This window comes from Epinephelus fuscoguttatus, linkage group LG11 (assembly GCF_011397635.1).
Source record: "Epinephelus fuscoguttatus linkage group LG11, E.fuscoguttatus.final_Chr_v1".
NCBI lineage: Eukaryota > Metazoa > Chordata > Actinopteri > Perciformes > Serranidae > Epinephelus > Epinephelus fuscoguttatus.
In genome coordinates, this window is record NC_064762.1 from 1,978,307 (window position 1) to 2,122,485 (window position 144,179).

The 144,179-nt window shown below is 42.9% G+C and overlaps 5 protein-coding genes across 8 annotated transcripts; 2 read left to right on the forward strand and 3 right to left on the reverse strand.

Annotated features, from left to right (window-relative positions):
• Positions 1-12,511: 12,511 nt before the first annotated feature.
• On the reverse strand, positions 12,512-16,281 carry rhov (ras homolog family member V). Its single transcript, XM_049590539.1, has 3 exons — positions 15,944-16,281; positions 15,591-15,649; positions 12,512-14,203 (listed from the first exon to the last, which is right to left on the reverse strand). Exons 1-3 carry the CDS (start codon positions 16,146-16,148, stop codon positions 13,757-13,759), a joined length of 711 nt encoding a protein of 236 aa, XP_049446496.1. The 5' UTR covers positions 16,149-16,281; the 3' UTR covers positions 12,512-13,756.
• Positions 16,282-18,316: 2,035 nt separating this feature from the next.
• vps18 (VPS18 core subunit of CORVET and HOPS complexes) lies at positions 18,317-26,590 on the forward strand. The gene is made up of 9 exons (XM_049590466.1): positions 18,317-18,758; positions 18,909-19,050; positions 19,241-19,332; positions 20,500-20,750; positions 22,076-22,429; positions 22,555-23,817; positions 23,970-24,179; positions 25,059-25,295; positions 25,403-26,590. Exons 1-9 carry the CDS (start codon positions 18,656-18,658, stop codon positions 25,697-25,699), a joined length of 2,949 nt encoding a protein of 982 aa, XP_049446423.1. The 5' UTR covers positions 18,317-18,655; the 3' UTR covers positions 25,700-26,590.
• A 1,764-nt stretch (positions 26,591-28,354) lies between these two features.
• Positions 28,355-84,944, forward strand: ino80 (INO80 complex ATPase subunit). 4 transcript variants are annotated; one of them, XM_049590463.1, is made up of 37 exons: positions 28,355-28,528; positions 30,787-30,852; positions 31,114-31,305; positions 31,690-31,847; positions 31,980-32,047; positions 32,144-32,290; positions 32,402-32,522; positions 32,630-32,835; positions 32,950-33,003; positions 33,081-33,284; positions 33,406-33,610; positions 33,876-33,943; positions 34,037-34,258; positions 34,913-34,993; positions 35,417-35,512; positions 36,343-36,402; positions 36,518-36,660; positions 38,241-38,325; positions 38,464-38,581; positions 38,777-38,862; positions 40,160-40,327; positions 40,702-40,835; positions 41,136-41,203; positions 41,405-41,498; positions 43,042-43,258; positions 48,918-49,058; positions 49,739-49,964; positions 65,678-65,805; positions 72,688-72,782; positions 74,784-74,856; positions 75,444-75,602; positions 75,742-75,844; positions 75,963-76,051; positions 76,977-77,135; positions 77,472-77,643; positions 80,564-80,779; positions 82,468-84,944. In XM_049590463.1, the coding sequence occupies exons 3-37, from the start codon at positions 31,154-31,156 to the stop codon at positions 82,671-82,673; spliced, it is 4,722 nt and encodes a 1,573-aa protein (XP_049446420.1). In that variant the 5' UTR covers positions 28,355-28,528; positions 30,787-30,852; positions 31,114-31,153; the 3' UTR covers positions 82,674-84,944. The 4 variants fall into 4 exon arrangements, with proteins under 4 accessions (XP_049446420.1, XP_049446416.1, XP_049446418.1 ...); XM_049590459.1 differs by having other exon boundaries at positions 28,357-28,528; positions 82,465-84,944; XM_049590461.1 differs by having other exon boundaries at positions 28,358-28,528; positions 76,980-77,135; positions 82,465-84,944.
• Positions 84,945-90,558: 5,614 nt separating this feature from the next.
• Positions 90,559-92,393, reverse strand: chac1 (ChaC, cation transport regulator homolog 1 (E. coli)). Its single transcript, XM_049590541.1, has 3 exons — positions 91,761-92,393; positions 91,574-91,609; positions 90,559-91,439 (listed from the first exon to the last, which is right to left on the reverse strand). The coding sequence occupies exons 1-3, from the start codon at positions 91,929-91,931 to the stop codon at positions 91,056-91,058; spliced, it is 591 nt and encodes a 196-aa protein (XP_049446498.1). The 5' UTR covers positions 91,932-92,393; the 3' UTR covers positions 90,559-91,055.
• Positions 92,394-103,790: 11,397 nt separating this feature from the next.
• On the reverse strand, positions 103,791-115,710 carry dll4 (delta-like 4 (Drosophila)). The gene is made up of 11 exons (XM_049590490.1): positions 115,270-115,710; positions 114,883-115,143; positions 114,442-114,499; positions 113,536-113,799; positions 110,189-110,249; positions 108,587-108,717; positions 108,211-108,380; positions 107,903-108,122; positions 106,738-107,473; positions 106,412-106,520; positions 103,791-105,017 (listed from the first exon to the last, which is right to left on the reverse strand). Exons 1-11 carry the CDS (start codon positions 115,321-115,323, stop codon positions 105,012-105,014), a joined length of 2,070 nt encoding a protein of 689 aa, XP_049446447.1. The 5' UTR covers positions 115,324-115,710; the 3' UTR covers positions 103,791-105,011.
• Between the last annotated feature and the right edge of the window lie 28,469 nt (positions 115,711-144,179).

Below are 144,179 nucleotides of genomic sequence, written 5' to 3' on the forward strand. Positions count from 1 at the left end.
GCAAAGTATATTTACTTAAGTTCAGCTTTGACATCCTTCACATTCACATTTAATGCCTTTACTCCTACTACTCGACTTTTCAAAAGGAAATATTGTACTTTTTACTCCACTGCATTCAACAGATATTTTTATTAATTACATTTCAAAATACATACAAAACACATCTAAAGTCATTTCAGTTTGTTTTATTTCTTAGAAATCTGAAATTGTGGAAGGAATAATTAACCTGTGTGCACTGCAAGTCCGGTAATATGAGCAGTTTTCCTAAATCCAACTTTTTTCCCACCTTATTCTTTTGCATTCGAATGTATAGACACTCATTCCCTTAACATTTTAAAGTTGATTTTAACAGGTTGAAATACTCTTACTTGGCTAAAGCTGACATGGCATCCCAGAGCATCAACAACTAATGCACCCAGGGTACCTTGCATGTCGTATCTTGACATGATGCTTCACTATGTCATTGGAGCGCTGGAACTTTTAGCAAGTCACACCCAGCTGCAGCAACAAGTGTTAGGCGTCAGTTTGTAGCTTCATGTCACCAGCTTCCATTGAAAATGACTTTGGCTTGTTGCTGTGTCGCTTGTAGCGTGAACACAGCATTAAGCAAATGCGAGCTAAGAATTAGCCGCTAACTATGTTAGTACTAGCCTCAACTTAGTGTTCCTTGTGCAACCTCAAATGCTGTGCGAAGTTGGAGGTTGTTGCATCTCCATCTATAATTTTCGTACTGCACATTTTGCTTACTGCGATTTATTTTTTGTTGACCACCAACATGGTCTCATTCCGAAGTTGTCAAATACTGGTGCTTGGGCAGTGACTTCCAGCATCAGGCATTCACATCAGCATGATATGGGGCTGGTTGCAGTTATTGTGTAATAGCGCCTGGCGACATCCGGGGGCAACGCAGAGGGACAAAAACAGAAGATAAGGTGTCAGAAGTCTAGCAGGGCGGGTGGGAGTGGTGGTGGATGGGTCAAGCAACCATGGACTTTCATCTGGGAGGCCAGTGTCGCCTCCCATATGATTCTAAAGCCAAACCCTGTACGTTTGTTGTGGAAGGAAAAAAAAAAAAAAAACTTCAATTTGCAGTGTTGTACCGACTTAGTGCTTTTATTTTGAAAGAGACTGTATGCAAACTGTACATTTCCTGTGAAAACAGAAGTCTATTTTGAAAACAGACAATGCATGTAACAGGCTGAAGTTGACACGGCGTCCCAGAACGTCAACAACCAACACACCCAGGGTACCTTGGACGTCATATGTGGACGTGGAAAGTCCATGACCAAATGTGGACATGTGACGAGGTCGCAGTGAGGATGTGTTTGTATGATATCCTACGAATTAGCGCCCCCATGAATGACCTTACATCCTTAAATTAATACATTAGTTCCTGTGGTTAGGAGAAGAAGCATGGTGAGGACGTGCCTTAAAATGACTCAAAGTTCACATGGTTTCAAACACTCCTGGAGGAAAGTCCTGTGTTTTGTGACCGTCCCAACCTGCCTCCTAACCGCTCTGGACCACTTCCTTCTTTACTCCTGTCAGCACGCTGGTCACGTGATCAGAGCCTTCAGCAATACATATTATACACAAATACTGGCTCATCATTACAAGATATATGTACAAATTTCTGTGCATTACTTTTCATAGTAAAATATACGAAGAGTGCATGAAAACAGCCTGACTCCTGTCTCCTCTACTGTAGACATGACAGTGGCATCGATCTTCTCGCCTAACTCTCAGCAAGAAAGTGATTTCTTAAAGTGTATTTCCCAAAACTATTCTTTTAAGTAAAGGATCTTAATACCTCTGCCACCTCTGCCTCTGCTAGCCAGTTATAACAATTATAAAGGTTTAAATGTGAAATCAAAATTCAGTGTAAAAGCTCCTACCTGCTCCTTCCTATCCCATCCCAGTCTGATTTCATGATCATGTATGTTCACTGTATTGAGCTGTCTGTTGATGTTCAAAACTACTGATTCTGAACTTATCTGATTTTCCGTTGCAGATAAATTTGGCCCCACACATCGATACCCTCTTTTCATGGTGACACAAGCAGGCTGAGTAATCCGATTTACTGTACTCTGAGTAACCGGACAGCAGCCAGTCACTCTCTGCTGAACAAGTCCAGGCACACCTTATCTGACATGAAGTTGACTGAAACACACAATATCTATTGTCATGAACCTGTAAAATGACATCATGTGTTGGAAAATATCACCAGTGCCAGCCTGTCTGCAGTTTGGGGGAAAATGTGAGTGTGTACTTTTAATCTGCTGTACTGCAGTACTCCTCTGATCGGTGAACGTGTGTATATTTGTATTTGCATATGTGCACATGTGTGTGTACACGCATGTAGGAGAGGGTACGTGGAACAATAAGGGCTGTATCAACTTGCATCATGTCCTCACTTGCTTCTCTGCCACCATGAGGAGATGTCACAACAGCCCCTGCCTCCCTCCTCCTCCTCCAACGCCACTGTGAGAACACCTCACCCCCTTGATTCCCAGACGTGGACACACCCAACGTACAGACTCACCAACCAATCATATCACACACATATGCAAATGACACTCAGCACTTGCTTCTTAAAAAAGGTTAACTGTCACTTTTCAAAAGTGTGAATCAAAACACTGACAGAGCTGATCTTGTTTATCGGTCCATCTCTTCTCAGGCTGACGCAGCTCCATGAACTGCATGAAAGCAAAGTCAGGGTTACTTTGTGGGGCGTCAGCCCTACTTCAGGAGTAACTGTACCTAAATATTGTGTGATATTACAATATATACCTCTCTGGGACAGTAGACATGCTCACCCAGCACACCTTCAGTGTAGCCTAAATATAATTCTATATTCCATATGATACTGGATTACCCCATGTGATGTTAAATTACCTATTTTTTTGGAGAAATCCCTGGTCCTGTTCTGGTTAGCTAAAACATTAATAGGCAATCTGAATACACCAAAGTCTCTCCCTATTAGGCACCTCCAGCAGTCTGCATTTACATATATTTGGATTTCTTTTCTTTTAATTTTGTTTATTGGTTTTTATTATTACACATCAGTTCACTGCAGATAACATCATTCAAATCCCATCTCAAAACCCACCTGTTCAAGCTGACTAATGCACTTTAACACTGACTGTGTGTGTTTGTGTGTGTGTGTGTGTGTGTGTGTGTGTGTGTGTGTGTGTGTGTGTGTGTGTGTGTGTGTGTGTGTTTGTGTGTGTGTGTGTGTGTGCCCATTTTGGGTCTCTTGTTCTCTATGTTATTTTATACTATGTACACTGACCTTGGGCGCCTTTTCAAATAAAATGTTTTATTATGATGATTTTATTGTCCAACAAACAAAAAAGCAAAAAAAAAAAAAAAAAAATGAGTGACAGAGGATTAAACTCAAACAAGAGCACTGACATCACAAAATGGAATTAGGAATTGATTTATTTAGCAAGAATTTGCATGTATATGTTTACAGTACCATTTACAGTCAAACATTTTGATGCACTGTAGGCTCAATTTTTGATCAATCAAAAATCTGAGAAACATAGTTTGTGTAGGACAGTCTGAAGATGCTCTGTAGCAAGTTTGGTGTCAACTGAGCAAAAACTGTGGGAGGAGATAGGTTTAAGAAGTTTTACAGTTTTTGAAAAAACAGAGTGATGAACTTGATAATTTTTAATAGGTTTAAATGTACAAAAGTTTCTTCAGTATTGGGGCTACAGCTTGGTGAAAGTGTGAAGTTGTAGCACGTATGGTTGATTTGTTATGAATTTTCAAAGTTTTGAACTTTAGACGCTTGCTGTAGCGCCACCATCAGGACTATTGGCCTGAGTTTACAGCTGAGGATATCTGCCATGAGACTGGACCTTTGTGCAAAGTTTGGTGAGTTTTCACCCATGGGAAGTATGATTTCCTCGGAAGAAGAAGAAGAAAGAATACCTAGGATTACAATAGTGTCCTGTCAGCTTAGCTGCCCGGACCCTAATTAGGCTCCCAGTAAAAACCTCCTGAACATCTGGATTTAAGGTTAACGTAGAAAAAAGATGAGTCCGTCTGAACAGCATCAGAGAAACACTTATTTGTAACATTGTTCAGTGTTTTTAATCAGTTGTAATCACCAGGGCTCTCATTTATAAAACAGTGTGTGGGATCCATACTACAAATGTAAGTACAGACAAAAGACACAAATGGTGTGCGGCAAAAATATTCTACAGTTTCTACAATCAGGATTCCACCTCACCATCTGTATGCCAATTTCCCGTCTCCAAAATGTTCTTAAGCGTGACAAATATACTCCTCCTGAAAAATACTCCTGAATAATCCTAACCTAAAGTTCCTAAAGTTTCAGCTGGTTGCAAAGTGCAGTCCTTATAGCTAGATGCAGCATTTGTATGTGGTCATTTATAAAGCTTTGATACACATGCTTCCACCCTGTATTTCATCCCTTTTAACTCTGACCTCACAAAATCTTGGTACTAACTCACAGAATGTGTTGTTGCTTCACACACTCTTAATTAGAAGACCTTAAACTTGGACACTCTGCCACCCCACACCACAACATGTTCATCCTGTATCTTTACTTCAAGTCATTATATATTGCTATCGCTGTTTTGTATGATTTTCATTACTGTTTTATTTAATATGCATAATGGTTTTTTGTTTACTTATTGATTGTTTTTAATGTCTTGGTTAATGCTCAGCATCACTGAAAATGAAGGTCTCCCTCAGTTGATTTCCTGAGTCTTACGTAAAGGTTTGAATGAATGAATTTAAAGATGCCATCAAATACTGCACGCCGATCCTTTAAAGCTTAGATTCATAGTCAAGAGAGGAACACTGCATTTATTCAGAAGTGTCAGCAGAGCCACAAAGTATGAACCTGAGCCTCTTCAGTTGTATGACATCTCTGAAACTGCAGCCTGGAGGTTTAGGGTTTTTCCAATTTAGAACAAGTGGCCTGTGTGCTAACAACATAAAAACTGTAATCTTGTAATAGCTCCTTTAAGAGGACTGCCTAATATACATTTATTTATACATACATTTGGACTTCAGAGTCTTTCTTTAATCCACAGCCAGTGTGTATCTCACACATGATAATGTTGCTTCGTTGTGTCCTGACCACAGACAGCAGTCGACTCTTTTGATTCAAATCAGAAGGAAGGTGTTAAGATCTGACACTGATCACTCCTGATATCTATACTGGAATGATAATTCGGTCGTTTACCGGTGATCTGCAGGAGAATGGGTCGGCATGTGTGTCCTGCAGAGAGAACAATGTGTTGATAAGATTGCGACACTTAGTGAGTAAACCATCACTCAGACTCTTTCGTCAGATTACGTCTGTTTTTCATCACAGAAGAAAGCTCGCACTTACAATAGACAGGACTCGGTGATTTCACAATAAACAAACAGCACTGATTTGTGTGGTCTTTATTACTCACTCTAACTTTGGACAAGAAGACAGTGTGATGTGCTATTGTGTGAAGTTCTGAGTCATGTGTGTTCTTTTTATGTATAACATTGTATTGTGTCTGTGCCCTGTGATGTTTGGGACACAGGGGACAAGTGCATTTGTCCTTTTTTGGGACAAAATTTAAGACATTTACACCATAAAAAAATGCAGAAAAGGCACAAATTGGTGCATGTAATGTTCCTCCTTTATGACCTGCCAATGGACTAACGCTACAGGTGCAAATAAGCTTAAAGCTATACGATCTGGAACAGTGTGTTGAATAGTGAATTTTATGATAATTTAATATTACACATGGTTTCTTTAAAATAAGATAAAATAAAACGAAATAAAATAAAATAAAATATCTTAAAGTAAAATAAAATAATAAAATAAAATAAATACATTAAATTAAATTAGATTAAATTAAACTTTTATTTTATTTTATGTATTACATACGAAAGTAATGTGTCTATAAGAATAAGACCCGAATGTACGCCTTTAATTTGAAACATCAGCCCCTGTTGCAGCAACTGTACGAGTCACGAGTCTTACTATTATATCTTCCTAGTATGTCATATTTTAACTCATGTGCATCAGTTAAAGCAGTTGTGCACACACTCATTCCTGCTAACCTTTGCACGTGAATAAGTTCTGTTTGTACTGTTACTATCATTATGGATGTATTCTTTTCACACCTATGTTAACATTAGTACTTCTATAAACACTGCAGGCTCGTGCAGCATAGTATAGCGTCTGTGCATGTGTGTTGTTTTTTTGGGCATGGATGGATTACTGAATGGGACTCCCAGTCACAGGTTCAGGGGCCCTTCGACCTTCATCTGCAAAATGTCACTTGAAGAGCCAAGTGCCGACCAGGAAAACGACTAGAAAGAGAAACAAAACAGCTGCCAAGAGACACAAAGAGACACTGACGATTGAAAAGGGAGCAAAAAGACAAAAAAGAGACAGAAAATGACTACAGTGGTAAATGGACCTGCACTTGTTTTGCACCTCTCTAGTCTACTGACTGCTCAAAGCGCTTTTACACTACAAGTCACATTCACATACTGGTGACTGAGGCTACTGTAAAAGGTGCCACATGCACAGATAGTTTGGTTTGTTTGGAGTGGTGTGAGCGCTAATTCAAACGCAGGTGCAGACCAAACAAGCGAACCCTGGTCTCGGTTCACTTGTAAGAGAACCCTGGTGTGGTTCGCTTACAGTGGAAAATGCAAACGGACTATCCAGCGAAGCAAAGAGAGGAGGTGACGTAGAGCGCAGTGCATTTTGGTGTTTTTGTGGTGACCAAGTCGGCTGAAGGGGATGGATTTCCGTTCCGAACCGGGTGGTCTTCTTCCTCATGCCTTTTTTCTTCCTGGTCAGTGGTCGTTTCGAGCAATACCGCCCCCAAACAAGCAGCTGTTGTAACTGCGTGACGTTGTCCAGGTGGTTTGGTCCACTTTAAAAAGTGCAGTGTGAAAGTGAACCGAACCAAATGAAGGTGTGAAATATTTCGGCATTCCCCGCCCAATCGAACCGATTTCCCTGGACTGTCCTGGTGTGAATGCGCCCTCACACACCGATGGAACAGCCATCAGGAGCAGTTTGGGGTTTAGTATCTTGCCCCAGATATTTCAACATGCGGACTGGAGGAGCCGGGAGATCAAGAAGCTGATCTTCCGATGGGTGGACACCCTACTCTACCTCCTGAGCCACAGCTGCCCCCTTACAAAGAGATTCAAAATGACTATGAAGAAACTCAAACTGACCACAAAGAGACACAAAACGACTACAAAGAGATGTGACACTACCGTAAAGAGATGCAATACAACTACAAAAAGACGACCATAGAACAACCACAGACACAAAACCACACAGAGATACGTAACCACTACAAAAAGATGCAAAACAGCAAAGAAAAAGAGGCGAAACAATTATTAGCTCTGTGTCTTGCTTCTATGTAGAAGAGGTAGTGAGGCCTTTTGCATGTCTATGCCCAAGGGTGCTTTGTCTAATAAGCCGCCCATGCACTTGAGATCAGTGTGAAATTGGTGAAAGCACCTGAAAACAGTATAAACCACACACCAGTGTTCTCCTTTCACACCACAGAGCACAACATTTCACGTCTGAGCAGTGCAGAGCTGCTGCTGTCCTGGACGTCTCCGGGTCGTCGGTGACATATTGAGCCCAGCGACAGGCCTGTTTGAAGTGCTAATCAGCTCGTCGTTCACACACTGTGAAATGCCCTCTTCAGTTGCTTCATCTGAAAAGCTGCATGCACTTCAGCTGTGCACGACTTTGATCATGTGCGGCCATTGACGGTCACTCTGAAGTCGTTAGGTCCCCTGATGACTGCAGATAAACACAAAGGCAAACGCTGACAACATGCTGCAGAGAGAAGTGTCTCTGATAAAGCCTCGTGTGGTTTATAACCTTGGAAATGACATTAAAGTGTCCTGCAAAAGGAGCTTGATTTGTTGTGAGTGTGTTTGCATATTAACGTCCCTGTGTGTTACTCAACTACATGAATGACGAACGCAGCAGATTCACGGAGGCGCTAAAGCTGTTGACTGTGGGACAGAAATAATCGTTGTTGCCTCCAGGCACAGTCGCTGTCAGGAACTGGGACAATTCTCACTGGCTTTGCTCGCCACCGAAACTGACAGTTTATGTTTTGACAGAAATAATGGGAGGTTTTTTCTTTCTTTCAATCAACAGACTCGTACAGTTAATGTGACTGACAGGTCGGCTTTTGTAATGCAGATAAGCAATATAAGTGAATAACATGAGCAACAGGGAAATATCAAAAAACTATTTTAGTGCCACAACATGTTGAGTTATTGATCAATAAATGGGAAAATGATCACAATTTTAATGCTTATTTTTTGTCATTCTTGCTCTCAGTCTTAATTTTGAACTCTAGTGCCCACTCATGATGTCACACACACCAGTCGCTGATTCCCAGAAACACACACTCAGTCAGTAAAAAGGGAAGCACACAACAATAACAACAACACAAATCTGAACAGAGTGTTTTTTTTCGTCTGTGTGAAAGCGACTCTGCGAGCCGTGCCAAGTCTTCCCCAGAGCATAACTGTTCAAACTGTCAATTTGGGTGACCGTGGAGCAGCAGCAGTGAGCCAATGGGCTTTGTCCTCGGCCAGGCAGACCTGTCGGTGCACCTGCTGATTCCCAGGCCTCCTTGCCAAACTTCCACTGCAGTGAAACCTCAGCGTGAGTGAAACTGGCCCCGAGCCAGAGGAAGAGCCTGTTGACTGCTCCTGACACAATCACTAAAAGCAGGGGATCCTGGGAGGAGGACCAGCCCTGTGTGGAGATGAGAAAACATAAGATGACTAACCATGAGAAGCGAAAGAAAGGAGGAGGAACAGCTCACTGAACTCATGGGAACCTAAAACCTGTCCGACGTGGCCTTTTCGATTGCTCAATGAGTGTCTGCGCAACCTGTACATGTGTGTGTCTGTGTTTGCATCACGTCGTCTGAGTGTATAACCACATGCATTTAAGACAGGACGTTTTGTAATACCTGATGTGTGTTTTGGATTTATGTGAAGGACCTTGCAGAGCATCTGTGTTTTTCCTTTGAGCGAAAGACAGAGTTTCAGTGGAGAAGAGTCGTAAATAACAGCCTCCCAAACGAGTCTCACAGCCTGCTTTGACCCGAAGCTGCTACCTGCCCATATATTAATAACCATAATGCTCCTGACCTTCAGCTGCCCTCACACAAAGCAGAACATCCCTTACATTTCACAGACAAGCACAATGTCTGTCTATACATTCTGTTAATGCAACTTTGGATGTTTTTTTGTCATTTTTTACCATCATTTCTCTCATCAAATAAACTGCTGAGATTTGCTGCAATAAAGAAACACAAGTAGTCATTGAATGATCAGACATGTTGCGAACAAGCGAGCAGTTTAGGGGAACCCACTTTCTTTTGCAGGTCAGATGAAGAAATGGGCACATCTGAGTTGTTGGCAGTAACCTTCCTTGCATGGAAAACTACGCTAAGTAGTGTCAGTCAAGGTTGAACCAGGAAGTCCTCTGTTAACTGTGATGGATGTCTTGATTTGTTATTTTTACTACCTGCCTGTCTTCTCCCTCAAATAAGTGTGCCTAACATGGAGTTTGTGTAAAACACTGATTTGTGTTTCAGCAGTTAACCTGGTGAGTACAATGTGATTATAAACGATAGAGAAAAAAATAACTACAAAACAAAGTCCCCAAAACATCCTCTTGAATAGTGTCTCCATTCCCTGCAGATGATGTTTCGTGCTACCCGCCTGGTTGGGTTTAAAGCATTAGTTTGGAGTTCATTGAGGGTTAGGCGTCCTGGAAATGATCGGCTGTGGTTAGGGTTAGGGTGGGGTGAGGTGAAGTATCGTAGAAGTCATGAGTGCAGATCTGATGACAAGTTTGGGGGGGACACAATCAGTTGTGCAGATCATGCCCACAGAGCGCTTGAGACTGCCAGCATATTTCAGGGTTTCATAGAGGCCATGGTAGAAGATGACTTGTTGGGGTTAAGGCTGAGGTTAGAGTCATGTTACCATACAGGGAAACCAAAGGACCAGCAGACTTTGACACAGCACCTCATTTTTCTCTGCATTACCTGTTTAGCTTTTTTAAAAAGATGATATGATCATGCTAGAAATTTGCGCTTATGTACGCATTTCGCAGATACAGAGAAAGATTAGCCCTCATCTGAAGGAATCTATCTGGTTAACTGATAATTGTAAGTCCAAATTCAGTCCTCTTTTAACTCTGTTTGGGTCTCCACCAAGTCCTGAAGGAAATATCTGGATATATATCTGGTACTTTAGCTGCTAAATTCTCTGCTATGTTGACTAGCTAGCTGCGAACTTTGTCAGTCATTTGATGCTGGACACGTAGCATACAGAGGCCTAGTCCACACGTAAGCAACGCTGCTATGTGTTAAAACATCTTCTTCCTATGCCTTTTGGCCTTTTCTTCCACTTTAGGTAACTGAAAACAGATCATTTGTAAAACTCTACCCAGGGTGAAGATTTTCAGTTACAGTGCTCAGTGTTCAGTGTTGATGTGCAAACAGGGAAACAGAGTGTTTGGCTTGTAACGCAAGCATGTGTGCTGTCATCTCCTGGTGGGGCACAAATGAGGCAACATTTTGTGCAATGGCTGACGTGGCCGAAAATTTCGTTCTGGCTCTAATTTTGCCAACAGGACTTTTTACACGTTTACACATAAATGTTAAGTTACTCTTTCACTATTGTGAGGAACAGAGGCGTCCAAAGGCAGCATAGGTTGGTTGCATTGGTTACTGTAGGAGCCAGAATGTTGTTTATTATTTGTTCTTTTGGTCACTTTTACTTGCGGCAGTAATTGGCACAGGTGTGGGTGTGGCTTCACATTATTTTACCTGTTCATTTACTGGTGTTGCAGCTTTTAGACAAAGTGTTTTTGGCTGTCTTTGGCTCTTTTTGTTTAATAATTCATCATAAAACACATCTCTGGACTTCAGCATGGACTTAACTGAAGGAGTCACAGTTAGGAGCCTGCTCAGCCTCTCAGCGGCTTTTTTCATTGACAGTAGTCGCTACCCTGAGCTTTAGGCAAGAAGAGTGAGATCGGTTAGGGTTAGGTAAATTAGGGCAGATCATTCTTTCCATATCTGGTTTGGCGTGCTCTGGACAGCACTTCAGTTGTGTTTTCACACCTCCATTTGGACTGAGGTTTTTTAATAACAGCGCTTGTGTGGATGGTATTTTATCTAAGAACAGAGGAGGGGGAAAACAGTTTTCAAAATTAATCATATACATGTGGACCAGGCCTGGAAACTGATAGAAGCCGTTAAATATTCCAGAAAGTCTAAAGCTGTGAGGACGCTGGTATGCAACCTCTGTGACCTCGCAGGATTGATGTTGGAGCATCTCTGACTGAAGTTGGCGCTATGATGAAGTGTCTGGAAGCTTTGTTAACCCTGGTTACTCTCCTCCTTATATACATATAAGAATATGTATATATGTGTTCATCTCTATGAGTGACCCCTTTCACATTATAAAGTCATCTGATCCACTGTCGAGATAAAAAAATATTTATTAGAGCAGCTTTAAATACACTTTGTGAATCAGGCTTTCCAAACCATCATGGCTGACACCAACTGGTCCCTGAGGGTCAAATCAAAGTTCGTCAGGGGTCCACGTGGGTCAGCGGTGTCAGATAACAAAACACCAGCTGACCTCTCCAATACGGGGTCATTAGGCAGAGATGAAGGATGTCCCACTTGAACCCGCTGATAATAGCCGTTTAAACAGAGCCCTGACACATAACTGCATGAAGGACGGCACACTGAGTAATGGCAAACAGATTGCTGATGTATTGGGGTGAGTGAGTGTGTGTGTGTGTGTGTGTGTGTTTGATCCTCTCGCTCATCTGTGACTCATCCACCCTGCTTTGAACAAATGCACTGCAGAGCTGTCAGGCCCAAAAGTGTTTTGTAACCGTACTCTGCTTTGTCTTCATGTCTCTCTGTCGTGTTCACTTCAGTTTGTGGAACAAAGACTTTCTCTGTTCATTTAAAAATAAGCATAATACCTGCAGTTTATTGTCATTTTACCTCTCAGACTGATGTCCATGTCGTCATGGTTCATAAACAACACGCCCAATCTGTTGTTGTGATAAACCAGCATGCTGCTACTGTTTATTTCCAATCAGCGAATCTGACTCAATCACACTCCCCCACGTCTTGAGAAAGGCAGAATGAAACCATCAGTCTCAGCATGGCGCCGCCAAACCTCATCAGCACTCATGTGGATTGCATTAGAATCAGTGGGGCTGACGCACAGCTGGAGGCCAGAGGTTGCTTATGCACTGAGAGATGGTTCAGGAAAAGTACCTGGAGTGGTGAGAGGGATTATTCAGACTCCCTGTGGAGAACAATGCTCCCTGCTTTTTACCACTTTTGGCAACTCCTCCCTGAATGTAAATCAGTTGCTATCAGGCTCGATAAGTGATCAGTTGTGAATTGCTCGGTTCTAAAAATACACGTAACACAGGAGCTGTAATTTGCACTTCATTTATTTGCATCGTATCACTCCCACGTGTAAAAAAGACACACAGGTTAGAGAAGGAGATGGTAACAGTGATACAATTGTGGAATACATCAATGCAATTAAAATCCATGTCTGATCTGATGTTTCACATTAACATGACCTGTTTTAACAAACAGAATAGCATTTACATTAAGCTGACTTCCACAAGAAGTATAGTAAAGCCCTGCCTCTGCTCACTCATATATTCACCAGATACTGCCACACTGGAGTCTTTAGCACATACATCACAGACACAAGGCTTTTTTAAAAAGTGTATTACCTCACACTTTCTAGCAGAGGCTGTTAGGCGTCCTCTGACTGTACACACTCTGCTGAGGAGATAAGGAGTGTATTGAGCATGTAAACAAAGAGGAGTGGATTAAAAAAGCCAGGCTGGTGGTGGGAGGATCTGCAGGGTGGAAGTCAAGACTCCTGCAGTGTTTGCTTTTACAGATGCAGATTGACGGGGGACAAAAAGCAGCCTTTCACCTCCGACCAGAGGATGTTCAAACTGAGCCAATCCCAGAATTAACAAAGGTTTCCAGATTTGTCACAAACAAACCGTCCCGCAGTGTTGCTCCTTGAGATTGTCAGCTGATTAACTCGCAGGCTTGAAAAGCCAAACCAGCCAGGGGAGCTTTCACACACAGGTAAGAATGTAGCAGCTCGCACTGCGACCTGAAGTCGCAGCTGCCACATATAAATAGAGCTGGTGTGGCCAGATAGTGAGAGCACAACAGAGAAGTGGCTGACGCCCATCTGCACAAACACAGCCCCGGACACTTTCTGTTTCTGTCCCTCGCTCACATTACAGGCTGCAGCTGCCAGCAAAGCACGCCATGCAAATTAAGGACATTTACATGAAGGCCTGTCGCTTCTCTCTGCGGCTGTGTGTTGATATGTTCCTGTGAAGTCTCAATTCACTGCCTTCTCTCAAGTGAGGCATGCACACTGAAGCTTTGATATCTAATATGTCAGATATGCTGCCCTGAGTGTGCAGGTGTGTGAAACCAGCCCCACAATCCTCTCTGCTGTCTCCACAGATGTTAGCTCCCAACGCTAACTGTGCTCACGCCTTGTTTTCCCTTGCACCATTCAGCATCCCCGAGTAAAACAAGCCAAAGGATGCTAAACTGCCACAGATCAGAGCTGCGACAACAAGCGTGATTAAATGATTTCAATAAATTAAAGTTTTTGTCCACAGTTTCTGAGTTCAGATGAAGCAGAAGAACTTCTTCCAGCTGCACCTGGAGAACGCTTTCGTGCGCCTGTCAGAGAACCTCCTCTTCTTGGTTTTGCGGGTTTTGTTCTTAATGGCGGCAAAGATGGCCGCGTCAAACGCCTCCTTCAAGTTCTTTTGCGTGAGCGAAGAGCACTCAATGTAGTCCGTGGCCCTGATCTTGTCCGCCATGCTCCGGGCCCGGGAGCTCGGAATGGGCTTGACGTTAGAGCGGTCCAGGTTGATGAGCACGTTCACGTCTAGCAAGAGGTCCGACTGAGTGCCGACGAGGACGATGGGCGAGGACGGGTTGTACGCCCGGATCTCCGGGACCCACTTCTTGGTGATGTTGTGGAAGGAGGTGGGGTTGACCATGCTGAAGCACAGGAGGAAGACGTCCGTGTGGGCGTAGGACAGAGCTCTGAATTCATCGAATTCCTCCTGGATGGAAGATGGAGACAGAGAACGTGTTAGTGTCAATCGAACTATGTGAGTGAAAGACAGTGACTCACTGGGGAAAGATTAACACTCATGGTGAAATCCTGTTACTGAGTCACGTACGGGCTGAAGCAACAACGTTTCTACCTTCATAGTGAGGGGATTTGATATTAGAGCTGAGCAGTATATCAATATTATACGTATTCCTTGACGTAAGACGAGACATCACCTTTGATTCTGGCTGTCATTATAAGGTAAGTGTTGTCTTTTCCTGGTTTGAAGGGCTGCATTACAGTGAAGTGATGTCATTTTCTAAACTTACCTGACTGTTCTAGCTGTTCCATCATTTGCCTTTACCCATTTTTTCACTATACTCACATCACTAATGATTATTTATCAAAAATCTCATGTGTTAACATTTTGTGAAGACACCAATAGCCAACCCTACAACATGGCTGCAGTATCTTTATCAAGATATTTGATTTACTCCATATTGCCCAGCAGCCCTATTTCACATACAACCCTGATTCCAGAAAAGTTGGAATGCTGTGTTACATGAAAATTAAAACAGAACAGAATGATTTGCAAACCCCTTTTCACCTATATTCAACTGAATACACTACAAAGACGAGATAACCAGTCCAAAAAGGTTGGGTCAGGGGCATGTTTGACACCACCTCTTCCTTTAACAACACTCAGTAAGTGTTCGGGATCTGAGGACATTTCTGAAAGTGAATTTTTTTTCTCAGAATTCGCAGGAAGCGCCCCTCCAAATCCCCAAACTTTAAGAGTGTCTGCGTGGAAGAATGGGCCAAAATCCTGTCTGACCACTGTGAGGGATTAGTCTCTTCAAACGGGAAGCAACAGGAAGCTTTTTCCCCGTTAAAGGGTTTTTTGGGGAGTTTTTCCTGATCAGCTGTGAGGGTCATAAGGACAGAGGGATGTCGTATGCTGTAAAGCCCTGTGAGGCAAACTGTGATTTGTGATATTGGGCTTTATAAATAAAATTGATTGATTGATTGATTAAAGCTGCCATTACTGAGAAATGCTTCTCCAAGTACTGAATAAGTTCCAGTTAGAGTGGTCAATACTCTTTTCCTGAGTTATTCCAGTTTATTACACAAAGTCTGGTCTAAATTTCATGTAGTAAAATGAATTCTTATTTTCCCCACTTTGCAAATGTTTGCATTCTGTTTTTATTCACATTTAACACAAACATGTTTGGAACTGGGGTTGTATTTGATATATATGTTGTCACTTGACACAATGAACTCAGTGTCACAAAACAGTTCAGACTTTAAGACCGTGAATTCAACACTTAAAAACACCCTGTAACTATAACAGGGAGGCATGTGTCTACATTTCTTGTAGGGAGATGAAATAATCTCACCTGTCCAGCAGTGTCCACCAGCTGCACTTTGACTGGAGATCCTTCTACTTGGACCTGACCTGTTGGAGATCAGTAACATGGATCAGTCAGTATCACTTCAGTTCACTTTACATATTAAACACTCATACATGGTGCATAACATGCATGCACACATGAAAATGTACATACATAGGCAGTGTGTTTAAAGTTAAGCCCTTCAGCATATGTGTCACACCTCCTGAGCCACAGCAAACACACCAGCATTTAAGTAAATATATGACTTAGACGTAATAAAACTAGCAGCTTCTTATGATTAAATACTCATCTTAATGATCATCTGAGAAACGTAAATAATAAACGTTGAGGTCACTCACCAGAGAAGACATCAAATCCAGTCTGCTGGTACTCTGTCGGGTATCCGTTGGAGGTGTAGCTGATGATCATACTGGTCTTCCCGACGGCTCCGTCCCCGACCAGCATACAGCTGATGACCCCGGGCTCCAGCTCATCCTCCCGGGTCAGCCCGCAAGCAGAGGGCACTCGGGACTCGTGATAGAAGTAATCCATGTGAGGTGGCATGTCGAGCCGCGCATTAACCTGGTGAAGGCAGATTCTCCTCCTCACTGATCTCTGTGATACTGAGAGTCAGCTCCGTGTGTGTGTGTGTGTGTGTGTGTCAGTGACACACCGCCTCACAGGCTGCAGATCCTGTTCTGACTGACTGAGGAGCATCATGTGCAGGTTTGTAGAGGAAGTTTGCGCTCAGACAGGTTGTGATTTGCATAGACACGCCCACCGAGAGAGAGAGAGAGAGAGAGAGAGAGAGAGAGAGAGAGAGACACACACACACACACACACACACACACTAACAATACATAAAAATAAAAGCCAGAGTTGATCTCCTTACACCTCACAGTCTGATTTTCATTTATCACAGTATTACATTTTTTGTTTGTTTCCACATACAAACACATGAACCATGTATAGGTAAACATATATAAGACATATGAGCCATGTATGTGTACATGTATGTCTATATATGTTCTGTACATATATATATATATGTTTAATTCAAATAGCTTTGTTGGCATGAACAAAGATGTGTTGATGCCAAAGCATTTCATTAAAAAAATTAAATAAACAAAAATAAAACAAAATAGATGAAATTAAATTAATATGAGTAACTAATAAATAAATATAAGTAAAAATAAAATAATTCATATTTTACATGTTACATACATGATATATAGGCTACATATTTAATACATAGGTGTTGCATACAGGTTCCATACTGTACTGCTGATTATACAATATAATATATTATGTAGTACACTGCTTTTTTAAAATATATTTCTCTATTTTGCTCAATGAATTAATTTCCTGTTTTGCTCCGTTGACTATTGTCCTTTGTGTAATCAATTGTAAATTTTCATCACTGCCTTTTAATTGTATTTGTGCTTTGGCAACACAAGTTAAGTGTCATGCTAATAAAGCCTGTTGAACTGAACTGAAATTGAACTGAGTGACTGTCAGTGCTGCAGAAATATTATAGTAAAAAAACTTTATAGTAAAAGTCCTGCATTCAAAATCTTAAGTAAGTAAAAAGTAAAAAAGTATTACCAACAAAACAGAAACATTAAGGACAAAAAGTTAAAGTACTCATCATGCAGAATGACCCATGTCAGAATATTATATATGGTGTTATGTTACTGAATTATAATTATTTGTTGATGAATTCATGTGAACATCGCTCTAATTTTGCAGATTGTAAAGGTGGGACTAGTGTTTTTGTTTTTTACTATGGTCCATATAGTATTGGATAGCTTGTGAATTTCACCAAAGTTTTCGATGTATCCATATAATACATCATAGTATATCTGTTGAATATTAATCATCTGAATCTGAATCTGCAAAGTATCTAACATCATAAAATAAATGTAGTGGAGTAAAAAAGGTCAGTTTAGGACTAGATCTCACAGTCGCTTGATGCACATACTTGAGACTGTGAGTGGGAGTAATAGTGCCATCTGGGGGTTTCTGAGTGGGAGCCAACGGGTTGTGGTTAGATGGATAGAAAAGTGGGAAAAAGCATTAAGAAGGCCAAATGTAGATGCTTCCAAAATGTAGTAGAGCAGACGGAGGCAATGAAGAAGCAAAAACAAGTGTCTCAAATTTATACTTCAGCACATTCCTTGAAAAAAGTAGTTTGTTATATTTCACCACTGCAAATCATATAGCCCACCATGTCTGCAAAAGAGTTAGATTTACAAATGAATATTGCCACACTGATCTAAATCTTTATTTGAAGACCATTTTATGTTTATTGATTATTTATTATCATTTTATGTGTATTTGTATTTGTATTTGTTTGATTATTAATTTTTCATTTAAATATTTTTATTATATATATTATATTTTTTATATTTTTTTTATTTTTATTTTTTTTATTTTTATTTTATTTTATTTTATTTTATTTATTTATTTATTTATTTATTTTTGCGACACAGGCACGTGCCAAGGATCTGTAATTCCATGGTTACGCAGCCGTGTTGTTTGTAAATTCATTGTAAAATTTTAAAACGATACATTAGGATAATAATAAGGAAAATAATCACAATCTATGATCAAATAAAATTACAGTGCGCTGAAACAAACAAGTGAAACAAACAAAAACAATCCATTCACTCTATGGTTCACTGTGAAGTTTGGACTCACTGCGCCCCCCAGCGTCAGAGAGAAGCACTACTCCAAATGTGATCACATGACTCCGTGTGTCACCTGATTATCCGTGTCCACCCTGTGTTGTGTAGTCGGAAGCCAAGCTATCGATTATGACAGCATGAATGATTGAAAATATATTTTATTCCTTTAGATGTGCACTGTCGCGTAAGATATTATCTTCCACATCTTAATTCAGACGCACGCGAAGAAGAGGTAATATGCTCGCGCGCCTGTAACGGTTGGAAGTTGTTAGCTAGCTAGCTAGTTAGCCATGTCGTTGTAATATTGTTTCTTCGCCAGTCATTCTATCTGTAGAGGATTCGTTAACGGGCAGTGGAATAAGGTGAAATACGGTACTTTTAAACATGGCTTCAATTCTTGACGAGTACGAGGACTCGCAGATCACCAGGCAGAGTGCGCAGCAGCACAGCCGCTTGTCAACTGCCAACATCGGGATAGCACACTCAGGTAGGTCGCCCTCTCTCTGGAGATGCTAGCTAGCTAGCTACATGTGAGGCTGCTATATAATGACTTTAAAGCACATATTTAAGTGTTGCAGTCATTTTGTTGACTTGGTGCTCTCACTGACATGACGCTGCACCTGTTCCCTCACTTCAGGTTTTGTGAATGTGAGACTGGAGGAAGAGAAGCCGATATTCAACAAGCAGAGGATTGACTTCACACCGCCTGAGAAGATTAACCATCTCGCAGTCTGCAACAATCAGCTATGCATGAGTCTGGGGAAGGACACGCTGCTGAGGCAAACAACACTGTCATAAACACCTTTAATCACTGTGTTAATAGTCACCAGTGTTTATGTAGTTCTGAGTGGATTAGTTAAATTAATGGCTCGTCTTTGTGATTAATACTCATCTGTTGTTGCTTATGGGAGCATCTGAAAGAGTTGATAATGCAGCTGATAATAATGCTTTATGTTCTTGTCTGTGCAGGATTGATTTGGCCAAACCAGATCAGCCTAATCAGATTGAATTAGGAAGGAAAGATGAAAGTAAAGTGCACAGACTGTTCTTGGACCCCACTGGTGAGTAAAACCTCAACACTTATTCAGATTCTCCTTTGACATTATATACACAGGCCATAATGAGACAACTCACCAACATACTGGGTGCGTTCCGCATTGGTTAGTTTTTATTTTCACTTCTAGTATGTACTGCAGCTGCTTTTAAAAAGTACGTACTGTTGCATACAGTGTGCACACAACCGGGACATACTACTGTCTCAGAACATCACACACTGAACTTTGACCCTCTTGCTTTTACATCCGTGACATTGGAGATAAAACAAACGCCACCTACTGAGTTCCCCAGAAACGAAGATCAGCCCAGAGTGCTCTGCTGTTGATACTTTGCGATGTGTGTAGTTTAACTTCAAAGTTACGACTGCACAGATTGTAGATTCTAACATAGTATATTTGCGACTCTGTCGTTGTTATTTTATAGTTATATCCTTTTGTTGTTTGTGATATTTACAATTATTTTGTTTACTTTAACAATTAATGTTCCTATTATTACTATTTGACTGGTCATCGGTTACTTGACTTCTGACAGCTGTCAGTCAGCCCTCAAACAGCTGTCCGTTGTTTGCAGCTCAGTCGATGTAATGTATTGTCCACTGTGCAGAGGACTGTGGGTCAGAAAAGGATGCTGCCTTGCATACTGCACAATCAGACCGGATGTACTGTAGTAGAACATCCTGGTATTTTTGACATACTACGTATTGGGACATAAGATAAGATAAGATATACATACTTATTCCTCTCCTGGCGTCCTGTATAGTCTGGTAGTGTGGGTATTGGAACGCACAGATTGTTTATTTTGATGACACTCCCTGTGAGCTGCCATGCCTTGAATTGTTATCTGCAGAGTTGCGTCCATTGTTAACACTGCTTTCTTTCTCCAGTGGACTGTATTTTGAGCTGCTGCAAGTCATTGTACATCCCACAAGCATGCTGTATATTGTTCACAGAACATTTATTGACCATTGTGTCGTAACTCATGAGGTACAATGACATGGATATTACCAGCCACAAAACTCATTATAGCTTAGCTTGGATTAATGTAAAACTCTAGTTCAAAACACTTCAAACACCCTACGCTACTACATCATTTACAAAACAACTGCGGCACCGTCATGGTAATGACTTATTAACGGCAGCAGCTGTCTCCTCCTCCGTATTTTCCCACTGCAGGTTCCCATCTGCTGATCTGCCTGAGCACCAGCGAGTGTCTGTACCTCAACAGGAACACGCAGAAGGTGCGCAGTCTGTCTCGCTGGAGGGGCCACCTCATTGAGAGCGTGGGCTGGAACAAGCTGCTGGGCAATGAGACCAGCACAGGGCCCATCCTAGTTGGCACCAGTCAAGGCATCATCTTCGAGGCTGAGATCTCTGCAACTGAGGGCAGCCTGTTCAACACCAACCCAGATCAGTATTTCAGACAGGTCAGAGCATGTGTGGTCATCTGTTATGTGTAGTGTGTTACTTATTTCTTGCTATGTTTGGTTGGTCTGTAGTAGAGGTTCCTAACTGGTGGGTCACGGTCAATTCTGAATGGACTGCAAGTGACTCTTAATGTGTCAAGTTTGTAAAAAACACACTTTATTTTTAAGTGATGTGAATCTGGGCGCAGAGCTTTTACTTTTTAGTACCATTTCCTGCTGTAGAGTGAGTGACTAATGGACAGCTTCTTCACAGCCTCAGCAGACTAGCTTGATGACACAGCCAAACACAAGTATGACGCTCCATGTATTAAATTGTGTGAAGCTTGAACTAAGGAGACTAAGGGACTAAGACTAAGGAGAAGTCAGGGCCCCGGGGCTGGACCAGTTGGGAACCAGTGGTCTATACTACCGTAGAAGACACTGAACTACACATTTTGTTTCTTCCTCTCGGTCTGCAACTAAACAATAATCAGGGTTCTACTGATTGTGAAATTCTCGGCTGATACTGATGTTTAAAATAACAATTTGACTTGTTGCTTATTTTGTTTTTGTTACTGAAAATTCCCTCTTTCTGTGTCAGGGAGATAAAGAAATGTTCATTATAAAAAATAACTGTTTTAAATTCATTCATTCATTACCTTTTAATGAACACAAATTCATTCTTACACATTATGAAACAACCTTGAATATAACCTGCTTTCACATGCTTAACATCTTTTTAAAAAAGATATATTATTATTTCAGAAGCCTTTTTGCGGTCTGAAATATATCAGAACTTTCTCTATTATATATCTATTTTATATTCCTGTAAAAAACTGAAATTTCTCCTTTAAACAACTGTATCTATTCAAGGTTCTTGCCCACAACAAAATTTTACAAGATTACACTGAACACATCATGAGAACGTTATAATTTACCTTCACCCAATACTAATTTTTACTGCATTGAGCTTGAACACATCATAATGTAACTCAGTGCAAATTGGGTTAGCTGTTAGTTCCAGCCATCGGCTACTAAAAGCTAAAGTTAACTAGCTCTCCTCCTGCAAGTGTCAGCACAGCCTAGTTGTTAACATCGTAGCATTATCAGTGAGAAAACAGGGTCCTTGACACGTTGACAGTTGGTTCACTCCATCATTTCATCCTGAATGAGTCTTAGAGAAGATCTTTGTTCAAATATCAGACACTGCCATCCCTGAGTGTCATCTTACTTGCCTCTAGGTCGATGGCAGTCAACAAGGCAAATATGGTCTGTTACCGATCAGCCAGTATATCAGTACATCCCTAATAGCGTGTCCTTAATACAGTATTCTCTTCCTGACACAGGTCCACTTCCTCGAGGAGGATGGGCGGCCGGCACCAGTCTGCTGCCTGGAGGTGGAGCGGGGCCTGGAGAACAAATACTTCATCATCGCCACCACCCGCAAACGCCTCTTCCAATTTGTGGGGAAGGTGGCCGAGGGGTCCGAGCAGCAAGGCTTCAGCTCCATCTTTAGCCAGAACCAGGACCTGCTGCCCAGTTTCCAGGAGTTCCCTGCCAACATGGGCTACAGTGAGATCACCTTCTACACCTCGAAGCTCCGGACCTCCCCCAAGGCGTTCGCCTGGATGATGGGTAATGGAGTTCTTTATGGTCAGCTGGACTATGTCAGGCCTGATTCCCTGCTGAGTGACGTGCAGGTAAATGTCTGTGTGTGAGATTGTTTGCTTTCAGTGGGTCTTCAACAGCTCAACAAACCACATTCACCTTTTTTTCTTAACTTTATGTTTTACGTATGTTCTTCTCCTCCCTTGCGATCAAACAGGTGTGGGAGTACACCCCGGACATTGACATTAGCCTCAACAAGCCCATCTCCATCGTGCTGACACAGTTCCACTTCCTGCTGCTGCTCCATGACCGTGTTAAGGCCATCTGCACTCTGAATGGACAGGTGGTATATGAGGATGTGTTCCCAGATAAGTTTGGCACCCTTAAGAGGATGATTAAGGACCCTGTTGGTGGGTTGGTGTGGATCTACACCGAGAAGGCAGTGTTCCGGTACCACATTCAGCGTGAGGCCAGGGACGTCTGGCAGATGTACATGAGCATGACTAAGTTTGATCTGGCCAAGGAGTACTGCCGTGACCGGCCTGAATGCATGGACATGGTGCTGGCCAAGGAGGCCGAGCACTGCTTCCAGAACAAGCGATACATCGAGAGCGCCAAGTGCTATGCTCTGACACAGAACTACTTTGAAGAGATAGCACTTAAGTTCATTGAAGCCAAACAAGAGGAAGCCCTAAAGGAGTTCTTACTGAAGAAACTGAATAATTTGAAACAGAGTGAGAGAACGCAGATCACCTTGCTGGTCACCTGGCTAACTGAGCTCTACCTGAACAGGCTCGGCAAGCTGGAAGTCGACAGCAACACCGTCATCTTCAAGGAGACCCGCGATGAGTTCCGCCAATTCCTTGGCAGCTCCAAGCACAAGGAGTGCCTCTTCAACAACCGCAGCACCATTTACGACCTGCTGGCCAGCCACGGCAACGTGGACGACATGGTTTACTTCTCAGTCGTCATGCAGGACTACGAGAGAGTGATATCCCACTACTGCCAACACGACAAATTTAGCGACGCTCTGGATGTGCTCTCCAAGCACTGTGATGAGAAGCTTTTTTACAAGTTCTCCCCCGTCCTCATGCAGCACATTCCCAAAAAAGTGGTAGATGCGTGGATTCAGATGGGCAAGCGGCTGGACCCGAAGAAGCTCATCCCAGCTCTGATGAACTACAGCCAGATGGGCAGCACCCAGCAGATCAGTGAAACCATCCGCTACATGGAGTTCTGTGTGTACGAGCTGACCGTGACAGAGGAGGCCATCCATAACTACCTGCTGTCGCTCTACGCCAAGTATAAGCCGGACTCTCTGCTGTGGTACCTGGAGCAGGCGGGTACTCACGCCTCAGAGATCCACTATGACTTGAAGTATGCCCTCAGGCTGTGTGCAGAAAATGGCTACCTGCGGGCCTGTGTGCTGGTTTATAGGATTATGGAACTGTATGAGGAGGCAGTGGATCTTGCTTTACAAGTAAGTGTTACACACAAAACATATTCAAATCATGCAACTATGGTGTCTGTATTTTTATAATTGTGTATAAATAATTACCCAGATTCTTGTCAAGAATTCCTGTTACCTTATATCAGAATTTGACCAACTTGCAATGTGTTTATCATCCATAGGTAGATGTAGACTTGGCTAAGTCATGTGCAGACCTGCCTGAAGATGACGAGGAGCTGAGGAAAAAGCTCTGGCTGAAGATCGCCCGGCATGTTGTTCAGGAGGAGAAAGATGTAAAGAAAGCCATGAACTGTCTGTCCAGCTGCAACCTGCTCAAGATTGAAGACATCCTGCCCTTCTTCCCAGACTTTGTCACCATTGACCATTTTAAGGTCTGCAACAAAGTTTTTATGTTCTTGATTTCATTATTTTTCCATTCCATTCCATACTAGGCCTGCCCCCTAATAGTCAACCAAATGTTAGTCGACAAGATTTCATTGGTTGCTCAGTTGCAGAAAGAAAACCTGTGAAACTCTATCAGGAGCTGTGCTTTGTCAAAATAAATCCAAACCTATATGACTGGAGCATGTGTGACTTTACTTTGAAAGGACAGCCACAGGAAGTGTCCACGCTCAGCAGTCAGACAGGAGTCAGGTTAATCTCCAGGGCTGGTACCTGCGGTTATTCCACAGGCTAGTTAATAACATGTCGGGCAGGAAATCCAAAGTGTGGGATCATTTTGAGAAGGTGAAGGACGAACCCAAGGTGATATGTAAACTCATCTTCATTGGTCGACTACAAACATGACGTATCATCTGAAACATGGAAGTAGCTACATGCCCATTAGCCCACAGCGTCATTAACAGGCGGCTCGCTCAGTGTGTGACGTGCACTTGGAGATAAAATATAGGCCTATATTAATGAAGGTTCATTAGTACGGTTTGTATTTCTCTGTAATGTAGCACAGTGTTAACAATGTTACTGATACTATTCTTTCTCACACCTTCAACTCAAACCATTGTTGCCTCCCCGCATCTCCTGCTAAAAACCTCCTGAACAATCAACACAGAAGGAATTCTAACTGTAAGAAACTTACTGCAATGATGACATTGCTCCATTTTTTGTAATTGCTTTGATTAAGAAACCCCCACTGGCCGAAAATTACATACTGAGTGTTTAAATAATGATAGATGCCGTATGCTCAGTACACAAAATATTGTAAATTGCTTCAAACTAATGCACCTTATCCTCCGTTGATTCTGGTTTCTCAGGAGGCCATCTGCAGCTCCCTGGAGGAGTACAACCAGCACATCGAGGAGCTGAAGCAGGAAATGGAGGAGGCCACGGAGAGCGCCAAACGCATCAGAGAAGACATCCAGGAAATGAGGAACAAATATGGCGTAGTGGACTCCCAAGAAAAATGTGCTGCTTGTGACTTCCCATTGCTCAACAGGCCCTTCTATCTGTTCCTGTGTGGACACATGTTCCACTACGACTGCCTGTTCCAGGTAACTCTCAAAGGCTGCTTCCATACTGCTGTTTCAGTGTTCTCTATTTTTTTTTCTATTTTAATAAAAATGATCATGCTTGAAACTTGCTTTCGTCAATCTTCCAGGAAATAACCCCTCACCTGACGCCCTATAAGCAGAGTCGTCTGGAGGAGCTGCAGAAAAAGCTGGCTGCAACCACGCAATCCTCCAAGTCACGTCACCGCCCGGCCCCCAAGGACGAAGGAGACACTGCCAGCCTGGGAAAGGGCAGCGCGGGCACGAGCCGCGAGCAGATAAAATCAGACATTGATGACATCATTGCGTCTGAATGCGTGTACTGCGGCGAACTGATGATCAAGTCCATCGACAAGCCTTTTATTGATCCGCTGAAATTTGAGGAGGAGAAATCCAGCTGGCTGTGAATGAGACCTCTTACTTCTTCTTCTTCTCTTAATGTGAAAAGACACGACAGCCCGCCATCTTGTATGTCAGTGAAACTGCACCATCTTAAGGACTGACAGTAGATACAGACATTCACCTGATTGCCTGTTGGTAGTGCCTCCTGCTGATATCAGCTTCAGTTGTTCTCTACAGAATACACTTATTTTGTTGGCAGTATTTGAAGCTGATTCGAAGACCTTTGCACTTTGTATCGAAGCGTCTAGTTAAAGGTGGACATTGTTGGCACGGATACAAGAGGATGTAAAATATTGCCAGGGCTGTACAGTGCATACAATGTGCCTGAACCTCTGATTATAATGGCAGAAAGTATTCAAAAGCTAGAATCAGATATAACTGCACTAAACATCTATTAACTACATAATGTCATGCTTGTTTTGTCTGTTGCATAGGGGTAGAAAATCAGGGGGGGATACAGGGGGCACATGCCCCTCCATATTTAGAACTGCCATAAAGAGATGAAAGTAGCAGAGGAGTTTTATTTTGACAAAATTAAAGACATTTACACCATAAATTAAGGCAGAAAATGCACAAATTGGCGCATAGAATTTCACCAGACGAAGGAAATTAAGTGATGCTCAAAATTCTCTGGCAGACGACCCCCCAACTCCCTACCTACGCCCCTGGTCTACCGGAAACATAACCTGCACTTACATTACAATATGTGCTTCTCCTCAGTTCAACCCTCCGGTCTACAGCTGCGTCCATCTTACAGTTACTGTGGGACAGATTATCAAACTGTTACGTCATATATTCATGTTTTGCAAATCAATCGTGGAACATTAAAGCTTGTCAGCATGGATGGACTGATTCTTCTGGTTGTTTAAAGTGTAATAAATATTTAACAAATGAACCATCAGCTGTACTGAGAGAAATCAATATGCTTCATTGTAGTTTCTCAGTCCCAGTAACTTGTGGCTTCACTTGGACTTGAGCCTTTTGACTTAAAAATACTTGATGCCTCCCCCCTAAGCCCAGAGATCCAAAGAGTGTGTCATGAAGCAATTCATTTCCTGAATCAACGAATGCCATTCATTCCCAGCAAGTCGACACTTAATTCTCCAGATTCACTTTGTTTGAACCAATCCCACATCATCCAATCAAGATCCAGGAGAGAACTATAGCAAACCGACGTTACATGACTGAGCACCAGCTAGAAATAATTATACCTAAGATAATTTCATTGGCAAACACTACAGGTGGTCAACAAAAAACGAATAGTTGAGTGCAAAACATGGGTGGAAAATGACAGATGAAGACGTAACAACTTCCAACAAAGTTGTTTTAACATTTAGTATGATTAATATTAGCATGATTAGTTTTGATTAATTGTTGCTGCTCTGCTGCCATTGCTTTAATAACCCAGATGTTGTAAAGCCAAATGGGTCCAAAACTCCAAAATGTAGTCATTCAGTGTTTCAAATTTTGTACTTCTCTGGCATTCCAATCTGCAGCTTCAAACTTTAGTCATGACACTGAGTATTTGCATCTGTCAACACAGCACAAAGTATGTCTGTACCTGAAGGTCTCGAGCTTTTATGACTTTTGTAAATTCAATCAGTTACTACTCTAGTTAAAATGACCTGTGTTAAAATGGCGGCTGTGATTATCTGCGGCACTCATCCTGCAGCCTTGTGCCTACCACCGAATCGCAGCCGTGTTGACATACAGTACAACAGCACTCTCTCTTGTGTGATATTGCTTAATTACATTATGACTAATTTAGGACCTCAAAGTTAAGGACTTGGGGCTTGACTTCGGACTTGACTGGGGATTCGCCTGTCTTGACTTGAGACTCACTTGTGACTTGCAGAACAATAGGCATTAGGATGTGTGTAAACATTTTATTTCTTGGGTGTGGACAGTGCTGATTTTAGGACTTGGGGCTTGACTTTGGACCTGACTGGTACTTGCCTGTCTTGACTTGGGACTTGAGTGCAAAGACTTGAGACTTGCAAAACAATGAGTTGGTCTTACCTCTGCTAGCAGCCTCAGTGGAGGGTATACTTGGATATATGGGGTATACCCACTTCTTTTAATGTCCATTTAGAGTGCACCTACCTGTCAGCCAAAAAGCCATTGAAATATATAGGAGAGTATACCCACTTCCTTCTCTGTAACCTACCATCTTGTAGTACGCCCTCCTCAGTTACCACTACACCACTCTCCAGCACCATGATTAAACTGTGTATCACTCATTACTAATATAAATGTTAGTATATTTATACATGAATATAAGTGTTAACATTGTATATTTGCTGGAGGTCAATGTCAACACTTGACATCAGAGAACAATCTTGCAGTTTCCACATTTTAAAGTGGGTATCCAAACTGCCTCACCATACCTAAAACGGAGTTCCCGTGTGATGACGTCAGACGCAGCTCGGTAATCTTCGCAGTTGCCAGACTCTATTAATCGACATCGGCATTTAATCGATATATTTGTACAAGCTGTGTATATACGGCCAAAAATGACATATAAGGTGGACATGCACCTGAGGAAATTAGTCATGGATGCCGCTTGGTTTTCTGGTCACGGTTATGCCCTCGGAGACGCCAACGGCCGAGCGTCCCTCTCTCTGCGATTGATTAAAACGCCTGCTCCTTGCTGTACCCTCGCCATGGCGTCGTGTCTCTGCTCTCTCAGTAACAGAAAGTGGCCGCCTCTCTGCTGTTGCTGCCGACTCAAAGCTCACAGACTCGCTCGGCGCCTCAAACCGCCATTTTGGAGTCAGAGAACCGCGAGTCGGCAGCAGCGGAGAGAGAGGCGAAAAGGGGGACACGGGGCCGAGGTGAGAGACTCCATGGTGGTTGTTATGGCGAAGGAGCAATGGGGGAAGATGGCCGGGAGGGAGAAAGAATTAAAACATGGGGATCATTCGTTCACCAGGCAACCGAGTCCCCGCTCGTGTCCGCAACAAGGGTACGAGAGGCGCGGGCGGCGGGCCTTGTGCTGTCGCCGCATCGCGACTAGCTTAGTTTAAGAAATGCCATTAAACCGATATCTATGTTAATACAATGTTTAGGCAGGGAGGTGGTGGCCTTAAAGAGACAGGGCCGATTTGAATACTTCATATTAATGGTGTGAGAGGACGTGTGTGTCAAAACGCTCAGTGTTTGATAAGCTAACGTTTAGGATGAAAAGCTACATTAGACTCCACATAGCAAGGAGTTAGCCTCCGCAAATGCTAGGTGTTTAGGAAAAAAAACTACTAATTATATTTGTGGTGTGGTTTACTGAAACCAGTCAGCTGTCAGCGTGTGTGCATACAAGCACCTTGACCCTTTACTATCATTGATCGGAGGCAACGCTGCTTGTGCTTAGCCAGCTAACGGTCGTTAGCCTACAAGCTAGAGCCCAGTTCAACATCCAAGGTTAGCTAGCAACCCCCGGCTAACGCTAGCTTGGATTTGCTAGCTAGCTAATCATAATATAACTACCGCTAGCATAGGAAGATATATGTTATTTTTAATAATACACCTCTTAGTTATTCTTTATTTAAAATAGAGGAACAAACTCCTGCTTGGTTTTAGTCCTTGTCATCCTCTGTGAACTTGTCTCAGAAAGTAAAGTGAATATGTAATGAGTAAGTTAGTAATTACAGAGCACAACGGATTTAAGTTGACCACACAGGCGTCACTGCCAAAACAATCTCTAGCACACTTAGAAATTCAATGTTATTTTAGACAATATTTGGATAAGTCACATTTATATTAATTCATACAGTCTGTCCCAGGGTTGCAAATTGTAAGCACTCTCCTGAATCATCTGTGAATAAGGTTGCAACAGCATGATATTTTCATGGTATGATAACCCTCTCAGAAAATATCAGGGTTTCAAGGTATCACAGTAATACAGAATTTGTATTATTAACAGTCAGAGTGACCCTTGAAGGAATAAAAATGGAAGAGTTATTTTTGTTTTTTTACTTCATGTGTAATTTGAAACCATTTTGTTAATAGAAGTACCATAAAACTCCAATTAATTATTTGCTTAAATCACTGAAATCAACAGGCCTATACTTGGGACAGGCCTTTAAACCCTTTCACATAAAACTGTGGCTCAGCAAAGAAAAGGAATTGCAGTCAAATTGTTTATTTAAACCAGTATGAATATAATTGTATAAAAATTAGGCTTCAGATAACATTTCAGCTATGAATCGTTCATATAGTGTAGCTCCGACAGACGCCTCAGAGAGAGTTACAGCACTTGAGGATTACGGCAGCTGGCACACCAACACACCACTTTATCCTGTTAAAACAATTCTCACAACTTGGATTAATACTTATGAAAAACCTTTTTGATTCTTTTGATCTGAGGACCCTTACGGACTAAAGGAATATGAATAACTTACAGGGTAATCGAGGAATGGACACATAATTTGAGGTAGCCAACAAAACAGTTTTATACAAGTGAAGAACTTCTATAAAATAAATAAACTGCTTGGCAACCAGACCAGGCCTCTAATTGTGACAGGCATTTATTTGTCAAAATGTGGAGCCACACAGGGCTGGTAAAAGGTGCTGCAACCCTAATTGTGATTTTTTTATAAACATAAAAAACTTTGCTATACCAAACAACACCAAATGCTTTTTTTCCACAATCAAAGCTCACACCAACACAACACATATACTCTGACAGCATTGCACGGCCTATCGATTGATCGATTAATCCATCATAGATTAACTGTTATCATCCCAAATCAGTCCTATTAATAAACTGAAGCGACTGATGTGAAAATAACTTTCTTTAAAAAGTAGAGCTGATCCAAGACATGCATATTACTCAATTAAGTTTTTACGTTATTAACATGATAGAGAAATAATCTAGTATTAATATACATAGTTACGTTGCAGGAGCTGTTGTTTCCTCTGTTTTCATTTATTTGTTTTTGGCATTTGTAAACAAAATATTTTATTGTGGAAAAGTTCCTCGAAAATCACGAGCAGTTATATTGTCAGAATTGCAGAGAACACAAAATGTGAAAGAGCACTAACTTTCTGACATTTTATTATTGTCATGTGTTTGACTGAGCTTCTTCTTTTGTAGGGGATTTCCACCATTGTTTGATCATTAATGTTGGAATCAAGAACAATGGCATCCCATACTGAGAAGGTAGGTCCAGTGTTTATACTGTGTTTCGCTCAGTGAAGTACCTGCTGGTACCATACTGACTACACAGCCAGAGAGTTGAACCAGGATATCTCCCACATCCCAGAAAATAAAACCAAAACCTCCAGTTTTTGCTGAGGTTCAGGTGAATTAAACAACCCAGCAGAGCCTTACCCATCCCACAGTTAGTTGGGAGTCCTGTGTTGCTCATTCTGACCTTCTGTTTCTTTCTATTTATCTCCTCTCTTACTTCTCTCTCTTCAGTAAAAGTTGCTGCCCTGCCGGGCAGAGGTGTCTGTGCAGCATGGCATCGGCGCAGGGTGGCCGACTGGAGGCTGGGGCATCGGGGAGCTCTGGCCTGGCCAAACCTCTCTACCTGCAGCGCTTGGAAAGATCCCTGAGGCTGGACAGCTTCCTGCGCCAGACAGCCGCCATCTTCAACGGAGACATAACCAGGTGCAGGCAAAGTGGAGTTGGGCACACACTTTACACTTTCTAGGATTAGTTTCAGGAGGTGCTGCAGTTTCAAGAAAGCTCATGCTTGGATTTAGAGATCAGTTCTTTAAATGCAGTTTACTGCTTTAAAACACTTGTGTGCATTGTTGCAATCTTCCATCCTATCGGTAGACCAACAGTGCAGACTTTGTTTCACTTGCACTCTTGTCATCTGTTTTGAGTTAAATCCAATAGATCAGGCCGTTAGTACCCAATGTTCTGCCACAGTATGTTCCCCTGAAATGGATACAGTGTTTATAAAACCAGATACATACTCAAAGTGAAGAGCAGATACAAACAGGATGCAAAGGGTGGATTTACAGCCACATTTTTCTCATGTTCCAGCGATGACAGTGATGACAGCGACGGTGCACTGGGGACAGGGTTGTCCCTGGAACCTTCCACTCAGCATACGGCTCTGACCGTGAAGAGTGAGTCATGTGAGCAAGGGGACGGGCTGTCAGAGGGAAAGCCTCTCAACGGAGTCTTGCTGCAGGGTAAAGGTAAGACACACACAAAAAGCACTTATGTATGTGTTCTTTATCTGTTACTACCCTTACTGGTGTCATTTATGAAAGATATAGTTCATGCACATTTATAATGTGATGCGTTTTGTCCCCCTGTAAACTCCACAGACCAAAAGGCAGACAAAACAAGCCTCTACAATTTCTCCAAGCTGAAGAAGAACAGGAAGTGGCTTAAGGTATTTGACAGACGTGTTCTCCATTGTGGACTATCTATATGAACATACGCACACTTTCAGCTGCCTTTAATTATACTCCTCGTGTCTCTCCTGCAGAGTATCCTGTTGAGTGACGACACCACGGACTCGGACACAGACTCAGATGACTCTGACTTCAGTTTGTCTCGGGAGGAGCTGCACGACATGCTGAGGCTACATCGCTACACCAGGCAGCATCAGAGCAAGTTCCACTCTGACCGGGAGGTACAAACACACATAAACACAGTGCCTGGTGATATTAAGAATACCTCTGACATATGTTTTTCTAATGTCTTCTCTGTATTGTTTTTCCATCTGTGTGTATTTGTCCTGCAGCTTCACCAATATCAGTATTACAGCACAGGACTCCTGTCGACTCATGACCCCTTTTATGAGCAACAGCGCCACCTGCTGGGTCCAAAGAAGAAGAAAATCAAAGATGAGAAGAAGTTCAAGGGTAAAGACAAAAACAGACAATCTTTCAAAGAAGTGATTATTTCAATGGCTGAATGAAAAACAAACTGAGTACTTATTGTTGTCATTCTGATGTTGTTTTTGTTTCAGCCAAACTAAAAAAGGTGAAGAAAAAGAAGAAACGAGGAGAGGGAGACTTCCTGGATGATGGGCGTCCTTATATCACCAAGATCTTTGCAAAGTTTTCCCATGATGCGCCGCTGCCAATGGTGAAGAAGAAACATCTTACCATCGAGCAGCTGAATGCACGGCGACGTAAGGTCTGGCTCACCATCGCTAAAAAGGAGATTCCCAAGGTTTGTATGCATGACAGTTAGAAATATTAATGCTCACCAATTTTCCATTTTCTGGGGTCAAATATTCAGCACCATTTTTAAAGGTTGTAATTATCCTGTGTATCTGTGTTACAGTCTTTCAAGCAAAAGACCTCTGCTAAGAACTTAGTGTTGACCAATGCTAAAAAGGTAAGTGAAGTGTTCACGTTACTGTGTTGTGAAAATTAACTGTAGATGAAGTGTAACCTTTGTTTTGTTTGTCCCAGTTGGCTCATCAGTGCATGAGAGAGGTTCGTCGTGCTGCTATCCAGGCCCAGAAGAACTGTAAGGAGACGCTGCCTCGGGCTCGTCGGCTCACCAAGGAGATGATGCTCTACTGGAAGAAGTATGACAAAGTGGAGAAGGAGCACAGGAAGAGAGCAGAGAAGGAGGCCCTGGAGCAACGTAAACTTGACGAAGAGATGAGAGAAGTAGGTGGAATGGAAGTTGAATCATTGCATCAGTATAAAATATGAAGACATAAAAAAGCATGTTTTAAATTGTAGGGATTTATAATAGATTCTTTTCTCTGCTTCTCTCTGTCTCTTGCAGGCCAAGCGTCAGCAGCGCAAACTCAACTTCCTCATCACCCAGACGGAGCTGTATGCTCATTTCATGGGTGGTAAAGCCAGCATGGGGGGTCCAGAAGGAGATACGGCTCAGGAGGAGATTCTGAGAAAGCTGGAAGACACTGCGGCACACAGACAGATTGACATTGGAGGAGGTGTAATGGTCAACATGGGACAGGAGGACTATGGTATGAATGGCTCAGTCAAGTTTATTCTGTTACTGGAGCAGAGTCAGCCAGTAACTCATTACTGAAGGTTGATGCAGGGAACTGCTGACCAAGTACTTAGAAATATGTCAGGATCAAATTAAAAGCCAAGTGGGCCTGTTATTATATTTATTGCCTCTTAGGTTATTCTCTCTCTGTAGATTATATTTCACGTTTCGGGTAAATAATGGAAATATGGAACTGAATTGTTTTGTTTTAACCACAAGCTGATGGTATGCGATTTCAGATAGTGATTACTACAAGGCCCAGGCTTTGAGGAACGCCAAAGAGGCCTACCAGATTCATCAAGAGAGAGTAAGCTGACACAAACGCACCCTCACAACTGTGATAATCCCACACACTCTCCCCTTGTCTATACCGTGCTAATCTCCAAACCTCTCCCTATAGACGCGAATGTTTGATGAGGAGGCTAAGGACAGTCGCTGTGCGTCGCTACACGCGGCTGTCGGCTCATCCTCAGGCGCCGGCTCTGGGTTTGGCGAGAGCTACAGCCTCTCCAACCCGTCCATCCACGCAGGTGAAGAAATTCCTCAGCCCACCATCTTCAACGGCAAACTCAAGGGTTACCAACTCAAGGGCATGAACTGGCTGGCCAACCTCTACGAACAGGTACCCACGTCTGCAGGGATGGTTTTTGTGTTTTTGATTTATAGCAATATTTTCTGGGACTGGACTTTTCACACCTGAAAAAAGCTCACCTATGGTCATGAGCTCTGGGTAGTGACCAAAAGAATGAGGTCGTGGATACAAGCAGTGGAAATGAGTTTCCTCTGTGGTGTGTCTGGGCTCAGCCTTAGAGATAGGGGGAGGAGCTTGGACATCCAGAGGGAGCTCGGAGTAGAGCCGCTGCTCCTTCACGTCAAAAGGGTCAGTTGAGGTGGTTCGGGCATCTGATCAGGATCCTCCTGGGCGCCTGCCGCTGGAGGTGTTCCAGGCACGTCCCACTGTTAGGAGGCCCCGGGGCAGACCCAGAACACACTGGAGGGAATACATATCTCATCTGGCCTGGGAACACCTCGGGGTCCTCCAGGAGGAGCTGGAAAGTGTTACTAGGGAGAGGGACGTCTGGGGTGCTTTGCTCAGCCTGCTGCCCCCATGACCTGTCATTTTTGGTCAGCAGATATGGACGGACGCTTGATTCGTTTTTGTTGTTGTTTTACAGTCATTGCAGGTTTTGGGGCATTCAAATGATTCCATATTATCATGTGCTCATTCAAACACATTGCATGATTTATTTTCTCGTTTGTTTTCCTCTGTCTGCAGGGAATCAATGGAATCCTGGCAGATGAGATGGGACTGGGGAAGACAGTTCAGAGTATCGCCCTGCTGGCACACTTAGCAGAGGTGAGTGAGACCACCAGGCCACATAGTTTCATTCATCACACGACCCCCCAGAAAGCTTTGTGGAATATTCGATTGTCTCTGCTGTTTGTACTGACTTATAAAAACATGTGACATCCAGCTACTTTGTGCACCTGCATCCTTTAAAGAGTCCCCTGTTTCTTTTCATTGAATGACTCACAGGACTTGTGTCATTGTTGTGAACAGCTGATTCGCCAGCTCATTAGATCGTTCGGTCTCAGAACGCCAAAAGGAGAAAAAGTGGAATTTAGGGGAAACGTGTGCTTTTCAGTGTTGAAGTGTCGCTGACAGGAAGATGCATGGCCGCGATCCTCCGGGGGCTTCCTGTCATCGCGTGCTCGCGTACACAAAGACCACCTGTTGTGGCGCTCGACACCATAACTCTCTTTTCTCGTTCCTGCACAGAGAGACAACATCTGGGGGCCGTTCCTGATCATCTCTCCTGCATCCACACTCAATAACTGGCATCAGGAGTTCACCCGCTTTGTGCCCAAATTCAAGGTGAGGGGAGTGCGCCAGCGGAAACACCTGCAAGAAACACGTCCGCAGGAATCCTGGCAGCCTCATATGTACTGTTTGCTGTAGTTGTTTTCACTCCTAATGAACCCAGTGTTGTGTTGCTGCTGTGAAAAAGTGTCATGACACAGGGATTAAGGCTGCAAGCATGTCTAGAACCTTCCATTAGGGGGCAGTATTGCACCAGGACATTCGTAGCATGCCTCTAAGCTGTTGCTTTGATTGTTGAGTGCACTTGTAAAATCTTTTTGCACGTCTAAACCGGCCTCTGACAGGCTGAGCATTCTTTAATGTTAAAAAACAATTTATCAAACACATCAATATGTCGGCTATGCCTGCATACACACTCACACACACACACACACACACACACACACACACACACACACTGTAATATGCATAACTCTGTGCTGTGCTCAACACTCAACTATGCCCTGTTCTCCCCGCAAGTTTGAAAATAAATCAATTCCAGTCTGTTTTGCTAATGAGGTGTGAAAAGACCCCATTACACATTTTGGAGATAAGCTTCCTGAACACTCAAAGCAAGACTGACTGAAAACAATGGAATACCAGCGTGCGTTGAGTGATGTAATGATGTGTAAATCTTTTCACATCACATTTTGCATCAACAACTCGATGGCTTAAGCTGTGATTCAGACACGATGCTATGCCCAAATGTTTCCCCTGGGAACATCACCGCAGCTCAGCTTTGCTACGTGTAAAAGCAAGCGTGTAGGAAAAGCTTAGTTTGAGTGTGCTTAGGTGTTTCATGACATAGCTGATTCATGTTTTAACTCCACTGATTTGTCCGTCAGGTGTTGCCATACTGGGGGAATCCACACGATCGCAAGGTGATTCGGAAATTTTGGAGCCAGGTAAGGACGAGACAGAGCTGTGAAGATGCGATGCTATATGAAATGCTTTATGGTACATATATGCTCCTCTAGTCTATAACCCTGTCTCTAACTGTGTGCATCTACGTTTGAACAGAAAACCCTTTACACTCAAAATGCACCGTTCCACGTGGTGATCACAAGCTACCAGCTGGTTGTTCAGGACGTCAAGTACTTTCAGAGGGTCAAGTGGCAGTACATGGTTCTGGATGAGGCCCAGGCACTGAAAAGCAGCACCAGGTAACATGGTTGCCATGGAGTCATCATGTTATACTACATTCCCAAAGACATCAGAGGGCCCCTGTGTGTTAAAGGAATACTTCAGCCCCCAAATTATGATTTGTATATCAATAACTCACCCTGTGTTACCTTGAATATTTGAAGAAGACTTGTTTTTCTTGCCTCCAAAAACTGAGAAAATTCTGGATAAATTTAAGTCACGGCAGTCTGTGCATAACAACAGTGAAACTATATCACAACATCTGTTTACAAACTCTCACACAACTCCTGCAGTATATTCCAAGTCTGATTTATCCAGTCGTATGCTCAGTACTTACCAGACAGACAGCTCTTTACAAATGGGAACTGAACTTGAAGTAAAACTTACCTGTGCTCTTTGTAAAGAGCTGTCTGTGTGGTAAGTACTGAGCGTACGACTGGATAAATCAGACTTGGAATATACTGCAGGAGTTGTTACTTCCCTCCCACTTCCCACATCTGCATTCAGCTCACATAATCTACTTGCACTCAATGGTTGCATAAAAGGAAAAGTCAAATAGTAAAAGATGCAAATAATAATACTAATAATGATAATAAAGAGAAAAAAAAAATACAGATAAAACCGGGTATACGGGTCAATAATTACACAGGATCAGGCTTGATTATACTCTAACAGGTCTCCATTGTTAATCGAATGTTACTTTCTGCAAGTGTAAGTAATGAAGCATCTTTTCCATCAAGTACAATTCCTGTAGTTTTTGTAAATGCATGTTTTGATATAGTTTTGCTGTCGTTAAAGGCAACCCTGTTTGCCTAAATTCAAGAATTTTCTCCGTTTTTGGATCCGTCATTCACTGTGGAGGCAAAACAAAGTTGTCTTCATGAATTAAACGTAACACGGGTTGAGTAAGTAATATATAATGATCATTCAAGGGTAGCACACCTTAAAAATGTGTTGATATCCAATGCTTAATAATTATTTTGATACTTTTTATGAGAGTTTGAATTTTCGGTCAACTCACTTTGAATGGAGTTACATGCATTTAATATTTTAAATGTTTTTTTAAAGCTTCTCTGACTTAAAGATCGATAGTTGCACTTTTCCTCTCTGACATTCAGCTGCTAGTTACAGCAGCTAAACACACGATATAGAAGACTTTCCTATATTGACTTAGTTTAGTGCAGCTTTATTAAATCTACAAAAAGTTATCGAAATATATTATAAAACAGCAAGTTTTAAGTCTCTGCAAGCTGATTTATATACAGTGCAAACACGGGTTCTTTTAAATAGGTTTAATATGCAAATTGTAATAAACTGGACAGAACATGCAGAGCAACAGGTCTGAAAACTGTAAAATTATAGTTCTTCATCTTTTCAATCACATAAGTACGTCTCATTTCACAGCCACTGATAGACAGTGGCCAACATCTACAAAAATACTTATAATAATAAAAAGTTGTTAAAAACTTTGAGTCTTGAAACATGAAACCTACTCTCACATATAAATGGCGTTCTGCAGTTTGAGTAATTTGGTGTGATTACGGTGCAGTTAAGTGTTAACTGATGATAAACTCATGTTATTGTTTCTCTCTGTCTTCAGCGTTCGGTGGAAAATCCTCCTGCAGTTCCAGTGTCGAAACAGACTGCTGCTCACCGGGACTCCCATCCAGAACACGATGGCTGAGGTGAGCTCTGTGTGTGTGTGTGTGTGTGTGTGTGTGTGTGTGTGTGTGTGTGTGTGTGTGTGTGTTGATGTGAGTCGCTGTGAGTCGCTGTGAGCGAGACAGAACTGTTGACGGCTGTGTGTTATTACCGTCTCTCAGCTGTGGGCCCTGCTGCACTTCATCATGCCTACACTGTTTGATTCCCATGAAGAGTTTAACGAGTGGTTCTCCAAGGACATCGAGAGCCACGCTGAGAACAAGTCTGCCATCGACGAGAGTGAGTCTGAGAAAAAATGTTCCTCGCAGCCTTTTTTTTTTTTCCTGTTTTCCAGCTGACGACACATGATACTTTTCAGCTCATTTGTATGGATATTCCCTCAGCTGTGTGCCAACGTTGAACTTTTATCTCTGCTCGCTGTTGCATGAGATATGTTCTGTAGCTAAACACGATTGTTTGATGTTTGTGTTTCAGACCAACTTTCCAGGCTGCACATGATTCTGAAGCCTTTCATGCTGCGCAGAATCAAGAAGGACGTGGAAAATGAGCTCTCGGATAAGGTAGCAAACTTTCTTCTCTGAGCTGAGCTTTTGTCCAAAGCTACAAATTTAATTTGACAGTTTTAAAATGTCAAAAACAGTTATTACTATATTTTGAGGTGTCCTCTAGAAGACATTCAGATTTTTCAGGAAGATTCTGGCATCTTATTGGACAAAATAATATTATAATTTGTCATGTAGCCCTGCACCTTCCTCTGCCCACCTCCCCACACACCTCATTGACACAAAGTGTTATAACAAGCTTGTGAGCGATGCTTGTGCTGGCAGATCCTCCTGACAGATGTTGGGCTCTGGGTCTCTCGCTGTCACACGAGGCGCACACATACTCACTCATCCACTGTGGGAGTCTCGATACACAGAGTCAGAGGAATGGCAGAGTTCACCGCTCCCCCACATCTGTCTTCTTCACTTTCCCTCGCACCCACATGCAGCCCTGCCAGCCCGCTTCCTTTTTTTTTTTTTTTTTCCCCTCCACTTGTTGGTTTTCTCTTGTTTTGTCAGCGTGCTGAAGCCAGTAGTGACTGGCGAAGTTCACTCGTGGGTCACGGTTGGGTTTTTGGGGTTTGTTGTTGTTAGATTTCGCTGCTTTCATCAAAGTGTGACACCAGATAAAACCACAGATTTTGATGTGTGTTTGAGGAACGTGGGTCAAGCTGGACATGAAGTCTGGAACTATACTTCATGTTTTGTTGAGCCCATGTGAAAATTCTCTGTGTGTGTTTAAATGGAGGCATAACATGGCAGTTATGCTGAATCAGTTGTCTTCACTGTAGCCGTGTGTTATATATGCAGCTAGATTTTTTACTAACCACTGTATTTTCAGGCTGATGGCGATACACCATATATATATATCTTGTTATTTCCAATCCAATCCACTTTATTTATAGAGCACATTTTGCAATTCACAGGGATTACCAAAGTGCTGTACAGAACAAAATAAGTGCACGAAAATGGCTAAAAAACATAAACACAGAAACACAAGCGTCTAGTGGGCAAAAGACCACAACGCTCTCAGTTTGAATTAAAAGCCAAGGTGTGAAGGTGGGTTTTTAGATGAGATTTAAAAGATTTGAGGGCGGGGCCAATCTGACATGGGATGGAAGTGCATTCCACAATTTAGGTTCTGATGCTGAGATGCTGGAACTTGCTTTTCACGTCTTGAGAAACTAGATTAACAGCTCTGGTGGTGCTTTAGTAGCATCGTTTTTAATAGGTCTTTATTTTTGCCTCAAAGCAGGTTCTGTATTAACTGGCTGCAGACTATTTACACACACTTGATTTTACGCTCTCTCTACAGATCGAGATCCTGACCTACTGCCAGCTGACGTCCCGGCAGAGGTTGCTCTACCAGGCTCTGAGGAACAAGATCTCCATCGAGGATCTGCTGCAGTCGTCCATGGGCACGGCGCAGCAGGCCCACAGCACCACCTCCTCCCTCATGAACCTGGTCATGCAGTTCAGGAAGGTACGAGCTGCGGCCTGTCCATGTTTTTTCCAGTGTAAAAATAGAATCAAGCACAACTGGATGATTGCAGCTATCAGGAGTTAGGGTTATTCTGTCAGACGCAGCAGTCAGTATGATTGATGGCTGTTATTAGTCCTAATGATCTGAGGATCATTTTTAAATATCAGGTTATCAAAACTGATTTTTTTTTATTTCTATGGTGGACTACAGGACGTTCCAAAAGTAATAATAGCGCTGTGTTTTATGAGTGGGAGTAAAATTTGAGATATACAATTAAACAATGAATTGGCAGTCTGAGAACAAGCAGGAGCATGAGGAGCACTGGTGTCTTTTTTTTTTCTAAATACACTGTCTGTGTTTGCTTGTGCATGTAGGTGTGTAACCACCCAGACTTGTTTGAGCGCCAGGAGACACGCTCTCCTTTCCACATGTCCCTGAAGCCCTACATCATGTCGAAGTTCCTGTACCGTCACGGCCTTGTTCATGCACACAACCAGGCCAAAAACAAGTAAGTCCTTCCACACAGACACAGCACACAGACACACTTGAGCTCAACAAGAATTCCCAAAATCCAATGAAAACAGGTCTATCAGAAATCTCTGCAGTTGTTGTTTTTAAAAGGGTCAGGTTTACATTTGAAATTACTCTGTAAAACATTGTCAGTATTTACTTTTGTTGTGCATATTTTGTAATTCAGGCTATTATCCCAATTGTAGCTATAAATATTAGAAATGTTGTTGGTCAGACTGGAATGTGATAATCATGCCAAATTCAGTGTGGGTTAACTCTGCCTCTGCTTCCTCCTCAGATTACTTCAAGTGCTGTTGTCTCCCTTCTCTCCGAATCACATCCAGCAGTCTCTTTTCCACAGAAAAGGTGAGCGCCTGTAAAGCTTTGATTCACACATACACAGAGCTGTGTTAGGACCAGGAGTTTCAAACCTGAGTTTCACCCCAGTTCCTCTCTCCTCTCGTCCTTTGGTGCTTCCCTCATTCCTTTTTATTCTCTCTGTTTGTTATTTTTACATTTTTCTTTATGTTTGGTCTCACATCGTTCATTCTGCTTTCACCCTGCCAGGTGATGACAAAGGAAGCTGTTTCTCCTTCTTGCGCTTCATCGACGTGTCACCGGCTGAGATGTCCAATCTCATGCTGCAAGGCACCTTAGTAAGGTGGGCTTTAAGTTTCCGCTTTTATATCTGTCAAGTAATAAATAATGGCCAACTTTGCACAGTAGTTATGTTGAAAGCTGAGCGCAGCAGCAAAGCCTGAACTTAAAGCCACTGTGGGGCTGCATAGAGGATAATAAGTAATGTGCTCACCGCAGCACCACTTAGCAGTGTCTAGTGAAAATAAGGTCTGTTTCTTGCTAAGCACAGTCCATATATCTCCACGTAGCCAAACATTTCCTAAATACGACAACACCACGTGCACCTAGCGTAGCGTGGCATGGCGGACCAGTTTGGTCTCTACATACACAGATCTAGAAATGGCTCCTACACAGAATTCTTGCTAGATTTTGGCCAGTGTTAAAATGTCCAAACTGGTTTGATATGAAGCCAAACACTGGACCAGTATATTGAATTTTATCACTAGGTGTCGCACTTCACTCAGCAGCCACTCTTGCCCGATAACAGACAGAATTGTCAAGTCATTGCACTCTATTTCCCTCCTCAGTCTGACATTGCATCCACACTTATGTGATATCCATGGGAGAGGTAGATTGTATTTTCCCTAACCAATCACAAGAGACCAACGTATCTGCCTGAATCTCATGTCAAGTTAAATTCACACTGATGCGTTGCCATGCTAACATACCTGTTTTTGCCGCAATTTTTAAAGGGAGTGGAGCGAGGTAAAAACAAACTGCAGTGTCAGCCAATATTGAGAGGCCAACGTAAAACAGCCACGAGAGCAGCGTCTGTCTTGTTTGTAGCGTCACCTTTGTTATTATTCCTCATTGGTTCCAGCACACCACTTGAAAACAGCTTGATTATGGATCATCTTTTATTTTAATGGAGAAATCACACATCGTGATGCCAGACGAATCAGTTAACCTAATGGATTAGTCGGATTCAGACCTTTGTCTGCACCCAGCAGCCGCTCCTGGGTAAAACACCAGGAGACTCGGCTGTGTTGCTACCTCAATTGCTGGCCTAACACCTGAACCACAGTGCCCCCCATTCCATGTTCGTATGTTTTATACAGAATACCGAGGCGGAATAACAATGCAACATCTCTGCCTTGAACAGGCAAAATAGGGGCTTGTGAGAGCCCTCATATCTTGTCTCGTCACCCCAAAAAACACATAACTTTATAGTAAACAAACACAACGAAACACAACGTGTCCCATACGCTTCCTCCCTCCCAGATCTACTGAAATTAGACTTCTTTAAATTGGCCTGCCGGACACCAGTGGCTGTTAGTTAGATTATACACCAACATGATATTGTGCTAATCATGCTTTCATATTGCTAACAACAAATGCAGTATCAGTTGGATTGAGCATCATGACACCATCAGCACAGGTTTATGATGTAGGCAGCTTTCTAAGTTCTCCACTGGTTTACAAAAAATCAAACCGGTGTAAGCCGGTACTTCAGACTGGACCGGCAAAACCAGAAATCAACCCAACTCCATTCTTCTTTACAAAGTATTTAAATGGAAAATCTTTTTGTATTTTTATCTTTACTCTCCTTCTATTTCTTTTCACAGATGGTTAGCCCTTTTTCTGTCCCTCAAAGCTGCGTACCGGCTCCACCATCAGCGCTTGTTTGGCCTTGAAGAAGCGGGTCAGGAGGAGGCTGCAGACTCACAGGGGGAGAGAGGGAGGTTACAGCCCAGGACTAAGTGTCTGTCTTGCAAGGACCTGATTCTGTGGCTGAACAGACCCATGAGTTTCCCCAACACGCACACCAGCCCTGTCCTGCAGGTGAGAAACATGAAAGGCACTCAGAGTGAAAATCTATATACAACGCCCCCCCCCCCAGCCATCTGCAGTACATGGGGGTGTATGACAGACAGGAGAAACTCCAGTAGTGAGGCATGTGCTGCTGACAATGCTGAAATCTTCCCCAGAGGCTCAGTCAGTGTTTGGCCACACAGCTTGCTCTCTGCCCCAGGCTTCCTCTCCCTCCTCTGGGAGCCAGTGTGGAACCCAATCCCTCTGTAGCCCCGTGACCCAGTAACACTGTCCTCCCTCCCTCTGTGTGCCTCCAGGGTCTGCGCAGACCAGTGTATCTATACCTCTACTGTCAGACATGGAGAGGAAAGTTAAAGTTTCAAGATTTAACAATAGGAGTTTTGAGACTAATATGCAATCTGCATTTTGTGGAACATTTTTAGTCAGTCTTCCAGAGCAGGTACACGTCTGTGTCTGCATGTGTCACGTCAATATGGAGCCCCTTTTGTTTTTTATCCTATTTGAGTCTATATTTGTCTTGCAGGCAAATTGAAGCTAAGGAAACAGCAATTTAAATCACACATATCTCATATTTGTTAATGTTATGGTGGGATATGGGAACAGTTTGGCTGACTGCTGTTCTTTCAGCACCCCAGAGGCTGGAATACGTGCAGGCAAGCTGGTTCTCAGGACACTGACGGTTGTAACAGGAGCTGGAGTTGAGTAGTTAAATGGCAGTTCTTGTTCAGCACTGGTTTATAGAAGACACCGTGTGATTTGGAAACAAGTTGTTTTTGTTCTAGTGAACTATTCTGGTAGCTTAAGCCTACCGTACAGTAGACAACTTCAGAAAGACTTGAGCATGTCACCTGCTGTGAGATTTTGCAAAGACTGGGGATCTTGCAGCGTCACCTCTTGCACGACTACAACTAGCCTCCTTCTGAGATTATTTCCCATCCTACTACTGGTGGGAAATATTACTCCGAACTCCCTTTAAGATGTATGAAATACTAACAATTCCTCATGTGTCTAAAAAGCACAGAATTCTAGAAACACAAGATAAAGGGCATCATATGTCAAAGGTGTTCTTGTCAATTAGGCATCAATAAAATTCACAAAAGTAAACTGTATTTAAACTGTACTCAAGGAGGCAAGGTGTTACAGTAGTTAGCATTGTAGCTTCATAGCAAGAGGGTCCCTGGTTCGAATCCAGGGTGGGGGATATGGGGAGCCCCCTTGTGCAGAGCCTGCATGTTCTCCCTGTGTCAGCGTGGGTTTCCTCCAGGTGCTCCAGCTTCCTCCCACAGTCCAAAGACATGCAGGTTAATTGGTGACTCTAAATTGTCCGTAGGTGTGAATGTGAGTGTGAATGGTTGTCTGTCTCTATGTGTCAGCCCTGTGATAGTCTGGCGACCTGTCCAGGGTGAACCCTGCCTCTCACCCAGTGTCAGCTGGGATAGGCTCCAGCCCCTGTGACCCCCAGAGGATAAGTGGTTACGGTGAAATGAATGAAACTGTATTTGCATACACTTTGCACTTTACATTTTGAATTTTGTTGCCTCAACTCGCTGCCAGCCTCCGTTGATTACCTGCACTGTTTTAGTTGACCTTCAGTATTTGGAAGAGCCAAGACTAAATACTTATGAGAATATTAACGATCTTTGATTTTGTTGGACCGTAGATTTGATAAACAGACTGACTTCAGACAGCTCAGACTGAGTTTTATGATCACCTTACACCAAATGATAGAGATTAGGGGAGCATGCACCAACTGAGGTAAAACTCTCATGATTTTATTCCGACATTGTTAATTTGCTGCGACAGTGAAATTGCTCGAAAACTCGGCAGTGCTGTCTGCATCGCACACCACATTTCTTTTCAACTTCGCTCAGATGTTTTTATATGTGTTGGATTCTGCAGCAGAGAACCACAGGGTGACATTGAGACAGCCCATATTTCCTCCATTTTTTTTCCTGTATTATTTGGCAATATGGAAACCTAATGGTTAGCGGGGAAGAGACGGCACAAAGCATCGGTGCCAGTTAAAATATAAAGACCGGCTCAAAAAAATGTGAACATGTGCAGCCTGCAGATACACTGCAAGGTCACTGTGTTTTCTGCGTGGCTGAAATAAACATTACAAACACATCCCATCCCCATCACATCTCTCACCCAGCGACCAGCTACCCATTGGCAGATATATATCGCATTTCTATCCTCCACCAATTCAAATTGAACTTGTTGGGTGGAAAATGCTGTCGGGGTAATTCCATCCTCCTCTTCCTCTCTTGGCCTCATCACACTGAGTCAGGCAGCTGCACAGCGTCTTAGGTTCCCCCCCGGAGCGGCTTAAGGAATGAAAGTGCAGAGCAAATGTAAGAAGCGAGTTCAAATATGAGAAGAAGAGAGAAAACTTACAGACACCTGGAGAGCTAATACTGTGTGACCCTGCGGCCCCCAGACTCCCACTTAAGCTTCTAGAAATTACTCACTCCCACAGTTTACTTCTTTCAACTCTTCATTTTTCTTTTGAAGCCGTGTGTAGCTGGCACACTGCACCTCTTCTCTCCGCCTGGCTCATCTCTCTCTGGCTGTGTACTTGACAGTGTGGTCAGTATTGCTTTCAGCTTTCCCGTTGCCTCTGTCGAAGAATGGAGAGAAGCAGGCGACTCTGAATACCTCCTTAACATGTTTTACTCATATAGCTCTGGGGCTTGGAATCAGCTCTCCGTCTTCCTGTATCAGTCTCTCCCTCCACCCATCACAATACTTTTAAAATAATTTTAGTTCACATTTAGAATTTATACTTAGCTGGGGTGTAGGGGGAAATTGATACCGCATAGCATCGCAGTATTTTATCGATTTTAGTTGTGTAAATTATTAATGTCACAAATACAAATGAAGGTTTTGGTTGCCTGCTAGAATAATAACATAAATTGCTTTTTCAATCCACGGAAAACATTTTGCTGCAATAAACATGATTGACGTTAGATGAACTTTCTCTTACTAGATGAAACAGTCAATAAAGTTTTCCTTTGGAGCATAATTTGTAGTTGGAAAAGGTAATAAATAATAATGTCAGGCAGAATATGTTATGGCAATACCCATATATGTTATTGCAAAATGTTTAGAATTACAACAGTATTTTTGGCGCCCTGTAGCTCAGTGTTTAGGGCAGGCGTCCCATGTACAAAGGCATCGTCCTTGCCATAGTGGCCATGGGTTTGATTCCAGCCTGCAGCCATTTGCTGCATGTCATCCCCGGTCTCTCTCTCCCCCTTTCCACATCCAATCTGTCGTAAAGGCATAAAAGACAAGAATAATCACAGTAATATTCTAGTGTGACTTAAAGGTCCAGCGTGATGGATTTAGGGGCATCTGTTGGCAGAACTTGAGTATAATATTCATAGATAATAATGATAATAAACTTTATTTGTATAGCACGTTTCAGAACACAGTTACAAAGTGCTTTATGAGACAAATAAAATAGTATACACCATCCAGATAAAAACAACAATAAAACCATTGCACATAGGCTAAGACCAAATAAAACAAAGTGTGTAATAAAAATAAATAAATAATAAAATTGATGAAAGAAGGATATAAACTAGATTTACTGTAAAAAGGCCCTCCTGTAAAAGTTTGTTTCGAGGAGTGTTTTAAAAGAAGACACAGACTTTGCTAACCTGAGTTCCTCAGGTAAATGCAACCTGACAGCTAGATGCCACTAAAGCTCATCTTACAGCTTTATTTCACATGCTTCACAAAAGCATTCTAGTAAATGTCTTTTATAGGTTCTCCTTTTAACTATTTATCGTTTCTGATCATTTTTAATAATTCTTTTAAATTGTATTAATTCTAACTGTTTCAATTGCTTTTTTGTTTTTGGTTTGTTTGTTTGTTTTGTTTTTTATCTGCTCTGTAGCACTTTGAGATTGCTAAAATGTAAAGTGCAATACAAATAAAATCTAACCCTAACCCATTATTATTATTATTATTATTACTATTATTATTATTATTATTATTATTATTATTATTATTATTATTATTACAGTCCGTAGGCCAAATCTGTCCTGCACTAGGGTGCCTGGTGGCCCAAAGACTGTTTTGTAATTAACAATGAAAATGCATTGATTCACACTAGGAATTTTTTTGTACTTTGAATGTAGATAAAGTGCCAGAGTGCATACAAATGCATCGAAATAGAGCTTGTTAATTAAAAGTAAAAGTGCCAGAGCAGGATCCCTGGGGGAAATTTTCATTTCCTAGGGCAGTAAAAGCGTAAGCCACCCTCCTGTCCCTCTGTTTGGCTAGTACTCATTGCACTGGATTTCTTAGGTTTAGGTAAGAGGAGTGAGATTGGTTAGGGCTAGGATAAGAATGTCAGGGTAAGCCAATCAGAGACAGACCTTCTCTGTCCCAGGAAACGCAAATTCGCATCACATGTACCCCCCAACAGAGGTCTGGGCTAAGTTCCAAATGTCCTCAAATCCTAGAAAGACCGCTGCATACACCTGACCTGTTCTGGGCTGCTGCAACTAAATTTGCCTCTTGGCAAAGATGAGTGAGGACAGCAAATGTTGGAAGGTTAAAAAACGTGCAATTAATTTATTATACGTAGAGATAGTATTGATGTTTGTTTAATAACGGGCCCCTGGCCTCATTACGTTTTGCAAAGTGGCCAACAGGCAAAAAGAGCGTCTCTGTCCGACACACTGGACCTTTAAGTATCGTGATAATATTGGGTCATGGGCCCTCTGGTGATTCCCACCCCGAATGCTTACTGCTATTGTTCATTATATGGTATCTGTGCCAGTCAGTATGTCTTGTATGAGTCTCATCTTGTTTTATGTTTCTCAGTCAACCTGTCTGTCTGTCTTTTTTTTTGCCATTTATCTTTCATGCATCTTAAAACTGAAGTACATGACCGCCCCCTAAGTGCCTCTGTAGCTCCCACACAGTAGACCACTCATATATTAAGCTGCATTGGTACCACTTCTGCAGTGGGAACATGTTTCTAAATTTTAATGTCTCATCTGATATGGAACAACAATCTGATCAGTTAACATTTATAAATAATTTATTCTTGAAACCTTGAGCTCTAACATCCTCCTGTTTGTCCCATGTGATAAAAACTGATTTAATTTACCTTATGGCTTCAGAGACCAGTGTCTGCTCTGGTGTAATGCTGTTGTTATGAAGCATGTTTTGGCCTCTTAAATCCAGTGAAGCAGAGAAATGAGTAGTGTAGAGGTGTCTTTATAAGCTCTGCCATTAGGTGGCACTGTGTATCCACCATTTAAGTGGTGTCACACAGCACTCAGTAACACAGCTTTTATATGGATTCCTGTAACCCCCACCATTGCATTATACTTGAATTATTTATCATTATGTCTTTGATTAAAATGTATGTATGTTGTATGTTTTCCCTAAAAGTTCTTTGCAGGACAGATTACATGGTCAGGCATCAGTTTTACATAACAATTTAAGCCGAAATTGTTGCATGACATATCAGGCATGTCGCCAGTGAAACTCACTCTCAGAGCAGTGTGTAAAAACCATGAGCGCTGCACTCAGTAACCTCTGCAGGGTTCAGTTTGACTGGCAGCACCTCGTACTATGCTGATTTTTTTTCTTAATGAAACAGGATAGTGACGTAGGTTTTGTGTGTTTTGTGTGTGTGTTTTAGGGCCTGGTGTTCACAGCCTTAAGACCCGGCATGATGGGACACAGAGATGTGATGATCCACAGTCGAAACTCTGCCACCTCCACGCTGCGGCCCTGCCAGCCCACACTGCCACCCAAGTTCCTGCTCGCCGCCACGCCCAGGGTGTGTGTGTGAGCAGCAAGTGGCCTGATGAAGGCTCTCTTGCAAGTCCACCGTGTGTGTGTGTGTGTGTGTGTGTGTGTTCTCGCCTGTGCAAGACAGAAGAAGCATTTGGGTGGTCGTGGAAAGGGAAGAGGGAAGCGCAGTGCACATTGTCTTTGGAGGCTTTTAACAATGAGCAGTTCTTATCTGTGAAGTGTGTGTGTTTGTGTGTGTGTGTGGTTGGGGTGTGGGGGTGACCACCGTGGCTTCCAGCTGCATTTAAAACAAACAGAGCCTCTAAAAAAAAAAGGGCTTCTCACTCAGGTTGTTCACTAGTGGTTAAATTTCTCCGTGCCTCTATTCTACACACACACACACACACACACACACACAGAACCTGCTGAGTCAGTAAAACCAGTCCTCATGCAGTGGTTTCCCCTCTGTCTCTGGTATAGATCTCTATGTGGTACATTTCTCAGCATTTTTTCGTTTATCGTTTCATAAATAAAAAAACAGCCACATGCAGACAAAAGCAAATGTTTTCAATAGCAAAAAAAAGTATTGCTCAGCATAAGTAATATAACACATAGTGTGTCCACATTCTTCTAACACATGAGCCTAAAATCTTCCCTCTCTCCACCACACAGTGTTTTCTTTTGTTCCAAATGTGGAAAACCTCATCTTCCTTTTTGGTTTCCTAGGTGACAGCAGTTCCCATGGAGCGTTATTGTGACGACCGCAGCGCCGAGTATGAGTGGCGGGTGACACGCGGCGGAGGGGGCACAGTTTTCAAACAGTGTTTCCTCTACGGCTCCCCTGAACTTGCCGCAGACTGGCGTGTGAGAGCCAACGCCTTTCACCCGCAATGCCCCGGGGGTGTGATGGCCCTCTACCCACGACATGGGTGGTCCTTCATCCGGATACCTGGTAAGGACTTGATGTTTGTGTGTTGTGTTGTGTTTTACTGTGGAGTTGAGTTCCTGATGTGGTGAAGCCATCGGTCAGATGTGCAGCTGTGCTGTAGCTCAATCTGGCTAACCTGATGCTAAGGAGCTAAAGCAGGGGTGGGATTTTTGTGGATTAATCCGGAAGTCTGGATTTTCTGATTTGAAAATGTTACCCAGGTGATACAGAAGAGCTTGAAAGACAGAAATAACTTGATACATTACATCTGCCAAATTTACAAGAGGGGACAAATAATTAAGAATTTGTCATAGACAGCGTTTCGTAAAGTTTACGAAGTTCGCACATACTGAAAAACCCACAAACTTAATGATTTTTTTAAGGGAGTGTGGTAGTTTTTCCCACAGCAAGGTTGTGCCCCAAACACACCGTGCTGTACGTCCATGAGGAAACTCAAGTAGCCTGCTCTTCTTTAAGGATGAAGCTCTCACTACCATCTTCATATCACTGCTGCATGGAGTGCTACATGATGGCAACCTAGAAAGAAAGATTGTTTATTAAATATCCGACTGCAGCAGCCTTTCTTAAGGGCCGATGATGCATAATAAGTAGCCATTTGCTTCTGGTTGTTTGAGAATGATTGGCGATTCAGTGTGAAGTGAGGACAGATGAAGATAAATTTACCTCAGAGTAGATTCATTACATTATCCATCCATCCATTTTCGTAACCACTTATCCTGTTGGGGGTTGCGGGGGCTGGAGCCTATCCCAGCTGACACTGGGTGAGAGGCAGGGCTCACCCTGGACAGGTCACCAGACTATCACAGGGCTGACACATAGAGACAGACAACCATTCACACTCACATTCACACCTACGGACAATTTAGAGTCACCAATTAACCTGCATGTCTTTGGACTGTGGGAGGAAGCTGGAGCACCTGGAGGAAACCCACGCTGACGCAGGGAGAACATGCATTAGTAAACACCACAATTTGTGGTTTGCGTCGCCGTGGGAAAGGCCGTGACGTGCTAAAATGTAGCAGACCGTGTTTAAAAAATACCAATGATGCTGTCGACAAAAAAAGCGTTTTGAGTGTGAGTCATATTTTAGCTGGCAGTTTTATCACACGTGGATATCCAGTTTTTGACTGAAGGCTGATTTAGTGGCCCATGGGAGAATAGACAGAGGCCAGCCTAGGGTCAGCAGGGCAGAGCGGGGCACATCACCCCCCGTCCGTCTCTGCCTGTCGGTCCGTCTGCCAGCCGGCCCGTCCCTCACTATCTAATGGAACCGCTGTGATAAAGCGCTTCTGGTGAAGCTCACTCGCATAAACGCATACCAGAAATTTCCACTAAGGTGTGAATGCAGGACGGAGTGTGTACGTGTGCATACAGGCTCTTTTATCAGAAGAGCTTCGGCTCGTTGAGTTAAGGGTCAGCTGGTGCAGAGTGGGAGCTGATTCGCTGCCAGGGTTCAGATGACTGATGGATGTTCAGGGTGAGAGAGGCCATTACAGTTTTACAGACAACACTTCCCTTCTCACTGACCCGCTCAGCCCCTTCTACGCCTGATAAACTGTCTCTGTCGTGGATTATGATGACTGCTCTCTTTTGTTTTGTGCGGCAGGAGAAGTTCCTGGAACAGAAAATGGACGTGTGTGTCCTTATATATTCATGGTTTTAAGTAGTTTAAGACACAACTGTAACATCTTTAACATGATATAAAATCCCTTAAATACTATAGATACTCTTTCACAGATTGCATTATTGTAACGCTTAATTTTTTCCTTCTACCCATCTGTGTATACATGTGCTTGTGAGAGTGTTTGTGTGTAAAAGTGAGAAACAAAACAAGTATTTGTGTGTCTGTGTGAGAACAGTCTGAAAGCTCTTGTGAAGTTATACGGAGGCAGACAAAGCGAGGAAGTTTAGCTACTGGTCATTGTTCAAGTGCTCAGTTAGGTAACACTAATAGATGGTCCGTGTGTATGTGTGTGTGTGTGTGAGTGTGAGTGTGTGTATGTATGTGTGTCTGTGTACCATCGGGTCCATTCAGGGAACTGCGCAGTGCTCACATGGGGCCCGAGGTGTCTCTCACCTCTCCCCACACACTCTCCCACGCTCAGCGGCATTGGCTTTCTTCACACGCAGCCCGTGGACAAGCCTCACCTCCGTCTCTCCCGCTAACAGACAGCACCGGGCGCTGATCTGAAATCAGTATCTGGCCACGGCCTCTCAGTCCGTCTGGTCTCCCACTTCTTTCTCAGCCTCAGTAGGAAGGAAGTGACCCAACACTCCGGCACCCGTCCTCCGCTGAACACATTGTTGCCACATCAAGGCCAAGATATGTACAGTAGCCCAGCTGAAGTTTCCCAGCCTCCCTCTCCTCTGCACTCCCAGCCCCACACCTTTCAGAACAAATGGCAGAGCTGAATAACTGTTTGTTTTGAGCGCCATGGCGTGAGTACGGCTGCCCACTGATATCGACTGAGGAATCTAATCAGAGGACTTATTAAGAATCGCGCCGTAGGAAAAAACAATCGAGGCTGTAATGTCTTGGGCCTTAGATTTGTTTGTTTTTGGTGTTGTGATGGCAGAGTTTCCCTGGAGGAAAGATATTTCTCATTCAAAAAATAATGAATTGTCTACTCCATGTAAAAGGGAGAGTTCGGACCTTTTGAGATGGGGTTGTATGAGGTACACGCGCCCCCAGTTTGGAGAAGCAGGCTGCAGTACTGACAGGGAAGCTAAGAAATGTACTGCTGTGGATGGGGGTCAGCAGCAAAATGTTTTTTAGACCCCTAAAAAAGTCCCATCCATCCACTTTCATTTGCTTATCCAAAGCCGGGTCGTGGGGGCAGCAGTCCAAGCAAAGCACCCCAGACGTCCCTTTCCCCAGCAACACTTTCCAGCTCCTCCAGGGGGACTCCAAGGCGTTCCCAAACCAAAAGAGATATGTAATCCCTCCAGCATGTTCTGGGTCTGCCCCGGGGCCTCCTACCAGTGGGACGTGCCCAGAACAGCTCTAACACTACATTGAGAATTTGGTCATCGCTTTACTTTGCTGTCAGACAGCCCTTTCCTCTGGTGGTACATTTTCTCAAGAACTTCGGCATTCCCACACATAAGCCCAACTATGCAGCTCACTGTATTACGCCTTTTCGAAAGATTTCAGAGATGGTGCGAGCATGTGTTTCCGTGCTGTTCAAAGAAATAAAACAGCTGTGGCTAGTTACACTGAATATAAACATCGAGACGCCACCTGCAAGACTGAGACAACTCAGTGTTTGCAGTAAACATTCCTCTCAAGACGATTGATTTAGTAAATCCCCCACCAAATAAGAACCTGCTGTGCCCAACCATCAGGTGAAATTCCGCTAAATACCTACAAATAAATTAAACAACTTACCATGCAACCAGTAAAGCATAAAGCGCTGATAGCTTCTGATTCAGAAAGATCCAGACCACCTCGGGAGGTAGTCTGAGTTTGGTTCGCTTCAAGTCTGTGGTGCGGTTAGCTTAACCTGTGCACTGTGGACACAAATTATTCCAGGCTCGCTCTGCTCTTTGCCATTGTATTTAGCCCTCTAGATCACATGATGCGACTGCACTGGGATGCTTGACAAAACAGACAGAACCACATCAGCCTGTAACGTTTGCAAGGATGAAGAGTAGTGTGGTCCATGGAGGATCCTGCACGTCTCCAGATGTGGAACATAGAGTACATCAAACGGCGACAGTCTACAGCGCAGAAACATTAAGGTTCTCCTCCAATTGTAAGTTCATCTGCAAGTGAGGGACTACAAAAACTACATCAGTATATATCATATATAGGTTATAGTGTGCACACAAAAAGAATTGAGTCCCCTCTCTGTCGGTCCACTTTTTGGTGCACTTTAAGAGGACTGAGTTCAGTTTGTGTAAAAAGGACTATATGTGAAAACACCCTAAGTTCCACTCATGGTAGCAGCAGCTCTCTGGGTCTGTGAGCATGTGTTCACAGCTCCCACAGTTAGCTTGTGCTCTGTTCAGCCCCCAGTTTCCACAGAAGTTTCCCCTCTCCCCTTCTTGGCCTGTTCAGTCCTTGCCTCCGCAAAAGTTCTTCTACTCTGTACTCTAGTTCACAAAGTTATTCCTTTGTCTCCACAGTGAACAGCATTTCGTCACCGCTGTCATAATCACTCCGTTTTTCATTGTCATGTATTTGTTGTCTGTTCCATAAACTGCTCAGAGTCTGACCCAAACAGCTGACCTGTGGTGTAATACAGTGCTCGGCGCAGAGGGGCTTATGGATAGGAATATGTAAGGTGAGAAGCAAAGAGCTGTCCACTCAGACTTTGTATCGCTGCTGCTCTCATCTACAGCAGTTTATTGCATAGCTCCCACTGTGGCACTACTGTCTGCCACCCCAAACTAAGGGTGTGCCAACTGCCATTAACTGCATTTATTAACACTGACTATAGATAAGTACCTCATACAGCCCCACTTAAAAAATAACTTTCCAAACCAGACCATCCCTTTAATAATATGATTATTGATGATTATATGATACCCCAGCGCCTGATCACAGAGAAAGCAAGACGCATGCAAAATTGAACCCAAGCAGTCATCCAGTCGGAGCCACCAGGACCCAGCGGGAGGCTTTGACTATAATGAGAGACATTCCAAGTCTTGTTTGTTCGCTAAATTGCTGCAGTCCCGCGGTCTCCTCTCTTTCACTTTCCGGAAACTTCACATACGGACAAATTTCAAGCCAAGAAATGTTATGCATCAGGTTAAAAATCGGTTTCAAAGAAAATAGTGTTGCGTGCTGTTGGGTTTTATTTGCAGAACATTCCGATGCAACACAGAAATAACCCCTCTCGCAGTGTCTGTGTGGCCCCTGTGTCGTTTTCGGTAATTAGAAGGAAGCGTTCCGCAAAATGACGGCCTTCTCACTGTAGCGCCGACTGTTCCTTGCTTTATTGTGAGCTGGGAATTGACTGTCAGGGGTGGGGGTGTGTGTGTGTGTGTGTGTGTGTGTGTGTGTGTGTGAAGGAGATGGTGAAGGGTTTTATTTATGTGCGGCGTCTTGCTGTGCAACTTGTTTTTTAATGACTATATTTGAATGCATGTCCGTGTGTGTGCGCCTGTGTATCAATTAGACTATGAGAGAGAAAGAGAGAGGCCAGTCAGGTCTGGCCCAGCAGCCCACATCAGGCTGTGGGAAATACAGTTCTGCCTTCCTGTCCCTTCAAAGAAACTCTGCTCTCCAGCAAAATGGCAGGAAGCTTCCCCGGGCCCTCTGATAGACAGGCACAAAACAACACAGACGGCCAGCCTCACCACATCACCGTCTGACTCTGCCCCTCTCAATCTGCATTAAACTGGCACCGATAACTGTCTGCAGAATTCAGCCTTTTTTAAATTTTTTGGCAGCAGAGGAAAAAAACAAAACAAAACATCTCGCCAAGTGTGTAAAAGGATAGAGATGTTTTGATTTCCTAGTCCAATTTATGCCTATTAATGTGTCCACAAGATGGAAAAAGCGTGTTCACTGATACTTAAGAAACCTGAATCTCAAAGCAGACTGAAGGGGGAGACATTAGCCGCAGTATTCCTCTGTGATCATATCTTATGAGCATGGAAACCAAGTAGTATCTAGCTCCCTCTGTCCCTTAGCCAGCTAGCTTTCATCTGCGGTGTGTGTCGAGTCAGTGCTGGCCAAGGGTAACTAGCAGTAATCTATCTTAATGACAGAGTTCACAGTGGGCTGCTGTGGTGTGGTGAGATTCCCCCCGCGACTGTCTGTCTCTTCCCCTGCTTAACGACTCCTGGAGCACCCAGAGAAGTGCTCCTCTCGCATGTTTGAGGGGAGACAGTGATGTATTTGCAAACATGTTCTATATATAAATGTACACATGAAGTATATCACTCACTTCCTGTCACAAGAAATCACACAGATGCATTTTTGGGCTTTGCGGGAATGCGTGTTTGTCAATTGGCTCCCCTCCAGAGCTCAAGGGTGGGAGATACAGTGCTGTAGATGCATCTGTAAAGCTTCACAAAGCCCAAACAAGATGCTAAAATCTCCTGTTCTCTGTCAGCCTCATCACCTCCCAGCTTCCAGAACCTCCCGCTGGCATCTGGCTCTCAGCTACAGCGAGTGCGGACGGAAAGGAAATTAAGTTTAAGTCCGACTTTTGTCAATACGTGCAGAAGCAGCAAAGTAGTGTCGGGCTAATATTTCCATCATCAGCGGTGGCGAACAAGTGTTGCCCATTGACTTATTGATTGCACAGTGTAATGTATCATTATACAGTGAGGGGCTTTCGATCGTTGATTCGACCTGCTCTGTGGCCCCCCATCTGTCTCTCTTTCTCACATAACCACCCATCTATCTTCTTTCATCAGCTCTTTTTTTTTTTTTTTTTAACATTCTGCAATCTTGCTGCTGTCCGTCTCTTCATTTTAGCATCTGGCCCGCTTCCCTCCCCGGTTAGGGCGGCTCCGCTCTTGGCTTTTGGCAACAGCAGCGGCGGCAGCAGCAGAGGGGACAGGACAGGACAGAAGACTGTAGTGGCGTATTAATGAAATTAGCGCCGTAGTTGGTTTGGGAGTATCAGGCGCCAGGCACCAGGGCTGGGCCGGGGTTAATTAGCTGGCAGCAGGCCTCTAATTGGGTCAGGACCGTGTCAGGCCCCTGGCTCTGGCCCTACAGGGATTGGATTACACTGTCGGGGGACAGACAGTAGGGGGAGGGAGAGAGAGGGTGTGTAAGGGAGGAGGGATGGATGGAGAGGGAGCTGGAGGGCGCAGTGGATGTGGTGGAGAAGGGGGAGAGAGGAGGGACATGGGAGTGTAGCTTAATCTGCCAGCAGGAGGTAAGGAGAGGAGGAGATGGGGAGGGCTGGCCGGCTGAATACCGCTGTTAGACTGGATTGGATTTAAGCGAGTGGCGGAGGAGGGGGGGGTGCTATGAAAGGGGGGCAGGGCAGGTGGTGAAGCTTGATATGTGTATCCATAGCAACAGCAGAGTGGTGTGACACCACATGGGATTTGCTTGTGTTTTGGGGTGTGGTCTGAGCGCAGTCCTTGTCCTTGTCAGTCCACGATTAGAAAGTTGTTTTGTGTCCATCTCAGTGCATTTTAATCAGAATTTTAGTTTTGTTACTCAAATTCAGAAACTGATTTATCATGCCTGTTTGGTTTTTGTGTGAAGGTCCTTTTGTTTTGCCATCAGCTATATATGATATGACTGAATCATGAAGTCATTTAAAGGGACAGTTCACCCCTAAATCATAAATACATATTTTTCCTCTTATCTGTAGTGCAATTGATCAGTCTAGATTGTTTTGGTGCCCTCTCTCATATATAATGGAACTAGATGGCTCTCCACCCACACATTTTTCCTCAGTTGAGAAGTGTTCAAGACCTCACCCACCAAGAGTCCTGCACTGTGGGTGTCTGGGCAGCTATGGACCCTGTGCACTGGGTGGTGGTCATCTACACAGAAAGACTACTTGGGACTGGTATGGGACAAACAGTGGAGTCGTTTAAAGGGATAGTTCACTCCAAATAAAAAAATACATATTTTCCCTCTGACCTGTAGTGTTGTTTATCACTCTAGATTATTTTGGTATGAGTTGTCAACTGTTGGAGTTATCGGCCGTAGAGATGTCTGCCTTCTCTCCAATATAATGGCACTCAGCTTGTGGTGCTCCAAGCGCCAAAAAATACATTTGAAAAACTCAACATCAGTGTCTCTTTCCAAAAATCATGACCCGGTTACTCAAGATGATCCACAGACCTTGTTGTGAGCAGTTTCATGCAGGAACTTATTTTTTTTCTGCCGTACTTCAGCCATCTTCTCATGGATGAGAGGCTCGTGCTTATGACAGCAGGAGACGTAAACATTAAATGCATCCTCAGCTGAGCTGTGATATTAGCTAGCTCAGCCTAGCAGTAGATTCACACTTCTCTCTGAGCGGTGATACAGTTGGCAGGTGTAGTTTGGCAGGGAGAAAATAGTTCCCACATGAAACTAGGTGCATTTACGTGGACCATAATATTCCACTAATAATCAGAATAATAGCCCAATCAGAATAGAAATACCTAACGCAGTCACCTCAGTCGCATGAGACTGGCCCAAGCGGAAGGAATTTTCAATTAGGTTGAAAATGGTGTAAACCTTTGGTAACATATAATATTATGATATTCATTCAACAGGAAAATATGAGTACCTAATAGCCATGTAAACCCTTAAGATGATTGTTTCTCACTGGTTGGCTTAAATATATTCTTTCTGCACATAACTCCATCATCTCTATTTACTGTGCTTCTTCAAATTTTGTTTGTTGTTTTTGTGTAGGTTAAATTCTTCTTTTTCTTTTGTGTGTGTGCAAATAGTTATGCTAGCTGTGCACTTTTCATGGCGTGGCTCACATAGTCACTTTGTCTCTATGATTTCTGTCTTGTTGTATATTGCCTTGTGAAGCACTTTGTGACCTATGTCTGCGAAAAGCGCTTTATAAATAAATTTTACTTGCTTACTTACATTTGTTGCACTATATGGAAGTAGCATTAGGTGATGTAGGGGGTGCATGAGCCACACGTGACATGCTGCTGCAACTGTTTCTACCTGCTGCTGATTTTGGCAGAATTGTTTATAAATTCAAAAATTATTTAGAGCTCCAGTGGTGCTACACTCGTATGTGAGTGCTCTTTGATTTTGAAGCAGTGGTCTTATGTAATGTTGTTGTCAAAGGCTTCAGTGTGGAGAAACTGGACCTAACAACTGTCTATCTTTGCAGTAGCAGTAGCTGCATATGAGACATTTAGGGAGTGTCGCTAAATTGTAACGTCTGCTGAAAGTCTGCATGTGACATGTTGAGGGGACATCTGTAATTTGTAGCTACAGAAAACCTGGGTGTACATCTGCACTACCTACTACTGAATTGTATTAAATGGTTGAACCACTTGTCCTTCTATGATTTATGTTTTCACTTAGGTTGGAAATGAAGCTTCTTCTTATATTTCCAGCAGATTAGACACTTCACTGTGGGCAGCAAGATGTACATTCTGATTAAATGATTCGGGGAATGTAAACACACATCTTATCAGATCACTTTATTTAATGTTCATGTAAACGGTTCAGTTGGAGTCTCTTGTCGGAATTGGATTAAAGAATTATTGTCCATGTAACTGTTGAAACTGCTCACAACAAGGTCTGTGGATCATCTTGAGTAACCAGGTCATGATTTCTGGAAAGAGACATTGCTGTTGAGTTTTTTAAATGTATTTCTTGGCGCTCTGAGCTCCACAAATGGAGTGCCATCTCGTTCCATTACATTTGAGAGAAGACAGACATCTCCACAACCGATATCTCCGACACTCTGCAACTCACACCAAAACAATCTAGAGTGATAAATAGCACTACAGGTAAGAGGAGAAATATGTGTTTTTGCTTTGTCCCTGAGCGCCACACGAGTCAGATGTATAGACAAATCCATTTTAAGCCTTCTAAGCTCTCCATAATTCATGCTACACGCATGGTTACTACATCCAGTTTGCTCACATTTATGACCAATGGTCATGCATTTCACTGTAGCCACACGTAGCTTATAATGTAAGCCATAAGTGTTATGTTGGAATGAGCGAGGCCACCAAAGCCCTCCCGAAATCGCAATTATTCATTTTCTTGGCTTGGCTTTATAGGCTATGGCAGCGATATTTAGAAAAAGGGATTTTCTGTATGCAGCACTAAATGTTTTGAACTCGGCCACCTCTCTCTGTCTGTAAGCCACATCGCTGGGCTTTGGGGAGTTTGTAGAGTTGCAGGGGTGGGATATTTTTCTAACAGTCTCGTCGTTTCTGTTGGACATCTGTTTCCCTGCTTCCTTTTGATTATGGAGCATCTTTTTGTACCAGTCGTCTGCATGCCACAGAGTTTCGAATATGTCAGTGATCATATGGTTCGCTCAGTGAGTGCACAAAGAATGTCGGCGATATCATCAGTGTAGTCAAATATCAGGAGGTGGCCTGCTTAAGGAGAAGAGCAGCTCTCCTGTTAATGTTCTCCTTCCTAATCCAGGCATAAACAAAAGGATTACTCTGACTGACATGTCTCTTCATACAGAAATAATAGTATCCAACTGCTTAAAATGGGATTTTCAGATTTACAGTTTATGCCCTTCAAGAATTAGATTAAACACATACAACGTTCAGTCCTGTTTGGCCACAGAAATCCTCAAATAGGGGCTTTAACCCATCTTCAAACATGACATCGGAGTCTGGAGGCTTAAATATAATCTGCTAAACAGAAACAGATTGGTGGCAGGGGTTGAGCAATATTGCCTTATATGAGCATTTGCATCTTTGCCAAGTGGTGGTTTGTAACTGGGTGGTTGGCAGTGTGGCCCGCGGCTCTTGGTCGGTGCCCTTGACTGAGCAGCGGCCCTGGTTAGACTGGCACCTGCGGTGAGGAGGCCCACGTCTGATCTTAACCACGACATCACCGCTGCCGCCACCGTGCTAATACCGCCTCGCTGTAGCCGGAGCCACCACAGACCCCCTTCACTCTCCGTCTGTCCCTCTCTGTCTGGGCCTTTTTCTTTTTTCCACACATGTCTAATCGTCTGCGGGTCTCACGCTCGCTTCCTTTTACTTTTCAATTCATCCACTTTCTTGACGCCAAGGCCAATTATAGGCCTTTGATGGCAGGATACAGTGTTTGTGTATCTCAGGGATTGCAGTGCCGTGGTCTCTTGGTACATACTGAATTGAACCACAGAAATGCGTAACGACTGCCTACCTTACAATAAATCTATAGTTAAGTTGGATCTGCTTCAGATTTAGTATATTGTCTCTTGCTATTAGTGTATTATGAGTATCTTTTATTGTCCCCCTATGTTCTTTTTTGCATCTCTTTCTCCATCTCTGAGTTTCACAATTTTAGACCGATTCATGTCAGTTATTTTTATTCACTCTGCGATTGTGACCAGGAATGAAAACAATAGTGAAATGCTTAAATACATTGCCTGCAATACACCAGCTGTCTGGAGGACAACCAAAAACAAGTTAAATGAAAGACATAAATATAAGTTTGATTCAGGCTACATCCACACGAAGATGTTTTAAACCCACAACGACTGCTACGTTTACGCCTAGTGTCAACACTACTCTGGCATTCTGGCATTTTGGAAACCCCAAATCAGAGACCCTAGAAAATGCTGCTGATCATGTTTCAGTTAGAAAACTCCAGGATTGTGTTTTAGTCTGGACCAGTGGAGACGGAGACTTCTGAAAGTGATGGTGCAGACACCCACATTCACCTCCTGTTTGGGCCTTATCAGTCACGACCATGGATGTATAAAGAGAAGTGGATACAGTGTTGGAGGTAGTCCTGTTCATTCCTGTGAAAGTTGCTCAGTGGGCATAAAGCCAAAAACATTTTGCTTTCCAATGTACAATTACCCAGATCTTCTGCATCATTCGGCCCATAGAGCAGACGGACTAGAGACTTCTGCCAGCCGAGCGGCTACTTCAAGTTAAGCCCTCCGCTACCTTGAATGGGGATAAAATGATTTATTGGTGCAGCTCTTCTAGACTTTCAAAATGTCATTGGACCGAGTGCATCAAATCCCGGTAGTAACAAGAGTCATTTCTTCTCTTTCACAATGTAAGTCCATGGAAAAAAGTCTTTCTGGGCCCAGTGGCATCATGTGACAGGCCTGGAAGTTGGTGTTATATGGTTTTGCTCCAATGTCAAAGTAGTCTCTACATACAGACTCTACATTCAGTGAATGTAGAGTCTGTAGGCAAATCCCGGAGATCTTGCCTCTGGAAGAAGAGCAGAAGAGCCCTGGTTTCTGGTTGTAGGCTGTTTGTAGTCCTCGTGATATTGACCAATCATGTTTGAGCCGGCTGCAGTTGTTGCCAAGTTAAACGCTCCGGTGCAGTGAACTAATGAGGCGGAACATAATTGGCGTCACTGCAAACTCTGAATCCATCACAATGATTCAGCATATTTACTTATATATAAACGGAAGTCGGAAACGGAAATTCGCCTCCTCAAACCGGAATGCCAAAAAATCGGGGGTCTGCCCCCAGAGGCTGTATCACCGTCTGCTGGAAGTCAGACAGCGATACAGCCGATGGGTTCCGAGAATGATGTCAAAGTGGCTTCAAAGTCTGGCACACTTCCTGGAGGCCTCAAGCCAAAATATTGTAACTAGATCTACACATCATTTGTGGTTTCATCCGTCTTGTGTCAGTAACGTTCCTCCTTTCCCACTGATGTGGCTTCCTCCATCGATGGATAATGCTCTCGATATGCTGCTGATTTGCTTTGTAAAGACTCCCAATCTGTTTTCTGCTGCCTTGACAGCGTCATACATCACGTGTTTTGTTGGTTTGAGCTTCTTAAATGTGAGAATTTCCCGCTTTTCTTTGTCAGTCATGATGGTAAATGAAGAGTCTTTTGGTTTGGGGCATTTAGTTGGACAATAGAAGCAAATTTAATATTTCATTTAGGGTTCTGGGAAATTGTTAAAAGCATTCTTCACAATTTTTGAAATTTCTTACACAAAACAATTAATCAGTTAATCGTGAAAATAACTGGCAGATTAGTCACTAATGATACTAATCATTAGTTGCAGCCCTATATGTACCGGCATGCACCTGCCAAGTGTATGCAAATGGTCATGTGACGTCCTCCTATGATGACATCACATTTTGGGTTTACTGGACCTGATACTTCGTTCTACTTAACTCAGACTTGTTGTCCTCGTCTGTGGACACTCTTATGTGCCATCTCGTGGTAGTAAGAGCACAATACACTAATCCACGTGAAAACAAGATGGCAGCTATGTCTGTCACGTCAGTCTTCAGCTGATCCTGACACAAAAGTGGACAAGGTCCAAAACCTGATCACATGTTATGGTTGAAACTTATTCACATATGATTAAAAATGTTTGTAGTTTGATGTGACAACACTTGACCAATTTTGTTAACAGTAACAAGCTAAGATGCTGTTAAGTAGAAAGTACTCTTGAAGATATTGGGACTTTGTTATTGTTTTGTTTTGTCTTGTTTGAGGACAATGGGACTTAATTGTTGTTTTAAACAGGAGTTCAGGTCTCGGTGTTTTAATATGGATGGAGATTATTTCTGTAATGGTGCTAAAAAGCTTGTGTGTACAGAGATCATTTTTGTTTTAAAATGAAAACACATGTGGCTTCAGAACTCATCTCGTCAACACTTCCGGACTGTGTGACCAGGGCTGAACGTATTTGACAGGTTGACACCACTCCACGGTGACCTGTAGGTGTGCTCTCCAATACCTCCCCAGAGTGTTTCTCTTGTTCATCTGTTCTATTAGTTCCTCTTTAACACCTCTACAGGCCCTGACCTTTTTTTGGAGGGGCCGTACTAAAGGGTCACGGGTCAGGGTTCAGCCTGAGTACACATTAGCATAGAAAGCTACTGGTTAGAAAGTGAAGAAAGATCCAGTTTGTGAGTCTTGCTGGATCAACAAGCATACTTTAGCACATGTGATTGTCTTTAAGCAGTGACTTCATATCCGGGTTTTACAGATGTTGTGGCAGGAAGTTGTCGTATGCATGTATTATCACAGCCTCAGTTTAAATCTTCCGACCTTGTGTTTTGGATTTATGGAACGTGACTTTAACGCAGTTGGTTACATTACGTTGACAAAGCAAGGAAATAAGACTGGGAAATATTTATAAGCCCAGGTTTTCACTGTACAAAAGGGCTTGGGAACAAGTGTCCAACTCGAGTGATGCAGCCAAGTCCGACTCTCCCACAGGGACTCTCTTGTAACCCCGGCCCGACCCTGTCACCCGACCCTGGACCTGGCCTTAGGTTCTCCCCGCTCAGGGTCACGACCCCTCGGTCAAACACCATAGTGTGCCTGTCACCGGGTCGATGGCGGCCCCGTCCCTCTTCTCATTCTGCCATTGTGCCAGATGACGTTAATTCCTCATCAGCTGGACACGGAGGGAGCCACTTCAACAGCAGACCCAGGGTCAGATTGCTCCCCATTTGCTCTCCGTGGTCTTTTGAGGGCCGGAGAACACCTGACATGTTGGCAGGAACATGACCAAGCCCAACTGCTGGGCCTATTTGTTTGCCTTTTAGTGCCATTGTGTGAAACAGAGTGTAAATCACTCTTCTCACAATTTCATGTTCTCTCTTTCTCTCTGGTTCATTCTGTGTCCCACTCTCTCTGCTCTCATCAGCAGTCAGTCAATAAGGGCACATGCTTTATTTAAACAATCACCAGATCAGGGACAGATTTAGGAGGATTGATCCCCAGGCTGATCCGCTCTGGTGAAAGGGTCTTTATCCTCCAGAATACAGTCTTATCGAAGACTTGTATTGATTAGGGAAGAGTTAATAACCTCTGAATTGATCGGGCTTCCTCTCTGTGTTCTGCCAGTGAGCAGATGTGTCACATTAAGATATTATGTTAACACAGTAAATATTTGCAATTGGGGAAAAGACATGGCAAGCATTGAGCGTTGATTTCTGTACATGAGGAAGTTCATTCTGGTAAATGATAGGAGATACGTACAGTAGGTGTTTTTCAGGTGTTGTTAAAGGGAACTTATTATGCTTTGCCATATTTGTTTGTCTTGTGTATATAGTATAGCTACATGCTAAGACTTGGTTGCTGATGTTGTAGATTTCTGCTGGAACACATGCAGTTGTGTTTAGAAGCTTTTATATTTGATTTTTCCCACTCATCGAGTCTCGCTATTCTCCATTACAGTCAGTACACAGCTAACATACATGTAGCTACTTGCTAAAGTCGGGGAAACATGAATCTTGGTTGCCGATGTTGTTAACGTCTCACTGAATTTGGATCATATTCCTGCTGAAACATGTCTGGCTGTGTTTAGAAGCTTTTATTGGTGATTTTTCACAGTAAGAATTGCCGCTATTCTTCATTCCCACCTGCAATGATGGTGCAGAGAGATATGGAAGACCCGCAAATGCTGACCAATCAGAGCAGACTAGGGTTTTTTGGAGGGGGCCTTAATGCCAGAGGCACTAAAATTGAGCTTTCTCCCACAGAGAGTGAATACAGGTGTTTTTTGAACATTAAAGTATGTAAACATGTTCTAGTTGAAACCCAAACTACAAGTATGAACCTTTAATATTCTAAACATGCATATTGTGAAAGCTCATATATCTGAATACAACCTCAGCAGGCTTGGGCAGTATCAAATTTTCCATACCACCATACCTTCCTAACATCTCACCAGGGTCTACAGCCCGTTCAGTAGACCCTGGTTCCACTGGTAGAGACCAAAGACAGACCTTTGGTGGCATGTGCTGTGTACTACACAGAAAGATTAAAAGAAAGAGGACCACCTGTGTTTTTGAAGATATTGAAAATCATGCTGTATTTCTAAATTTCCAGATATGGTATACCCCAATACCGTCACACCCCCCTAGGGGGCATAATTACATTTTTGTGCTGAATATTACGAGTATGTAAAATGAGTCTGTTTTCTCCAGGTACTCTGACTTCCTCTCACAGTCCAAAGACATGCAGGTTAGATTAACTGGTGACTCTAAATTGGCCGTGTACCGCGCCTCTCGCACAGTGTCAGCTAGAGGGCAGAATGAAATGTTTGTGCTGGATATTCCGAGTATGTAAAATGAGTCTCATCAGTCTCTCACTATCCAGGTAGTTTGGGTTTTCACCTCTCTGTGTCCTCGTCTTTCAGATAAGGAGAGCCTGATCACGGAAAGTGGCAAGCTCCACACCTTGGATATCCTGTTGAGTCGACTAAAGGCCCAGGGACACAGAGTCCTCATCTACTCTCAGATGACCCGCATGATAGACCTGCTGGAGGTATACACACACACACACACACACACACACACATAAACACTGGACTCTCAAACTCTACTGATATTAATGATTGATTAGGAAATAATGTTTCAGTAGTGCCATAAATGGAGACTCATTCGCACGCACACACACACACACACACACATGAACCAACTACACAGAATAATTTTTTGTAATGTTGTTCACTGGAAACACACCTTTAATGTGTCATTTGCATATATCTGTGTTGTTCTAAGCCAGTTGTTTAACTGGTCTGCTTCTGCCAGTGAGGTATTGAGCTCCAGTACCTCTAATCAGCCTGCCTGTCCCTCGTTAGTGCACTCATTAGACGGCTAATTAACAGGTCAGGGCTAATTAGCGGGGTCTCATCTGCAGGGGACGCAGCCAGATGGGAGGGATGACTGGAAGGGGTGAGGAAAGAGATGAGGTGGAGGGGAGAGGGGGAGATGGAAGATGGGAGTGGCAGGGGGCCTTGGGGTTAGAAAGAAAAGAAACTGTGCAGAAGACAAAGGTAGTTTGAGGAGGCAGAGGAGCAGAAAAGATGGGACCAAATGAGGAAGGATCAACACGAAGCCAGAAATGAGAAATGCCAGAGTGATTTTTAGGGATTCTTAATATTGTATCTGCATAGGATAAATGCTGCAAGCTGTTTGGATAAGCCCAGAGTCAATGCAGATACATCATTTTTGGCTGGTTGTGATCTGTTTTGATGTCAGGGGGCGAACAGGTTGGAGGTTAAATAAGTCTTAAAATCTGCATCACCACTCTCCATAGGAAAATAACAGCGCAAAGCAATCCTGCCAGTTGATCATGTGTCGACAGCCTCGGTGCAGTGCTCTATTGTTGCCTCCATATTTGTTGCAAACATCACTATGGAGCCAAAAGTCTCTGGCATGATGTCACTGGGAATTCCTTCCCCATTCACACGGTGCAGTACTGTTTCCACAGCCAAATCTTTTGATGGCAGATGGACCCAGCCCAGGTGGTTAAGGACTGTCTTCCTGCGTGTCTGGGAAACAGTGAGAATGTCTGGTGTTAAAGGCCCTAGGAAAGAAAGCAATGGTGACAAAGCTTGAGATGGATCAGATAATGTAGGCTAGTTAAGTTTTTGTTTGTTCTCCTGACTGCCAGTTATGTGCTTCGTGAGGTCTCCTATTAGCACATCATCTTTTTCAGAATAACTGGGATTGTTTTAAAATGAAGATTTATGTGAATTGATTAGTTGCAGTCGAGATTTATACATGAAGAGTTTGGGTTTGCATTAAGAAATGTACAAAATCAGGGTCTCTTAAAAAGTCTCATAATTACATAAATTTGTTTTTATAAATATAAGTCATATGAAGTCATTAAAGAATCTTAAATTTAGATTTTTGTAAGGTTTTAATTTCCACCAACATTTTATCTAATTTTATATATCCATCTTTAATTTCTCTTAGTTTAAACTGTCCTATCAAATAAAGGCAAAACGACATTAAAAAAGAAGAAAATAACTTGCAATTCTTTGAGCATAAAATTAACTTTGAGTAGCTTTTATTCAGTTTTTACTCAAATCAAACCAAGTCACTATCTTTCTCACTCCATAGGCGTAAAGGCGTGGCAACTAGACTGTAAATGATTCACTAAAGCATCACAACCAATGCAAAGAGGGGTTACAACCAAGTGTGACAGTTAAGTTGCAGTACAGTACCCCTAGAACCCATGCGTAACTCGCGCTGACTTGTACCTTTACCTTAGATCTGTTTTGCGTTTCCACTGCAGACAGTTGTAATGGAGGCCGGGTTGAAATCGCATAGTAATAGCCACATCGCCATCCAGGCCTCACTGTATTTCCTTTTTACCTACAATGCAGAGGAACAGAGTTACTTGCGCAATTGATGGGATATTTAAGAATGGCTTATTTGTGCATCGAGTCCTTATTGAGCAGGCGTGACAATTCTGTCTTGACCAGTCAACAGACTACAGTGTTTCTAGCTCTACCTTTTAATATCAGATCAGTGTGCTAGGTACCCCAACAGAGGGATGATGAAACAATGGGACATAATCAATGCATCAGTCACTCAGTAATCAATCAGTCAATGGCTTGTCATTGCACAGCTTTACAAAACAATCAGGTGTCTCCAGTGGATACATACAGAAATTCACAGACAAGCAGACACATTAAAAACTAAATACATAAGTATGTTTTAAAGATATAATAACAGTAAGTATAAAAACAGGCTATTATAGCACAGTACGATAACTTAATGCAGTAGTCATATACAGGATATTCTTCACAGATGTTGTTGCTCAAGTATCAAAGCGTGTTTATTTACAGTTGAATTCTTTAATGGCATGTGGGTAAAATCTTTTTAGGAAGCTTTGTAAGAAGTGCAAACCTTTAGGGACCTGTAGCGCCCTCCAGAGGGCAGCAGGATGAAAACGTGGTGACCAGGGTGAGATGAAAATGGAGCGGTTAAATTGGTAACATCCACATCTTTTGATTATGGAAACGCATCAATAACCGTTCTGATGTTGCAACCAAACGGAGGAGCGTCTGTATGCCGTCAATTGTTCAGTGTAATTTTGCAGGATTTCCATTTTCAAAAAGATCTAGGTTGAGCTTTTAGCGGTAGCTTGGCCATTGGCAGGTGTCCCGTGTCGCACTGCTGATGTTTCTAGTTACGATTCTCTCTGATCAGTAAGTGTCTGCAGTGTTTTAACTCCACCTTCTGGTATCATCTCATTTCACATGGACCCTCAACTGAGGTGGTACCAAAAAAAAAGTACCAGGCACCCCCACAACATTAACTAATGGAAAAGCACAAGAGAGCGAGTGGAGTTGAGTAGAGCCATGCTGTAATAGTGCCATTAAACAGTGAGCAGGACGCAGGCCGCTGAGACTGACAGGGTTGATGTTCTTCTCACAAGCTTTGTTCTCCAGGTCTAATGAGGCAATATTACAGTGCCTTGTTTTTTTACAGTATAGTGACCTCATACAGTAATGGGAGGCCATGACAGCGTCTCCTCTGCTAATGGCTTAAAGAGATCCATGAATTAAATCTGGCTTCAGTTTTCCTGGACCGTATTATCTTTCTCATCGGTTGGGGATAAAAACTCTGCAGATGGAGTTGATTTCCTGAACATGAGACTGTGACTGAGAGAAACAGTGAAAGAGAGGCTGATGCTAATCTATGTCATTAACGTCATTGTTTTCGTCGCCGGTCGGCTGCCGGTTCTTCTGGTGACATCACACCGTCGGGTGATGGATCGCTGAGATCCGGGTGGCCCGAAGAAAAATAACATTGTTGGCTCTCTCTGGCAGCAGCCGATAGTGGAGCAGGACCGCCAAGTCACTGCCCTCCTCCGTGTGTGTCTGTGGCTGCTTAGACGGCACTTTACTGTGCTGAGAGTCTGCGGCTAGGATTACAGCGCTGGCAGGAATGCCCACAATGACTTGATGGTATTGCAGCCAGAAAATCAGCAGCAGATTTGTGTTTATGAAGTGGGATACTGTGACCCATTACACAACACAAGGCTGGAATGGAACTGTGATTATATGATGAGACATTTATGATACACTGACTGTTTTATTACATATTTCTGCTACAGTGTGATTTCAAATACAAAGAAACAGTCATCTGTGAATGAGGAGCTGTGTTATAGGGATCATGGGGAGTGGAGTTTTGTTTATTGGAGTCAATAACTTTGAAGCTTTGATAGATGGATGAATAGGGTTGCAGCTTTTTCCAATCTTCGATCATGGTCCATGTTCATGCAATAGTCTGACCAGGGACGCTGCTGTACGTCTGTGTGCCTGTTTACTGACATGACATCAATCTAATAAGTGCTTCACCATTTGATTGTTGCACTCCTATAATATTGTGGTACTAATAATGGTTAGTGTAAAACAAAATGGATCTAATTGATGCAGCACAACCAGAGATATCGTTGAGCAAATTGGCTTTTTAAAATTAAAAACAAGAAAATTATCTTTTTTAAAAAGAGATCGAAAAAAGTTTAAAATAAATAAATAAATAAATAAATAATAACAATAATAATAATAATAATAATAATAATAATAATAATGAGGAAATGACCTGGAAAAAGAGCTTAAAAATTATAATAATTCTGTAACATAATTTTAAATATATAATAATAATAGTAATAATAACAATAATAATACATGTAGTTTTCCCCTAATTAAAAAAAAAAAAAAGATTTTCTAAATCATCAATCAAATAATTTTTTTGCAATCTATGGGACATTTCTTACCAAGTTGCTCATTGCCTTTTTTCTCCATGTTTTGGAAAAAATTGCACTAATTTGCTCAGGGTCCAAAGGCTGAATACTTGCAAAAGGCGTCTGAAAGCAGCACAAGAAAAGTGATGTTGCTCCAAGTTTTAAAGGGTTGATTCCGGGGAAAAAAACAAACACAAAAAAACCTTAAAAAATAGCTTTGAAAAATGCTGCCGACATTACGTTTTTTTTTAAAACGGTATTAAAAAATCATACTGTCTGGATTTCTGAGTACCCTGGTATACTGTAAAACCGTGACACCACCCAAGCCCACTCCACACCAACAGATTTTAACTCTTACATTTGTAGTGCTCAGCGCGGACTAATGCTGACTCAAATCACATCACTTGAGGCAATTTATAAGACGTCGTGCAGCGCTCTCTGTAGTTACAAAAGGATTTATACAAGTTTTTCATATATGCGGTAGGGATGAGTGAGTACATCATTTTCTGTTACTGTTCAACCAACAACTTTTCTATATTCGTATCTGTACTCAATATGGGCCAAGTTCAAATCAGAAGTGGGCGGGACTTAAACAGGAAATTGGTGGGACCTAATCGTTATTTTAAGCCTGATATTGATATGGGTTCATCAGACGTCGTTACATTTTTTATTCGTTAGAGAACCATTTACAGAGCTCAGACACATTTTCCTTTGATGATATTTACAAAAAGTAGATAATCTATACCAGATATCTTAAGAGCTGTATCATAGTCACCTGGACTTGGTTGAGTTTTTTGAAGACGTTTCACCTCTCATCCAAGAGGATCCTTCGTCAGGATGAGAGGTGAAATGTCCTCAAGAAACTGAAGCAAGTCCAGGTGGCTACGATACAGCACTTAAGATTACCATGACCCGGAAGACTGAGAATCCTCACGAACATCTGTACCGGATGCTCGTTTCATCTGAGTGTTCAGCACAGCCCTAATCTTTACACTGTTCGCTGGTAAAAATGTATTTATAGTGCCGTTTTTTTTTGTGTGTGTGTGTGTTGTATTACATTCTCTGTCAGGTTAGGAACAGACTGTGACCAGGCACAATGTGTTCCCAACCTGAGTAATAAGCACACTGTGTTTCTTGACTTTGGGGAGTCGTTATTGTTTGGGAACAACAACCCGACTGGCACTCAAGCTTTTTCTAAGAGGTGGTTTTCATGAGGAAGAAATTTTGTAATGCCTTTTGAACAAATGTCTGTTCTCACATGCCTCTCTCCTCCCATACATCTCTTCACATTTGTTTGTAAGACATTAGAATCTTTTTTTTTTCACTGAATATGGCCCAATAAGCTGCTGACAGTTAGTTGAACAAGATTAACATTTTATCCAGTTGAAGGCTGACCTGAACCTACGTCTTGATTTATAACATTTGCAGTGGAACACATTACAAAATCAGTGAAAAACTACAGAAATAAAGCAGTGTCACTTATGATTAACACCAACCCAAACAAAATAGGAGAGAAAATTGCCAGCTGTTGAGGTATACGTTTCAGTGTGGCAGCACTCTTGGAGAAAGTCCACTCCAGGACTCAACAAGCTTTAAATCATGGCAGCTGGAGGTTGCAGAGATTGTAACAGACTATCCTCATGTCTGAGAGACCTCAGGTGATCTATTTCTCAAACTTTTTTTCCGATGATTTAGACATAGATGAATAATTAAGATTAGGAAAGCTGAGTAAGGCTTTTTGTAAGAGCAACAATATCTGCAACATCCTGCTGGCACGCTGTCAAAACTCCATTCAACAAGGTTAGCAGCATTTTGGCGAGCGCGGGCCTAATGGTCCCTAATGTGGTGTTCACTCAGAGCAGATGGGGCTGCTGGGAGCAGAGCCAGACACACAGAAAGAGGAGGGCAGCCCCTGCCGGGACTGAGGCCCCTAGTGTCATGACAGGGGTTTGGAGGGGGTCGCAGAAAACATAGTGTCAAATCATTGATATCATTGTTAATGATTGCGAGAGGCGAGGTGTGATGTGTGCCAGTAATTGTGGCCGGTTCATTGGTTCATGGGCACTGACATGTTTGAGCGAGGAGGTCGGAGGTTCAGGGCAGTGCTTAAAAAGAGATCAACATGTCACCTCATCACTGCTGTTGCACTTAAGTACCCCTCCCATCAGACCTAACACCCACACAAACACACACACTCTTACTCAGAGCAGCTTAGTGGACGTTCGGGGGGGATAGAATATCAAATTCTGCATTTCTCAGTGTCTCTCTGGGCTGGGATTGAGGTTTCAACTCCAGCAAATGCGCATAAGAAATGTGGGCTTCAGCTTCAGCTTCCAGTTTCTTCATGTTTGTTGGTTTCAAAACCAGCAGTGAAGGTGATCCATGAAGGTTTAGTTCAAATCCATGACCCTTATTCTTGGATTCCATGCAGGACTGGATCCAGTTCTTTTTATTAAAGCAGTTTTAAAAGTCTTCGCTGATTGTAAGTGACAACTTTGCAAAAACAAACATTTTCTAATATTGAAATTTTTTGGAGACAATCCACTGATCTGGGACTGTGCTGAAGCTATTTCTGGCAAGCAAAAAGAATAAATGGAGGGCTAAATATAACGCCGCATTTTTGTCTCTGAAGTTTCCTTAATTCTTTTTGTCCTGTCTCTCCAGGAGTACATGGTCTATCGTAAGCACACCTATATGCGCCTCGATGGATCCTCCAAGATTTCTGAGCGCAGAGACATGGTGGCTGACTTCCAGAGCCGGTGGGTAAAGATAGATATGATCTATGGTGTGCGTGTGTGTGTGTGTGTGTGCATGTGTGTGTCTGTGAGTGTGTGCATGAAACCAAACTCCCCTTTGCCACAAACTTAAGTGTAATTCTGACTTTTTGTATATTGCAGCAATCAGCGAACAGTTTAATCTTACATGTATGCGTCCAAACATGCGTGTATATATTTCCTAGTGAGTCGACATGCTCTGGTTTACATTAATGTGCAGCTCAGAGGAGACGGTGTCACTCTGGCTCTTGTTGCGGGGGGTGTAGGTAAAGGAGTGTGTTTTATTGGAACAGCTTTATTTTGCAGCTCTCTACCATTATAGTATATCATCTCGCATGCTCATCTCTCACAGGTTTAAAACTGGGGTAAGCAAAAATCCTACTGCAGTTCTCCCCTCTCTGTCCTAAGCAGCTCCCACCAGACCAGCATGGCCATATGCACATGTTGCATACAGTAACCCAGTGTTTCCCATACATGGATTTATTCTATTTCATTGTAGAGCTTTCTCTCTCTGTTGATCAGACCACAAATGAGACAAGAATTAACTAGCTACCACACCTCACGGTCTCTCTGCCTCACTACCGGCCCCTGTGGACTGCTTCCCCAGGAGGAGAGCAGACAGCAGCTTGATTAGTGGCTTGAATTCAGCCAGCACAAACCCCCCGTTTCCAAATGTCATAGTGGGCTAGTGGCCAGCGGCAGCCCTGGGTCTCCCCTTGCGTAACAGCAGCAACATAAAGTTTGCTGATGCGGCGGGGTGTTGGGCCTCTCCAGTCCTCCAGAGTTGGGGTTTACGCTGACTGGATTGGGGTTGCTGCGGCCACTGACTGCCTGTTATTCTCCTGAAAAGGTGGTCTCCTCAGTGGGGAGTGAGGTGGAGGATACACTGTGATTCAAGGCTCTAGCTAACGTTACCTCCTGACCGCTGTACACTCCTTCCATGGGAGGAGAGCAGGCAGCAGCTTGATTGCTGGCTCAAATTCAACCGACACAAACTCCCCAGCATCAGATGTCATAGTGGGCTAGTGGCCAGCAGCAGCGCAGGGTCTCCCCTGTGTAACGGCAGCAACAGAAAGTTTGCTGATTTGGCAGGGAGTCAGGGCTCTCTGGTCCTCCAGAATATGGGTTTGTGCTGGCTAGATTAAGGTTGCTGCGGCTGCTCACCAGGAGTTTCTCTCTGAAACTGCTGATACCCGCTCTTCTCCTGGTGAAGTGTTGTGGCAAGGAATGAGACACAGTGATTTGAGGCTCTAGCTAACATTAGCTACATACACGGGAACTTGAAGCCACAGCCGTGAACTTTTGGCTAAGGTTAGCAGAATGCTAAACTATTAGCAAAATTAACATTTCTGAATGCTCAGCCAGTATTGACAGGTGTTTTACTTCGTTTATTGTCTGACTCTCTTTTAGACTCTCTTTATGTTAAGTCCATTTTACTTTTTGGGTTGCTCTGCAGTGTAGGCGGTTGGTGCCAATGCTGGAATAGCAACTTTCTCTGCAGGATTCTACGCCATTGAATCAAGGTTTCGCTGAAGAGATGTGCACATGCATCTGCATCTCTAGAACAGCCAATAGGAACGCCCTCTTTCTGAAATGACCTGTGATAGTCTTTTGTCATGGGTTAGATTTAATAAAGCCTGAAGCGGAGCCAAGAGGAGCTGCAGAAGTCTCTCAGTCGACTTGAATTACAGCAGCTTAAGGTTTATTATGAGATTTTTTTGCCCAGTGAAGCCAAAATGAAACTGCCTAGCAGCGCTTTAATAGGCTTTAACAAACTGTGTTACTATGGATCATGCCCAGTTTGGCTGCCAGGCTTAAAATCATTTTGAGAACGGTTCTTAACTTACATTCTAATTTAATTTTGTGCCATGATTTTGTGATATGGATATTTCTACTTGTGCAGTTGTAAATGATATCTTTCTGTTTTGTGTGTGTCTCCCTTCCTCTCTGTCCACCCCTCCACTCCTTCCCCTCTGCCCTCTATAGGACGGACATCTTTGTGTTTCTGCTGAGTACGAGGGCCGGAGGGCTCGGCATTAACCTGACTGCTGCTGACACTGTGAGTCACCGACACACTGGAGGAAAAACACAACACTGATACAATATCAAAGCTTAAACTGCGCTGGTGTTTCCTAAATACATCAAAGGCCAGTCATTATCTGCCATGTGTTTTTCTTTTGCTAATAGAGCCAGAAAGGATAGTTTTGGATGACCTTTGTTTCAGCATTAATATTATGTTGATATAATGACATTCTAGTATGAAGTGAAGGGGTTTGATCATTCATATATAAATGATGATCTCTGTCTTTGTGTTTATCCACATCCCTCGGCATAATCTCCCTTTGTGTCCCTGTAGCCCCGTTCAAGTGGGATTAGCTTTCATGACAATGAGTTTGAAGTGACTGTTAACGCGGGACATCTGTCATGTTAAAGGGGCAGGTCACTTGGGACAACACATCCCTGTAATTAGTCTCAGGAATTACAGAGAAGGGGAGAGTCTGCATCATGTTCAGCCCGTCATCACCCAAATTGAACCTTATGGTAAACAATAACAATACAGCAGGATTAGGAACTTGACCGAGAATGACCTCGACATCTTGGTCTTTGTTATAGAAACTAGAGATCTGTTTTTTTGTCTTCCTCCAGGTTATCTTCTATGACAGTGACTGGAACCCCACAGTGGACCAGCAGGCCATGGACAGAGCTCACAGGCTGGGTCAGACCAAGCAGGTCACTGTCTATCGCCTCATCTGTCAGGGATCCATCGAGGAGAGGATCCTGCAGCGGGCCAAGGAGAAAAGCGAGGTCTGAAACACAAAGCAATAAAATAAAAATGAAACAGCCTCTGTTCCAGTAAACCAAGAAGTAAACAACACAAGTGAATCATAATGCAAATATGCTTTAACTTAAGACTTAATTAATGCTTTATTGTTTGTGCAATAAGATCCAAAGGGTGGTGATCTCTGGAGGCAACTTCAAACCAGACACGCTCAAACCCAAAGAGGTGGTCAGCCTGCTATTGGACGACGACGAGCTGGAGAAGAAGCGTGAGTGTTTGAGGCGTGCACTTACAACATCTTGACTTAATTCAGTTTTCTCTGTGCAAAAGCAAACCCACATCAAGGAAGGAAGACAATAAAACTTAAATTGTGTCTTCTCCTGTAGTGCGTCAGAGACAGGAGGAGAAGAGGCAGCAGGAGGAGTGCAGCAAGGTGAAAGAGCGCAAGAGGAAGAGGGAGAAGTACGCTGAGAAGGTACGGCACAACACGATCAGCAGGAACCCTCAAACGTCATCTCAGTCTGCAGGTGCAAGGTTGGAAGAGCAAAGGACATACAGCATGGGATGAAAAATAGGAAGTATTAAAGTGATAAAGGAAGGGATGAGGTAATAAAGAAATTAAGAGTGGCATGTAGAGGCAGCATTCGGGCTACATTCGCACCAAATCCAGCGTTCCCATTCATTTTAATGTGGGTAGTACGTCTAGGCTGTAGTGGTGGGGCTGCAGGGTGGTCTGGAAAAAGAACGCAGTGGCTTGTGGTGAAAAGTTGAAACAGAATGAAGGTTTGAAGAAATGCAATCCGATGTTAGGCTGCGATGGCCAATCACATAACCGGTAATCAGACCAGAAAGATGCCTGCAATCCATTGAAACAAGAAATACCATCACTTTCTATCATTGAATATTATATTAGGCAACAGAAATAAGGTATGATCGACAAAGCAGATCACTCAGCAAATCAGAGATAGAAAAAACGGAGGTTCTCCTTGTGGTTGCTAAACCGCACAGTTTCTCTCTAACCATTGACAATTCCAAAGTCCGTCCGTCCCCTCAGGTTAAGAGTCTGGGTGTTGTCCTGTTCACTGTCCTTTGAGGCCCACATCGACAATGACTCCCTTTCCACTTTCAAATCCCGTCTGAAAACACACCGTTTCAAGCTGTCTTGAGAATCTTTGGGCTGAACTGAGCTTGAGGTTGTATCCATACCGGACTTCATGTCAATCTGGACGGTACTTGTTTAGTTGTCTTGCTCTGGACTCAAGTGTTGGACAGACCGCAGACGTCCTTAGTCCCTGCAGAGGAGACTAAAGGATGTGAGATTTAGCTGTGACAAGAGACAGAGTGGGTGTAAAATATATGACAGTTAACCTATTCCCTCACCCTCCTTTGTTTCTAACCAGCAGAAGAAGAACGAGGAGTCAGAGAGCAAGAAGAAAAGGGAGGTGAACCTGGTCATCTCTCACGCGCCCTCGGCAGACAACTCCAACCTCTCTGCAGATGGAGACGACTCCTTCATCAGCGTTGAGATGGACTCGGCCATGCCCAGTCCCTTCAGTGAGGTGAGTGAGGAGTGAGTGTGATTTATGTTAGAGGATGGCAATGGCTGCTCCATTAAGTCACTTTGGCCTAAATTCACAAACTATCTGCTCTTTATGTTTACTCATTTTTTTGTTATTGATTCATCTGTTTCCATGTGTTACGTTCATCTTTCCTTCTATCCTTCTTATGCTTCTGATTTCCCTTCCTCCTCTCACAATTCCTCCCTTCTTCTCCTCGTTGTTCCATACATCGTTCCTCCATTGTTTCCTTTGCCGTACCGGCCCGGTTCCTTTGTTCCCTGTGGTGCTGACCCCCAGCCTGTGTGTATGTCTGTGTGTGCTCCTGTGCTCGGCCAGATCTCCCTGAGCAGTGAGCTCCAGCCCGGCTCGTTACCCCCGGATGCCGACGCTGACGAGAGCAGCAGTGACATGCTGGTCATTGTGGACGATCCGGTGTCCTCTGCACCGCAGTCTCGCGCCACCAACTCACCCTCGTCTGTGTCTGGATCAGTCTCTGACAACATGAATGGTAAGAGAGCAAATAGATTTTAGCCGACCTCTGACCTTGATCCTTGAGTGAGTGGAGGAGTGTATTATATAGTCACTATTTGGTACATTCTGTGTGTAATTGCTGTTTGATGACACTATACAAAAAATATTCTTGGTTAAACGGCACAATGAATACTTTCACATTTTAGTTTCTGTCATGGAAATCGTCCACTCCACAACATTTCTGAAGAGAATACTGTACTTTTTACGGTTTAATTTGCAGGATTAAAGTTTATATACAAAACATACGATCAGTAAAAAGAGTAAATAGTTAAAATATCATGATTTGCTACAGACTAAAGTGCCCAACAGTATATTAAAGCTGGGGGACGCAGTGTTCTGGAAAAGCATCAGCACATTTGCTTGCCCCACTTCCTATCTCACTGTTTATCAGACCACAAATGAGACAAGAATAAGCATGGTCCCTCCACCTCGCTGCCTGCAGCTGACCCTAGGAGAAGAGTGGGCAGCAGCTCAGGAGACTAGAATTTGGGCTAGAATTTGGCCAGCGTAAACCCCCAGCACTGGGTATCACAGCGTGCTGGTGGCCAGCAGCAGCACCAGGTCTAACCTGTGTAATGGCAGCAACAGAAAGTTTGCTGAACCAGCAGGGGATTGGGGGCTGTCCTGTCCCCGGGAGCTGGGGTTACTCTTGCTGGACTCAAGTTGGTGTGGCCACTGCATGGGGGTCAACCTCTGAAAGCGCTGCTTGCTCTCCCATTGGTGACATGGTCTCAAGTGGTGGGGAGTGAGATGGAGGACACATTGTGAATCGAGGCGCAAGCTAATGTTACATAAACACAAACTTGAATTAGCCACAGCCGTTAGCCTTGTCTCTGGTTAGCTGAAGGCTAAACTATTGGCAACATTTTCTGTTACTGATATTAACACATTTAAGGGGCCGCACACATGCCGCATATTTAACCGCCTGGAAAAGCAAGGTTGGACACTAGGCGCTACTTTTGTGTCTTTTTTGAGTTACCCTTTGAGAGCACAGCAGCAGCTTGCGTCTGAGGTTGCTAAGCAACCTTAACAAGCACTGTATCATAGCCTATTTACCTGAAATCCTGAGTGCAGAACTGACTGATGTCTGCTGGCTGTGATTGGTTGGTCCTTGTCACATGACATGCGGTGTGTGCTGCTGTGTAGAGCTTGGTTTATCTCAGAGCGCAGTATTTGAGTGCGTCTGCTGCACGTCACCATGAATTTAAAGCCGCAAAAAAACACGGCCATTATTGTGTTTATTTTGACTTTTTTTTTTTTTTTTTTAGACGTTTTGATAAGTCCGTCCTCCTTTTTTGGTTTGCTATTTCATCAGGATTTTCCAGCATTAAATCGGGCTTTCACTGATGGGATGTGCACAAGCATCTGCATTTGTACAACAGTTAATAGAAATGCCCTCGCTCTGAAATGACGTGTGATTGGCTAAAGTCTTCCATCACGGGCCAGATTTTCTAAACCCTGAAAACAGAGCCAAGAGGAAGTGCAGAGGTCTAGTGTCTCTCAGTCCATTGAATTACAATATCAAAGGCTATGACACCTAAATGAAGCTGCCTACCCCGCTCTAAGTAGTTCAGATTAGCTCCACCACGACAACAAAATGCTGCTTAATTTAACCCCAAAGTCTAGAATATTGTAAATATAACTAATGCATAAATCTGTTTTGCTTCTAAAGGCACATTCTTTTTATACTCTATCACAAGTATTTGGACACACACTGTCAAAGTGTTCATATTTAGTGGTTTTCTAATTTTAGATGGTCTCTGTACATTTAATCTGTCACTCTAACAGCTCCAAACATGCCAAATAAAACATAATCTGTGGTATCTATGAGACATTATTATCATGTTTGAATGGTGTTGGAAAAGCAAATCAGTGTGTCTCACATGGAGGTCATAACAGAAGTCTGGCTTGTTATGTTCCCTCCACTATCAGGACTTGTGTTTTAATAGGCTGGCGTCCATTGAGACAAGTGGAGTGTAGCCTCGTATGTGTTATGCAGCTGATTATTCAGATTTATGGGGGTTTTATTTTGCCCTGGACATAATATATTTCAGTATGTTCTGTACCGTGGGATTCAGACAGATAGTGGGCGTATAGTTCATATCGCTGCTGCAGTATATCTGTACTTTGGATGTGCTGTAATAAGGTAATCCCTCTAAATACACGCTGCTTCACTGAAACCCATTTTGGATTTTTGCTGCCATGCTAAGAGCCTCCTGCCAGAGAGATTATTTTTTTTAAAAAAAGGAGAAAGTTGGTGCTTTCAGAGATGTGAATGAGGTTATAATGACAGGTTGGAAAGACAGAATGAAGGTTAGAACGAGGGAGCAGTGGGTGAACTTGGACAATTGAGTGAAAAGGGAGGAAGGAGGAGATTAAGGCCTGAAGGGAGGGTACGAGTGAGGGATTTGTGGAGGGTTTTCATCTGTGCCTGGGTGTTAGTGATAGGATAGGCTCATCACCCCCCCAGAGAAGGGTCGAATATACAGAGTTTGGATGGAAACATGCGAAGAAAATGCAGACCAGTGGGGAGCAGAGGGAGTCAGACAGAGGGGGAGAAGGTACTGGAAGGATTAGGCGCATTACCAGTGAGGCTCACACTGGCTCTAATTCTGCAAACATTACGGAAAATGAGAGCAATATTCCAGTTTTTGCTTGAGCCTGTACTTAGCGTAATGATGAGTAATGATGAATGTGTAGTAATTCTTCTATATTACAGTAAAACTCCTATTTCAGTATCTTTGAAGGTCTGGGTCAAGGCCAAACCAGACACAACATCTCTCTCACAGTGCTGTAATGTGTCGTACATGGGGATCAATACATGCTTTACCAAAATAAGTGGTGTACACGTTTCAAATTTTAGTTTTTCTTTGTATGCGTTTGTCTTCCTTCTTCAGGTGTTTCAGCCTCGGAAACAATCAGTCCCGGCAGAGGCAGGTCTGGGCGGAGTCGGGGGCGACCTAAAGGGTCAGGAGGCGGTGCCAAGTCTGGAGGGAAAGGACGTGGGCGCAAGTCAACAGCAGGCAGCGCTGCAGCTATGGCGGGAGCGATGGCGGGGGCAGCAGCTGCATCTGCAGCAGCTTATGCTGCGTACGGTTACAGTGTTTCCAAAGGTTAGTGAATATTGTACTGACAGGCCGTAAAGACCCCAAACACAAAATAACTCTCAGTGATAGCTGCTTAATATTTTCAAGCACAGGCCTCACGGGCTGCCAAGCACCTACATTTGGTGACTCAAATGTAAACTACGGTAAAAACAATACAGAATGTTGCAACCAACATGTTATTGTCATGAATATTTGTGTTAATAAAGATTTAATTGGAAAAGAAAACAATACAGAAAAGGCAAATTTACACAATTTAACACAACCTCAGATTCAGACAACTTTGTTAATCCCACACACACTGTAACACAACATACAGGAACATGTAGACACATAAATAGATGAGTAATAATAAAAACATATATAAAAATGTGTGAAGGAGTTCAGTTTAGTTAATAGACTGATTATCAATAAAAGAGATGAAAGAACAACATAAATCTACGGATAATGTAAAAGACCAATAGCAGAGGGAATAAAAGATTCTGAATATTGCTTTAGTTTTACGAGCAGGTAAAACGTAATGACGCCCTGACGGCAACACAGAAAATTCGCCTGTAAGAACGTGTCCAGACGGAGCTGAAATAGCTGTGGCTCTCTGGAGGATTTCTTAACTGCAATAACCGGTCAAGTCCCGTTGTGTCACGGCGTGATCTTAACTGGTTTTTAAACTCCTAAATTTTTTTTTTTTGTTGAAATCCATGTTAGTAAGCCCTTCTCCTTCGCCAGGATAATCCATCCACCTGACACGTGTGGCATGTTAAGATTAAACAGCATCATTACTACACAGGTGTGCCTCAGGATGGTCACAGTGAAAGGTCACAGGTTTATCCTGAAAACAAGACATTTATTTTGCACTTTGAGCTCTGAAGTTTGGATGAGTAGCACCACATTTTTGTATTCATCTGTAAAGAGGACACATCTCCAGAGTGCCAGACACCATCCAAGTTCAACATGTTCCCCTCGTTACGACAAACTACAGTCAGGTCAAGACCCTGCGGATGACGAGTGCAGTTGAGTTTCCCTGAGATGGTTTGTGCAGGACATTCTTTGGTTCTTCAAACCAACTGCTGCATCAGCTCTTCAGTTGGCTCGTCTCAGATGATCTTTCAGGTGAAGAAGCTGGTTACATGTGGTGTGCAGTTGTGTGGTGAGTTGGATGTACTGCCAAACTCTCAGAAATGACACTGAAGACGACTTACAGTAGTGAAATGCACATTCAGTTCACGGCAACAGCTCTAGTGGACATTCCTGCAATCAGCATGCCAGTGGCACGCTCCCTCAAACTTAGTGACATTTGTGGCATCGTGTTGTGTGATCAAACTGGGGATTTTAGAGCGGCTTTTTATTGGGACCACCCCAAGGCACACCTGTGCAGTCATGTTGCTGTTTAATCAACATCTTGATATGTCACTCCTGTCAGGTGGATGGGTTATCTTGGCAAAGGAGAGGTGCTTTTAACAAATGTGTGCACAACGAGAGGCATGAGTCCTCTGAGTTCACAGAAAAAGTCTCAAATCTTTTCAGCTTGTAAAAAACGGGAGCAAAAACAAAATGTCAGAGCGTAAAAAGTCCTGGTTCTCTGCCTCTGATGTGAAACAAAAAGCCACTTTTGGACAACGTTAGAGTGCAGCATTAAACTGGGACATGCTGTTTCTTTAGAGACTGACCATGCCCGTGTTCATCTCTCCATCCAGCAGGCCTCTCTGCGTCCAGCCCCCTGCAGCCTTCCCTGGGCCGGTCTGGTACCAGCCCCGCCTTCAACCCCAGCAGGAGCTCCTCCCCCCAGGCCAAAGGAGGCACCTCCCACCCGAGCCCCCACAGACAGCTGACCCACAGCCACCACCACAGCAGCCACGGCGCAGTCAGGAAGGGCAAAGGCCCCGGTGGTCCTGGGGCTCGATAATGCACTCATACGCACTGTACACACGTGAATGTGCCCTCACACACACACAATTGACTCAGTATAGGATGTGCACACACACACACACACACACACACACACACACACACACAGATGACTGACCTACTCTCACTGTGACGCCCTACACCTAAACTAATAGGGAATACAGTATAAAAAAATGTAACAGAGGCTCAGTACCTGGAGGACCATGCTGCGTCTGCTGGCTCAGCAACTAAAAAGACCCTCTTCACACACACACACACACACACACACACTCATTCAAAGGTACAGTCCCTACCAGCCTCCACATTACTTGGTTCCATTTTATTTTAACGTGTCCGGGTCCGTGGACAGAATCTGCCTTGAGTATTTTTGTTTGCATCGTGACGAGAGTATTTCCAAGTGCTTTTCAAGAAGACAGACTGTACTTTTTATACTCGTGACAGGAAACTCTTTTGATTTGCTACCGAGCTGCGATGTTACAACAAAGATATGAACCAACACATGTAGCTCAAAGGGCTTTGAAATGTTTGCCAGTTTAGGGAGGCAAAGGAGTTTCTGTCAAAATGCACTGAGCCACGTCTTCCGTTTATTTTTGGTGTTATTGTTGCTCATACATGTTCTTTAGGTTATTTAATTGTTGTGTAGATATGCTCAGTGCAAAGTGGTGGATGATTCTGCATTTCACAGAGCTTAAAGGAACACTTCACCCTCTAAATGATCATTTGTATAGCAGTTATTCATCCCTTGTTGTGCTGAATCTGTGAAGAAAACTGTTTTTCTGACATGCCTCTGATAGAACGAAGAATCCAAAAAATGGAGAACATTTGTAATGAATTGAAGTCTTAGGGGTCCATGTTTAACAACAGCAAAACTGTATCAAAACATCTGTTTGTAAACTTAAACATGACTCTTGCAGTATAATCCAAGTCTCCTTTATCCAGTCGTATGCTCAGTACCTCCCAAACACATCCAGTTTTACTAAAGCGTCTCTTCAAAGCCAAACTCCATTTACAAAAACAAGTAATTTTACCTCACTGAACACAGGAGCAAACAAACACGTTTGTTTGTGTTGTTGTGTGACTTTGGTGAATCCAAACTAACCCTTTAACACACCAGAGTCACACAATAACACAAACAAACTGCAAATCAAGGCAGTGGTAGACCAGCAGCTCCTGTGTTCAGTGCAGTAAAATTGCTGTTATTGTCAAAGGAGTCTGGCTTTGTAGAGAGCATAGTTTCACTCTGTGTTCAGTTTCCTGTCAGAAAGGACTGTCTGTTTGGGAAGTACTGAGCACACGACGGGATAAATGAGACTTAGATTATACTGCGCAAGCTGTGTGAGAGTTTATAAACAAATGTTTTATATAGTTTTGCTGTTGTTAAATGCAAACTGTTTACTTAAATTCACGAAGAATTGTCCCTGTTTTTGGATTCTTCGTTCACTGTGAGAGCATGCAACCAAACCTAAGTTTCCTACCTGAACTCAGCGTAACACAGGGTGAGTAACTGACACACAAATGGTCATTTGGGGGGTGATGTATACTTTAATGTGAACCCATACCTTACCAACCCAGACTTTACCAAACAATACGTCAACAGCTTTTCTACTAAAGCTCCTATTTTTGTAATAAAAGATGCGAGTACCCATATCAACATGGCAGGTCTTAACATTTTAGTCAGTAAAGCGTATGCCCGTACAGATGACAATGAAAATGATATATTTTTTGTCCAATATGGGAAAATGAATGAATGAATGATGTGACAATATTCCAAAATGAGGGGTACTGGTTGATCCGGCTATGCTGCTAACAGTAAATTTATGAGTTCACTCAGATTATTTGGTTGTCTAATATTTAAGTTATTTCAGTTATGTTCCAAAAAAAAATGGCAATTTGTGATAATTGCAACTGGGATATTCACCTGTTAAACAGTGTAAAATTGTACTGAAGCCATTTTTATTTTTCAGAAATTGTTTTTTGTGACAGTTCTCTTTGATGTCATTGATGTTTTAGGAAGGAAAAAAAAACAAGGTTTGCATCGGTGTCCTGAGTTGAGCACTACATCTGTTCTAGGTTTGTTTTTGTGTTTATAGTGTGATTAAAATATGATGTTCTATATTGATGATGTACATAATGATGAGAGCGACATTTCCTCTGGCTTTTCCCTCATTTGCCTGTCTATTTTTATAGGTCATGTGTACATACGAAGAAAATGCATTTGCCGTTTTACTAACAGGAGGAGCCAACTGAAAATAAAAGAGTGCTAAATCTGCCTCGTCTGCTCATTTTGAATTATTTTATCAGAATCAGTATACCTGTATTGTTAACTGGACAGTAGTGGCTCCATCATTCATCCCTAAGGACGGATAAAATAACGCAAACCTGAACGATATGAAGAAGAATACGTTACTGCTTCATAGAGGAATACTTCAACCACAAATTAGCCATTGCATATCAGTGACTCCACGTTGTATTGAATTCAGGAAGAAAACTTTGTTTTTCATGCGTGCCTCTACAGTGAACGAAGAATCCAAAAACAGAAAAAAAAAATTTATTGGAGTAAAAAGGTACAGCATTTAAAAACAGTAAAACCTTATGCAAACGTCCTTTTACAAACTCACACAACTCATGCTGTATAATCCAAGTCTCATTTATCCAGTTGTATGCTTAGAACTTCTGAAACACACTAAAACCTGTGTCTGAAAGTGAACTGAAAGTGAAAACTGACAGTTACATTCAGCAGCCACTTTATTAGGTACACCTGTTCAGCTACTCATCAATCAGTCAAACGTGGCAGCAGCTCATTAACATTTAGTCATGTAGACATGATGAAGACGAGCTGCTGAAGTTCAAACGGAGCATCAGAATGATGAAGAAAGGAAGTGACTTTGAACGTGGCATGGTTGTCAGTGCCAGACGGGCTGGTCTGAGTATTTCCTGGGATGTTCAGCACAACCATCTCTAGGGTTTACAGAGGATGGTCCCAAAAAGAGAAAATATCCAGTGAGCCAAAATGCCTTGTTGATGCCAGAGGTCAGAGGAGAATGGCCAGACTGGTTCAAGATGATAGAAAGGCAACAGGAAGTCAAATAAGCACTGGTTCCAACCAAGGTGTGCAGAAGAGCATCTCTGAAGCAACAACACCTTGTCCAGCCTTGAAGCAGATGGGCTACAGCAGCAGAAGACCACACCAGGTGCCACTCCTGTCAGCTAACAACAGGAAACTGAGGCTACAATTCACACGGGTTTTCTCACCAAAACTGGACAATAGAAGATTGGAAAAACCACATTCAGATGGAAGCATGGATCCATCCTGCCTTGTATCAACGCTTCAGGCTGCTGCTGCTGCTGCTGGTGGTGTAATGGTGTGGGGGAGATTTTCTTAGTACCAGCTGAGCATGGTTTAAACACCACAGCCTACCTGAGTATTGTTGCTGAGCGTGTCCATCCCTTTATGACCACAGTGTACCCATCTTCTGATGGCTACTTCCAGCAGGATAACGCACCATGTCACAAAGCTCACATCATCTCAAACATGACAATGAGTTCACTGTACTCCAATGGCCTCCACAGTCACCAGATCTCAGTCCAATAGAGCACCTTTGGGATGTGCTGGAACGGGAGATTCTCATCATGGATATCCAACCATAAACCAGCAGCTCTTGTGTTTTGCAAGATAAAATGACTTAATTACTTAAACTCACAAGTGAAAAACACGTCATGAGACCATTTTAGTTTCCTCTATTGTTCCTGGGTCCAGGTTTTGTGTTGAGACTATCTGTGGCTTTCTGAGACCATATTTTTGTGGTCTTTGGCTCCCAACACACCTGCAATCAGCTTTTTAAAATGTTGACACACTAAGATTGGTGCTTGAGACGTAACAGACGTCAAGGTCAAATCTCTTCACCAGGCCTGCAAAGCAAAACCACATCTTTCACTTTTTATTCAGTTTATAATTCAACATCACACTTTTTTTTTCTTTGCAAAATACCACACACACTTCTCTATATTAAACACTCACAAATAGCATTTTGAATAAAAATCTAATTTGGAGGGCCTCTGTGTGCACCCACAGGTCACCCACAGGTCACCCACAGGTCACATCCAGCACTAATGTCATTTACTCTCAGCATTAAAAAAAAAAAAAAAAAAAAAAAACTACATTTAAAAAATCCAACTGTAGTTTGTCCAGAAACAACGTCCCTGTGACTGAGGATAATCTACAGACCTCTCTGCGGACGGTTTTTATTGGAACTACTTTCTATTGAGAAAATGTTCTCTATGGAAACTGTTGAGACCTCAGTGATTGGGACATTGTTTTTGGAAGGACATGTTGCTATTCAGTTTTCCTAATGTAGTTATTTAATGCTCTGAGCAGTAAATTCCTTTCAGCTCTGTTAGATCAGGAGATGGAGGTGGAAAAAAGATGGCTTTTTATAATTTGGGTGAACTGTATGAAAGCAAGTCAGAGACATTACGTGTATTTGAAGTTTAACAGCCACTGCATAGTTAATACTGACATTTAAACACCAATGAATAGCATTAAAAAAGTTTTTGGAAAACCATGTATCTGATTGTTTTTTGTTTTTGTTCCTAATTGTTGTTCCGTTCTTGAATTAAAATTTCTTGATCTGCAATTTCAGAAGTTGAAAGTTAATAGATGTTTTTTCAGTGTTCACAGATTCAGATCCAAACTTTCAAGTTTGTGAATTTAAAAAGAAACAAATCAGGTTGCATGAGTGATGGTGCAGAAACATTCAGGCTGGACTGCCTGATCCTGTTCAAGATGTTACTACTTGAAAATTTTCAACTTGAATTTTTGAATCTGAATTCCACCAATATTTGATTGATGTTCTATTTTTTTTTTCCAGCTTCAATTGTAGGATCTCAATTTGACCCATCAACTTTCAGCAACCTGAATCTTTTAATTTAACTTAATTTAATTCAATTCAATTCAATTTAATTTAATTTAATTTAATTTAAGTCAATTCAATTCAATTCAATTCAATTCAATTCAATTTAATTTAATTTAATTATATTTAATTGTATTTTAATTTATTTATTTTGTTTTGGGTTTTTTTTGTTCTGAATTTGTAACCATTGAAAAAAAAGCTATAAACTTTCATATTTCGAAATTTAGGTTAAATTTGATGCTGAAATTCAATCGGTCAAATTGAGATCCAAAAATAAAAACTCAAACTGAGCATCAGTCTGGTCCAAAAATTCAAGTCCAATCGAATGTCAGCATCAAATTTCACCTAAATCTTTTATAGATTTTTTTCAATGTTCACAAATTCAGAACCAGAAACCAAAAAAAAAGGTAAAAAAAGATTCAGGTTGCTGAAATTCGAATGGGTCAAATTGAGATCCAAAAACTCAAACATTCAGATCACTGAATGGTGGTGAAATTCAGATTTAAAAATTCAAGTAATTCCGGGGCGTTGGTGGCTTAGTGGTAGAGCGGGCGCCCCATGTACAAGGCTCTTGCCACAGCGGCCCGGGTTCGAGTCCAGCCTGTGGCCCTTTGCTGCATGTCATTCCCTCTCTCTCCCCTTCACACTTAACTGTCCTGTCCATTAAAGGCAAAAAATGCCCAAAAAAATCTTAAAAAAAAAAAAAAATTCAAGTAACTCCAAACCTTGAAATTTTGGATCTGAATTTGTGAACACTCTAAATATATATTCATACTCAGCTTTTGAAATTACTAATAAATAATTTCAAAGAGGTGAATTCTGAACAAATAAAGTCAGATGGTTTTCACAGTAAAATATTTTAATGCTATAGTACTCAATGGCTGTTAAAATTCAAATATACTTATGTTTCTTATTGGCTTCCACAGAACTGACCCTTTGATATATATATATATATATATATATACATACACATATACATAATGAGGTCCTGGCATGTTTTATATTTTGTGGGTTTTAAAGGTCCAAACACTTAATCCTCTGAAGTGCACCTGAACTCATGTCCGTATATTTTCACATGGTTTGGTGGGAGGCCGGTCAGATTTCATCTCGATGAGCAGCATGTTCTTCCTGGTGCACTCTGACATGACCACCAAGCAGACTGTAAACACAGGACTTCCAGGTCTGGGCTTGTTCCCGGCCGGCGGTTATATAAGCCTCTGCAACTAGATAGACTCTTGACTTGAACCGCGTCCAAGGTACAAACTGCTCCAGCCAACGTTTGGGAGTGCCCGATGTATGTTTGTATATGTGTACACTGTTCCAGCAGCCAGGTTTACTGAGTTATCTGGGTAACGCTGCCGAGCACAGACTGTAAACACATCAGACCTGGAGCAGGGACTCAGGGAAGTTATCAGGGAACCTGCTGCATGGAGCAAACCTCTGACCTTGGATAGCTGCGTTCTCTAATGTGGCACCTGTGTAGTTGACATATCCATTTAATCAGTGTCATCACAGGTTGTGACCTTATGTTTCCGTCTCAGACTGTTTAATTCTCAGCAGGACTGTGACCTATACAGAATTTGGTGGAGCGGGTTCACTGCCTCCACTCAAAGTGTTCCTTAAAGGCTTAACGAGGTTAGTGTTCAGTCATTCTTTGAAGGGACACTTCGCAGGAATTACAGGTTAGTGCTGGTAAACAGTGCTGCCAGCCTTACATTCACTTTGGAAAGAAAAAATTAACTTCATGCACTCATGTGTGGAGGAGGAACAAATGATCTGAATTAAGTTAAAAAAGCCTTTATTTAAAAAACATGGCTGCTTACACTGAAACACCGACTGATGACTTCGGCCTTTCTGGTCTTTCCACAGATGGATATGGACACATCACACTGCGCTGTTCTCCAGATACACTTAAAACTCCCTTGTACACACAGCGACAAAAAGGCTCTACGCTGAGGTTTGTCTGGATTAAACTAAATTAAATTACATTTTTAGGTAGAGTTTAAGAATCAAAATAAAATTAAAAATTCATTCATAACTTTCTGTATAGGCCCAGTTGAATATTATAATAACAATGTGCGGTTATCACTAAATCCATCGGCACACCTGGATCAACCTCTGGCCTAGGTGTTATTTACACTGAGGACACACCATCACCACTTCATTGACATGGCTAACTTTGTCTCCATCACTTCTTAGAAGCATAAATGAAAGATGAATTAAAATGAGTGTGTCACTGATGTGAACAGGTGCCACATGAACAAATAAAGAGGTCCCTTACTGTGACAATAACCTCCTAAGCCCTATGATAAGCTATTATGGCAAGGCTTAACTATACAGACCAGTGAGCAGTGATAACTAACATGTCTTTGGGGTCATCGGGTGGGAACCTCCTTTCACCAGTGTTTCGTCTAGTTGGTCCCACGACACCTCCAGGAGGCTAGACAGTGATCTCTGGCGTCCCAGAGACACTCCCCTAATGCCAGGTCTCACTGCTCCCCACACCAACCCAACAACCTCCTTTACCTTACTTACACATGGCTTTCTCAGCCCAAACAGCGCTGCCACCTTCAACCAAACCCAGTATGATATGATGTGGTCAGGCTGTCAGGCGTTCCGTGTTGCTTTCACAAACTGATTCTCTTGTAGATCAACTTTTCATTTTTACTCACTGAGCGCTGATCCTCTCTCTAGAGCACAAACTTGTCTTTATTTGAATTCTGTTATATTTTTATACCTTGAATTGTCACTTACTGCTCGTATTTTGTTTGTTGTTTACATCAAAGACATCACCATATTGGTTTGATGCTCACTATTTCCTGTGGGAGGAAGTGTCCCCAACCAATCAATGTTAAAACAAGACCTACACCCTTGTAGTAACCCCGGCTGTGCCCCTTTGAAGCTCCTTTCCCCCAGCCTGCCGTATTTATCTACTCGCCTAGCTACTGTGAGGAACAAACAACAGAATCAGACTTCTTTTAACTTTTTATTAGTGTTTCCAACTGGATGAAAAGTTGCCACAAGCAACTTTTTAAACAGGTTTGTTCTTTAAAAATAAAAAATAATCACAGCAGCTATTTGGTGAATGGAAACAGGTTCAAGCACCAGAGTTACTCGCTGCACCGTCTGAATGGACTGGACGGAATCTCAACTGTGCAAACATAAATAAAAACATTGGTGTGCACAGATGTTTACAGTCAGGAACAGTTCAGACACCGAACACTCTGTAACCACCGTACTAACATGTGCTGAGTAACATTACAGTGTGAACATGAGGTCATGCTTCAAAACAACAACAAAACCCTCCGCTCACTAACATGCTTCCCTCTGATATCACTGCAACAGCATTCAGTGATTCACGTACACTGGTTGGTCAGAAGCAAGATTTCACAACATAAAACATAGATGGACGAACATGACAGATGAAAAGCCTCATCCACTATTCACGCTCCTGAGACAAAGGGTACGAGCTACTGGGCTGCTAACAGATAGGACACCACGGTCAGCGCCGCCGCCTCGATGGAGTACAGGTGATGGTCTTCCACCTGCGGGCAGCTGCTCCTCATGAACTCGGCCAGCCGGAGCAGATACTCCAGGTTGTGGCCCGTCTTCCCTCTGCACACTGCGATCTGGACGCCGATCGCCTCCGGACTGGCCGGCCCCAGGTACAGGGCGTTGTCGGAGGTGGCGATGTACACAAGCGCCTGAACTGGAGGCTGATCCCCTCCCTCGGGGAAGAAATCCACCATTTTGGTGACGTAGCCGCCGCAGACCGTCTCACGCACGTTGAGGTACTTCAGGGACTCTTCAATCTGAGAGCCTGTCACCTCAAACGCCACGCCCCAGGTGCTCTCCTGTGAGAAGACAAACACACCATGAGTGATCATATAGAGGGGGAGTACACTGAATTTTCCCCAAGCCTGGAAACTCCCCTGCAGTTTCTACAGCATCACTAACAAACCAATAGGAAGTAGAGCTTTCCACTTACGTCATCATCTTCAATCAGCGTCACCACTCTTCCGGGCTGCAGAGAGAGAGGAAGAGAAACAGGTCACGTCATGGACAACGCCTGATCCGAGCCACAGCTGACACACAGCTGGCCGAGTCACAGTAAGCACACGAACATCATGTAAAGTTACCAAGCTGATATTAAGCTAACACATTTAGCATCTCACCATCTCGTCGCTGCCGCGGTGGAAGTTGTCTCCGTGCCAGAAGCGTCTCTTGTAGCCTTGAATGTAACCGACCTGGCTCCTCTTGTACTTGAAGTCCGGCTTCCACACCAGCGACCCGTACCCGAAGATCCACAGGCTGCTCTTCCCGCTGATGATGTCTTGAGGCTTCATAGTGTTGACGACGTTCAAATGAATCGATGAAATTTCGACGTATGAGATTAGCTAAGGGGGACTAGCTAGCTAGCGTTAGCTTCCTCCGGTCCAGGAGCAGCGGTACCGGCTGGCTCGCAGGTATACCGCGGACGGTATTCGAGCCCAACTGCTTGGCAGTTGCGAAGATGGAGTGTCGGTGGTTTTGCCTTGCACTATGCATCGCCATTGCATTACAGGTGCCGCATTATGCCTTAAAAATCCATGGCAGCCGCTTTGGCCTTCAGACTAACGGGGAAAAATCAAAACCGGTTTCGGCCAGCTGCTTCGCCGGCCGTGACGACACGAAATTAAAGTTTACGAATGAAAAGATCGAGGTTTGATGAAGTGATGAGGCGTTTCAAACACCCGGTGGTTGAATCTTCTCCCGGTCGGGAAGCGGCGGTGATTTGAAGCGTTACTCCGATAACATGGCGCAGCAGCGCTTTCGCCTTTATACAGTCCTGAGCAGGTGGGCGAGTCCCTGACAGTGTTTCGACCAATCATATTTAAGAAGATCCCGCCCTCTATCACATTCCATCCAATTATATTTCGGTGCGCCGAATAAGGCGGGACTATACTCCATTCCGATCACATCATTGGCTCATTTTTAACTTGATTCGCACAACTATCTTTCAACCTGATTGGCCAATGACCTGCCACTCTAACTGACTCAGTTTATGATTGGCTGCCTGTGTTGTCACTCTCTGTATATATTTCCATATAGCTCGGAGCTGAGCTGGCTGATGCAACTTCACACAGCATTTCAGGCCCGTAGCAGCTGCACAGCAACATACCAAGACATTGCATCAGACTGGAGGCCAATATAAGTGGATGTTTAGTATTTCACAAGATGTTCCACAAAGAAAATCAAAAAATTAAAAATATATATATTTGAGGTTAGACATAACACATTAAATAGATATTTCTGCATGTGGGAAAAACATGGGCGTCACACAGTGCTGATGGAAATCACTCTGGACATATATGTAGAACCCCCATATGGATGTTTAAATGAGCTGAGGCAAGCGTGGGTTTTAATTTAGTGTCACAGCTCAAAGAGCGGCCGTCATGACAGAGGTCACTGAGGATCCCTCACCACCATCTCATCCATAGGATAAAATAATAATAATAAATAAACCTGTATTTATCCAGAGGGAAATTGCTGTGCAGCAGTTGCAGTGCAAAGTTAAATGAGTGCAGATGCAATATAAATATAATAATATAAATGGCTTAACATAAAGTAGAACAGCAATGTAAAACAGAATAGCAAATTTCAAACTAGATATAAAGGGACAAAACAGGATGGGCCCCTGGGCACAGATTTGCAAAAGGCCCCCCTCATCTCTCACACACAGGAGCAGGACACACACACACACTCTTATAGTTGTTTAGCCTCTCTTTGAGGTCATAATGCATTTGCAGTGTCGTTTTTTCTGTAGTATATCTGTGAAGTACTTTTGTGTCTATTTTGGCCAGTTTTGTGTCTCTTTGTAGTAGTTTTGTGGGTGTTTGAGGTAATTTTGTGGGGTTTTTTTTGGTTTTTTTAGGTAATTCTGTGTCCCTCTGATGTAGTCTGATGACTATTTTGGTGGTTTTGTGTCTCTGTCGTAGTTTTGTTTTTTCTTTAGGTCATTTTGTCTCTCTGATGTAATTTTGTGTCTATTTTGGTCATTTCGTGTTTCACTATAGTTGTTATGTGTTTCTTTTAGGTCATGTGTCTCTTTGAGGTAATTCTGTGTCTCTCTGATTTAATTTTATGTCTCTTTCGGTCGGTGGTGTGTTTCATTGTCATAGATTTGTATCTCTGAGCTAATTTTAGCTCTCTTTTAGTTGTTTTGTGTCCCTTTGTAGTCGTTTTTTGTCTCTTTGAGTTAATTTTGGATCTTTCTGTAGTTGTTTTGTCTCTCTTTGTAGTCATATTGAGTCTCTTTGAGGTAATTTTGTATCTGTGGTGTAATTTAGTGTCTTCTTTGGTCATTTTGTATCTCCTAGTAGTCGTTTTGTGTCTCTGAGTTAATTTTGGATCTTTTTTTGGTTGTTTTCAGTCTCTTTGAGGTAAGTTTTTTCTCTTTGAGATTATTTTGTGTCTTTCATGGTCATTTTGTGTCTCTTTCAGGTAATTTGGGGTCCTTCTTTGGTTGTTTTGTGTCTCTTAGGAGTCGTTTTGCGTCTTTTTTGATCATTTTGTGTCTCTTAGGAGTTGTATAGTGTCTCTGAGGTTATTTTTTTTCTCTTTGAGATTATTTTGTGTCTTTTTGGTCATTTTTTAGGTTATTTAGGGTACTTTTGTAGTCGTCTTGTGTCTCTTTGAGTCAATTTTGGGTCTTTTTTGGTTGTTTTGTGTTTCTGTGCAGTGGTATTGTGTCTCTTTGAGATTATTTTGCATCTTTTTTGGTTGTTTTGTTTTCTTTGCAGTTGTTTTGTGTCTCTTTGGAGGGATAGAGTCCCATATTGTCCTTTTATGTCTCTTTGTGGTTGTTTTGCACCTATTTGTGGTTATTCTGTGTCCCTTTGCAGTTCCTTTACATCTCTTTGTTGTCATTTTGACTCTCTCCTGGTCAGTACGTGTGAACTTGCAGGTGAGGGCCAGGTGGGCCCCTCACACTTTGGGCACTTGGGCCTGTGCCCAGCAGGCCTGTTCAATAACCCACTCCTGATTGGCTGGCTCACCAGAGCGTCAGCCTTTCATCATTGGAAAGTTTGCTCTTGCAGAATTGTTAGTGTTGTGACCACACACTGTTCAAACACTTCAGTCAACAAACATGTTAATCTGGCAGCCAGTACAGACCCATCCAGGGACAGGACTGGGTGATTTCTTAGTTTGATAACAACCTCAGGTTTGGACTGTGTGCGGGCAACTCATGCATGTTTCTAATAAACCCAATACTTGGAAAAAATGTTAAAACAGCAAAGGTAATAATCAAAATGCTGAAACACTGTCCACTGCAGAGACACAGCGAGAGAGCAGAGCGATCAGAGAGATGGCAGACCTGATCAAATGTACAAAAATGCCCACCCCTCCTGCTGGATCTGATATACTGTAATAGCAGAGGCTCATCTGTGCTCAATAGATAGATTATCTATAAATAGCTGGCATTATCTGCCTTGATAAGAGGCCAGACAACTGTATCAGCTCTTCATCAATCTAAAGCACCACACAATCCAGGCCTTTGAGCGACCCTGTGTCATGCACACGAGCCTCCATCCCATTATGCCATGGCCTTTCACGTCCGTCCACTCCTCGAGGCCGCTGCCACAGTGGGCTGCTCTAAGCACAGGCCACTAAAGCCACACTCAAAGCACTGTCTGTAATCTAATCTGGTGCGCTGCTTCGATGTTCTGACGAGTCGATTTATCAAATATTCACCCGTCTATTTGTCTTTGCTGTCAAGCTAATACATTTAAAATAGATCGTCACTGAAGCCCAAGGCTGACTGAAATATTAACCAATGTAGTAACGTGTGTGAACTTTGCTCTAAATAGCCCTGTGTTTCTGCCTGTTTTTCCAGCTCCTGAGATATGAAGTGTACGCAGACAAACAAGACAGTCTGGTTTCATTGTTTGTAACAATGATTGATTTGCTCCGTAAGTGAAAAACTGATGTTTAAAATTGCCATTTTTACATTGACTCCAATTGTTCACATTAGAGCAAAATTCAAAATGCTGTCAAAAATTCAGTTTTTGAGATAAAATTCTGAAATTTGCCACACATCATCTACCATGACTCTAGAATTGTGTCATTTTTTCATGAACATTGAAGATTTATTTAGCAAGAATTTGCATGTATATGTTTACAGTACCGTTTACAGTCAAACATTTTGATGCACTGTAGGCTCAGTTTTTGATAAATCAAAAATCTGAGAAACATAGTTTGTGTAGGACAGTCTGAAGATGCTCTGTAGCAAGTTTGGTGTCAACTGAGCAAAAACTGTGGGAGGAGATAGGTTTAAGAAGTTTTACAGTTTTTGAAAAAACAGAGTGATGAACTTCATAATTTTTAATAGGTTTAAATGTACAAAAGTTTCTTCAGTATTGGGGCTACAGTTTGATGAAAGTTGTGAAGTTGTAGCACGTATAGTTGATTTGTGATGAATTTTCAAAGTTTTGAACTTTAGACGCTTGCTGTAGCGCCACCATCAGGACTATTGGCTTGAGTTTACAGCTGAGGATATCTGGCATGAGACTGGACCTTTGTGCAAAGTTTGATGAGTTTTCACCGGTGGGAAGTATGATTTCCTCGGAGGAAGAAGAAGAAGAATACCTAGGATTACAATAGTGTCGACCCTAATAACAAAAAGTGGAAAAACAACCACAAAGAGACACAAAATGACTACAAAATACATAAAATTACTACAAAGCAACACAATACTAGCATAACATTTTAAAAGTCACCTCAAAAAGACACAAAATGATACAAAAAGACACAAAAGTATCTCAAAGAGTCACAAAATGACCAAAAAACACACAAAATTACCAAAAAAATACAAAAAACTACCTTAAAAAGACCCAAAACAACTACAAAGAGACACAGAATTACTACAGAGCCACACTAAATGACCAAAAACACACAAAAATACCTCTAAGAGACACAAAATTACTACCAAAGGCCACAAAATGACCAAAATAATAACCCAAATTACCTCAAAGAGATACAAAACAACTACAGAGTCACAAAATGACTTAAAAATATAAAAAAAATCACCCCAAAGTGACATAAATGACTACAAAATACATAAAATTACTACAAAGCAACACAATACATGCATAACATTTTAAGAGTCACCTCAAAGAGTCACTGAATGACCAAAAACGATACAAGATTACCTCAAAGAGACACAAAACAACTACAGGGTCACAATATCAATTAAAAAACACACAAAATTAACAACAACAACAAAAAAAAAATACAAAAGCTACCTTAAAAAGACCCAAAACAACTACAAAGAGACACAAAATTACTACAAAGAGAAACAAAATTACTACAGAGCCACACTAAATGACCCAAAAACACACAAAAATAACTCAAAGAGACACAAAACAACTACAGGGTCACAATATCACTTAAAAAATACACAAAATGACCAAAAAAATATAAAAAACTACCTTAAAGAGACCCAAAACAACTACAGAGAGAAACAAAATTACTACAGAGCCACACTAAATGATAAAAAAAATACTCCTGTACAGCAGAGGTGGTGGGGCCTTTTGCATGTCACTGCCCAGGGGCCCATTGTCTCATTATACACCCGTGTGGATAACGGTGATTTGCTGTTCATGCACACAGAGATGCACATTGCGAGCACATGTTAGATGCTGCCTATTATAGAGCACTGAGATTTATTACAAACTGTAAAGCCCTCACTCATCACTGTGCACGCTCCTCCAGGGCTGGCTGACCATCTTTGACCTTTCAGAGGCTCAGTCATTGGTACCTGTTCAATTATAAAGCCCTGCTGGATAAACTCCCATCATACATCTGCACTCTGTGCACTGTACACACTGTAGCTCAGTCTTAGATCACAAGATTTAGTCTTGTCTTCTGTTCCTAGTGCAAAGAGAAGCTTTTATGTGCTGTGCTTTACACCAGTGGCGGCTGCTGGTCTGTCAAGGAGGGGAAGCTGAGCAGTCTTAGAGCAATCGCCACTGCTTTACACACATGATAAAAGCTGAAGAACACATACCAGAATAAGTGCTCCAGTGACAAACTCTCTGTGTTTTTAAAGTAAATTAAAGACCTATCTTTTTAATCTGTTTTTAATGTAACATCACAATCTTGATTTTTAAATTTTAGCCATTGTGTTTTACCTTATTTTATCCCTCCTGTTAATTCTTATTATATATTATTTATTTATTTATTTATTATCTTTTTATTCTTTCTTTCTTTTAATCCTCTTTTTGTTCTGTTTTGTTTTGTTTTGTTTTTTTTAATATTTTATGGTCTTGTAATTTTCTAGTCTTGCAAACTTCATGCTCAGTTGTTTGTGTTATCCTTTAAACTGTGTCTGTGTCGTTGCAGTGTTTGCCATGTGAAGCATGTTGGGCTGCACGTCTGTATGAAAGGTGCTGTATAGATACAGCTGAGCTGAGTTTAGCTGAAGTGCTGCTGTGTACGTATGCTGCTTTAAACTTGCACTGGAGTGTACCTGAGGTTTTTATTTTGGCGTGCACTGGCCACCTGTTTCCTGTGTGTGGGTTTCTTACTGACACCTAGTGTTAATTAATGAGACGACTGCATGAGCATCACAGGGCAGAGTTACAGAGCACTGGGCATCATCATGTGTCAGTGTGATCGGCTCACACATGTATGCATGGGCGGATTATGAGACAATGGGCCCCTGGGCACAGATATACAAAGGGCCCCACCACCTCTCCTACACAGGAACAGGACACACAGACTTTGTGGTGGTTTTGTGTCCCTTTGTAGTCGTTTTTTGTGTCTCCTTGTGCTTGATTTTTTTGTCTTTTGTGTCCCTTTGAGTAATTGTGTGTCTGTTTGAGATAATGTTGTGTCTCTTTGGGGTAATTGTATGTCTTTGTTTGTCATTTGGTGTCCCTTTGAGGTGACTTTATGTCTTTGTTTGTCATTTGGTGTCCCTTTGAGGTGACTTTATGTCTTTTTTTGTCATTTGGTGTCCCATTGAAGTGACTTTATGTCTTTTTTTTGTCATTTGGTGTCCCTTTGAGGTGACTTTATGTCTTTGTTTGTCATTTGGTGTCCCTTTGAGGTGACTTTATGTCTTTGTTTGTCATTTGGTGTCCCTTTGAGGTGACTTTATGTCTTTGTTTGTTATTTGGTGTCCCTTTGAGGTGACTTTATGTCTTTGTTTGTCATTTGGTGTCCCTTTGAGGTGACTTTATGTCTTTGTTTGTCATTTGGTGTCCCATTGAAGTGACTTTATGTCTTTTTTTTGTCATTTGGTGTCCCATTGAGGTGACTTTATGTCTTTTTTTGTCATTTGGTGTCCCTTTGAGGTGTCTTTATGTCTTTTTTTTTCATTTGGTGTCCCATTGAAGTGTCTTTATGTCTTTTTTTTCATTTGGTGTCCCTTTAAGGTGACTTTATGTCTTTTTTTTTCATTTGGTGTCCCTTTAAGGTGACTTTATATCTTTTTGTCATTTGGTGTCCCATTGAAGTGACTTTATGTCTTTTTTTCATTTGGTGTCCCATTGAAGTGACTTTATATCTTTTTGTCATTTGGTGTCCCATTGAAGTGACTTTATGTCTTTTTTTTCATTTGGTGTCCCTTTAAGGTGACTTTATATCTTTTTGTCATTTGGTGTCCCATTGAAGTGACTTTATATCTTTTTGTCATTTGGTGTCCCATTGAAGTGACTTTATGTCTTTTTTGTCATTTGGTGTCCCTTTGAGGTGACTTTATATCTTTTTGTCATTTGGTGTCCCATTGAAGTGACTTTATGTCTTTTTTTGTCATTTGGTGTCCCCTTGAGGTGACTTTATGTCCTTTTTACATTTGGTGTCCCTTTGAGGTGACTTTGTGTCTATTTTGTCATTTGGTTTCCCTTTGAGGTGACTTTATGTATTTTTTTGTCATTTGTTGTCCCTTTGAGGTGACTTTGTCTTTGTCTTTTTTGTCATTTGTTGTCCCTTTAAGGTGACTTTATGTCTTTTTTTCATTTGGTGTCCCTTTGAGGTGACTTTATGTCTTTTTGTCACTTGGTGTCCCTTTGAGGTGACTTTATGTCTTTTTTTTTCATTTGGTGTCCTTTTGAGGTGACTTTATGTCCTTTTTACATTTGGTGTCCCTTTGAGGTGACTTTGTGTCTATTTTGTCATTTGGTGTCCCTTTGAGGTGACTTTATGTCTTTTTGTCACTTGGTGTCCCTTTAAGGTGACTTTATGTCTTTTTTTCATTTGGTGTCCTTTTGAGGTGACTTTATGTCCTTTTTTCATTTGGTGTCCCTTTGAGGGGACTTTGTGTCTATTTTGTCATTTGTTGTCCCTTTGAGGTGACTTTGTCTTTTTTTTGTCATTTGGTGTCCCTCTGAGGTACTTTTTTGTCCCTTTGAGGTAATTGTTGTCTCTTATAGATAATTTTGTGTCCCTTTGAGATAATTTTGTGTCTGTTTGAGGTAATTTTGCGTCTCTTTGAGGTAATTGTTGTCTCTAATAGATACTTTTGTGTCCACTTGAGGTAATTTTGTGTCCTTTTAGGACCATTTCATGTGTTTTTTGGTCATGTTGTGTCTCCTTATGGTCATTTTTTGTGATTTGGTAATCGTTTGTGTCCTGTCGAGGTAATTTTGTGTCTCTTAAGTAGTTTTGTGTCCCCTTGAGGTAACTTTATGTCTCTTTGAGGCAATTTAGGTCTTTTATGGTCTTGCCGTCTCTCCTTGTGGTCGTTTTGTGTCTGTTTATGGTTGTTTTGCCCATTTTTGTAGTTATTTTGTGTCTCTTTGCAGTTTCTTTGTGGTCCTTTTGAGTCTCTGCCTGGTCGTTCCGTGTTAATTTGAGTTACATTTTGCAAGTGAAGGCCAGGCTGCCCCCTGACACTTTGGGCTGCTGGGCCTGAGCCCAGTAGGCCTGTTGTATAATCCATTCATGCACGCACAAAAACATGCACAGTCAGGAGCAAAATGAGGCTTTAAATGAAGCGACAAACAGTTGCAGCTCTGAAAGAGATCCAGAGCTAAGCAGCAGTTTTGCATTCTGATTGTGACTTAGCGTCACCATTTCTAAAAAGTGTCATGTCGAGGCACTTCCACATTCCTCACGAGGAAATGGGAAGATTTGAATTTCAAATCTGTGTTGTGATTCTCCATTCATGACATTGGTGTCACAGATTTTGCCCTCTTCCTCCGTCAGAATAAATAGTGCTGATTAGCGTGTTTGTCTGTGCTCTCGCTTGTTTTGAGGTTGTTTCCTGAAAACCCCAGTGCAGATTAAAGAACACGATGCGTGAGAAAAGCAGTCGGCCTGCGCCGGCATGTTCTGCATTTTTTAATCAGGGAGGAAACAGGAACTGATGTCACCAGGTCACAAACAGGATGCTGTGATTATAACACAATGAAAAATGCCTGGCCATGCTATGGAGACCCAGAGGCCAAAGAGCAAAGCTCTAGCATGTGTTTGCCACTGTGATCGAGTGCGAAAGAGGGTGTGTGTCTGCTTATAGGTGTGATGATGGTGGGAAGAAACTCAAAGTGAGTCGTTGTGATAACATGTATGTTTATCTCGAGCCACGCCGGAAGCATCTTTTTCCAAACTTTTTTTTTACGCACACTGAAGCCCTCAGATGAGGATGCCTAGGTCAACAGGCTAACAGGATGTGTGTGAGGGGAAAGCCATCCAGATTCTCTGCCGAGTGTTGATTGCTGATGATTAGGGGGTGTTGACTGTCGCAGGATTTCTGTTAATTGGAGGCAGGAGAGGTTTGCATTTGATAATGTGGATGACACGTTTCCTAAAATGGATTTTCAAACAAAACTGGAACGAATTTTAAGAACGATGCTGGGTGATATCTCTTCGTCATCATCAAAGAATGGTGGTTCATTAAAGCTGCAGTTGGTAACTTTTTGTCATATTTTCTGAATCTGTCATAATTTCCTTGACAGTAGTACATGGGACTGATAGCTTCTGAAAACAAACAAACATTTTTGGGAACTGCCTGTTGTTCCATCAGCCCATAATTTTGAAGCCCCAGTAGTCCAGAAACTGTCCCATTGGACCAAAAGCCCGTTATCCCAGAAACAAACACCTATTGCTCCAAAGTTCTGTTTCTCTGATAATACAAACTCTCTGCAGTTACGTTTCTGTAAACCACAGATACATTTCATTTGTCAACAACGCTGTGGTGAATTTGAGGTTAGGTTTAGGCACAAAATCCATGTAGTTATAGTTGGAAATAAAGATCATTTTTGATCACGATTGGTGGCAAAAAAGTTGCTGGACGGGTTGGTGAAAAACATCCGCTTAGCTCAAACGCTGCTGGGAAATGTTGCGAAGGGTTGGTAAAAACACCTCGGATTGGTAGCTCAAAAGCCACTGGGAAATACCGCGGACTGTCGGTAATAAACACCTGGGATCAAAGGCTCAAACGCTGCTGGGAAACGCAGCGAAGGGTTGGTAAAAAAACACTTGGGACTGGTAACCTAACTGCTGCTGGGAAATGCTGGGAAGAGTCCGTGAAAACACCTGGGATTGGTGGTCCAAACGCTGGTGGGAAACGCTGCGAAGTGTCAGTGAAAACACCTGGAATTGGTAGCTCAAATGCTGCAGGGAAATGCCACAAAGGATCAGTAAAAACACCGGGGATTGATGTCTCAAACACTGCTGGGAAATGCTGCAAATGGTTGGTAAAAACACCTGGGAGTGGCTCTTCAAACGCCACTGGGTAATGCCACAGAAGGTCAGGAGAAACACCAGGGATTGGTGGCTCAAACGCCACTGGGAAACGTCACGAAGGTTCGGTAAAAACACCTGGGGTTGGTGCCTCAAATGCTGTGGGACAATGCCGCTAAGCATCAGTAAAAACACGTGACTGGTGGCTCAAATCCTGTCGGGAAACTGAAGGGAAACTTTGGCACAACGGGTATTTGTTTTGCGGGTGACGGGCTGTTGAAGAAATGGGCTTTTGGTCCAAAGTGACATTTTTGGACAAATGGGGGTTTGGAATTTTGGGCCTTGGAACAATGCCATTGTTCCTGTAAAATTTTGTTTATGACCCGGCTGCCATACTGGAAACAGTCGAGTCTGAACGAAGCACCGGTCACTGTCCGGAGCAAACGTTCTCAAAAATGTTTGTAAAAACTTTTGAGGTGAGGAATAGGCAATGCAGTCACAGAATCTTGATTCATGAAATCAGCGTTGCCCAGTCCGACACTTTGACCGCAGTTCACGAGCAGTAACTGACATGATTGACAGCTGCGTTAGAGAGAGACCCCTTGGCTCTGATTGGTTGTTTCTGTTAAGGCGTGGTAGATTCTTGCAAATGCCATTAAAAGTCCGCTAAGAAGGCACACGAACATGATTTGAGTTAGCAACTGTAGCTTTAAGAAGAAGACAAACATTTTCCAGAGGGCAGTGAGACCGAGCAGATGGCTCCGATAAGTCAACTTTTCCAAAACCTTTTTATTTATGTGGATTCAGCAAGGATCCACTGGCTCCCATTTGGTCTCCACTCCCCTCTGGTGCCAGGCCCTCTCCCTCAAGCTTTGTTCGCAGGAGTGGGTGGTACAGAACCGGGCATTGAAATATTGCTCTTAACCCTGAAGGGGAGGCAGGCAGTTGGGGAGCCTGTAAGTGCTCCAGTGTGTTTTTATGGGAGGAGGTCTGTGCACTCTGTGTCATGCACACGGGCCGAGAGGCCTGGCATATGCTGCTGTTTTTATGGCACTGCAGACTCACTCCGTGCTCCCCCACGGCATCTGTTTGGTGGGCTGATGTGTGTGTGTGCGTGGACGCGTGTGTGCGCGAGCATTATGAGGGGTGTGTAGGGTGGGGTGGGATGGGGGGGAGGCGTTCCCCTTTGCCCCGCGCCTGGCTTTGTTTCGCCATTTCCAGCTTGAGGGGGTGGTATCCGTGGAAACGGATTTGAATTTCAAGCCAATTTAGGGCCGGAGAGAGAGCGAGGGGTGGGTGAGTGGGGCGGGAGCCAAAGGCGTTTCCAGGAATTACTCGAGGTAGTGATGCTACAGTCAGAGAGGCTTTATAGTTCTATGTATTGCCCAAAATATTAAACATGGTGTGAGAATGTAGCAGAGCAGCTGGATTTCATATTGATAAACCTGCTCTCAATTTCAGCTCAGCAATATGGCTATCAATTGGGATGAAAGCTCCTCAGAATTAAAACAAAAATAAATACAAGACACATTTGATCATCATTTGTACTCAGTTTCATTATTTAAAAACACCTCAAAAATAAGTTCCTTTTCCATTCACTGACATCAAATTAAAAACAGTTTTCAAGGAAGTTTTATTCTTCAGAAGTTTGGTCCTTATAAATATGCATTATATACAAAATAATATTATAAAACATATAAAGAGCAGTGTGTCATATTTAAATTAAACTCTGGAAATAATCATTTTAAAAAATTACATTATTGGTTCTGTATTTTTGAAATTTATTATAGGCAAGCAGTGGTGTGACAGTCTCTTCTCCTTGTTATGAGTCTTTGTGTTTCTCAGTTCAGCTGCATAGAAAAATACTTTTCTATGCAAACTTTTTCTTGGATCTTGCTGGCACAGCACTGACTATTGCGCTCCTGTGGTTTTTCTCTTCAAATCCCTGTTGATTAAAAAGTGTTTTCCCCCTATTTTGTTTTTTTTTCATGTAGTGCAAATGATCCAAGAACAGACAAGGGCACAAATTTAGCATTCAAACCCCCTCTTTTAAGGCTTCTAGTGAATTTTGGGCTGCATACAATCTTCACCGTTGCATGGAAAAGTCCAACCAGTCATTTTCACGTTGATTGACAGTTGAAGATTAGTTTCAGACATTCATAACTCTCAGTGTTTGTGAGGTTGGATTGTGACAGTGGGGTGAGTTCACTCGTCTCGACCCTGAGTCTTGCATAGCAGGCGAAGCTGGCAGGAGTGAGTGTGTGGGTGTGGGTGTGGGTGGGGGTATTTGAAGGGGTCATATCTTAGGCACCTTTTTTTTTTTACTGATTGGTTGGCTGTCAAAGTCATGATTATCACACAAGGCCGGGTCAGATACGAGGAGCAACGATCCACCTTCACCTCCTTCTACTGTCCAGGATGGCCCGAGATTATAAATTAATATTTCAGTCTCCACACCTTGTGTAGTCAGTCTATTCGCCAGTCCGTTCAACCATTGTCACAACTGAGAGAGGTCCTTCACTGTACATGTTTTGCATACAAACACTCGGTCAACATAAAGTTTCTCAGTTCCTTTTTTCTGTGTTTTTCGCGGAGCAGAGGTTTCTGCCCTCCCCAGTTCCTCAAGTGTTCCAGAGCAGCAGTGGACATCTAAAACAATCTCCAGTCTCTTCTCAGCATTTGTAAACAATCCAGAATGTTTCATTCTGCCTCGATTGTGTCTTTCTCCTCGTTCCCTCGCTTTCAGAACCCCTCACAGTTTATACCTGTTGGGAAGAAAGGAGAAAATTGGAGTTAAGTACAACTAAATAACAGTGTAAAGTTGTGTGTGTAAGATTGAGGGGGATTTAGTGCTGAGTATGTGCAGCTTATAACTAGCTGGAACTTAAACTGGTTAGAATTTGGTCAGTGTTTATTGTTCAGGAGGTTTTTACTGGGAGCCAAATTATCCGCAGAGGTCTCTTCCTCCCCAAAACAAACATACGCGGTGATTTAAACCAGTAAACATGCTGAATAAAACAGTTTCACGTTACAAATCTGTGTTTCTCTGGTGCTGCCTGGCTTGCCAGAGACGGGCCTGTATCTAGCACCTGCTTATCTTTGCTCTGCTTTTTTGTCTGATAACGTAAGATCCAGACGTTCAGGAGGTTTTTCTTTGGAACTGAATTATTTGCAGAGGTCTCTTCCTCCCCAAAACAACCCAACCGAGTGATTTAAACCGGTAAAAACACTGAATGAAGCAGTTTCATGTTACAAATCTGTGTTTTTCTGGTGCTGTCTGGCTTGTCTGAGACGCGCCTCTAACAAACACCTGCTAATCTGTGCTCACAGTTTCCTCTGATATTTTAAGACTGAGAGGTTCAGGAGGTTTTTATTGGGAGCCGTAGAGGTCTCCTTCTCTCCAAAACAAACAGACCGGTGATTTAAACCAGCAGAAACACTGAATAAAGCAGTTTCAGGGCAGCTAACTATGGTGGCGGACACAAAAACGTGAATGGCCCTACCTAGAGCCAGTGTTTGGTTGGTCTGTTCTGGGCCACTGATACAGCGGTGCAACATGGCAGTCTTCCTAGTGAGGACCCGCTCCTTGACTAGATATTAACGGCCCATTCTTAGGTAACAAAAATGAAATGATTCTTATTTTCAGGTTTCAGGTGATTATACACTAAAGAAAACACACTTTTTATATTATACCCCATTTCTGCCAATACACCCCCTCAATCCTTCACACTGGACCTTTAAGTGTTTTCAGAGTGTTTTTTTTTAACTCTTACAGGTCACATGCTTCAGTATCGCCATCATATTTTCCTTGGAAATGAACATCTTTAAAAATTCCACGAAATGCCACAGCAGTAAAACATAGCACCTCTGAGACCGAGCGGAGCCAAACATGTGTGAGGAATCAGTATAAGCTCGGACTCTGGGTCATCACGTGGCCAAAATAAAGAATCGCCAGAGTAATTTACAGAAACTAATAATGCAGTTGATTGGGCTTCTTCCCCAGCTAAGTACCCATAATGCTGTCTTTCTACAAATTGCATTATCGGCTGTCATAAATATTGGTGCAGGGGTGAGAGACGGTGCACTGGGGATGACATATAGAGTGGAGGATCTGAGGGGGAAAAAAAAGCTGATGAAGATGTGATTTTTTTTTGCTTACCTCAGTTGCTATGACGCACTCCCTCCTCTCCTCCGCTATAACAAATACCGACTGGTACATGGAGTCTCTCGAGGAGCATATCGTTGATATCCTACACTCTGGCTTTTCACTGCAAACACAAATCACACTTTGCGTTAATGCAAACTAGAAGCACATGGCAGAGCTATGCATCAGGCGCACACATGTACGGGGAAGCAGCAGGAAGCAATCGACAAATATGTATACTTGTAAATGAAACTTTACAGTAACTTAACAGTGTTTCTACTCCAAATCTACAATGGAGGAGACGTATGGAAATGACTTTAGTACAGTGGAGTTCTTCTTACCTGTACATTCTACTCAAGGGCATTTTGTCTTCTAAACATTTGTCATAAATAAGACTTTTATCCTCTTGTGACTTTTCATCCTTGAACTCCTTCGATTTATAGTTGTAAGAGTCCAAGTGATAGTTTTTATGGATAAAGTTCGATTTCTCCGTATCGCAGTCCACCTCCAGGCTCATTTTCTGGTTTGTGTTCTTCAGCTGGCACTCGGGGATCAGGTTGTCTTTCTGAACGTTTGACAAGTTGTTCATAGTCTCTGTGTCTCCCCTGTCTCTCTGCGCCTGCCTGTGGATGTGCCTCAGCGCCAAGCCCACCATGCACAGAAGCACCAGCAGTGCCACCAGCCCCACCGCCAGAGAAACCGCAGCCCACTGGAAGCCGTCATTAGGCTCTCCGTTCGGGGGGGAGGTGACGGTGGCGAAGAACTCACAGCGAGGCCCGGTGAAGCCTGAAGGGCAGATGCAGGTCGCTGGAGGCTTGCCTGGCCCGCCACCGCCGTTGCAAAGGCCCCCGTTGAGGCATGGGCGAAGGGAGCACTCGTCCAGGACTCTGTCGCAGTTGCGTCCCCCGTAGCCTGCAGGACAGGCGCAGGTGTAGTCGTTGATTCGGTCTTGGCAGGTGCCGCCGTTGAGGCAGGGGTTGCCGGCACACTCGTTGATGTTGATTTCACAGCGCTGGCCGGTGAATCCTGAGCGGCAGCTACACACACGCACGCCACCGTGGATCAGACACAGCCCACCTACAGAGGAGAAAAGGAGGACAGTTAGTATCAACAAATACAGACTTTCTAAATTTGCATCCAAGACGATTACAACATCAGAAAGAACACAAGGCCTCTTCAGTTCACACATCTCCACAGTGTGACCACAGCGCTGTGTATTGTTCTCCCAACACAGAGCAGCAGTCCCACAGCCTCCATGTTTACAAGAGGACAGAAATTGAGCTGTGCTGGATATTTGTCCCCCTCTCATCAACAACCGCAGCGAGCCGTGGCGACATTTACAAGCTGCTGCTCTGAGCTGCCGAGTGTTTATACGGAGGACAATAGACACCAAGTTCCCACCAATTCCTGTTGTTCCACACTGCTGCAGGAATTTGAAGGGGGGAGAAAGAGCGAAGGGAAGTTCAGAAAGGAGGGGGGGAAGCAAAGAGGGGAGGAAGGCCGTACCATTAGCGCAGGGAAGCGACGTGCACTTGTCCACTCTCTTCTCACAGTTGAGTCCGGTGTAGCCACGGGGACACTCGCACATATAGCTGCGGCCATTGTCCTTCTCCCAGCATTTGCCGCTGTGGAAACACGGGGAGTCGGCGCACGTCAGAAGGCTGTGCTCACAGTGCGAGCCCTCGAAACCTTGGGGGCATGTGCACATGTAGCCGCTCTCTAGATTCTGGGGGAATTAAAAAAGAAAGGAAGTTAAGCAGACAGTCAAACACGAGGGAATTAGCCACAAGAATAAAAAAGTGTTTCAGACTTACTGTGCATATCCCTCCATTCCTGCAGGGGTTGCTGTCACACTCCTGCATCTCCAGCTCACAGTTGACCCCTGTGAAACCTGGCAGGCAAGTGCACGTATAGCTGCCCTGTCCTGTGTTCATGCAGGTGGCGCCATTCACACACGGGTGGTGATGGGTGCAGAAGTTCAGGTCTGGGGGGGAGAGAGGAGTGTTTGTTTACAGGGAGCCCGCAGGAGGACAAAAAAAACAAAAAACTTCAATGTGTACAAAGCTAAGCTTCAGAGGAAACCTAATTTACTAATGCTTTCAAGTTAATTCAAATGAAAACAGTGGACAAGTAACACGAGAACGTCTCTTAAAAAGGAACGGCAGCAGTGGTCCAAGTTGTCTGTTGTACCTTGGTCACATAATAGGCCTCCCCAGCCCTCCTGACAGTTACACTGCCACGGCAGCTGGCAGGTGCCGTGCTTGCAGGCCGGGTACTTCTTGCACTCGTCGCAGAAGGTGCCCTGCCAGCCGTCTCTGCATCTGCAAAACAGCAAAACATATTCTTTTAATTAATCGCTGTATTCCTCCTATTGTAGATCTTATAACAGCTGTGAATAACACATCAGAATCTGGCACTTAAAACTGCCAGTGCGTCGACTTTACAGCGCCGTCATGGATTAGCTGGCGATTACATTAAGGAATCAATCATCAGTCATGCGAGCAGACATTAATAGCTGCTGCACAGTTGGATACAGTCATTAAACACTCATATAAATCCATCACACAAAAAAAAATTAAAAGTGATTTTCTTTTTCTTCCATAAGTGAAATAACGCATCAGCACTGGCAATTATATCCTCCACCAGCATCATGACATCATTACACGTCAGTTACTGCAAGCAAACAACGTTGTTTTCTGCATAAACACGGTGAATAATGATGTCAGCACTGTTGACATTACAAACAATGTGCACGCACTAACTGCAGGGTAAACAGAGGCACACAATCATGAAGGTATGAGCAGTGTTAAGGATAAAATAAATAATGAAATAATAACAGCACAAAGGTGAAATATTGCTCTCTGGCATCGAGCCAACAGCGAAGACATTTTTTCTTCTTTCCCATGAATATCTCTTTCTCAGCACAGCGCCGCCGCCGCAACCTTGTCAAACCCCGAGATTGTGGGATGTACTTTTAAGGTTTCAACATTTTTTTTTTCTGCTGAGTGAGCAAGCAGAGGCAGGGGAGCAGCTTTACGGTGTTGGGTGTCTGAAGGGTTTAACCTAAATTTGGGCCAGTTTCAGTGGTGGGAATGATGGATTTGTGTCTAAAAAGAGGGCAAAATGGGATTCAGGGGGGAATTTCTCACAGCGATCCGGTGAGTGCGTGCGTAAGTGTGCGTGTGAATTATCCCCGCTGGTGAGTGAGACATGGTAGTGACACGAAAGGCACATGGGAAGCGGAGAAGTCAGTGAGTGACGCAGGGAGACGAGGGAGGGAACGCACTTATGTTTTGTTGTTTCAGTGAGCTGCGACTTCTCTTGATAAATGCTGGGGATGCTGGAAAAAGCCTCTGTGAATCTTCGCAGGATGGACATAATTTATAGGGCATAGGTGCAGATTTCAGGGGGACGCAATATTTAGAACATGTGCATTTGTCCCCCCTGATAAAAACATGAAGGTAGCACTTTAATTTTAACTGATTTCAAGATCTTTATACTCGAAATTTAGGCAGAAACGGCACAAATTGGTGCATAAAAATCCCTTAATGCTCAAAATTAAATGATGACTCATCCTCGAACATAAACATCCCGTCTAAATGTTGAAACCAAACCTACGCCCTTGTTTGTATGACTCACAGCCGCTGATGTTAATATGACAATAAACCCTAAAATGAATTTCAGAGAAACACGACCGAAGCTCCCCACGTGCATGTAACTGTTCCCATATGTGTTCTTTCCTACACTTACATCCAACACCTATTTCAACACTTCAGGATTATTAATACTTACACACACTCGCCAGGTTTGGAGCAGTTTCCATTCCTCTCGCTGCAGCCCTCCAGACAGATAGCTACAGACAAAAAACACAAATACAGTTAAGTCTGCTGCTCTTTTTCTGCACATGCACCCACCTGGTTGTTTTATCATAACTGTGCCTGGGCAAATAATGTGTCAGATATTAAGTTTCACAACTTTACAGCAAGAGAAAATGAGATCTATGAGTGTTAGAGGTGAAGCAACACTGCAGGAGCCCCTCACAGTCCATAATAACCAAGGCCACAGAGCCCTCGTTTTCTTGAAATAGCAAACAGTGTATGTTAAGAGGCCTCAATCTGTCTCAACTTTCCTCGGAAGCCTTCATGTGATCTAAACCTGTCCGCCACACCCCCAGCTGCCCCACAGTGGGAGTGGGGGGTACAAAAAAATCAGTTGAGGGTTTGTTTGTCCTGTTTTAAGTGTACCGGTCTTGCATGACACTGATTCGCAGGACAACATATCAGGCGGCTGACGGTAAGCGGCCGGTTTAGTCCCGAACAGATGCTTGCTCTCAATAGCAGACAGCTGTCACTATTGTTGTTTGTGGTCTGCCACAACCATATTTGCAGCTGCCACTACCGCGCGCCCAACAATGGAGAGGGGGACTAAACATCGATGGCGCGTGGCGGATAATAATGCCGCGATTAACCTTGGCGCGTGCAGTCGCCTGAGCTTCTCCTATGCGCACAGCCCTCCTGTCTGTGTGGATTATGTTACCGGGCACGCGCGGTACAGTACTCCATGAAGATGTGGGGAAAAAAAAGATATTTTAAAAACACAAACTGACAGTTGTGGATGTGACTGTGACTTTCTGGAGACACAGTTAGTGACAAAACGCCAGGTAAATACACACCTGTGTAAGCTAATTTCAATATTGATAAGCTAATGAAACGGCTAAGCTAGCAGCTGACCCTTTAGCCTTTACAGCTGTGCTCGTTAGCCGTTAGCTCTCGGTTTAATTAGCATATTTTTAACCGAGTAATTTAGACTATAATGTTACTTTATTGTGCTTAAAGGTCCAGTGTGTAGGCTTCAGAAGGAAACATTGGCAGAAATGTCATATAATACCAATAACTTTGTTTTAATTAGGGTATAATTACCTGATAAACAATACCTTAAAATGAGCCGTTACTCCGCGGTGCCGGCCATTTTGTTTCTACAGTAGCCCAGAACGGACAAACCAAACACTGGCGCTGTTACTCAAATCACATGCTACTGGTTTACACTGTTCACTCAATATGTGTACCATCGTTTAATATGCGTTTGTGTACATAAGCAGTAGTATTGTCTTTTTAAAGCATTGATGTATTAAGAGATCTGGATACAGTGTCGGAGGTTGTTGATTCATATTAAAGTTGCTAAGTGGCGCATGAAGCCGAAAAAGCTCCATTTTCACCACATCTTCCACATTATGAGGCCCACAGAGCAAGCGCACTAGACACTTACGGCAGCCGAGTGGCTAGCTTCTGTTGGCTAAACCGCTAACTCACAGTTTAGCGCCCTGCTAACGTGAACAGGAATAAAATAATTTAATCGTGTGGGTTTTCTAGACGTTAGAAATGTCATCGGACCAGGGGATCAAATCCTGATGTGAAAATGTATTCATTAATTAACAGACGTCTCTTTCCCAGTGTAAGTCTATAAGAAATGACTTTTTGGGCCCCATGTCGTCACATGACGGACCCCGGATGGTGTAGTTCCACTTTTGACCACTATGTAAAATTGGCTTCAAAGCCTGACGCTCTTCGTGGGGGCTTGTCTGGACGCACTGAGCTGTAATTACTACGTCACTTCCTAAGAGCCCCCATGCCTGAAGGGAACCTGTGCAAACCTTGGCTCTACTGGTAATTTCAATGTCATTTTAAAAGTATATAATGCGTAGCAAAGCAAAGTCTTACACTTTGCACATATTCACACTTAAACTGAAGCTTTACAGACGTCTTGGTCTCTGTCTGCTTCGAATGTTGCCCTCTACCGCACTGCACTGTGGGAGATTTATGCTGGCGGAGATGCTGTAATATGTCACCAGAAGAAGTGGAATTCATATACTGTTGGTTTCATAGTAAGGTGTCAGATATGCTTAAAAAATGTCACATACTGTTTTACCAATACTTAATGGCATGTTACTATGGAGTTTTGGACACTGCCTGGCTCTAGATAGGGTCATTCACGTGTTCATATCGGCCGCTGTAGTTCTCCTACATGCTTAGCACACAGGAGAAGTTTCAGCTGGTCTGCTATATGTCACTGAATCCTACACACTAGACCTTTAAAACTGAGTTTCTTCAGCCTCCTAAAATGTGCAGGGCCCAAATGAGCAGGCTTGTTTAAAGTGACGTATGTGAGTGTGAGAGAGAGGGGAAATTATAGTGTCTGAAAGAAGCCTAATCTATCTTTCTCATGTATATTTTCTGTAGTCACTGACGATTGATGTGTCTGTAATTGCAACACGTGAGCCCATCTGGTTAGAATTTGGCGCCACAGTCAAAATAGCACATGCCAATTTCTCTCTCACCACCGAGTGACACGGATGACAGATCCGCTGTCACCCATGTGGCCACACATCCAGCACATGGTAACTATTACTCTCACGGTGCCTCCTTCCAATCTACTCTTTGATTAATTTGTTTTGGTGAAAAGGGCCCTCGGTATTGTTGAGCCAAATGGCATCGGGCCTCCTCATAGGCCCATTCAGAGCTGTCCAAAACATGGGAGTGTTGGTCTATGATTCGGCCAAGTGGGTTAGCACGAGTATAATGTGCCTGTTGTCATGCTAAGCCGTCTGTCCCTCAAACCATATATTCAATGAGTGTTCACAAACCCACAACCAATTACACATCAGAATTATATGACTGCAAATTATATGAGGCTTAAATATGCATTCTGCATCGAAATTGCTCGTCAGACTTGCCAGATATCATGACGTCATGTCTTGTTATAGCACTCAGCGTCTTGTGGCCTTAATGATGATGACCTCTGGGTTATCTTGCTGCTTAATAACTACTGATATCTGTAACGTGTGCATGCTCACAAATCTTTTTTTCTCTAGGAGCTAAACCACAAGGAGGAAGGGCAAAGGTCATACACCATGAGGAGAACTTGCAGAGCTCTTTAAAGGTAAGGGCTGTCAATCCGAGTTCTTATCAAACCACATAGGCTGAAACAGATTCCAGTATCTGTAGGTCATTTGCAAACACCCGGATGATCTTTTATGTTCAAAAATACGCTGCCACAGGCTTAAAGCAACACAACAACATAAGAAAGAGCAAACCAGCAAGGTGTGAATCGGCCTAAAAGAAGATATTTTGTTGGTTTCTTACGTTCTTCGCAGTATTTCCCCTTCCATCCAGGCAGACAGGATAACTGCCCGTCTCGGGTGCAGGTGTAGTGGCCAAATCGGTCGTCCCTGGGCGCGCATTTTTTGGAACAACTCTCCCCGTAGTAACTTTCGTTGCAGATGAACCGGTAAGAGTATCTCAGCTCGGTGTGCTTTACAGTCTGTATGTCCTGAGACCAGTCCGTTCCTACTCCCAGCTGTCTCTGGATGGCCATAAAGCTAATCAAAAACTCTGGGTTGTTGGTATCTGAAAGAGATAAAAAACAGAGTCAGGATTAGTGAAGGACACCTAACTTGTTTATGTCCTGGAATGATTATGGTTTCATGTCAAGAGCTGCATCATAAATAACTCGTGGGGTTCAAAAGTCGTCCACTTTCGCTTTAATAATCCGCCCAGGACCAAGCTGCATCCCTTATCAAATCCCATACAGCTTAGATGAAAGATAAACTCAGGTTGAAATTTCCTCTTTCTTTCCGTCAGCAAAAACATTCCCAGGCCCAGTCCCCTCTTCCAAAGGGCGGAACAGAGTAAGGTGTAAAATACAGGAAGATGTAGTCAGGGGTTTTTGGCAGGCGCTGTGTATTCTCACCAAAGCCCACAGCTCTTTCCCACGACCAAAATAAACCAGAGGAAGTTCAATTGTATTGGGTATAAGAATGAAAAAGGTGTTCTGAAGTTCATAACAAAGAAGTGAATAGGCGTGAAAATGTGTGAAATTAAGAACAATTAACAGGAGGTGGAGAGGGAAACGTTGAGCTGTGTTTAATAGTTTGGCTATTTTTTTATGATGCATGTTGTTTGTGCAAAAATGGTAAACTAGTTGGAGAGTCTCATGTGTGAAATGTACTGACAGAGCTCCCTCCTGTGGTAAAGAAACGTTGCACTTACCTACAGGTAGATTTCCATAAGGTGAATGCCAGGCTTCAATTATTAATGAAAATGACCCCTGAGGACAAAACACATGCAGGAGATTAACGTCATTGCACTTCTTTTCTATTAATTTCCACAAATCTTATAATTTAAAGAAGGAAGCTTGCATTTTTTCTTTTTCTGTTCTGTGTCACAGCCTGCTGATTGTTTCTATTGCACTTAAATATGTGTCACAGCGATCACTGCATGTCCCTCTGGACTTTGAAATGAACGACGTAGCAGCGGTCCAATCTGTTTTGTGGACAGAGTATTACCTAATGATATGGATTAGATGAGCTGACCAATAACCGGTGCGCTCCCAAAATGCATAGCAGTTCTGTGAAACAACATCATAGCAGCAGCTCCCTGTCAACATTAAAACAAATAAAAGAAAGTGGACGCACAGCTCCACGCTCTTACCGGCCATCCAAAGGAGAAGGGTATCTGAATCGGTTTAGGTAAAGTGCCACTGTCCTTGGCGCTGAAAGAGTTTGTCCCCAGCACCGCTGTCATTGTACTTCCAAAGATGCAGTCACCTGGCGAGACCACAGCCTGATAGTTCTTCAAGCAAATTCTGAAATAAGTCCTGCAGTTGGGTTTGCACGCGTTTCCGTTCGCCAGCAAACCTTTGTGGTTTTTAAATTCGTGGAGATCAAGCTCAAAAACACCGGATCCAAATACCTAAAAGAGAAGGGAATATAATTTAGGAAAACGAGCTGTAAAAAAAACATGAAACAAGTGGCTCTCCATCTGCTTTACGCCGAGGTCTCAGGACCACCGGGGGAGATGCGTTCTCCTCCCTCATACCTGTGATATCAACGTGGTGCTGAATGCGATGGTAAAGGTGAACCAGGCTGCCATCCTTCTCGCTTCTCCAGGGCAGCCGCGTCACCAGCCAGTAGAAGCAGCAAAACCTTCTTACTCCAAAGTATTTACACCAAGGTAAACAAATGGAAAGAAAAGAAAAAATAGATCTCTAAAAACACGTATAAATCCTTCTTCACTCCCAGGGAGTTCTCCCCGTAGCTCCTTGTTGGCGTGCGTCAAAAGCGTCCAGGGGGAAAGCAAGTTATCCAAAGGTGAGGGAAGACCAATATCCACAGCCGCGCTTCTTGTCTGTCAGCAGGCGTCCCCTCCTCGCATGGTACTGTACTCCACAATGGTCGCTCCGCTGTGCGCGCGCGGCTCAGAGCTTGTTTTGGTGCTGAACTTGGTGCGTCAGTGCGCCACGGATGTTCATCACTCGTCTTATTACTCGTGAATGAACCGTAGTGTGCCTCCTCCCAGATATATAGACTTGCACTGCGCTGCTCATTACATAAACCGTCAATCACTCCGCCCGGCGCCGCCCACTCTACATATTCAACCCCCTTCCCTTCCAACCCAACAACAATTATCCAGATTTAATACCCACTGGCACTGCGCTCACTGACCACCATGGATACTGGGCGATTATTAACAAGCCCTAACATCTGTTGACTTATTTTTAGCGCACAATGCGGCCCGGACGCACATTTACACATTATGGACAGTGGGTGAGGACAATGAAGGAGAGCAGAAACTTGGAGAATAGAAAGAGAGGAATTCAATTACACTGTTTTACTCCTTTTGCTCCCCTTCTGCCCTCGGTTCCACTCAATTGCACGCCTAATTAGCCCGTACTAGTGCTGGAGCCGTTGTGCGCACTATTTCCTTTCAGAGCCTTCACTCTCTGTGGGGTCAAACGTGTCTCTCCCTCGGGCCGGAGCACAAACAATGAAAGTAGAAATGAGATTAAAAGGAGGAAAAATCTCCCCAGCTTTTGTTTTAATCGCTGGTGACGTTGAAATTCACTTTCTGTAGTAAGATATTTAATTTTAGGCATTTAGAAGCAAAACATCCTGATTTAATGTGCAGATCAAATGCCCTGACACACCTAAAATAATTTACACAATACATCTTTTTTAATTTTGATATCTAAGTATCCATAACCCTAATAAAAACGCACACATTTCCTTTTACGCACGGACGCACAGGCCCGCATTGTGTCCAAACTGACATTGGGTGTGTTTCATCATGTCGCTGGCGTGTGCCCCTTCATGCCCACCCATGCGTTTTACGGTTTAGAGGCAGCGTGCCTCCTATTGTTGCGGCGCGTGTCCCTCTCTCGCCCTCATGCGGGTGTAATGTGCGGGACGGGAGACATAACTATTCAGCTGTATGCAAATGAGCTCTCTGCCTCTCTTGCGCGCACACACACGCATGCACACACACATACACAATCACCTGGATCCGTAAAATTGGTTTATTCTTCCCCGTGGCCTTTAACAGCTAATAGGAATGACACGGGGCCCGCGCGCAGCAGGATTGAGATAAAAGATTTAATTTGATTGCCTGGAATTGACAGCGGCGATGCGCGCGACCATAACCTGTCAATGTCTCCCTGAATCAGTGTGACACCACGGAAAATAACTTTACACACTCTTAGATATTTAAGGATGCTGTTAAGGCTTCTATAAAATAATTAATTAAGCTGCCTTTTCATAAGGAAACACTCCCTAAAGAAAGGGTGCAGAAATCATAAACAAATAAAATTCTGCATGCTGTGGTTTGAATTGTATGAATATTTATTTCCTCCCTTTATACATGGCTTGTTTTTGATAGTCTGATTGGTTGTATTTGTTATTCGATCGCCCGTGTCTCTCTCATTTACCATCTGGTGGGAGACTGGCAGCCCCGACGCACCGTTTTCTATCGTCTGTTCACGGAGGGGACAAGCCAATTTTCTCCAACCTGTTCATCTAAATTCTGTTTGGCATCAGTTTTGCGTTTGTGGAGATATAAAAAAAACAACAAGAACTACAGTAATCCCGTAATAACATGCAGAGGGATGTGTTATTTCCCATGTTGTAGAAACTGGAGATATCAGGCAGCAACAAGATGCGTCCCCAATTGTGCCACATGAAGAGGATACAGTAGGCTTCTGTGAAATATGATAATAAGGTCACTGAGACATTAGCGAGTACCAAAACATTGAATATTACTGTGATTTTTATTAGTGTTAGGAAATGTGCAATTGTGCATCTAATATGTTGATATGTTTATGTATACAAAGATAGGAAACATTTTCTAGTCATAAGTTGCTAAATTTCTTTTGTGTCTTAGATTAATTTGTGTTTAGAGTCTTTAAAATGAAATAGGTACAGAAATGTCGCCTTCCCTCCTCATGCTGTGTCTTATCTGTAAATTAATGGACAATATAAAGCTCAGAAAGTTGATTGTGTCTCAAGAGAAAAGAGTTTCCATCAGTGCTTTTCCCTTGAACTCCACATGATCTCTGAATGTTTGCGTTTCATCTGTTTTCGTACGGTAGCTGTGCACTGCTGAGAGTGAAAATGGAAAGCATCTATATTTATTCAGTGTTTATACGAGGCCGACTTAGTGGATTGGTTGAATGCTTGTCATATTGACACACCTGTTGTGTCTCCAGTGGGTCCACAGAGACACAATGGCATTGCATGGCTGCATGCCACGCAGCTCCTCTCTGTGTCTATACGCCCTCGGCTGCTAATTCTCCTACTTGTTGACTTTACGGTGTTTGTGATTCTTTATGATTTGATGAAATGAAAACAGAATCTTTGGGTGTTGGTTTGGCACACTCAGGTTTTGATACCGAGCTGAACTCATTGGCACAGGGCGTCAAACAGCAACATTATATTCTTGAGCACTTAAAGTGTTTGTTTTTTTCTTCTGGGTGGGTGAGCTGAGTTGTGACTGCACGTTTGCCCTCGTTATTGCGTCGCCTGTTGTGCCAAAAATGCTCTTTAATAGTGAATATTACCTGGCTTATCTCCTTTTATAGCCACATGTCTCCTGTCCAGCTACCCACTAAAGTGCAATAAAAGAGCTGCCAATGGCGGTTTATAGCAGGTTTAACAGGTGAGCACAGCTGATACAACACAAAACTCTCTTTACGGTGAAGAATAGTGAATGATATGCGATCCGTGTGTTCTTTTCCACACTGCAATGGCTGAAACAAGCCATACACAGCGGCTATACTTTATCATAATGCTGTCAGTGTCAGATGGCCCCTGCTTTTATTACACTGCTTTCACTAGGCACACTACTCACATATTGATTTGCCTTAAAGGGACACTTCAACATTTTTAAGCCTCTGCACTGGCCAGTATGTTTTCAGATTGTCTCGTCATCTGTCCATCCGTCCATCCGTCCATCCCTCCATCCGTCCCCGTCTTGTGAATGTGACATCTCAGGACAACACTCTCACTCCGTCCTCATCACATATTGATGTTTGGTCATGGAGTTTTCATGTCCACATGCGACGTACAAGGTACCTTGGGTGCGTTGGTTGTTGATGTTCTGTCAAGTTCTCTTCTTTCAAGATACAATTCTGTTGTCACAGGAAACTTAACAATTACACACAGTCTCTTTCAAAATAAACACACTATGTTGGTACAACACCGCGAATCAATGTTTTTTTTTTTTTCAACAAACACGTGGTTAGGTTTAGGAAAAAAGAACAAGTTTTGGCTTTAGAATCTTATGGGACGCAAACACCACTCTATCGGGTGAAAGTCGCTGTTTGTTGGACCCATCCATCACCATTCCCACCCATCCCATTCGGACTTTAGCCGCCTTAACTTCTGTCCATATCCCGCCACATTTCCCCCTGAATCCATCGGATCCTGTTAAACTACAACGGCAACCGCCCGCGTGTCATGCTGACGTTAAAGGGCACCTTTATTTGTTGGTATCTGACGCCACAAGTCACTGCCCAAGCGCCGGATTTCGACGACTTCGGAGTGAGACTGAGCTCTTCAGGAACGCCTGTAGGGAACTTCCTCAAATTTGGCACCAACGCCCACTTGGACACAAGGATGAACTGTGTAGTATTTGGTGGTCAAAGGTCACTGTGACCTCACAAAATATGTTTATGGCCCTAACTCAAGACTTCATACATTAATTATGGCAAAAAAACAGGATAACATGATGACACTTTATTTCCAAAAAGTTCACCTTTACTGTGACATCATAATGTTCTGCAAAACCACAACAGAAGGGGAGACATTCGGTCAGAATTGGTGACACTAATTTTGGGTGTCCACCTTGAAACTGTGCTGATTGTGTAGACCTTCTCTGCTGCTGGGGGGAAAGGTATGTGAAGCATCCAGGTTTTAGAATTTGTCACGTCTTTGCAGCAACATTTGAAGCACTGTCAACTGTCATGGTGACATGTGAGTCTGGACAGACATGGATGTAAACTATAACTTGAACTGACTGTGCCATGGGAGGAGAGGATAGAGGAGGCCCATGAGAGGAATTTGGGAAGTACCAACCACTCACCCAACTGTGCCAACAGGCGGGATGGTGGGCGTGGAACTTGCCAGTGGAAGTAGGCCGCCGAGGGTTTCCTGGGCAGTCACTTTGGAGTGCCCTGTCCAGACTTGGAATAAGAGGTCCCAACAGGAGACACCTAGTGGCGAACATCACAAAAAGAGCAGAGACAGCATCGAGATGGCTGTGGCTGAAACGCTGCGAGCGATGGAACAACCAACCAGGTAGGGAGGGAACATATCAGAGCACTGGCTGTGGAGCCCAAGGGGCCGAGGGGGCTGCCCCAGGACGCTGGGGTTAGCTGTCAAGCCCTTTGGAGGTGTTGTGGGCTAACTGATGAAACACTGTTGAAGGAGGGTACCCACCTGATGACCCGAAGAAAGCACCTTGGGCCCACACCACAAAGCTCAGTAGGTTGGACTTGTAAAGTGCGAGTGTTGGCGATCACCTCAAATAGGTGGCTGGGATTTTACCCAGCCATTGAGGTGAGAGCAATGATCCCATCCTATTTCACACTGTAACTGCCTCTTGACTGATTGGTGGAGGCATACAGCCACGAGGCGGTAATTCTAGTTCAACCTGGACCTTGTTTTCCGTGTTTTTGTGTCTAAGGCTACATCCACACTAATACGTTTTTGTTTTAAAATGTTGCTGAGCCTAGCATTCACACTACTCCGGCATTTTTGAATCCTATGAAAACACTGCTAACTGCATTTTAGTTTGAAAACTTAGTGTGGAAATAATGATGGATGCTGACGCTCATGTTCACTTACCGATCGGCCCCAATCAGTCACAACATGTCAAGCCAAAACATTACAGCTCAGTCTACAAACCCTTTGTGATTTTACCCTTCTTGTGTGGGTACTCCCTTCCCGTTGCCATGGCTTCTTCTGGCAATGGATAATTGTCATGCTCCTCTAACATGTCGCCGTATTCGCTTTGTAACAACTGTTTTCCATCGTCTTGATCACTGTATACTCAGGTGTTAGTACTGTTTGTCGTTGGTCCAAGCAAAGAAATTCCTGGTCTTACTTTTCGCCATCTTCCTGTTTACAATGGCATCTACATGCCCAATGTGCTTGATTGGTCATGTGGTATGCATTTTCAGGCGTGTTAGAATGGAAAAAGTTTATTTCTGTAACGATCTTAAAATGCTTGTGTGTATGAAGATGATGGAGACAGCTGTTTTTCAAATCCATCAGGTAATGACTGAGAGTGCCGCACTGTGGCAATGGCGAAACAGGCTGCAGTGTAACCATACAGGGCATTTAGCACCGTCAGTTTACGTCCTCAAACATTGCTCGTTTTGCCACTGACAGGCTCAGTTTATTCTTATAACTGTCTGACAGCATTATGGAAAGTATCTGACAGAAAAATGAAAATGGTTTTCCTCTGCTTTTCGCTTGATCCAGTCTGTTTGTTATGGTGTGCAACCAAGTCTCGCTCAGGGAGAAGTCTGATTCTGTTCATTTCCACATTGTCAAAATCAGCTGAATATTGAGTCATGACATTGAAAATCTTTAGGATAACACTAAGCTACCCTTTCTGCACTCCCCTGCACTCCTCCCTCCAACTCTCACTAACGTTGTCTTTCTGCAACTCTTGCGAGAGTTCACAATGAGATGTCTTCGACTTCTAAGGTGCAGAAAGACGTTTAATTTCTCTGTACAGTCCTTTCCACAGTGTTTCCAGACACCTATCATAATGATCTGTGACAAAAAAGCACATTTAGTGGACGTACATTGACGGTGCTCAAATGCCCTGAGTGGTTATATTCTCTCTCTCTCAATAATGGACCAGTTAAAAAATGTTCATCACATTAGTCACATTGGAAAATAGGATCCAGGTTGAAAAAACACTGAAGTTTCCCTTTAACGGCCTGTTCATTCTTAGAGCACTATGAGTTCTGTCAAACATAGTTGTTGATAATTCTTTAATAGCATAAAAGAGTGGAAAAATCAGAAGCAAGGAAACTTTATACGTAGGTTATAAACCCTGAACACATGTCGTGTGATGTCTGCAGTCAGAGTTTCAGAGAGAGCTTAGCTGCTGTCAACAAATGCTTTCTGTGGTTTTATTTATAACATGCCTCGCTGAAAAAGCATTGTATTATTACACGCTTATGCAACGCCAGGCAGCAACTGGAGCCTACAACAAACCAACTGCTCTCATACCGAGGCTATTTGGACCCATTCACTAAACCACAAGCTGGGACCCTGCATATATTAAGATGTTGCATCAAAGCTCTCTGCTTTCCAGCAACACAGCAGGGTCCGACTGACCAGACTTTAGTTCATGCTCCAGTCTTCATCCAGAAGCTTTGATGTTTGCATATGTGTGTTTAGGCTTGTGTGTGGGTGTCATGGAAGACAGAGAAAGCATCTTGTCTCACGTCTCCTCTGCTTCCCCTCGCCTCGCACCCTTCAGAGAGAAAACCCTCAAGTTTGCAGGTCCACTGCAGATTGTTCCGTCTGCTTGACGGATGTCTTTCCAATTGTTTGTGGATTTGAGGAGAGAAAGCAGCAGTTCCTGTTCTCACCATTCTGGCCAGTTCCTCACGAATAAACGGTGATCTTGTGACAAGGAAGCGTAAACAGGTTGATTGGTCAGCGAGCGGATATGAGAATATCTATTGTTGTAGATGGAATGTGGAGAATGCTGCTTCACAAAATATGAAGCAAGAATGCCGCCATGACGTTGGCCTCCCGTTTTATTTGCAGAAGCATGAGTTTATATGTGAACGCACCTGTGACACAACTTTAAAATGACAAACATAAACTTTTAGATGAGCATGCTGTTATGCTGATATGCTGTTTCATTTTCAAGAAAGGTCAGCTTTATTTATATAACCTAAAATGCAACACCCTCTATCCTTAGACCCTCGATTATAAGGAAAAACTAAAGCCAACTTAAAGCTGGAATAGGCTGTTTCATTTTGGCATCCTTGGGCAAAAAATCCAAAATAAACTTTGAGCATGTTTTAATTTAAGTGGACTGAGAAAACTAGAGTTCTTCACCTTCTCTTGGCTCTGTTTTTGGGCTATATAACAATCTAGCCCATGATGGGAGACATAGTCACAGGTCATTTCATAGAGAGGATGTTTCTACTGGCTCTTTTACAAATGCAGATATGTGCACGTCTGTTTGGTAAAAGCCTGATTCAATGGCTTAGAATCCTGCAGGGAAAGTTGCTGTTCCAACCTACGCTGCAAGGCAACCCAAAAAAGGAAGACAGACTTATCAAAGGAGAGCCTGATGATAGAAAAAATAAAACTTGTGTCATTGTGATGCATTTCAGAGATAGAGACAAAATGTTGCTAATAGTTTGGCATTCTGCTAACCCGCGCTGAAGGCTCACAGCTGCGGCTTCAAGGTCACGACTATGGAGCTAACGTTAGCTAGAGCCTTGAATTACAGTGTGTCCTCTGCATCACTCCTCGCTACTATAGACCACCTTACCGGGAGGAAAGTGGGCAGCAGCTCCAGAGACAGACCACCCATTAACAGCAGCAGCAGAAACGGGTGGCGGGTCGCTGGGGAGCACTTCATCCCGAGCATCCTTTTTTAATGACGTGCTCACTGTTACTGAAACATGGATCTGTTTCTATGACAACAATATGGTAAATGGTAAATGGGCCTGTACTTGTGCAGCGTTTTTCTAGTCTTCTGACCACTCAAAGCGCTTCTACACTACATGTCACATTCACACACACATTCACACACTGGTGGCCAAGGCTACCATACAAGGTACCGCCTGCTACTCAGTAACCATTCACGCCCACTCACACACCGATGGAACATCAGGAGCAATTTGGGAATCAATATCTTGCCCAAAGTTTAGTAGATGACCCGCACTACCTTCTGAGCCACAGCCGTCCCAGTATCTTGACACTAACATTAGCCAGGTAGCTAACATAAGCTCCTTTTCCACCAACATTTCCAGGAAATTTTATTCCCAGGAATTTATTTACCTGGGTAAAAGACTTCCTGGACATCTGTGTGGTTTGTGTTTCCACAGCACCTCAAAGTTACAGAAAATGTATTCAAATCAAACTGATGGCGTATGGGGCAGTGGTAAAAGAAACTGCACTGCACCTCCAGTCCAGTGGGTGGCAGTAAGAACAAGCTGAAGGCCAGACAAGCGACCAACAAGCCTGCATCATCATTTGCTTAAATTTCTTCAGCTTTTCACGAATTTGTTTCGGTGTGTGCGCTATATTTAGCTCCGCCAACTTGTGCGCTATTCTTCCACAGACTCGGTCATTTTGAGTCGCCAGCTTGAAGTCCTGCTGAATTTCTTCCGCGGCAAATACGCTCAAAACAGCCTTGACCTCCTTATCTGTCCACTTCTCGTAGCTTCTCTTCTTTTGCATCATTTTCCACAGTTTGCGGCCACACTGGCACGGAAGTGTGGAACGCTGCAAGTGTGTGTTCCACCAATCAGTGTCTTCAGCACACAGCCCCGCCCCTCAAGAATTCCGGGGAATCTGAAAAGTCCTACCCCCCTACTAGGTACTTTTTTTAGGGAAAGTTTGGGGTTGAGGGAAAGTTTTCCCCCGGGTTATTTCGGTGGAAATGTGCCGAGGATTTTCAAAATCCTGGGTAACTGATAAAAGTTCCTGCAGTGGAAAAGGGGCTATAATGCTACATAAACAGAGGGTTGACTACACAGTCAACAGCAAGCTTACAAAGCAAACGGTGATAAAAGCACAGCATTCACTAGCAACGCCCAGTGTCCACCGGCTAGACTGCTCCCAAAAAACTGCCTTTGTTGTGACAGTAGACAGTAGGCTACCTAAAAAGTGGCAGTGACGTCACCGTATTGTCCAACTTAAAGCGCTTGGAGCAGCCACACAACAAAGGTGGAGCACTCTGAAAAAAGTTGCAGGGTGAGGCACTTTTTCTGTAGGCCGCATACGCTCTCCTCATTGGGAACCATTGAAAAAGGATGCAGGCGCTGAGAAAAAACACGCCATGTGGACACGGGTCCTAAAAGTCTCCCAGGCTGCTGCTAGCCCTCCTCCCGTCCACAGCAGCAAAAGCGTAATTTCGGTCTCATTTTTGCTCTGAAAATCAGAGAGATAGGGCTCCTGAATGAATGAGCTGCACGCTACAATAAAATAAGATTAAATTAATCAATCTGTAGGAAACAATGGGTGACTGTATGAAGTATGTGCATATGCCTGTGATCGTCTGGAGGGAGGGGCTTTGGACAGAGAGGGAAGTGCTGCAGGGGGGAGGGTGTTTTCACAAATCCTGCTGTTTGTTAGCCTGCCAATTCTAGCTTTAAGGAGAGCTTCAAAACTAGTGGGAATAGTGACATTCAGAAGTGATAAATATTCGGCATGATAGCTCCAAGAAAAAGACATCTTTAGAAAAGTTTAGCTGGTAAAGGGTTGAGGAGGAAGTTAGAGTGTTTGGAAATCAACCTCAGCTTAGAGAGAAAGAAATCAAACTACAACTCAACAGCAAAATGAAATATCTTTAATAATATGTGCTGTGATTAAACTCTTTTTCATGCAGACAAAGAACCACAACATGTTCAGTTTCTGGCTTTGAGGCTGCAGACAGTGAGAAGGAGGGAGCAGATCCTCTAACACATGGATTCATTTAAAGCTTCCACAGTTTTACATGTCTTAATGGCAGACATGACTTGGACGCATTATTATAGAAAAACAACAGAAGCACAGCAGGTGAACTAGATTTAGACTTCACATTATGGGAATATGACAGCAGACTGAGTCGGTGCTATATGCTTATATATATTTATCTGATCTTGTTAAGCTGGCTGATGGGCCACCTGTTACATTGATCAGGAGGCCCCCCCGGCCATATTTGCTCTCCATAATGCAGCTTATGTTTGAAGTCCAGCTGGGCTTTATCGTAAAAGTATTATAAAACTTGATTTAAGTGAAGGGAGGCCAGTATGTTGTAGCAGATTGACAGTGACGTCGGCTGTAAGACCAGAGGAGGGAGGGAGATTTACGAGCTGCCCCTCAGAGGCGCAGGTTCAGTTCCCGGCTGTACGCTGGGTCCCTCTGAGCCACACCTGAAAGAGCTCCCTTAAGGAAGTCACCGGTGACCTACATAAAAGAAAGTCAGAGAAAATCAGTCATCAGATTGGAGTCTCTCTGGATTTCTCATTTGCTCTTAGGTGCAGGTGAAGGAAATGACCTGCAGAGGTCGAGTAGTTAAGACTGTTCTTTGATTAAAGCCAAGCGAATGTGGAAATATTTGAAGACCTTTATGTTGTATTTGATCTGATAAAAACATGTGTCTAGTTTTCTGTTATTGGGACCCAACAGAATAAAAGAGCTGCCATTTTTAAATTAAGTAAATATCCTGTAGTTAAATCCACAAATGAGTATTTTGATACAGGCACAGAGGTTAGCATGACCTGTCACACACTAAAACAAGCAACAACTTCATTAGTTCATTAGTTTCTTGCTGACATTTTGGCTTCACGGGAGCGTAATGCCCCTTAAATCTCAACTGTCCGCCCCGCTAATGTTCTCCCCCATGCTATGTTTTGGAACTTTCTTATCCTTTCTTTGACTTTTTGGTGTTTACTACAAACAGCAGTGCACGGGCACTGACCTGGCCTTTCGACGAGTACACTGGCAACATGAACCAACAGGGGTTGTTTAGCCGTGCTGGAAACTACAGCAAAAGTGTCGTCACCGAAAGTCACCTTTTCTGAGAACATAGATCTGGAGGAGCCGGGCGAGGTCAACTTTACACATGAGGCACATGTGTTTTTTTTCTTAATTTAAAGGTACAGTGCAGCCCCATAATCAAATCTGCACATTTTTCCTGTTTTCAAGCAGTTTACTGCAGACAAACTTCCAGCGTTGGAATGAAATCATGATAGTTGAACCTCAACTGTGGTGTGCTACTGTGAGCTCTATTGTTTGGTGTAAGATGCTCATAAAAGTCAGTCCTAACTGTCTTGACGTTCTGATAAAATTAAACATGTTTAATATTGTAGTAAGATTTTAGTCTTGGCTCGTGCAGATACTGAAGTTCAAAGACTTCAACATTGTCAAGAACCAGTATAGCCCTGTTTCCACTGAACAGTACAGTAAGTTTCAGTTCAGTTCAGTTCGGTGTGCTTTTGTTTCGTTCCCACAGTGAAAAGTTGTGGATGGTCCCAACAGAAGCGTTCCTTAGCGTCCCCATGTTTGGTCCCCCCTCTGTTGGGGTACCTAGCACACAGATCTGGTACTAAAAGGTGGAGCTGTGAACCCTGCAGTCTGATTGGTCAGTAGAGGATGCTCACTCTGCTCAGGGCTGAGTTGTGTCTGGTTTTGAGGCTCATGTAATCACTGTTCATACTGTGGAGAGTTTTATTAGTAAACTGTAACTATAAAATGAAAGGATGTTTTGCTGCCTCTCACAGCAGCTGGAGTCTGAGAAAAAATAACTTCATTCACTGGGCCGACTGCCGGCAACTTTTAAGGTGGAACGTTAACTTGTAATGTTACTCAATGCATGAGTTGATGACGTGAATCCATCAGCACACCTTAAATTTCACTGTGACAACTTTGACCATCACTTTAGTTTTTATATGACACACACTTTTAGTAATGACTTTAAAAATATAGATTCATTTGGAGCGGATTATGTGAAGGTCATATATTCTAATCCTCACTTCCTGTGGGCTCCAGCAACACTAAACCCCTGAGCTTGCCTGAGAAGGACTAAATGCACAAAGCTGCTATTTTGAAATATCCCATGGAGAGAGACTCTCACTGCAGCCTGTTCTATTTTGTTGTGAAAATGTGGGCGTGCAGCCTCGTTCTGTGGACGATAAACCAGGTGCAGACTTCCATCTGTGTCACCGCTGATGAGGAAATACAGCGAGTTTTGAGGGATGCGTAATGGTTGTAAGTTGCTTTTGAAACCTCACAACAAGGTCTGTGGATCATCTTGAGTAACCAGGTCATGATTTCTGGAAAGAGACATTGCTGTTGAGTTTTTCAATTGAATTTTTTGACGCTTTGAGCGCCACAGGCTGCCATCTAGTTCCATTATATTGAAGAGAAGGCAGACATCTCTACGGCTGATATCTCCAACACTCTGCAACTCACACCAAAACAATTTACATTGATATATAGCACTACAGGTAAGAGGAAACGTTTGTATTCTTGATTTTGGAGTGAACTGTCCCTTTAAGGTTATCCTCTAGTGTGGTAATATAAAGCACAGTAAGGGATACGTAAGACTGAAAGTAGTCTTTGTTGTCAGGCTGAACATAATGGATTGGGTTTGAGTGTAACTGAAGAGGGGCTTTGCAGAATTCACTCAGCCCACTTTCAGTGAAAATCAAACCGAGCACTTATGATTGTAGCAAATTGTAAAAGGACTCTCCCATTTTTATGGCTTTAAATAAAATTTAACGTTTCAATTGCACTCTATTCAAAATAAAAAATAAAAGGCTTCTCTCTGAAAATTGGTCAAAGTGGACTGAGAGCATTTTGGAAATCCCCCTTTTAAATTGGACGCAGCATGTCTGTATGGTAACGACATTTAGGTGGGATCGTATTATGGGACCCAGGTGGAAATGATTCAGGAGTCAGACACACACGCTGTGATCACTGACATGATCTCAGAGTGTATAGATTGTATAAATTTGCTCCCTTCAGCACACTTCAACTCTTGTATCCATGGAAACACAGGCTGTATAGGCTAAATATAGTGACGGCAGCTCCTGAAGTTGATAAAAGCATTGAATATCATTCACCATGAACAGAGGACCTTCATTACACATTCAGATAAGAGGAAGGACTCACACTGCTCTCTGATATCTAATGCTCAGAATGGATTTATGAGCATGTAGTCCAGGATCAAGACCATAGATTAGTGAAAGATCCCACTGTTAAATAACTGGTTTGTCATGTGGTGAATGAAAAATAAGAGTTAGGCCCAATGCCAATACCCCCCCTTGTCCACTACCCCTCGGCCCTCAAAATGAAGCAACGAGGGGTAGGGGTAGAAATCTTTCCCTAGGAATTGGGACACCACTCACTACGTCACCGCGTCGGTTACGTTCACGCATACGTAACTATTTTAAACAGGAAGCTGCGAGCCATCTACATTTCCAACCGGCATCTACAATGAGGTCTCATTCATCCTACTGATCGTTTTTGCCACATTCATCATGCTTCATTTGATGAACGACAGGCGACAGGGGACTTCTGCTAGCTAGCTAAGCAGCTAACATTACGAGGCAGCATAGTTATACTAACTGGCGTGTTATCGTAATGTGAAAAGTCCGACAATTTTGCAGAACAGGACAGATGACAGATGCCAGATAGTGCGAGCTAGCTATCTAGCTGACAAGCAACCTGACGATGGTAACGTTAGCCACGTATGAACTTTTTTCCCCGTCTCTTGCTCGGTGGTAGCCATAGCGACGTCTACCCCTCGCTGGCAAGTCAGCATCTGGGACACCACTCACTACGTCACCGCGTCGGTTACGTTCACGCATACGTAACTATTTTAAACAGGAAGCTGCGAGCCATCTACATTTCCAACCGGCATCTACAATGAAGTGTCCAGTTGAGTTCATCCTACTGATCGAGTTTGCCGTATTCATCATGCTTCATTTGATGAACGACAGACGACAGATGACTTCTGCTAGCTAGCTAACCAGCTAACATTATGAGGCAGCATAGTTATACTAGCTGGCGTGTTATCGTAATGTGAAAAGTCCGACAATTTTGCAGAACAGGACAGATGACAGAGGCCAGATAGTGCGAGCTAGCTAGCTAGCCAACAAGCAACCTGACGACGGTAATGTTAGCTATGTATGAACTTTTTCCCCGTCTCTTGCTTGGTGGTAGCCATGGCGACTTCTACCCCTTGCTGGCAAGTCAGCATCTCAAATCCCTCGCTCCGAAGGGCTAGTTTCATACCCACTACCCCTTGTTATGCCCCCTACCCCTACACGCAAAAATGAATTGGGACACCACTACCCCTCGCAGGAACACGCAAATATGTAGGGCCAAGGGGTAGGGCTCAGGGGGGTATGTTTTGTTTGCTTATTATAAAAATCTGATTATTTTTAACATGCCTGAAGCAAATTCACATGTTTATATGTATCCCTTTCAGCTTACAAAGTTCTTCACGAGTTCACATGATTTATAAATCAAATCAAACCACCCATAAGATGAGCAGTGAGCGAGAGAATCCACTACACAAATCCCTCCTCGGGCATCAATGTCCCAGCGGATTGGTGCCACAAATGCGAGTATTTGGGAGTGAGAGTGAAGTGGGTGTACACAGACTCTCCAAAGCTTTAACCACAATGAGATTAGTGTCAGTCGGCAGCATTAATCCCAATAGTCTCCCAGCAGCAGCAGCAGCAGCACCAAGCCGGCCCACCGTTAGCTGAGGAAAACACCACGGGGAGACTGGAGGGAGTGGGCCGGAGCGACTTAACCAAATAATGGATTAATCAGATACAGCCAGAGGAGGAGACGTTTTTTTTTTGCATAAAAGCAAAACAAATGCTGGGATGTCAGTAATACAATAGTATCAGATGGGGCAGGCGGGGTGATGTCATGGAGGAAGGCTGGGTGAAATGCTGCGGTTTTTTAATGAGGGTCCAGTTTGTAAGGGTGTGACCCTAAAAAGGGGCTCAACAAATCCCACACATGGTAGCTGTGAGAGCTGTTATCCGTGGCCTGTTGGTGGGTCTTTTGTATTAAAATGCCTTCCGCTCTTTTTATGTGTGTATTTTTTTTGTTCCTACTTCCTGCAATGAGTAGTTGATTAATCGATCACTCGATTGACAGAAAATGACTTGGCAACTCATTTGAATATTGATTGTTTGAGTCAGTTCCACGCAAAAATGTCAAACAATTATTTATTTCCCCTTCTCAGGTGTGAGGATTTGCTGTTTTTCAGAGTTGTATGTGACAGTAAACTGAATATCATTGGCTTTTGTAGAGTTGGTTGAATAAAAAAAGCCATTTGGATAAATCCCTTTGAGCTAAGGGAAGTTTTAACAGGCATTTTCTTCCACTACTTTATGACATTTTGTACACAAAACAAATCATTTAATGAATTAATTAAGAAAATGATGGACAGATTAGTTAGTCGCAGCCCTTATGGCATTTATTTAGTCATTTACGTGTCGTGGTTCTGATTATTATTTGACATGTTAACTAGGAACGATACACGATTTTATTCTAGATTGTAATGATGCAGGACAACCATGGTGCCACCCATCTTAGTCTCGGCAAGATCACTTTATTGTTGAGCTTTTGGTCTATTAGACCTTTATCAGAGCTCTGCTATTGTAAATCACAACAAAACCCCACACAAGACTCTGTATTACATCTGGTGCACAGCGGCTCACAGTTAAATGGTCATTTCTAGTTTCAGACCTATGCAGGTGTCATTTTCACATCCAGCGCCCATGTTGTGTAAGTAGCAAGTGTATTTGAACCAGTTTCTTGCCCATAGATGTGTAGGTCTTAATATTAGGTGTGGTCAGGTGCATTGGTGACATATTGCTGTTTTGATGCAGCAGAAAGTGATTGCACCACTGGCAAAGAAAAAAATGGTCTAAAGTCAGAATGGCGCAGAATCTTCCTGCTGTTTAAAGGGTGCATTATTCTGATATTAGGACGTACTGGGTTCACAATGTGCGTATACTCCAGGTGGGTGAAATGATACATCATTAATGAGGTAAATACTGATTACATTCTCTAAAATGTGAACGTAGCAGAGAGCGGAGCAGAGCTGCTGTCCGAATCCCCATTAAGAGAGATGCTGTGTGCATTTCCACACTAGGAGCAGCCTGACCTCAGTGATTATTCCAGAGGCTAAAAGTTCAGCTCTGTTTCTTCTGTCAAATTTATAACTACTGTTTTTAGTTTTGCTCCTTAAACCGGTGGTTTCCAACTGGTTCAGCCACGGGGTTCAGATTTCTCCTTAGTCATACTTGCGTTTCTACATGCCATCAAGCTAGTTTGTTGTCTCTGTCAAGTAGCTGTCAGTTAGTCACTCACTCTACAGCAGGAAACGGCACTTCAAAAATGCAGCTCTGTGTCGGAAATTCACTGTACTTAAAAATAAAGAAACAAACTTTTTACAAACTTGACACGATGGCGACTTACTTGTGGTCCATTCAGAAGGGACTGGCGACACAACAGTTGGGAACCACTGACTTAAACGTTATTGCTGCAGTGACATTACTGCTCTACTGTAACTGTTTTAATCTGAGCAGAAATCAGATGGCTTCTCCAGTTTACTGAATCTGCTGTGTAAATTGCAGTGTGCTGGGTGCAGGTGCACCTGAAGGGTATACGAGATGACACTCTGGTTGAATTCATGTTCGTCCAAAACAAACCGGTGATTAATTAAGGGACTTAATCAAACCCCTTTGCTCCTAGCACGTTACTTTGTACCCAGATTACGCGCAGTTGAACTACCAAAAGTGGTGCTGGTTACACCTCAGATGCACTTGCACCGTGCACTTTAGACCACGTGCTATAGACCGTTTAAATATGGCCTGATATCTTGATTATGGTGAATATCCATTATCAGGATAATCATGAATATACATAGTGTCTTATATTTATTACTTATTTATCCTGTATTAATGCAGAGGGACCTGATGGTTTACTTGAGATTGTTTGTTTGTTTTTTACTAAAAAGGATGTTTACTGGAAAAGATGTGCGTCGTATCTGTAATGCAACATAAATATTTGTTTCTTAAAGAAATATAAGGTAAAGTGATTCCAGCATGAGTTTTTTCATGAGTTCAGAAAAGCCAGTAAGTGAAAATCTGAGGTTGGATTATTTTGTTATGATCACTGGATCACTGTAAGATCATCTGCTTATAGAAAGTGTTTCAAGTTTCAGCCGATGTTGGTGACCCACACCTCTCTGTTGTTGCAGAGATTAAACCTGTTCAGCTCTTTTGGCAAAGCAGCGACTCTGTTGCCTCGCTGTGCTGCAAAAACTCCGTTCTACCCACTGATTCCCCATCAGAGACATCCCTCAGCTCCCGTCCCCTCCCTTCCCCTCCGACGTTGGTACGATCCAAAAGCCCGGCGGTTTGTTTGCTTGGGAAAGGAGAATATCCTCTGAGGTCAAGTCAAACAGGATGTGCTAGAGTGTGGTCCTTCGCTCCTATTGGCTCTTTGTAATAACGCTCTCAGTGGGGCGAACACACACATACACACAAACATGCATGAACGTGTGCACACGTGTGTGTCTGTCTGAAATCTGAAATGCCATACCTAGCAACCACAAACGTTTTGTGAATGCCTGTCTGACAGGCAATCCAGTTGTATTTACTTTAAAAGAGGAGTTTGTGATTAAAGCAACGTGCTCGGAGCAGGCTTGTTTGAATAAGACGTTGTGTTGGGAAAATGTCAAACACTAAAACTAATAAACAGAAACTGCTGCAGATGAGGACACTACTTAGTGAGAGCAGGAGCAGGAGAGCGCAATCAGAGGAATCACTGCGTCAGCAACCGGTCATAGCTTGCTTCTTTTTTTTTGTTAATTAGCAAATGTTTGTTAACTCCAGTGTATCTAAACAAACAGGAGATTTTGTTATTTTATTAAGCATCCTCTGAACATTTCAAAAACCCAGAAATTCTTTCCCGGTGCAAATAGTGTAAGAGAAAGGAAGCAAATTAAAAAGGTTGTTTATTTTTTCCAACAGTGTGGTCTGTAGTTTTTGTCCAACAGTTGCATGTTTTGCTGATGAAGCATTATCTGCCTCAGTGTATGTTTTTTAAAGCCTACTGTTTACCAGATTATATGTAACACGTTTCGTCATATTGGTTGGCAAAAACCTCAGAATAAACCCTTAATAGGGATGCACTGATTGTGAATTCTGGGCAGATACCAATACTGTCTGACAGCTGATACCAATATGTTTTTGATGTTGTTGGTTAGTTTGTTTTTGTAGTTTTTTCTTCCCCCTTTTGTGCCAGAAAAACAACAAAATGTTGATCAAAATGAGCAAAAATTCAATCATAAAAATTGATAAAAGAATCTTTAAAATAACCTTTTATATGAAAAATAATAACAATAAACAGGTGCTACAACTGCTTTGGGGCGGCAGTATCTCAGTCCATAGGGACTTGGGTTAGGAACCTGAGAGTTGTTGGCTCAAATCCTTGTCCAGACCACACATGGAGTGTGGACTGGTAGCTGGAGAAGTGCCCTTGAGCAAGGCACCGAACCCTTAACTGTTTGAGGTGCCTGTCCAAGAGCAGTCCCCTCACTCCAACATCTCTCCATTTACATCTCTTCTTCAATCAACCACCAAAATCTATATGCTAAATGGTAAACAAACATGGCAGCACACCGGTAAGGTAAGACAACACGTTTACATGTCGTTTTCTATATGTTCTCTGACATTTATCCTAACGATATGAGGCGGTCTTTGTGGAGAAAAAGCTTGTTTAGTGGACTAACTTTGCACTTGAAGGTTGCCTGTTCACTTATGTTTTAACAGGTCTGACGCTACTATGCGCCCCGGCTGTATCTAGGCTAACGGCTAACATGCTAACTATTATTTTTATGTCACTAGTCACTTGAAACAAATTTAGGACGATAGGAGACAAGTTGAAATAAACTGAAATTTCACTTTAACTAGCTCTCCTCCTGCTGATGTCAACACAGATTTTTTGATTTGATTTGATTTTTTGTTCACTGTGTCGCACTAAGAGGGGAAAAAAACCCCTGATACGGGGTTGTAAATTTAATTTATCTTTTTCATCCTGAAGGCATCCTGAGGAAGATCTCTGTTCATCCCATAATGTTTTCTATTGTCCCCGGGACAACAGGACACTATTTGTCTCAAGCATTCAGCCTGCACAAAATAGATGTGACACAAAAGAATAACATCAGCCACTGCCATCGGTGCATGTCAGTGTATTTGCTGATTTGGCTGATGGCAGTCAACAAGACCAATATCGGCTGATAATAGGGGTGGGAATCACCATAGGATCCACGATATGATATTATCATGACACTTAAGTCACGATTCAATATTATTGCGAGAAAACTTTGTCAACATCTGCTTTCTCTAATAACATAAAGTCTGTTCATCTCACTTAGGCCATTTTTACAGCAGCAAAATGTATCTCGTGGACTGAAACAGCAATTCAATGTATTATTCTAGTAGGCTACCAAACGTTTATTATATAATAAAAATACTTGGCACTGTGTGACGATACGCTATTACCACACAAAATATCGCAATACTATGCTATATCGACCCCCCCCCCCCCTTGCCGATACAGATGTTTGGCTGATAAACAGGTGCATCTCAAGCCAAAGGTTTGAACAGAACTAGGACAAAAAGCCTCTAAATATGCTGCCTCTTCTTCCCGGAATAATTTACAGAAGGACCTGAAATTGTCTTGAGCTGATTACTATGCAGGAATTTAAGTCAATAGAGAGAACAGCAGTCTGTGTTGGTGTGATTGCTGCTCAAATTCTCACTGATCGTTTTAGAAAATTGTACGTGATGTTCATGTATTGAACTGCTCTTGTGTTGCTGTTTAACTGGAGGTGCTGCTTGCTTGGTGGTGGTGTGTGACAGTACTTGTCTGCTTGTGTGTATTGTTGTTCCAATGTTTATGCGGCCCTCTTGGCCAGGTCGCTCTTGAAAAAGAGGATTTTACCTGGTTGAACAAAGGTTATAGATATCTATATCCCTTCACCTTATCCAGTGGGTGCTTTGATACGAGTGTGTACCACTCAGGAATGCAATGATGAAATGCATCACCCATCCAAGTTCCAAAATGCAATCCATGTCGTTTGAGTAATACTGACTTGCAAAGGAAAAACAAAGCATCTCGCCTTGAGCCTTATTGTGAAACGCCCGAGTGCAGCGGTGGTATTCATGAGAGGGCTTCTTGAATTTGATCAACGGTTGCATAAACAAACGAAAGTAAATGAACGGATAAACAGACATAAGAACACACACAGGGAGACCAACCTGGAGTTCCTCTAACTAGTTTAATTACCCTGATGTCACTTTGTGTTTACATGCACACAGAAACGGGTCTGACTTGGATTGAGCTGTTTATGGATGTTAACACCCATCTGACACGTCTCCTTTGAACATCATCATGGAAACTGACCGACACATAGAACAATGCGTGCATGTCGTAGTGTGGATAATAAAGGCATGCATCTTCATTAAGTTTTTCACCATCAGGGAAATAAAATCAGTGATGTTAAGCACATGGTGTTACATGATGACCCTAGGTGCACATTTCTGCAGAAACAGTGCTGTTGTACCTGGTATTCGTCCAGCGCGACAGTCAGCCTGGAGCCTTGAACAGACGGCAAAATAGTGGTCACATGGTGCCCGCCACTGAACTGTTGTGTGCAAATGATCAAATGTAAGTTTACAGTAATCTGATCACAAAGGAGAAAAAGCACAGATGAAGTTCATCGCATAGTGGGAAAAATAGTGCAGTTTTATACCTGATGCTTTTAACGCTGTGTATAACCTTCAGATGCATGTTTCAGTATGTGCTCTGTGTGATACTGTTGGAATAATACATGATATTAGTTGCATGCTGATTATGACACATCCAGTATTACAGGCTATAAATTACCTACCTAATCTAATTAATTGATTGTTTGAGGTCGAGGCAGTTCAGCAGTAACAACTAAGTGCCAGATATGAGCTTTAGGTGTGAACCCAAAGCACTTGGACCTCATTCAAGACCGTTTTTAAAGACGTTCTGGGCGTAACTGCAGCCGCACACCTTGTTCCTGCATGTTGTCATTTGGCTCAGGTAAACTGGAGGTGATTCAATCACCACATTTTCTTTTTCTTTTTTGTCCACTTGCAGTCCCACATCTACAGCACTGCGCTTGAGTTCACCAGAAGACGTCACCAAGTCACTCAAAGGTTAACTATGTCATTTAAAGGTTATTGGCATTTTTAGAGACGGTAACAAGCGTGTCAGGATGGAGCTGTGCGTTTAAGTGACATCATGTGGATAGGATGACAAAGTTCAGTGACACAAAGTGAAAAAGCGTCCTTTTTTGGAGACAAAGGAAGGGGATATTAAAGAGGAGCTATGGGTCTATTAGAGCATCCTAATAGGAGACCAATGGGTAGGAAATTGAATCAATTAGGAAGAAGAGGTCAGAGGAAATGACCTCAGGGTCAGTGAACCCGACCTCTTAGCCACAGGAAGGGCTCAGTCACGGTGCTATTCACCGGATCTGACAACCTGGTTTACTTATAGCTGCTGAAAGCAGCAGATCTGTGTGAAAAGCTTACATTAACTTACATTTAGTAGCTCCATTATGGATGGTCCGACCTAACTACACTCCAAACATCATCACTTTTCCGTTTATACATCGCTTGCAAGCTGACACATTTCAGGAGGAGCATCAGACTGCAGCTGTTGTCCTGATTGTGTGTCTGTACTGCACGGCAAAACCTTATTACACCAGGAAGCAAATTGGGCTGGGCACAATGTCAAGATTAATTCAATAACATGATTTGAGAGTAGATATCATCTTAGATTTTGGATAATAGGGTTTGCCAGTGTCCCTTCTGTGTGGAGTTTGCATGTTCTCCCTGTGCCAGCGTGGGTTTCCTCCAGGTGCTCCAGCTTCCTCCCACAGTCCAAAGACATGCAGGTTAATTGGTGACTCTAAATTGTCCGTAGGTGTGAATGTGAGTGTGAATGGTTGTCTGTCTCTATGTGACAGCCCTGTGAGAGTCTGGCGACCTGCCTCTCACCCAGTGTCAGGTGGGATAGGCTCCAGCCCCTGCAACCCCTAACAGGATAAGCGGTAAGGGAAAATGAATGGGTTTGCCAGTGTCTACTGAATTGGCATTTGATGATGTCCACAGACAATGATGTTTGGGGAGGTGGGAAGACAAACAAAATACGCATTACCCACTGACAACTTTATGCCTTACAGTAGCTCAACTGTCAGGACAGAGACAAGGACAGAGACAATAAGGACTGATTGCCACAGTGCTCTCCAACATGTGTGAGTTTGAGAGACAGAGAGAAAGACAGAAGTAGGAGAAGAGAAGGTTTAAGGTGGACTATTGAACGCAGTGTTCGTGTAGGCCTAAATATTAATAGCTTACTCAGAATGCTGCCTTGTCTCTTTTGACCCATCTGCCAGAACTCGTGATTTTTAAATGACGTTACCAGGGATGAAAGTGATAATGACAGGGGAAGGTGGCAAAACTTCACAATGACGGCAACAAACACCACTCCACCATTCTGGCAGCCTACAGTACATCTGGTTGATAAATCAGATTTGCTAGTTTTTAAGTATGCAATGAATGTCATTAGCACCACCACAAATCCCAGTATTGGTGTGGACGGGGGGATGATATAGTAAGTGTTGTCTTTTCCTGGTTTTAAAGGCAGCAACACAGTAAAGTGATGTCATTCTCTGAACTTTTCTATGATTTGCTTTTACTCACTTTGTCATCACATCCACATTTCTGATGATTATTTATCAGAAATCTCATTGTGAAAATATTACGTGAAAGCACCCACAGTCAACGCTGCTATATCGTTGCAATATTAATATTGAGGTATTTGGTAAAAATTATCCTGATATTTGATTTTCTCCGTATCACCCAGTCCCAGAAGCAGACCATCTAAGGAAGGGGTGCCAGTAGGTTTCGGACTGTTTTCGGACTCAGTAGCTCCACTTAGGTCTAGTGCACACGGTCATATAGGTGTAACCCTAAAGCTGAGCAAAGAAGTTGTTGGCCAATCAACACCCTGAAACAAAGCTATTACTGGAAGACTTCCTGGAGCAGTGACCTCCGTAGCACATTCTCACGCCTGTGTTTCTCAAGGTAGTTGAGGAGTAAATGTAAAAAGTCCTGTCAGCAAGATTAGAGCCAGCACTCTTTTGGTCACGTCCACCATTGCACAAAATTTTGCCTCATTTGTGACGCCTCTCAAAAGGCATAACGGCCCACACTCATACTTCTCAAGCCAAAAACCTTTCCCTGTCTGCATGTTGAGAGATTTTCTGCAAATCTTAGCCATGGACTGAGTTTTACAAAAGGTCCAAATGCACATTTTGAATGTGGATGAGGTTGCAACACGTAGAAAAATTCCAGCTTCAAATATACCCGTGTACGTGTGGACAAAGCCAAGACCTTCTGCATGACTTCCCTGACCTGTGAGACAGAGGAAAGGCTGTAAAGAAAGATCTAAGGAGCATTCACACTGTGCAAATATCAAAACGCTGTGCTACTTGAGCGAAGGTTTCCTCGATGTTGAGCAGCCAGTGGCAGAGTCGAGATGGAGGAAGTGTGTAAGGAAAGCTGTCCTGAGCTAGAGGATGAGAGTAATGATATTTCTGTTTATCTGCGGAGATGGTCCTGAGGTATTTTTGGATGGCCGTTGTTTTTTCCTCCGTAAATTCCAGGTTCCGGCTGTTTTTCCTTCTCCTTGTTCCCAGCCTGTGAATGCAGGGCCGCTTCCTCTCCCTCCTTCCTATTCTGAGCCTCTGATTGCATGGAGGTGGGGGTGGTTGACAGGATAGTGTGCATATGTGTGTGAGAGCAGGAGGGAGCCGTGTGTGTGTGTGTGTGTGTTGTGAATCTGGGGGGGAAGGAATGTTGCAATATGTGTTTTTTTTTCTGTTAGTCGGTTTAAAGTAATGAAAGCGTGTGTGTCTGAGTGTCTCGGACGTTGGGTGTGGAGGATGTAACCATTAAAGAGATCACCGTGTCAACTGTTCCCCAAGTGCTGCTTTCTCCGATCCAGCTGGTGATGGGAGGTGTGTGTATGTGTGTGTGTGTGCACTCTATGGCCTACACGCTCCTCTCAGCAAGGAACAGACAGATGGATCTTTGCTTTGGCCAGTGTTGTCTGAGTCTGGCTTCTGATCTAACGGTACAGTCCTGCTGCAGGCCAAATTACTCTGCATCTTTTCCTGTAACTCGCTTTTATCTGAACAAGCTGCAGACACCCCAGAACAAAAGATAAATGCTTAACAACGTTTGAATCTATGTGATCAAGGTCAATTTACTTTAACTGCATTTGACCATCATGATATTTACTTTGCACTTATTCATGTGATTTCATGTTAAGCAATAAACATCACATAAACAACATGCTCAATTGTTGCCTTTCTGTTGCCAAGCAATCACACATGTTGTTACAGCATTAATCTTGCTTAAGTATTTTATTTGACACTTTGATTGAACTGGCGTCTCATCTGCTGATGTGTTCACTTTTTGATTTTTACTGCTTTATAAACTCGGCACTCTGCAAAGTTAGAAACAAGAGGGATGTAAATATCTGCATTTGGCTGCGAGGTCAAAGCATAAAAAGCTTGTTGTGTTATTTTTTGATTTGCTTCCAACTGGAAATGTTTAAATGTTTAAAATTGATATTTCATTCAGCTGTAGCTGTATGACCTCGGGTCTTGATTGCGTGACGTTATTGTAAACAGAAATACATTTCCAGTCCAACACTGTAAGCTTGCTGGGACTGTTAAAGCTCTTCAGCATCAGTCGGCCTCTGTGTTTCTGTCCCAGCATAGAAACAAAGAATGATATATATTTCTCCTATTGCATAGCCCAAGAGAGCAATACAAGACTCATGTTGTACATAACACAGGATGAAATACAACTGAATTTGTATTGGAGTTTCAGGGAAGTAAACCTCAAGTGCAACCGAAAAAGGGAGACGTGCATGTAAGGGAAGGTTTATTTATTCCACAGCCAAACTCTTAGTCAGAATTGGGACCTGGTAGCCTACTTTGTGTAGCCTAATTTTAGTCATGCTACGTGTTATCCATTGTTCTTACAAAACGGTGTTTCCTGTTTGGCTATTTAATGTAAACATTTTGTATTCTAAAAGTAAAAGAGGGTTGCTTTTTCTTGTGTAAATGATTTCAGCTTAATGCATTTGAAAAGATGTAGGCCTATATGCTAATTTAATCTCATTTAAAATGCTAATATAAAGTACTGTGACATCCTCAAAGGAATAATTTAACATTATGGGAAATAAGTATATCCACTTTATTGCTGATAGTTAGATGAGGAGATTAATACACTTTTATGCCTAAATGCTAAATATGAAGCTATCACCTGCACCCAGCTGACTTATCTTAGCACAAAGACTGGAAACAGGTGGAAACAGTTAGCAAAATCTATCTACCAGCACCTCTAAAGTGCACACAAGTTCCCGTAAAATACTTCAGCTTCGTAAGAATTAAACAAATGTGTGAGGAAATGTTGGACAGAGCCAAGCTAGCTTAGCTGAGCAAAAGACTAACAGCAACAGCTAGCTAACACATTGGATAAAGCCAGGATAGTTTAGCTTAGCAAAAGACTAGTAGCAGGACTAACAGCAGCGGGAAACAGCTAGCCTGGCACTGTCCAGATTTAACAAATCGTCTTACCATGGCAAAAGACTAACAGCAGGGGAAAACAGCTAGCCTGGCACTGTCCAAAATGTCCAAAAGTGCACACAAGTCCTCATAGAATACTTTTGTATAGATTACATAGACATGTGATAAACATAGCATAGAACAAGGCTAGCTTAGTTTAGCAAAAGACTAACAGTAGGACCAGGGTAACTTAGCTTGGCACAAAGACTGGAAGCAGGTGGAAACAGCTAGCCTGGCACTGTCCAAAATGTCCAAAAGTGCACAAAAGTACCCATGAAATTCTTCAGCTTTTGTGGGGATTATAAACGTGTGATTAATGTTGGACAGCACCAGGCTAGCTGAGCCTAGCAAAAGACTCACTTAGCTTAGCACAAAGACCAGAAGCAGGTGGAAACAGCTAGCTGGGCACTGTCCAATGTGAAAGAAACTAACTACCCATAAAATATTTCATCTTTTGTACAAATAAAACAACTGTGTGACAAATGTTGGGACAGGTTCAGGCTGGCTTAGCTTAGCTAAAGACTAGCTGCAGGACTGACAGCAGTGTGAAAGAGCTAGCCTGGTACTGTCCAAAATGTCCAAAAGTGCACAGAAGTCCCCATAAAATAGCTTTTGTAGAGACTAAATGAACGTGTGATACACGTTGGACAGAGCCAGGCTAGCTTAGTGTTGCGAAAGACTAACAGCGGGACTGACAGCAGGTGGAAGTAGCTAGCTAATAAGTTGGATAGAGCAAGGCTAGCTTAGCTTCACTAAAGACTAACAGTAGGAACTGGCTAATTTAGCTTAGCACAAAGACTGGACGCAGGTGGAAACAGCTAGCTTGGTAATGACCAAAGTTAAAGAAACTATTTGCTGGCATCTGTAAAGTGCACATAAGTCCCCATAACATACTTAAGATTTTGTAGGGATTATATGAACATGTAATAAATGTTCGACAGGGCCAGGCTAGCCTAGCTTAGCAAAAGACTAACAGCAGAGGGAAGCAGCTAGCCTGGCACTATCCAAATTTAACAAAATCTTCTTATCATAGCAAAAAACTAACAGCAACAGCTAGGACAGAGCCAGGCTAAATAACTAACAGCAGGTGAAAACATCTAGCTACCATGTTGGATAGAGCTAGGTATGTTTGTCACGTTTGTTTAATCTGTAAATAAGGTGAGAGAAGTTGCACAACTTTGAACAGTGCCAGGTGAGCCATTTCAAACATGTTTCCTTCTTTATGCTAAGCTAAGTTAGCCAGGTACAGGTGGTAGCTTCATATTTAATAGACAGATCCGAGAGAAGTTCACATTTAACTCTCACTGAGACAGTGAGTAAGTGTATTTCACAAAATGTTCCTTTAAATTTTTCCTTCTAGAGCCAGACACTTTTGGAGCAAGTGACATACAGTAGCAGGTCAAAGGGGAAAGACAGCAAGACATGTGTGTCCTCTGAACAGCTCAGTGTTGACATAAAAACAAAGTCACACTGCAGCCTGCTCCTCTGTTTATTGCACAACAAGCCACCCGAACCACCGCCATATTGGATTTCTCCTCTGTCTGCAGTTTTTTAGCTTAATGACCAAGCTAAGTCGTTTAATGTAGCGTGTAAACACACTGACATGAAAGCGCTACGTCAGACTTGTCTCACTGTGGGGGTCTCCCATTTGTCTTCTCCTTTCCCCCAACTGCTCTTGAGTGTTTTATGCGGCCTGATATATCTGATTTACAGTTTGATGAATCTCTCCAGCTCTTCCAAAGAGGATGTTTTCCCCGAACTCTTGTGAGGTAAACAGCACAGCGGTGTTTCCCTAGTTCTGCTTTTGCTATCACTTGGCGTTCATGTTCAGGAAAGCGCACGGTAAATTTGTAAAAGTATTGTTTGTATCTTTCCCATCTATGTCTCACAGTAAATCTTAAAATTCCCTCTTTGTCTGCTTCCTCTCAGGGACTTCCAGGGTTATTGGGCCGACAGCTGAAACGCTTGAACTCCTTTTTTCATTCCAGTTATATCTAGATGGGAGATAAACGTTGTAGTATTTGCCGGGGATTATGAAAAATGTTTCTTCCCTAGGCAGGCAGGAGCTTTCTGCTTCAAAAGATATATTCTTATCCTCATTCCCCATTGGACTGTTGTCTGGAATTTCCAGCTGAAAGCGAAGCGATAGGGGTGGTGTTATCTGTGTTTAGACTATAAATGTTTATGAGGGATATATTTTCGAGTGTAGCAAAAAACAGACCTGGTGTGTGAGTGTGTTTTATTGTATGTAAGCATGCGTGAAGGCAACAGTTACACCGTTGGGTTAGAAATGGACAGATAGGCAACGCACTCTAGCTGAGGTTTGTTTTACTGGGATAGAAGGAATTTGTCTTTTCCTGGCCTCATACATCAATATGGCAGATGTTTCCTAAAGGATGGATCATGAGGCCTTTCAAACGGATTCACAAACTACCTTAATTGCTGTTTGTTTTGTCTCCCCCCACCCCCTCTCTCCCACTCTCAGTCTTGCGTCAAACATCTGAGGAGCATTTTCAAGAACAAAAAGGAACTCATATTGCCGCTGCGCCGCTGGCTCTCGGACACACGGGGAACTGGGTATTGTTTCCAAGCTTTTATCCATCCCCCATTTGATCTCTGCTTCCATCCACAGTCCAGAAATGTGCTCGGGCCGCCGCTGCAGATCATTTTTACTGAATAGTGAATCCCATTCATGGTGTTTTTCCATGCCTGAGATGGGTATAGGGCGCTGATAGGATATCAAGCACACCTAAGTGCTTCCCTTTCCTCCCCTCTCTTTATTTTCTTTCCTTTTCTCATCGGCCTCTGCCTCTCTATCAGGCCCCTCACACATGCTCTGTGTCACGTCCTGTAGCCAAACAACAGCCCTACCTTCCCTGGAAGGCATGATGATAGCCTGCCATAGATCAGTCCTCCACATGTGTGCACGATTGATGGAAAGCTCTGCGAAAGATTTACAGTGTGGACATTTTTTGGAAGACAGTGAG

What these genes read in the sequence shown, in the direction of transcription:
- rhov (XM_049590539.1), bottom strand. Translation starts at nt 16,148, where the DNA reads ATGCCACCTCACATGGATTACTTCTATCACGAGTCCCGAGTGCCCTCT. An exon ending in TGGATTTGATGTCTTCTCTG is followed by an intron (nt 15,650 to 15,943) that starts GTGAGTGACCTC and finishes GATCTCCAACAG; the next exon opens with GTCAGGTCCAAGTAGAAGGA. An exon ending in TGGTGGACACTGCTGGACAG is followed by an intron (nt 14,204 to 15,590) that starts GTGAGATTATTT and finishes TCTTCCATCCAG; the next exon opens with GAGGAATTCGATGAATTCAG.
- vps18 (XM_049590466.1), top strand. Translation starts at nt 18,656, where the DNA reads ATGGCTTCAATTCTTGACGAGTACGAGGACTCGCAGATCACCAGGCAG. An exon ending in CATCGGGATAGCACACTCAG is followed by an intron (nt 18,759 to 18,908) that starts GTAGGTCGCCCT and finishes CCCTCACTTCAG; the next exon opens with GTTTTGTGAATGTGAGACTG. An exon ending in TCACCATTGACCATTTTAAG is followed by an intron (nt 24,180 to 25,058) that starts GTCTGCAACAAA and finishes CTGGTTTCTCAG; the next exon opens with GAGGCCATCTGCAGCTCCCT.
- ino80 (XM_049590459.1), top strand. Translation starts at nt 31,154, where the DNA reads ATGGCATCGGCGCAGGGTGGCCGACTGGAGGCTGGGGCATCGGGGAGC. An exon ending in CATGGGACAGGAGGACTATG is followed by an intron (nt 33,611 to 33,875) that starts GTATGAATGGCT and finishes ATGCGATTTCAG; the next exon opens with ATAGTGATTACTACAAGGCC. An exon ending in TGCTCGCCGCCACGCCCAGG is followed by an intron (nt 49,059 to 49,738) that starts GTGTGTGTGTGA and finishes TTGGTTTCCTAG; the next exon opens with GTGACAGCAGTTCCCATGGA.
- chac1 (XM_049590541.1), bottom strand. Translation starts at nt 91,931, where the DNA reads ATGAAGCCTCAAGACATCATCAGCGGGAAGAGCAGCCTGTGGATCTTC. An exon ending in ACCGCGGCAGCGACGAGATG is followed by an intron (nt 91,610 to 91,760) that starts GTGAGATGCTAA and finishes CTCTCTCTGCAG; the next exon opens with CCCGGAAGAGTGGTGACGCT. An exon ending in CGCTGATTGAAGATGATGAC is followed by an intron (nt 91,440 to 91,573) that starts GTAAGTGGAAAG and finishes GTCTTCTCACAG; the next exon opens with GAGAGCACCTGGGGCGTGGC.
- dll4 (XM_049590490.1), bottom strand. Translation starts at nt 115,323, where the DNA reads ATGGCAGCCTGGTTCACCTTTACCATCGCATTCAGCACCACGTTGATA. An exon ending in GGGGAAATACTGCGAAGAAC is followed by an intron (nt 110,250 to 113,535) that starts GTAAGAAACCAA and finishes TTTTGTCTGTAG; the next exon opens with CTATCTGTCTGGAGGGCTGC. An exon ending in GGAATGGAGGGATATGCACA is followed by an intron (nt 108,123 to 108,210) that starts GTAAGTCTGAAA and finishes TAATTCCCCCAG; the next exon opens with AATCTAGAGAGCGGCTACAT.